This window comes from Erpetoichthys calabaricus, chromosome 9, assembly GCF_900747795.2.
Source record: "Erpetoichthys calabaricus chromosome 9, fErpCal1.3, whole genome shotgun sequence".
Taxonomy (NCBI): Eukaryota; Metazoa; Chordata; class Cladistia; order Polypteriformes; family Polypteridae; genus Erpetoichthys; species Erpetoichthys calabaricus.
Genome location: NC_041402.2, coordinates 182,293,416 through 182,437,594, shown reverse-complemented (window position 1 = coordinate 182,437,594; position 144,179 = coordinate 182,293,416). Strand labels below are relative to the sequence as shown.

Below are 144,179 nucleotides of genomic sequence, written 5' to 3'. Positions count from 1 at the left end.
AATTTACAAGTAAATGTTTTTTTCGTACAATGAATGCATCGCAAATACTCAGTTTAAGAAAAGATTTATACAAGCAAACGATTTAAGACGTAATGTGTCGATCACGACCAGGGTTTTGCATTTTTATATGCCGAATCTTCACAGGTAATGGTAGGTCCACATCAGGCCCCCAGATTTTGAGTCTCCTGTCCAACAAAACTCCATTTAATAATTCGTTGTGCCGCATTTTGACTTTTAAAACAATTTGTCGTACACGTATTAGTTTGCGAGTATGTAATTGACACACACGCCAGACGACTCGTTTCAGAAGGCGCCCATAAGTGTTTCTTTGTACTTTTTATTTTTAATGAAGCACATCGTGCTCTTTGTACACACATCTTTGTGGCCCCTTTCCATTTATAAGGCAATTCCTGTTTAAGGAGGCAAAGCGTTCACGACGGTGCGCTGAAAAACCGTAGTCCGATTAAAGTAAAGCAAACCATTTTGTGTCTTTCCAGGTGTACGGAAAAATGCAAAGTCCTTCTGTATCACGCCATGCCAAAAAAAAAAAAATCCCTCGTGCCCTACCTCTGGCGCACACACACACACTCACACAATTTTTGTTTGTGTTCGCAGTTTAATATTCATGGATGTTAATAAAAAACGCTCAGTATATTGTGAGCATTGTTCAGACTTGTATATATGGGGTTCGACTCTCAATAGTCACAGTTCCCTTTATTTTTGTCTCTCTATTTTTCTGGGTTGATGGACTGGGAGTAAATGACCACTTCCCCCCTATCGCCCCCCTCCATGCGCCCCCCTCCTATTCCAACAGAGAGAACATCTTTATTCCTACCCCGGACTTTCTGGTTTCCCATTCAGGGCCCTCAGAAATAATGTCAGACCAAAGAATGGGGCTGCAAATCAATCTTTCACGGTGTTTTTGAGGGCAATTTGACACCCATGCACTCCCCTTTTCTTTGAGAAGCTACAAGGGGATGGTCAGAAAATCTGGACAAGGTTGGGGTCTTGATGAGAGAAGACAAGAAATAATATAGACGCACAGAAAGAGCGCCGAGAAATAGGGTGCACTGGTTGGGACGGCAAAGAGAAAAATGAACGTGAATGACAGCGCAAGAAAGGAGATTAGTGCTCAACAGCTGCTTTTTGGGGGCTTTTTAAACCCCCCTCCCTCATTTCTTTTTTATTCAAGGTTTTTTTTTTCCTTTTTCCCTGAATAGGATTTGCACACATCCAGATTGATTTATATTTATTGCAGTTAAACATTTATTGCACTCAAAGACGTTTCAACTTTGAAAAAAAGGAAGAAAGACAGAAAGGGAAAAAAACGAGTGAAAGGCAGAAAGGAGTAAGAAAAGACTCTTTCTTTATTAAAGAGCTTTTAAATGAAGCCCACGGAGATAATATGCAGTGACCAAGTAGAATTTGATTTGCCTTACTCCAATTAACCCCTTCTTCAATCGAGGCGCTTTGCAACTAAAGGGCGCTTTATTTTTTCCCCCGAGTCAAGTGACTGACGGCGCTATAGTTGTCACGTCACATTTAACGAAGATACTTACAAGATCTTTTTGATCTTATAGTTCACAATTCCCGCACCTGTCATTTAAGAAGAAATAATACAGTTAAACTGGAGAGTTTTAATCCGATATTTGCAACACGCATAGCAACGACGTGTCCTGGAAGGCGCTAAGTAAAATAAAGATGGATCAATTGTGTGCTATTATTATTGAATGATGCAGCATAAAAGACACAAAAGGTATCCAAAACACACACTCGCAAGATTTAGGAAATAGAACAAAAACGCAATTAACTGGACAATCAGCAGCACTGGACCACCTCCTTCGCCAGAATGACCACTGTTCTGAAACAAGCGAAAAAAAATTGACACACAAGCTTTTCAGCCTTCCGTGCCTTCTGTTTCTTTTGAAGATGAGAGGAAAAAACATAAACCCCCCAGCAGGTCAGATAGCCACCACCTCCCTTTAAAACATCTGCTTGCCAACATCGTGCGCCCTTCAGGGCACATCCAACTCCTTAGCTCATTAAAAAGATATTTAGCTTAAAAGGAAGAGGCAATGAGAGGCCGAGATGGATGTCACAATTCGTTTGAACGCGGATTAAGGATCGCGTAACTTCCAATTAGGGAAATGCAAGCACGTTAAGCGCAACCGAAGCTGAATTTTAGAAGAATCGGGCCAATCGATACTGTTAGTTCTGCTCAAAGTCAATAGCTTAGCAAAATTGCATTTGGGAAGTTGAAATCACATCACTAACCGTTCAGCAGGCTCCGATTGACACAGTTTCGTTGCTGTTCTTACTGTTACCGAAACGAAAAAAATGACAACGGGACAAGTGAAGAGCGGGCCTTGGCACGGGTCACGCGGATGTTGCTTGTTATACGGTCCGTTGGGCAGCCCGTTCATACGTGCTTCGCTTCTTGGGACGGTTCGGTTTCACCAATAAAAGAATGAAGTGTCATTTACCCACGATATAATGCAAGTCATGTCTGATATCGGTTGTTCTAATGAGGAGAAGAGCAAACACACCGGTTCAAACAGAGCTTTTCTGGTAATGGAATATTGTAAAGAACGTTGTGCTCCATTGTTTGTTTATATGAAAATGTGATATATACTGTAATATAGAATTGTTGTTGCCCATTCAGGCTGGAATACAGATGGACAGGCACGGCACACACAATCTTAAATATATAACTATTCTTTAATGGCATTTTACTTACAGGGTTGTGTGATTTCCCATATTGCTTGATAAAGCACAATTTCATTATGGGAAGGGTTCTTTGCACTGAAGTCGTTTCTTTGGACTTTTTATAAAGGTTTCTTATATATAGTATGCAAGATACTATTAGATCAAGAAAACCAATCTAACTTGTGTTACTTAAATGCAATGAGAGTCCCTTTAAAATCATGAACTCGTTTTACAAATCACATCATCTAGTCATCATGGCTATTTATGGTAACTGTTCATGATCTAAATAAATAAAAGGTTCTTTCTGGAACCTTCCTGCAGATGGTTCTTTTATGAACTAAACCATGGCATCGCTTTATTTTATTTTTAGGAGTGCACATTGTTTTTTCTATTTCAGAACTGAACAAACGTGAAGCATACACGCTCGGACACAAAGCCCCACACATTTTCCTTACTCGACTGCACTTCGGTTCAAGCGAGTGGTACACACACCCACGCGCAATTATTCCTTGCGTCAGTTAAACTCTACCTTCCACACAAGCACATACTTCTTGCGTTCTTATAAACCAAGGTGCCTTCAAGGGAACCATTCATATGAAGGTTACAGAAAGAATCTGCATTCATTTAGATACCTTAACATGTTCCATAAATCACCATGAATAGATGACAACAGGTTTGTGAAATACCAGTGGGTTCGCGATTTTAAAAGAACTCTTGTTGCATACACTAACACAGGCTAAGTTCAGGTTGTTTTGATTTGCCAGTAGACATTAAAGATTTCTGTTTTGTCAACATATTACGAAATAGCCAAAGAACCTATTTCATATGCAAAGAACGCTCACAGAAAAAAATGGTTCTTTGTCAAACAGTGGTTCTATGAGGAAACACACAACCAAAGTGCCATTAAGATTTAAATGTTTTTAAGAGCGGGACGTTATTTACAATTATTTAGTCAATTATGCAATTTACACATACAAAAAAATCGTCATTTATTTTTACTAATAAAAGAATAAATCGCAGTTTATACAAAGGTACACAGTCTCACACACACATACACATTTCCTTATGTATATGGTGTTTAGGCTGAAGTGCACCTCGACATAAACGTACAAAACTTTTGCCCGCGTTACGTAATTCATTTAAAAACACAATACAGACATGCGCAAGTCTTTTCTTGCATCGGCTCTATGTAATTAAGTACAAGCTGAAGCGCAGTGCAGAGTACAAACATATTTGGTTTGTTTGCGTGTAGACTTCAGTGCAGTTTACACATACACACTCAAACCGTTTCTTGCCTCAGTTACCAATGAATGAACAAATGAATGAATTGCACTTTACATGCAGATGTTTTTTTTATTATTTGCATGGCGGTCTGTTCAGCCTTAAGTGCCACTTACACATTTCGTTTCTTAAATTGGTTGTTTTTTAAACTAAAAGGCCAACACGCAGTTTACACACACATACAGATTGCGTTGGTACGGTTTGAAATGTAAAGAGATGAAGTGTTATTTACAGGCATACGATGATTTTTGTTGTTGGATGTTGGAGCGGTCGATGACGTAATGACAAGAAAACATATTGCACTTACTCCCTGAGCATGGGAAAGGCACTATATAAATAACATGTTTTATTATTATTATTAAAGTAACAATAATAATAATAAGAAGTTGGGTTTTGGGGTAGTTTTTCATTATGATGAAGTGCAGCTCACACAGACTCGCACACACGCACACCGAAATCAGTTTTTCCTGTCGGTTTTGCGGTGGATGAAATTTAATTCACTCACGTGCACGCGCAAATTGCATCTTGAAATGGCCCGGTTCAGTCCGAAGTGCTACTTATACACGTATGTACGCCCATTTTTTATGTATTTATCGCATCTCTTTAAATGATGAATAAAGTACAGTTCACACACAGGCACACACAAATATTTGCTTGATTTTTTTTAACGTTAAGTGCACGTTTTTTTTTTGTTTTTGTGTTTTGTATCGGTTAAATTTAAGTATAGTAGAAAGGCTGAAGTGTAAGTTGATATCGAAAAATGTGAATAAAAGTTACTTGGATGCGTAATTTATTAGACATTCATGGCTCTTTCTCTGTGCAGTTTGGTTCATAGCACAAAGAAGCAAGCTGTTGTTTCGGGGGCTTTTCGAATAGGAGAAAAGGGGCGCACAAGACCTCCCGAACAATGGAGATCTGCAAATGTTTTTCAATAGATTTAACTCAATGAACAGTAGATTTTCCAGGGCAAGAAAACAGAAGTGTTCAGTTGGAAAGCTGCGACTGAATTTAATGGACAGCGAGCGAGATGGCTTTTTTATTTGGTGGGATAAAATTTAATTAGCTTAGTACAGCCCTTGAGAGACAAAGGCGACTCAATATGTATCCAATCTGAGGCTCATTGGGAAACAGACTGCTGAAAGTCAAAAGAAGCAGGAGAGAAAGGCGAGCTTTTTAAAATGAAGAGAAGGGACTGAGAGGTTGGGGAGGCGGCAGGTGACTGGCACGCGTAAAGACAAGGAGACACTTTTGGCACAAGGCTGATTATCTCAAAGCAGAGAAAGACGGCAGACGCATATAGAGCTTCCTCCAGGTTTCACCCATTTAGACCAGCTGAAGAAAAGCCAGACAGAATAGTCGAGAGGAAAGGTCCTAAAGCAAATGCCGGCCATCGGCTGGGAGACCCAGTGATGCTGGGAATAGACCCAAATGCTACCACCCAGCATAGTCTGCGACAGCAGCGCAGACCGGCGACAGGACGGCACACCAGGAGTGTGTGTTTTCATCACGAACCACTCATGAGACACATGTCACACAAACAGAATTCTGTAATGCGCGAGGACGGGAATAAAAGCAAACGGCTGCGCGTGAACTTGAATGCAAAGCCCACTTATGCAGTGCGTATCCGACACTTGACTGCGCCACACAGAAACTCAATTCTGTACTGTAACTGGGGCTGGGACAAAAGCAAACGGCTATGCGACGGGAACACTTGTGCGGGCTAAGAATAAAAAGCACACTGCCAGTTCGTTGGAACGGGAACGATACAGTATCCCCGAAACCTTGCTACTTCCCCACGCACGGATTACATTCTGCGCGGCCAGAGACTACAATTAAAAACTAACGGCAGCACGGCGTGAGCTTGAATACAAAGGACACAAACCCGATGTGTGTCCTCTAGCTGCCGCCCCGCCAAGCATAAACTGAATTCTGTAATGCACCGGGAGCTAGGATAGAAAGACAAAAGGTCACCCCGTCTGAATTTTGGCGGTGCGTGCCCGAAAAACCTATTGTACCGCCAGGCAACAACAGAAACTCATGGACGGCAGCGGGCGTTGGGGTAAAAACAAATTGAAGCGAATGGACACGCGGCATGAACTTGAACACAAAGCACCAAGTACACGTTGGGTCGAATACCTCGCCAAACAACTCACTTATCGTTCGCATTCGTTCAAATAGTGAAAAGACTGAGGCACCGCCTACTGAAATAAATAAATAGAAATAGTCGTTATATTAATTTTTATCATCAGGTTGCACACCTTGTAAATGTCACCCTCCAGTAACGCAAGGAGGACGAGCGGATATTCGAACCGAGATGATGGAGTTCGTGTGCGCGTGTGAAATGAGTTCATAGGAGAAATGAAAACTGGAATTTCTTAAAAGTAAACTTGACATTTAAAAAATATTATTCGAATCGAAATCAAAAGAAGGGTAATCTGTTTCCGTTGTACACTAATAATTAAAGTTATAGCTCGCATGAATATTCGATTAAATCTCCCAGTATAGAAAAAGTGCGACATACACGTGCGTGTGTAATTGAATTGGTCGCATAAACCTGCATTTAGGAATAAATAATACATAATACACCTTTTAGTGACTAAAACGTTTTTTTTCCTTTTGTGACTGTTCCCTAGCCGACAGAAGAGGCGCTTTATCAAACAGATAATCTTTGCTTATACTTTACAAAGTTCAAGTGATACCCATTTCTTCACTTACTAACACTTAGACATTTCCTGTGGCCGTCCTGTGTGGGACTTTTTGTGGCCGTTTACGCAGACACTAAATAAAGGACTTACTTTGTATACATTTTAGTAACGTCTCGTGCCGGCGGAATAAATTATATTAATTATTTTAAACTTTCTATTAACTTTTTATTTAGTAAATGATAAAACATACGATTTTCTTATGGGTGCATTTTAATAGCATAATTAACATACATGTGTTAATGATCTCTTTGCACTTATTGGACGATATAGAACTTGTGATAAAAATATTTTAATGACTGTACTTTATTAGCAGTGAAATAAGAATTAATTAAAGGCGCTATATTTGACGTGTATTTTTTGTTGCACTTAATGTCAGTTCACAATCAATTTGTGTTAGATATAAAATATGGAAAAACTCCTGTAAGAAATAATCGGAAGAAATGCAAAAAATCGTGCAACACAAGTCAAAGGGTGCACACTTCCTCGGATCCCTCCTCACTTTTTACCGGTCCCGAGTGTTAAAAACACACTTTTTACAAGAGGCGCTCCATTACCACGGAGTTCGGCATACATACAACGCAATGACAACACAAAATGGCATAGTCACTATCCCATTCGGTAATCGTCGTTAGTAGTAAATGAAGTCAGACGAAGTGGCATCAGCTTTAAAATGTAGCAAGAGATCTGATCACCTAACGGAAAGGAGAAAAGCCGTGAATGAGAGCACAAGTGGCCAGGATGAGGGTGTGTGCGTCTTTTTGCGCCCCTGGCGCTGCTGCCCCGCTACGGCAGGGCGTCATTAGATTAGCGCTGCGGCTTTGCTGCGAAACGTCGGCTTTCAGTGGTGCCGTACAGTCACACCTGAATACCTGGACACGATCTTTCTTTCTTTTATTTTTACTTGAAACACAAGCCAATTCAGTTTTCACCACCCTTTAACTGTTGGCTTTCTAAAGTTATGCCATTCCTTTTCGGTTATTAGATATATTTCAGAGAAGTTCGGAGAGCCCATCCACGCACACGCACTCATTTACGCAATGTTCACGTTCCCCGGATTATTCTTTATTAATCAGTCACGTTTACCCTAGGCAGCTAATAAAAATCAGAATAGCTTCAATAAACTTAATAACAATAATTGAACCTGGACGCTTACTCACCAAGTCCCAAAATGAAGGAGAAAGGTGCGAGGTGTCGCAGCGGGCACTCCTAAGAAATCGCTTGGGTTTAATAACACGTTTAACGGGCCGCATGCTCTCAGCCTCGATGATGCCCATTTCTATACAAGATACACGTACTTTTCGAATTCAGCATGAACTGAAAATAAATAAATAAATAAATAGATAAACAACCGACTTGAGGGCTGCCGGAAAGCTCTGTCGAATTCATTTCTTGCCAACAGGGGGCGATACAAATTTCTTGGCAAGAGGGCGCTTTGGGGCTGGAACGAAATGCACACACGCTCACACACTTTAATTAAAAACGCCTTTTAAGACCTCAGCCAGGAGTGTGTCCTTGCTCGAGAGAGCCGCTTGAACAGTTTTACCTGTTGGAAGTACGCGCTGAAGGCGGCGGTTAAGAAAGACCGACAGCGGAGTGAGGAAGGCGCCGTTAACGAGCTGAATCTGAATAATCTGCAAACAATGCGGTTTACTCCTCGTTATAAAGAGGAAAGTCTCGTCGAATTTACAGCACACATACATCGAACATTTTTAACTTTAATATGGTGTCGATATAAGAGGAGCTGCTTTGATTTTCAAAAGGTAAATCGTTTCGAAGTACACGCACTTCACTTTAGTCTTCTCTTATTAACCTAAATTGCATATGCGGGACGAAGACTTCAGTAACGGGAGACGTGTGTTCCGATTTGTTACGCTGGCATTTATGTATGCGCCTGCGGCTTTTCTAATTGACACAGCAAGAGTAAATGTGTCCCGTTACGGTCTGGCGTCCCGTCCAGGTATAGTCTCTGCCAGGACAGACTCCTGCGACTGTGAACTTTGCCTAAACAGGTTTAGAAAATGGATAGATGGCTAGTGTTGGACTTTGGTAAGATATAACTTACAACAGTAAAACGGTGCGACCATCTTGGTTATCCTAACGTCTTATTATAAATGTTTTTTCTATACTGTAACCGGACATTTTGTGCAGATTCGTTAAATATTGCATGGTATATGCACTTTAGATGTGGCATAATTGAGCTCGGATAGAATGCATATTTGATGCTCAACGCTCTATATTATTAATACTTTAGCACTTCGTCCTTTGCTTTTCTTTATATAGCGCCTTTAATACTGAACACCGTAAAATGGTGCTTGACAGAGCAGATCGGGACAAAATACAGAAAGGCTTTTCTTCTAAAAGTCTCGCCTAAATAAAAAGGCAGGCAGATGGGCATGTTAAATTGAGTATGTGTCTCGCTGGATTGGCACCTTGACCCACTTTGTGCCCCAGTGCTACCACATTAGGCATTGGTGCTCTGTGATTTTGCCTTGGATAAGTGGGTTAGGAAATGGATGGATAGAAAGAAGTCAGTTATCTTTTCCCCGTGTGCTTATGTGGAATTAAGTAAGCTTTTGTAGCGCCTTACAATAAAGTACACTTTGTCAGGTATAGTATAAAAGGTCACAGATTTAACTCCTACCTTTAATACTTGGTGTGATTGTGAATGATTCACAACACTAGCCACTGTTATAGTGAAGAAAGAACTGTATGTGAATGGGAGAGTGTCAGGTGAAGATGTTCACTTTGAATAGTGCTATATAAAAACACAAGAGTTCAATACCTAAGGCTGACTCCCTGTTTGACTTGGAATGAATCACATCATTTGGTAAAACTCGCATTGAAAAGACAATTGGACCTACCTGTGAAATGTCTCTAATGATGTTTTCGAACAAAAGTGCTATATTAAAGGGTGAGGATCAACTCACACTCCTCACCCTGAATTCAAACTGCATAGTTATGAAAAATAAAGAGTACTGTGCATAGGATGGGGTTCCTTTTGAAAAGCACTATATAAAGGCCTAAGGTCACAGGTTCAACCCCTAACCTAACCCCATGTGGTTTGCATAATGAGTCGCCTTGACCCCTAGCATTAAGATTACAGGAATATGAAAATCAGAATGTCGTGCATTTAAAGTGCATTGGGATGGAGTTCTTAATGAAAGATGCTATACAGAAGCCTAAGGTTCAGCTCCCACTCTGGACCCCTTGTTCTGTCCTGAATGGGCCACCTTCACTGCTGGAATTCACATTGCAGAAATATGCGTTAAAAAAGAGTACTGTGCATAGAAAGGTACTATATAAAACCCTAAAATCACAGGTTCAACATCTTGTATTTTCCTTAATGAGCCACCTTCCCCACTAGCATTCAGATTACAGGAAATTAGAGTGATATGGAAGTAAAATTGATGGAGTTCCCTATGAAAGGTGCTATATAAAAGAATACTATTATAGTTTCAAACACCCCCTGCCCCTTGTGTTTTCCTGACTGAGTCATCTCCCTTGCTAGAAGTCATGTTGCAAACATATGGGTGTAATTGTACTATGATTTTTAAAGAGACATGATCAATCTGTCTGTCAAAGGCGCTATATACAAGCTTACGGTTACAGGATCAAACCCTATCCTAGTCCCTAAAGGTTTCCTGTACAAATGACCTCCCCTGCTGGAATTCATGTTGTGTAAAGTGCCCTAGGATGGAGTTCCATATGAAAGTTCCTATTGTAACCCCATGGGGTGTGCCAGAGAGTCCCAAACCATAGACACAGTAATTCACCACCCATTGATTGAATAAAATAAAGGATTTGTATTCCTTTCCCAAGCCCCTGTTCAACTCTCCTTCCACTAACCAGCCACAAGTACAATAAACCAATGAATCTATCCTCCTTTTGTCCTCCAGCTGAGTGTTGCCACTTCCTCTGACACCAATAGCTTTGGAAGCGGGCTCCTTTTAAGGTGAACCCGGAAGTACTTCCGGTGACATTACTTGGTCAGTTGGAAACACTTCCCAGCCCCGCCAGCCAGGAACCCTACAGCATAGATGTGCCCTACAGGACTACACTTCCGGACTCCAACTCCCATGCAACCCTGCAGGTATGCAGACTGGGACCCAACATGAAGGACACTGCCATCGAGAATGGTGGGGGATGAATTGCACCCCTGCCGGTTCCTGGCGTCTTTGGGCTTCCAAATCAGGACGGGAATCATAAGGCGTCCCGGCAGTGTATTGCCTTCCCACTTATTCTCTCTTTCCGTTATAGCATCCCGGCCGGGTAAGGAATTCGCCTCCGTCCTGGGCGGGGGGTCCTCTCGTCCTCTGGGGCATCTACTCTATATGGGAGCCTGCGGTCCCAGGTTCAGTCCCAACGCTGACTGAAGCGAGTCACTTCACCGACCACTCTTCGCAAGTTAGAAATATGAGGATGACTTACTATGTCCGAAAACTATAAAGCTTTAAGCAGCTGGTAAACTTGAAGAGGTTGGACGGCGCGCATTAAAGGTTCAAATTCTAACGCGGACTGTCAGTGCAGCCTTGATGAGCCGCTTCCTGTTCCAGTGTTTACACTACAGAAAGACTGAAACAATTTTACTTTTCTTTCATAGCGACTAAAGGCGATGGTCACTGTGCAAGCCACTAGACAGGCAGCTTTTGCACAGGAGGGCTTCACCTGTAGATATGGGGAGATTAACAAATCCCTTGGATTACAGCCTTCATTGAATACCCATTTATGCCTTTCACAACCTCAACTAGCAGTATACTTGCGGATACAAGGCAGGGACTATCCCCAAATGGGACGCCAGTCTGTCCACACGAACTCACAAATAATTGGGAGAAAAACCAGAGGGCAAATAGAAAAACACACAGTTATGGCCAGAACCGTGCAGCAACATATTATTTGAACCCAGCACTCTGTATCTGTGAGGCAGCAACGTTGGCCACCGTTACATAAATGCACACAATTTTAGTTCTTTTGAAAATACACCACCGTATCCAGGATTCTTCAAGAGAATAACATCTTGTACACACGTGTTCCTGAAATAAAATCGGCCAATCACGAGACGACGGACAAAATCCCACCTTTCAACAGCAGTGACTAACGTTTTCATGATTCGCGCGCACAAACGGAATGTCCAGCCCGATTCCGTCATCTCTCACAGGGGCAACGGCGAGCCGAATATGACAGATCTGCACGTGCCGACCAGACGGCGCATCCGGTGAGCATTAGGCTTGGACTGCAGGAACACTGCCGCCAGAAAGGGAGCGGCGCTCTGCTAAGTAATTTGACGCGACTTTTATATTTTATCCGGGCGATCAGTTTCTTAAAAATTCTTAAATCTCCTGATGGGACTGGCTACAAGACAGGAACCAGTACAGGTCAGGATGCCAGTCCACGGTCGTGAGAGAAATTTGAGTTGCAAGGTACCATCAACGGGGAGAACTCAGGTTTTGAGTATAAATTATTATATTTTTATATATTTTTCTTGGTGGACAATTTGAAAAAGGTGTCACATGCATACACTGTCTACATTTCTACAGCGTGACACAAGTAAAGTGAAAAGACTCAGTTACAGTCGTGTGGAGAGAAAGGCAGTGGTGGGAAAAGGGGGACTTATGAGTTATATATATATATATATATATATATATATAGATATATATATATATATATATATATATATATATATATATATATATATAATATAGCCACTTTTATTGTAGAGACTTTAAAAAGTCTCTGATGAACAGTGCCCTGTCCAGGATTGGTTCCGGCCTTGCGCCTATGCTAGATGGGATAGACTCCAGCACCCTCCCGCAACCTTGTTCAGGACAAAGCGGGTTAGAAAATGACTGACTGACTTCTCAAAAGTACTGTAACCACGGAAGGACGCATTCCATAAGGCAGCACATATTACAGAAAATGGCTACGTAGGATATAAATTGTGTCTGTTTGTTTTGCAGTTGGAATTGAACTACAAATTGTATTAGGACATTGCCCTCACTGGAAGGCTCTATAAACAACAAAATGAACAAATTTTGCATCTCTTATCCGTACCATGTGTGCTACATCTTTTGTTGTATTGTGAACTGATGTGCTATGACAGCGTTCAACGTGACAGGCACTACTTAAAACAAAACGAACGAGTCCCCCTCTCGCGCATTCCTTGAAATTCCCCTCAAACTTCTTTATTTATTTGTGGTCAGCCTGGGCCAGAGTCTATTTCGGCAATGCATGGGTGCAAAGAAGGACCCCATCCTGGGTGGTGCGCCTGTCCATCATTAGACCGATTTAGAAGTAGCAGTTGCCAGACTACACAAATCACGGGCATGTGGGCGGACTCACCGCGAACGTGTGCAGTCCGTGTGGACAACGACTAGGCGTGGGACTTGAAGTCGAGACGCTCCTAACTCAGGTGCCACTCTTAACAGTTTATTTTTTATGAAGTATTACTATGGTATTATGAAGTAGTATAGTATTAACAACTATTATACATACATTTTTCTAACTCGCCTATCTCCACTTAGAGATGCAAGGTATCTGGAGCGTATTCTAAGAATCCGGCAGGAACACAATAGACAGGGTGCCAGCTCATCAGTGGGTGAGCACATCAAACACACATTTTGGCCAATTTAACAACGCCAAATCACCGGAGGTCATGCAGACGCGAGGAGAGCATTCAAACTCCTTACTGCGAAGCAGCGGCGCTACAGCTGCGTCACCGTGCCGCCCTGTGATGAAGATGATGATATTTTGTACTGCTATATGTGGTTAGCCCTGTAGCCATTTAGTTTACATTTAAATTCATCTATTTGGCCGACACCTTTATCCAAAGTGATGTTCTTTACTTTTTCCAATTGGAGCACACGCAGGTGAAGTGACTTGCGCAGGGTCACACAGTGTCAGTGGCAGGATTTGAATCCACATCCTCAGGGTCTGAAGTCCAAAGCCTAACCCACTGTGCCCCTCTGTTTGCGCCGAACAAATGCCCAAATAGTCACAAGAGAGAGTGAAGCCCAAATGGCAGACAGGGAAAATTAAACACTAAGAGGAAGAAGTGGGGTGGTGGCATAGGGTGGGAGTTGGGAGGTCACCGCCGGCCATCAGGCTCCTAAGCAAACGCAGCAGACAGCCACTTTCTGATATGGCAGTCGGATGGGTCATTAATGCGCGACACCAGAGATCAAGTGGATGTCCTCATAGGGAATAAGAATGCTTCCAAAGTAAAACGTGTGTCTCTTTCATATAGTGCCTTTCGTGGTGGACACTTTGAAAAGTGCTTCACAGGTTATACTCAGTTATTTCAACATTTGTACAGTGTGATACCAGAAAAGTGAAATATCTCAGTCACAGTCATATGGGAACCTATGCGGGCAGTGGTATGAAATAAACTGATAGACTTGTGATTTCTATATAGCGCCTTTCATGGCGGACACTTCCCATACACGTTTCACAGGTTCTCTTAATTTATTTCCAGATTTTTTACACTGACCACACTTCAAGTTGAGGTGACTACGTTAAATCCACAGTGTGCACTGTCCAAAGCTTACCAGTTCAGTTCATTTATATAGCACCTTTCATGCTCAACATTTTTTTAAAATGCTTTACAGGTTCAGTTATTTCCATATTTCTACACTGTGACCCCAGTAAAAGGACTTGGCTGAAGTGGTGTTACATAGAGGACAGAGGAGGGGATTGAGCGCTTTGAGTAGTGAGAAAAGCGCTATATAAATGCAAAGAATTATTATTATTATTATTATTGACCTGAAACCCTGTAACTTCATATAGCACATTTCACAGTAAACGCTATCCAGATGTGCTTTATAGGTGCGGCTCAGTGAACCGTGCCAAAGATGTCATTGCATGTGGGGACTGAACAGGCAGCCTTTTTGGTTTTATATAGCACCCCTCATCTTCAAGACTATTCACAGGTGCATTTCCAATGGATTCATTGCTGTACCCTGTGAAAAGGTGGCTCGGGAGGTGTCACAGAGAAAGTCTGTGGAAAGAATTAGACTAGTAAACATTTGATTTTAATATAGTGTCTTTCATAGTGGACACTTTCCAAAACTATTTTACAGATTCTTTGTAGCTATTACCGTATTTGTAACTCTAAATAACTCCTGGCAAGTAAAAGAAACTTAAGTAGTGTTATATGGAGGTTAGTGTTGGGGATCAACCCGGCAACCTTCACTCTTCATATTGTGCCTTTCCTAGTGTAAGATTTTCACAAGCATTGTAAAAGGTCCTATGCAGTTATAACCAAAATTTTACTTAGTGACCCATGGCAGGCAAAGTGACTCAAGTAGTGTCCTGCAGGGGTCTATGATAGGGATTGACCTGGCAACCCTGTGGCTTCATATAGTGCCCTTCATGGTGAACACCTTCTAAAAGTGCTTTGCAGGTAGAGTTCAGTTATTTTGAAGTCTTCACACTGTGTCCCTGTAAGTCCAGTGAAATGACTCGCTTGGTGTCACACACAGAGAGTCATTGGTGGGGGATCCATGGGACATCTTCTGGGCCAAGAGGGGCGACACAGCCTGAGGGGAGTCGCTTTTAATGTCACAGTGGATCCTGTCTGCTGATGTGGCTCATTCAGGATCACACAAGAGGTCAGTGGTATATAGTGCCTTTCATAGTGGGGGCCATCCAAAGGTGATTTATGTTGTATCCATACTTGAATGTTGTGAATACTAACTGATGGGTTGACTCCTGCAGAGATGATTGAACTGGTAAACTTGTGACTGTTCTACTCCATGGTGTCCACATCTTTTTGACAACCAAGGCTCATCATGATGGGCAAATGCAATCGATTAGTTAGTCAGTATTTGTATAGCACCTTGACTCTTATATTGGCTAGCGAAAACATGTAGAATTATGGTGTCTGTTCAAGAACCGTTTGTTATGTCTGGCCCCAGATTTCTAGGTCCTGTAAAAAAAAAAAAAAAAAAAAAGTGAAAGTCACCTTAAACATCCAGGAAAATCACTCGAAGTATGGGAGTAGCCCTCAAAAGTCAAGTAGCTTGGTAAGACACATGATGGCGGTGGAGCCTGAAGCAGCAAGTGACACTCCAGCACCTTAACCATTACACCATGGGGTACTAAAATGACCAACTTTACCTTGTAGCACCTCTAGTGAGCAGGATGGCACAGTGCAGCAGTTTGAGTCCTGCCCCATGTGCAGTCTGCATGTTCTCCCCATGGTAGGTGCTGCTTTCTCTCACATCCCTACAGAGGTGCAAACCTTTGCTTATATTGTGCCTTTAGCAAACACCAATCCAAATTAATTTACATGTGTAGTACAGTTAATTAGTAACACCACCCTGTGTGGGAGTGAGTGTGAACGTGCAGAACTGGCTGGTGTCTGCCTTGCACTCTGTGCCACCCAGGTGGGCTCCATGTTGGATTGCTGGGGTCTGACAATGCTCTGTGGCTTCTCCTTCACCACTTTGTATTTGTAAGAGCTCAAGTGGCTCACTCGGGGACACTGTGGTGAGGACCAAAGTGGCCACCTGCTTACCCACACGCATAACTGCCCAACACATTAAATAATTAAATGAATAAATTACATGTACTGCTTTGCTAACCTACTGAAAGCGTTTTATATAGACATTCAGGGAGATATTTCTGTCACCACCAATGTTCAGCGTCCACCTGGATGATGGGACGGCAGCCATTCTTGCACCAGTGCTTTCACCACACATTAGCTATTAGGTGGTGAAAGGGTGAGAAAAATAGTTAGGGAATGATTAGGGGGCCAGAATGGATGAGGCCATAGTGGGTAGTATAGCTGAGACATTGTGAAAAACCATACTCTTCATGAAAGATGGCCAAGGACCTTTTATGACCATCAACAGTTTGGACCTTGGTTTTAAATCTTGAAGGACAATGCCAGTTTGCACAGCACAGTGTCCCTGTCACCGCACTGGGCCATTGGGATCCACACACAGACCACGGGGTAAGCCTCGCCAAAACCTCTTCCAGCAGCACCCCAAGCTTTTCTTAGATGGTCTACCATCCAGGTACTGACCCAGCCTTAATATGCTTAGCTTCAGGTGGATGACCTGTTCTCAAGTGCTGGTGGTATGGACATTTTTATATCTGATGTTTCATTTTCCCTAACCTGAGTGTATATTTATGTATTAAGATTTATTAGTAGCTGTTGGGTCCTTGTCCCCCGTGTTGTCACCACTTTCTTAGCAACACTTGAATAAGCATCATTATAGCAACAATAAACGAAAGGCCCAATTTTAATTTATATAGTGCCTCTCCTGTACATCGTCCTAAGGTGTCTTACAGCAGTAGCAGGGGAGGTGACTCACTGAGTGACATGGTGGTGGACAGTCATACAAAGTCACCAAGACTCTTTCTGTCCTTCCAGGAGCAGCCTGCATTCTTCAATATTTCAACACCAGTAACGGCACCCCGCATGATAACGTGCAGTGAATCCACTTGACCTGAGCATTCCTAGTTCTCATTCTCTTTCTCTGTACGTTTACCACTCGTTTGCTCAGAGGTTGATGCGCTTACTGCTTCCTGAGCAGCTCTTCTTTTCTCCACCCTAGCGGCCCGCTTCTTCTCTTCTTTCGTCAGCATCTATTCGCATTAAAACTGATTAAGTCAGAGTTTGTGTTGCGATTACTTAGCACGTTTTCTTTCATTTTTCACTTAAGCTGGCATTTAAGTCTTCAATCTGCCTCAAGAATGATTTAAGATATGAAGAAGTAGGGGAAGTGACGACGAAGGTGGTAGGGAATGAGAACGGCGCCCATACACATGCGCCACATGGCTGCTGCCGAGAGTTAATTTTATAATAAAATAAAATAAAAATAAAAAGAGAAATAACCTTGGAGGTCAATCATCACCCCAAAGACGTCACGTAGTATATTTGTACCAAATTTCAGGTCAATACTTCAAACGGTTTGTGAGCTACAGGTGATTTAAAATCCTGGACAGACAAACGAACAGCCACGGTAGTGTATTATATATAAAGAATGGCAGCCTCTGTCACCTCCTTCCCTAAAGGTTCCAACTAAAGCTGATCTGTTCATTAAGCTTTATACTATATAGCACCATTCCCATGCACAGTTTAAAGTTATTGTCCGAATGCTGCCATACTTGCAATCTCTGGGGAGGCTGATTGATCACAGTGCATTTTTGAAAAAGGGAGGGAATAGGTGAGTGTTATATAAGATAGATTTGTTCGATGGGGAAAGGCGCTATATCCAACAATCCATCCACCTTCAGTCCTGTTTACCATGAGCATGGTTGGGGGGTTAGCTGGAGCCTATCCCAGCAAGCATCAAGTACAAGGCAGAAACAAACCTTGGACAGAGGGTGCCAGTCCATCACAGGGCGAACACACACACACAAGGGGCCAGTTTAGCCTTGGCAGTTCACCTAACATGCATGTCTTTGAACAGTGGGAGGAAACCCCTGCAAACTCCATGCATGATGTGAACCCCTGTCTCCTTACTGCAGTGCATATAAAAAGTATATCCATCCATCCATCCATTTTCCAACCAGCTGAATCTGAACACAGGGTCACAGGGGTCTGCTGGAGCCAATCCCAGCCAACACCAGGCAGGAACCAATCCGAGGCAGGGCGCCAACCCACCGCAGGACACACACCCCCACACACACTAGGGCCAATTTAGAATCGGCAATCCACCTAACCTGCGTTTCTTTGGACTGTGGGAGGAAACCCACACAGACACGGGGAGAACATGCAAACTCCACGCAGGGAGGACCCGGGAAGTGAACCCAGGTCTCCTAACTGCGAGGCAGCAGCACTACCACTGCACCACCGTGCCACCCAAAAGTATATACACCTGAGAGGAAATTGAAAGTGCACTGTATGCAAGAACTATGCAAGGCGCTATACAAAGCAGTTTGAATTTGGCACCATTCTGATCTCACCTCAATTAGAGAACCCTCTGGAACTCAATCAAAGCCTTAAATACTCGGTGTCAGCGCTAATAACATGCAAAGCTCACTCAGTCAATATGCTCACCTAATTAAAACCCTATTTACTAACCATATCAATTAGTGAAACATCATTAAACGCCCATTATACATCTCAATTATGCTGAGTAACCTTGGAAGCTGAGCTGATAAAGACGGAGGCAGGCGGGAGGCGAGGAGGTTAAGGCAGGGGTTTTGAGGGCCGCTGTGAGGGGAAAGGGGGTGGATGAAGGGGGGGTGGGCGTCCAGAGCTGACAGCTCAAGACAGGTGGGCGAAGGGCTGGAGAGGGAGCGCCAGTTTTATCACATCGCATCGAATTTGAGTCTTAATGTTCTCAGGGGTCGGGCTGTGTTGTAATTTCGTCTGTTTTCTAAAGCAGCGCCGCATGCTCTGAAAGGCGCTATATAAATGGCTGTTCGTTGCACAACTTGATTCATGACATATTAACATTGCTGGAATTCATACTTATTTTTTTTATAGTGGAGAGAGAATCAAATTTCTAAAGGATGTATATTTAATATTTGATAGCACTCTTGAAAATGAAGGTGACAAAGCGGTTCCTCATAGGGAAACTGTTTTTGGTTCCTAAAAAAAGACCAACCCCACAAGAAAATTCCAGACTCGTAGATCTGTGAAATCCCAGTGACCCCCCCTGATATTTAATGGCCTCTCGCTGCTCAGAGTCACACGGACTCACTTCACCTTTTCTCGATCTGTGATGTCCTGCTCGGTAGCCTCCTAGACAGTAAAGATGTCGGCTTTGTCCACATATTGGGCGCCTCCCAGAATGAAATGCAAGCAATGGCTCTATGAAGGAGAAATGAGACGAGCAAAGCGCCACTGAAGTCCCGTTATTTTTAAGTGGCGGGTGGTCTTTTAAACTGGCCATCCAAAACGTAAACGGAATCGAGCCGCATTCTCCTCGTTAAGGGTCTCACCGTCCCACCGAAGGCAAAGAATGAATACGGGTGCTCCTCGCTCGCCCGCCGTATAGGACACTCTGGACAATAAAACGACGCAACTGGAGATTAATAGGGGTCGCCTCGCCATTGCAAGAGTCGATAGATACTTTGAACTTATTATTAACTTGACTGACGCCTTTATCCATGACGACCTACATATAACGTTTCAGATACGAATGGTTCGAGCACTGAAGTGACTTGCTCAGGGTCACACAATGTCAGTATTATTATTTTAAGAGTGAAGATCAGAGCCTGGATTTGCTTGGGGTAGGGCTGCATTAACCATTAAGCAAAATAAGCACGTGCTTAGGGCATCAATTGGGGGGGAGGGGAGGGGGGGTACCACAGATCTTTTCCATTGCCGGATTTACCTTGGAACATCCATCCATCCATATAAGTACAAAACGTCAACTGGTGCAGCTGAACCAAGTTCTGCAAATGAGGCTCCCACATTAAAAATGATATAATAATAATAATTAATAATAAATTAGTAATAATAGAGGTTAATAATATATATTAATCTTGGGAAAACAATAAAATTAGAATCTGGTAGCTGCCTCACGGTCCACCGAGGCTCACGTGGCCGTTCTTGTCTTGGTCATGTCGGTTGCGCCCACTCAGAGCGAGTGCAGTTCATACTTGCGGCGGCACCGACATCTTTTGTGTGTTTAGGGCCTCTAAAGGTCTTAGCTTTACCGGTGTCTTAGGTCTTAGGTCACCGGTGGGCGCGTTAAGTTGCACTTCCTCGGGTTCCGATAAATTATAGTAAATAGTGCGCTTCTGATTTCTTCAGCCTTTCGTTTTCTACACGCACGTCTTCCCAGTCTCGAACGGCACCGGGACGGAAAGACAAGAAAGCGGCAGCATCGATCTGCACGACCACCATCCTCTTAAGCGGCACACGTAGGGGCGATGTCTACCCGAACTCTTGTGTGTTAATGCACTTTAATGCCAGTGGTTCGAAGGAATCGCGCACACATCTGAGAGCTTACGTACACGGTACAGCCTCCATGACACGAATAACAAGACAAGAACACAAAGCGCCGGGTCAGCCCGGAGAAAGCCGCGCCCGTGACTGACCCCCAAGACGGCGCTGCTGCTCTTTTATTCATCCGCTAACCGTGCGCAGTCATCTTTTATGTTTATTTGTTCCATTACATACAAGTCGGAATAATGCCGCTGAAAAAGTGCAATGAGGAGCGAGTTCTACCCTTGGGGGGCGGGGTTCGGGGGGGGGGGGGGGGGGGGGGGGGGGGTCGAGGAGCAGCCGGGGGTCGCCTTGGCACCATCCTCAGTGGTCAGCTCCAGCACTTTAATTTCTCCTTTGAATGGAGGATACAAGGGTCCCCCACGGACTCGCTCAATGCCGAGCGGACTGCTTTGACAAGTGACTGGCGGCCAACACAAAGGGACGAGTCGGCTAATCTCTCCAAAACGCTCCCACCTGCACCTCCCGCGGGGAGGGGCGATTTTACAGGCGCACAGCGACGACAATGGAGCGATCGTAGACAGCACAACCCCCCCCCCCCCCCCCCCAACCACCATCACAACCACGGCGACGTCCCCAAGTACGAGGAAACCACAACAGCCACCCAGCGTCTTATTTATAGTAAGTGGTGTGTGTACATCGACGTGTCCATATTGATGTCTGCCCACACACGACATGATGGACACTTGTCAAGTGACTTCTGAACAAACACATACTTAATAACAACTGACCACCTAGAACTAAATCACTTTACCAAGCCATGTACTGTATGTACAGTATACACATACACACATATACCATATATATATATATATATATATATATATATATATATATATATATATATATATATATATATTGTAGATGCCACAGGGGCTGGACAGGCATCCTGGCCAGAAGAGGGGATGGTTCCTTACCCGGATGGGAAGCTCCTAACACGCATACCGACTGGGGAGGAGAAAGAGATCAGATCCAGAAGGAAGGATCGGAAGAGATGGATGGACAGCCCACTGAAAAGGAAAGATGTTGCTGGGGGCTATTTTCTCCCCCAGCACACTAGATGGCAGCAGGCCTGGAAATCCGTGCCCAGAGGGAAGCCAGCAGTAGGCATGCTGGGAAAATTTAGTTTGGCAGGGAAGCCCTGTTGGGGTCACTGGGTGCCGCAAGAAGCCGCTGCAGGGAGACAAGCTCCCATGTTATAATGGACTTCCGTGTCACCCGGAAGTGCTTCCATTGGGCAAACGCCCTGGCACCGGAAGTACTCCCGGGTCTTTAGTAAAAGAGACCGCACTCCCTTATTCAGGCGAGTCGGAGCTGGGAGGTAGAGAGGCAACACTTGCCTGGAGGAGGGCAGTGCAGTGGTGAGAGAAATTATACGAGTGTGAATTGTGGAGAAAGAAAAACCTGCTTGGTGCTTTTGTTACTGGTTGGAAGGTGAATAAACCAACCTTTATTTAAACCCAGGACTCTTTGTGTGTTCATGTTTAGGGGTTTAGGGCTTGCTGTTACCCCAGTATCTGTCATAATATATTTATATCTATTATAATAAAAAATCCTGGGACGAGATGAGACTTTCTCAGAGAGACACTTTCATGTCCCGCGAGACGAGACTTTGTGCCAAGAGATTTAACCAGGCCCGGGGCCGGAAATAAAAGACAAAGAGTAGATGACAAAGTAGAATGTCATAGAGAATTCAAAATGTTGGCACGATACACATGCAGAGCAGGTTAGAGATAATGGAAGTACTAAAATTTGAAAGTCTCAAAAAATTATAGTAAAGATCGCAATAGCGCTAACAAACGGAAATTATTACTCGGTGAAATAACCGAACAGAGAAAAGAGATTGAATATATTGTTCAGATTTAAACTTTATGTCAGAGACTTGTAGATCGTCAAGTTCGTGTTGCCATCAGGGAAAAGTAGTGTTTCTTCTAAATGAAGTGGCGTGTCCATGAGAATTAAAAGATTTGTTTTTCGGTGAAAGTGAAATCCACATATGCGAGTGGCAGAAATGTGAAGTGACTGGTGTTTAGTGCAGGCGGGTAGGCAAGTGAAGCAAGCAGGGGGTGAAGCCCCCCAGTATAAATATACATAATAGAGAGAGGGAGCTTTTAATGTTGTGGCTAATTGCAGGGTGTGTGTGCATCTATCTATCTATCTATCTATCTATCTATCTATCTATCTATCTATCTATCTATCTATCTATCTATCTATCTATCTATCTATCTATCTATCTATCATATAGTGCCTTTCATGTCTATCTATCTATCTATCTATCTATCTATCTATCTATCTATCTATCTATCTATCTATCTATCTATCTATCTATCTATCATATAGTGCCTTTCATGTCTATCTATCTATCTATCTATCTATCTATCTATCTATCTATCTATCTATCTATCTATCATATAGTGCCTTTCATGTCTATCTATCTATCTATCATATAGTGCCTTTCATATCTATCTATCTATCTATCTATCTATCTATCTATCTATCTATCTATCTATCTATCTATCTATCTATCTATCTATCATATAGTGCCTTTCATGTCTATCTATCTATCTATCTATCTATCTATCTATCTATCTATCTATCTATCTATCTATCTATCTATCATATAGTGCCTTTCATGTCTATCTATCTATCTATCTATCTATCTATCTATCTATCTATCTATCTATCTATCTATCTATCTATCTATCTATCTATCTATCTATCATATAGTGCCTTTCATATCTATCTATCTATCTATCTATCTATCTATCTATCTATCTATCTATCTATCTATCTATCTATCTATCTATCTATCTATCTATCTATCTATCTATCCACAAACACAGACTCACCTGATCAGCCACAACATTGACAGCCATTAAATATCACCTTACAGTGGCCCCTGTCACGGGGTTGGATACATTAGCCAGTAAGTGAGCAGCCAGTTGTTGAAGGTGACAAATGGACAAGCATAAGGATCTGAGCAACTTTGACAAGGGCCAAACTGTGATGGACGGACGACTAGGTCAGAATATCTCTAAAACGGCAGGTATTTCTTCTGGGATGTTCCCAGTATTCAGTGGTTAGTTCAGTGGTTCTCAATCTGTGGGATGGGCCCCCCTAAGGGGGTGCGAAGATGTGAAAAAAAGAAAACAAGAATCGAAAATATGAAAAATACATCTATTGAAACCAAAACAAATTAACTTAAACTACATTCTGATACTAGAAAAATAAATATAGAGTTAGATAAATGTCGATAAAAGTTAAGTAGGTATAATAAAATATGCATCTATGATATATCATTAATTAAAAAAGAACAAATTGGTATTAGTGGGCTCCTTTCAAAAAAACCTTAGGGGTGCGATTAAAACTGTTATGAAAACTCGGGTCACAAATACTTAAAGGTTGAGAAACGCTGGGTTAGTTCCTTCCAAAAGTGGTCCAAGGAAGGACAACCACTGAACCAATGACAGGGTCATGGGTGCCCAAGGCCACCACCCCTGTCTGGCCCGATCCCACAGAAGAGCTACTGTAGCACAAATTGCTGAGAAATGTGATGTTGGCCATGAGAGGAAGGATTCTGAACACACCGAACATCGCAGCTTGCTGCTATAGTGGCAGACCAGTCTTAGAGCCCATGCTGACTCCTGTCCCCACCAAAGTCACGAATGGTGGGCATGTAAAATGTCAGAACTAGACCATGGAGCAGTGGAAGAAGGTGGCCTGGTCTGATGAATCACATTTTCTTTTAGATCAAGTGGACGGCCGATTGTGTATTAGCTGTTTATCTGGGGAAGAGATGGCAGCAGGATGCCTTCTGGGAAGAAGGCAAGCCAGTGGACACTGTGTGAGGTTTTGCTGGGATATCTTGGGTCCTTGCATTCATATGGATGTTACTTTGACACGTGGCACCTCACTGTTGTTACAAACTATATAGATACCATGATGGCGGTGTCCTCTTTCATAATGCATCCTGCACAGGTGCACAGATCGTTCAGGAATGGTTTGAGGAACATGATAAAGTGTTGAGGGTGTTGACTTGACCTCCAGACTCCGCTGATCTCAGTCCGACAGAGCGTCTGTGAGATGTGCTGGAGAAACAAATCCAATCCGTGGAGGCAAATCCTCACAATTTACAAGAACTGAAGGATCAGCTGCTAACATCCTGGTGCCACTGAACACAGGACCCCTTCACAGGTCTGGTGGACTCCATGGCTTGATGGGTCAGAGCAGTTTTGGCGTGTTGTGGCTGATTGGCGTGTGTGTCTTTGTATGCTGTAAATATATATACACACACACACACACACACACATACAGACTGTAAATATTCACATTGATTTCCATGCACTACTCTGATTTAGTTTTTTATTTAACCTTATTTAATCGGGCAGAGTGGTGGCTCTGAGGACAGGGGTCTGCACTGGTAATTGGAAGGTTTACACCAAAAGTGACTCTACTTCGTTGGGCCCTTCAGAGATGTCCTTAACCTGCAATTGCTCCGTCCCGGGTGTGATGTTAATCTGCATCCAGCCCTGCGTGTAGGACCTCCAACCCGCAGGGGAAAACCTGGGGGTCTGTGGCAGAATTGGCACTCGAGCCACCATAAAACCTCCCACTGTTTCATTCCATCTGAAGTGGTGTGGTGCTGAGGTGTCACCTGCTGCATGGCTGGCACTCGGGTCCTAATCTGGGGTCCTGAGTTGGTTTGTCACGTGGTGGGTGGTCCTAAGTTCTCTTATTTTAACAAAAAACGTGTTTAGCAGATTGTGAGTCAGGCACAGAGTCAATGCCAGGCCCAGCTTGGCCCCTGCCCACCAACTTTGCTCACTGGCCCAAAAGCTTACATTTTTTTTACTGCACACACACACACACACACATTTTAATCCACATGTCCCTTGATTATTAAATCTATCAATTATAAACCTCCACTGGCTTACTTTATCATTTTTTCACGTGTTTGTTTTTGCTATTTGAGATGTGTGTGTTTAAAGGATACATTCCTTGTTTTTTGTGAGTGGGACCCCAAGAGACGAGGCCACCATTGCGTCACTGGTGAGGGAACCCATTTGGGGGGGGTTTGCAGGGCACTGGTGGAGTTCTTCTAAGTTGTGTTGAATTCTTTGTGACATTTTTGCCATTGGGAATTACATTTGGGCTCGTTTGCATTGGTCCATCTTTTAGGAAAATTATATTTGGCCTCTTTTTGTTTTTTTTTTTTTAATGAATATGAAATACACCCTTAGTATATTCATTGTTGGCCTTGCCCTTCCAAGCTGAGGTTTTATAATAATAATAATAATAATACATTTTATTTATATAGCGCCTTTCCCATGCTCAAGGCACTTACAGAATATAATAAAGAACGGCGGAATATACAGTATATAGCATTGTACAAACCAGATAAATAAAAAAAGAAGATTAAGACAGTAAATTCTGAGAATAAAACAGACAACATAACTGATGGTCTCGCACACACACACACATACAGGTTACATTAGCATCTTGACAGAGAGGTAAACTGAGAGAAGGGTAATAAAGTCAAGTAGAGCTAAAAGCCAAACTGAACAGATGAGTTTTGAGTTGTTTTTTAAAAGAATTCATGGAGTCAGCTGACCTGATTAATTTCGGTAGGTCATTCCAGAGTCTGGGCGCTATACAGCTGAAGGCCCTGCTGTCACCCATGGAGTGCAGATTAGTGAGGGGCACAACAAGATTACCAGAATCAGAGGACCTTATGGCTTTCCCTCTTCCATGAAGGACATTTCTGGAATATTTCTTGGCATTTCTGACCTGTTTAATCCCGAACCCCATTTTTGGGTCTCTGCAGGCCTAGAAGCTTGTGCTTTGGGTTCCAGATCAGTAACATCAGGATGTGTGTGGGCAGGGCCGGATTTTCCTATTGGCTAACTAGGCTTCAGCCTAGGACCTCAAGATCAAGAGGGGCCTACATTCAAATTGTTAGCAAAATTAAAATGACACTATTCTAAAAACAGTGAACACTAAAACACTGAACCGAAAATAAGGAGAAATTCTACGCATATGACTAATAAACAAACATAAAAATGTATTGGTTAAGATCAACGCGTATTACGTATTTTATTATCTCTCATGTAATTTACAAACTTAAAAATGGAAGGTGAAAGGGCCTCATAAGTGGAATAGCCTAGGGCCTCTTTTCATAGAAATCCGGCCCTGTGTGTGGGTTACAGAGAAGCAGGCAGCGGCGGCGGCAGCTCCTTAACGCTCTGAGCAAAAGAGAGGCCGCTAAACTTCTACAAGCAGCGCACGTCCCAGTGGAGCCCCCCGCTCTGCCAACAGCCCTTCCCTGACTTTGTTAGTTTCTTTCACATGAATTGGCCGAAACAAACAGGCTGTGATGTTAGGCGAGTGTGCCGCACTTGAAGGGCGATGAGAAAATGGATGACACGATGTATGCATGTAATGTGGCTCCGTGATATTTGTTGTGTGTATCCCTATGTGCTCATTCTCATTTCCAGGGACATGGAATTCGTTGGGAATTCATTTTCCTTGCTTTTCTGTGCACATCACTTGGGTGTGCAGTCCCCCCACAACGCCAGGCAACGTCAGACGAAACTCGGCGAGAGACCCCCGCCGCTCCAAGAGCAGCCTCGTCTGCGGCCAGTTAAACGATACGGCGGGCTGAAGAAGAGTTCGGTGAGACCCTGCAGGAGCGTCTGCCCACCACCCGTCTAGAGCCACACGGTGTCTTGTTATTAATTCTCATATGTCGCATATACGTGTGCTTATGTTGTTTCGTTTTATATTATTGCTATAATGCGCACCACTGCTTTCATTGTGTTTATTGATATTTATAGAGTCCTGTGCTTATTATTCATTATTTATGTTCTTCTTTCTAATGCAGACTTGGCAGCTAATCATTTCACTACATACATGTGTATAATCGTAAGTAACAAACACAATTTGATTGGTTTCGTCTGCACCAACAGTGAAAGGAGCCGAGCACAAAGTTGGTCCTGACAGCGAGGTTCACGTTGACCACGAAGGATGGCGATCTGAGCGGCGAGTCGACTTCGATCCTCCTATGGGGATCAACGAGCAGGGAGTGCTTGGCGAGAATGGAGAACCAGATAAAGGAACAGCGCAGTGCCCAGAGACCCCCGACCGTCCTCCTGCACCTCTTCTGACGCGGCGTCCGGAGGACACAGCACGGGTGCAATTGCGGGCCAAGCGTAGTTTACACTCGGGTTCAAGTCCAGCCATTTTGGTTGATTTGCTGCTGGCAATCCTGACCTGCTTGTGTCACATTTGTGAGAGGCGCTCGTTGTACTCGGAGTCGCACCCAAAGTTTTGTCTCCTGATGTGTCGCTGCCAAGCAAATCAACTGTTGATAAAATCACTGAAACGCAAACTCAAATTCTTTAAAATCACAAACACACACACGCTCGACAAAGGCCTGCAAGCAGCTAAGACCAACACACTTCAGCACGGCTGACTGTCCCGCCATTAGGGCATTTGGGCAATGCCCGGTGGGGCGCAGACTCTGGTCTGGTCATGGGCCGGCTGTGTCATGAAATACATTTTATGTACTGGTTACTGTTTGACATTAAAACTAATTTTCTAAACTACTAAACATGATCAGTCCGGTACTGTGATTTCTATAGTCCTATATTATATACCGCATTACGTCATCAAGTTGCTTTAGTTGTCATTACGCAACGTTGCAGCGAAAAATTTCGATACCGCTACATTAGGGTTAGCATACAGTGCATCTGGAAAGTATTCACAGCGCATCACTGTTTCCACATTTTGTTATGTTACAGCCTTATTCCAAAATGGATTCAATTCATTTTTTTTCCTCAGAATTCTACACACAACACCCCATAATGACAACGTGAAAAAAGTTTACTTGAGGTTTTTGCAAATTTATTAAAAATCAAAAAACGGAGAAATCCCATGTCCATAAGTATTCACAGCCTTTGCTCAATACTATGTCGATGTACCTTTGGCAGCAATTACAGCTTCAAGTCTTTTTGAATATGATGCCACAAGCTTGGCACACATATCCTTGGCCAGTTTCGCCCATTCCTCTTTGCAGCACCTCTCAAGCTCCATCAGGTTGGATGGGAAGCGTCGGTGCACAGCCATTTTAAGATCTCTCCAGAGATGTTCAATCAGATTCAAGTCTGGGCTCTGGCTGGGCCACTCAAGGACATTCACAGAGTTGTCCTGAAGCCACTCCTTTGATATCTTGGCTGTGTGCTTAGGGTCGTTGTCCTGCTGAAAGATGAACCGTCGTTCCAGTCTGAGGTCAAGAGCGCTCTGGAGCAGGTTTTCATCCAGGATGTCTCTGTACATTGCTGCAGTCATCTTTCCCTTTATCCTGACTAGTCTCCCAGTTCCTGCCGCTGAAAAACATCCCCACAGCATGATGCTGCCACCACCATACTTCACTGTAGGGATGGTATTGGCCTGGTGAAGAGCGGTGCCTGGTTTCCTCCAAACGTGACGCCTGGCATTCACACCAAAGAGTTCAATCTTTGTCTCATCAGACCAGAGAATTTTCTTTCTCATGGTCAGAGAGTCCTACAGGTGCCTTTTGGCAAACTCCAGGCGGGCTGCCATGTGCCTTTTACTAAGGAGTGGCTTCCATCTGGCCACTCTACCATACAGGCCTGATTGGTGGATTGCTGCAGAGATGGTTGTCCTTCTGGAAGGTTCTCCTCTCTCCACAGAGGACCTCTGGAGCTCTGACAGAGTGACCATCTGGTTCTTTGTCACCTCCCTGACTAAGGCCCTTCTTCCCCGATCGCTCAGTTTAGATGGCCAGCCAGCTCTAGGAAGAGTCCTGGTGGTTTCAAACTTCTTCTACTTATGGATGATGGAGGCCATTGTGCTCATTGGGACCGTCAAAGCAGCAGAAATTTTTCTGTAACCTTCCCCAGATTTGTGCCTCGAGACAATCCTGTCTCAGGCCTACAGACAATTCCTTTGACTTCATGCTTGGTTTGTGTTCTGACATGAACTGTCAACTGTGGGACCTTATATAGACAGGTGTGTGCCTTTCCAAATCATGTCCAGTCAACTGAATTTACCACAGGTGGACTCCAATGAAGCTGCAGAAACATCTCAAGGATGATCAGGGGAAACAGGAGGCACCTGAGCTCAATTTGGAGCTTCATGGCAAAGGCTGTGAATACTTATGTACATGTGCTTTCTCAATTTTTTTATTTTTAATAAATTTGCAAAAATCTCAAGTAAACTTTTTTCACGTTGTCATTATGGGGTGTTGTGTGTAGAATTCTGAGGAAAAAAATGAATTTAATCCATTTTGGAATAAGGCTGTAACATAACAAAATGTGGAAAAAGTGATGCGCTGGGAATACTTTCCGGATGCACTTTATATATTATTGCAATTTATTTGATCTCGTATCTAGTATTTAAATTCTTCGGTACTAGTAATTAGTTTAGATTATGTATGATGTATTTTATTGTTCTCTGGTCGTCGGCGTGAGCGATAGTTAGTGGTTTTCAGCTGCGATTATTAGTATGATGAAACAAAGTTATAAAGCACAGGATAGGAATTTTTCATATTAGGACAGGACATTTATAGTTTATCGTTAAGTTAATGGGACATTTCAATCATGTGAGGTTATAATTGGCAACAGTTTAGATCGAGTTCATATCATAGGCTCACAGCAAGTAGCGAGCCGCGTACTCATCACAAATTTTAAGAGGATTACAATTATTAATGGGCCGAGGGGGGGTCGACCTCGTCACCGATGCCCGGACCGCAGGGCCGTTCTTAGGTTTTTGGGGGCCCTAGTCAAAGGTACCTTTTGGGGCCTTGCCGTTTCTATCCGTATGAATGTATGATAATTATTTTATCCATATGAATGCATAATTATTTTATCCGTATAAATGTGTGACAGGGAGGTAAAGCTTATCATTTTATTATTATACTGTATATTATATATACCAGATTTGAGAGGAACATGTCAAAGGAACCTATTGAGTAAAGCTAACGTAGCATGTAAAGCAAACCTTTAATGTAAAAATACCTTGCGTACTTTCATTTTTGCAAAGTCTTTGATTAATAATAAATAATAACAAGTTACATTAAGTGTGAATAACCGAGGGAATCGATGACTTCGTACTCAACTGATATTAATGCTAAGCCATTATAATCGATCTGATGTGCCGACGCCCTGGCAGGTGAGGAGCAGGGTCTGCCCTCTCATTGGGGCCCACGCACTACCCCGGGACACACCGTCACCGTCGATGCTGCCTGTCGTCACTGTTTCCTCTCCGCTCACATGTAACCATACTGATAATTCTCCCACTGAAAATTTGTTTTTCTGAAATATGGACCTGTAAGTTGTATTTGGTTACGGCTAAAAAAAAAAAAAAGGCCGGGCGGGGCCCTTTGGCACTGGGGGTCCTAGGCGGTCGCCTACTTTGCCTATGCCTAAGAACGGTTTTGAGACCCAGTCCGCTCCTGACTGTCCGTACCTGAATGTTTAACATTCGCTTTACTTGATTTTCTGGTTGGCCGCGCATGACAAGTAACACGTGCTTTGCCACCGCAGGAACTTTGTTTTCGGGAACCAATGAATCCCCGTCTGCTGCAGGGCTTGGCCATTTGTGGTTCCTGGCCACTTTCGTGTGTTGCGTTCCCACCGCCCAACTGTAACAAAACAAGTGATGTGCAAAGAGGAGCGATGCGGTGCCATCAGAAATTCACAGGGGACACCCTATTGATCCAAAGCGATCACGACTTCATGGGCGAGATCACCACTTCGATGTGGTGCACCAGGGAGGCGGCTAGGAATCGTCGTGTAGTGTAGTGTGAAGTGCGGCGCTCCGCCGTCACCGCCACCTCCCCAAAGTCCAAACTACTAACAGATTGGTGAGATGGCGCCAGTGCGTGTGGTCAACCAATCAGCACCATTCATCACACGAGCCCCACCCACGATAGTTTCTAGTGGAGCGCAAAGTACCAGCCGTGGAGTAGAAGCTAAAAAACTAAAATTACCAGAAACTACAAATGGCCCGAGGTCCAGCGGTACAAACATTTCAGAGTTTCCCAAACATCTGTGGCTCCTCAAAAAACCCAACAGTAGCGTCCAGAAGCGGCCTTAGGGGTGTGCGGGGCCTCGGGCTGACCAACCCCACGCGAGGCCGGTTACGTCAAACGCTGTTACCGCTATGTGTGGACTGTATACACATACACGCGAATTTAATAAAAAAAAAAATAATGTTAATATACAGCGCATTTTCTCATTAGAGAATTCAGCTAAATTGGACCCCCGACTCCACCTCGCACTTCCGGGCTGGACAGACAGACAGACACACACGTCCACGCGTAGACGTTTATATATATATATAAGATAAAATAGAATAAAAAAGGTTCCTACAAACTTAAACTAATCCAGACTGCCTTCTGTTTGCTTGCGAGTTCTACTTTAATCGCTCAGGTGTGAGCCAAGGAACCGCAGCTTGAAGCAGTGACACTCGGCACGAGCAGACATCTTGAGGACCAAGTCTTCGGTCAGTGAGGAGGCCAAACGCTTCATAAAGTGAATGTTCAGAACTTTGTGACCATTAATTTAATTGCAAAACATCATCAAGTCTCATGCGTGTGCAAATAACATCAAGCGACGTGGAAATGTCAGTTTAATAAGTCATGAAAACAAATCAGAATACAGTAAGACTCTGCTCTTCATTAAATAATCCAACGTAATAAAACTGCGTGTCTGTCCAGTTCCTGTCTCCGTTATTCAGATAGTGCTTCACAAACATTTGTATTAATACATCTTACTACTGCAGACACTCACCGGCCATTTTATCAGGTACACCTTGCTAGTGCCATGATAGATAGATAGATAGATAGATAGATAGATAGATAGATAGATAGATAGATAGATAGATAGATAGATAGATATGAAAGGTGCTATATAATAGATAGATGAATATGAAAGGCACTATATGATAGATAGATACTTTATTAATCCCAAGAGGAAATTCACACACTCCAGCAGCACCTTACTGATACAAAAAACAATATTAAAGAGTAATAATAATGCAGGTAAAAACAGACAATAACTATATAACGTTAACGTTTACCCCCGGGTGGAATTGAAGAGTCGCATAGTGTGATGGAGGAACGATCTCCTCAGTCTGTCGCTGAAGCTGCTCCTCTGTCTGGAGATGATCCTGTTCAGTGGATGCAGTGGATTCTCCATGATTGACAGGAGTCTGCTCAGCGCCCGTCACTCTGCCATGGATGTTAAACTGTCCAGCTCTGTGCCTACAATAGAGCTTGCCTTCCTCACCAGTTTGTCCAGGCGTGAGGCGTCCTTCTTCTTTATGCTGCCTCCCCAGCACACTACCATGTAGAAGAGGGCGCTCACCACAACCGTCTGATGGAACATCTGCAGCATCTTATTGCAAATGTTGAAGGACGCCAGTCTTCTAAGGAAGTATAACCGGCTCTGTCCTTTCTTACACAGAGCATCAGTATTGGCTGTCCAGTCTAATTTATCATCCAGCTGCACTCCCACGTATTGGACCCCCTTTTCCCTTCAGAACCACCATAATTCTAAGTCACCGATTCAACAAGGTGCTGGAAAAATTCCTCATTGATTTTGCTCCATATTGACACGATGGCATCACACAGCTGCTGCAGATTTGTCGGCTGCACATCCATGATGCGAATCTCTCGTCCCACCACATCCCAAAGGTGCTCTACTGGATTGAGATCTGGTGACTGTGGAGGCCATGTTAGTCCAGTGAACTCATTGTCACGATCAAGAGACCCATTTGAGATGATCTGAGCTTTGTGACATGGTGGCTTATCCTGCTGGAAGGAGCCATCAGAAGATGCGGACACTGTGGTCATAAGGGGATGGACGTGGTCAGCAACAATATTCAGGTAGGCTGTGGCATTTAAACAATACTCATTTGGCATTAAGGGGCAAAAGTGTGCCAAGAAAGTATCCCCCACACCATTACACCACCACCACCAGCAGCTTGAACCGTTGATGGATCCCTGCTTTGATGTTGTTGAATTCTGACCCTGCCATCTGAATGTCGCAGAAGTCGAAACTCATAAAACCAACAAACATTTTTGCAATCTTCTATTGTAAAATGTTGGCGAGTCTGTTTGAATTGTGGCCTCAGTTGTCTGTTCTTAGCTGACAGGAGTGTCACCCGGTGGGGTCTCCTACTGCTGTAGGCCACCAGCTGCAAGGTTCGACGTGTCGTGTGGTCAGAGATGCTCTTCTGCAGACCTCAGTTGTAATGAGTGCTCATGTGAGTTCCTGTTGCCTTTCTATCACCTCAGACCAGTCTGGCCCTTCTCCTCTGGCATTTTCACACAGAGAGCTGCCATTCACTGATATTTTCCCTTTTTTGAACCATTCTAGTAAATCCCAGAGATGGTTGTGCATAGAAGTGCCAGTAGATTAGCAGTTTCTGAAATACTCAGAGCAGCCCACCTGGCACCAACAACCAGGCCACAGTCACCGTCACCTCCGTCCCCATTCTGATGCCCGGTTTGTCCTTCAGCAGGTCATCTTGTCTGCAAGCTGAAATGCAGGGAGTTGCTGCCATGTGATTGGCTGGTTAGATATTTGGGTGTGCCTAATAAGGTGGCCTGTGAGTGTGTGTTTGTGATGTGCCATCTGTTGAAATGACAAATGCAATGCATTTTATTACTACACGCATTGCAAAACACTTACCAGTTGATGGTGGACTGCAAACCTTAACACAGAGGTTTACTTTGATCTCAACGCAGCGTAGCCGGGTAGCACAGTTGGTGTTTAATATTAAAGCTCTTTAAGCGGAGCTTTCGACTGCATGGTCTTTCGTTTTTTCTTGGGCGGTGATGCCCAGGATAATGTGAGGAAAAAAAAAAAAAGATGTGAGCAGCTCAGACGACGCGGTGAGTGAACCACAGCACACGTCAGCCGTGGCAATGACCATCACCAATATCCGGTCCTGTGCCATGCTGTGGGCTACAGCGAGACAGACTGGGAACGACTGCGCAGATCATTTCTAAATCCCACACGGATTCATTCTAACCCACTTCTCAATTAGTGAACAGTTTTTGCTGGCAATTAACTCGGTTGCCTGAATTGTAACTGATTTGCTATTTAAGACTCAAACCCCTCAATCATTTCTTTTTCCTTAATTAGCAGGCACATGGCGAGCTACAAAACGAGCCAACGCTTGACCAGCTAAACGGTGCCCATCATACAATATCTGAAAATAAAGGAAAGTCTCAGTGATGTTGATCTGCTAAGGTCCACTGGACAGCCTAGAGAATCGATAACTGGGTGCGACGAGAATCAGCTTATAATTAAGAAACTGGTTGGAGTGACATTGGCTCGAGTTTGAGGCCTCGACGTGTTGGTTCATCAAATCTCATTTTTGGTTGGCTGCCATTTAAGGGAAAAAAATGAAGCAATTGAGGCGACCGAATCTAAAAAAACAAAGCAATTAAAACAAAAGGAAAAGAAGTCGGTCAGCAGCAGAAATTGGTCACAGATGAGGAAAGTGGCAGGAAGGAAAACCTGCAGCCCCTGCCATCCTCTGGGATAAGAGATGGGCACCCCTGTTGGCACACGTTTCAGAATCACCTCAGAGTCTTCGTATACAAGTGCAATTTGTATATTTATTACTATTCGGTTTATTATTATATTCTGTCTTTTAACTCTTATTCCTCACACTGAGTTGATTGCACCTTCAATTTCGTTGTTCGTTTGTAAAAGTGACAATGACAATAAAGATCTATCTATCTATCTATCTATAAGCGAATTTTCTTAAAACAGTATTTTAAATAACCGACTCTTGTTGGCACACTATAAATCAGAGAAGACGACAAAATAAATCCAAGATGCCCATTTAGGAGCATTTGCAAAGCCCAAGGAACGAGATGGCAAGGGCAGCAAGCATCTTTCTAGTGTCGAGATCACCCAAAGGCGCTCTGCCAGTAATAAGCTACAACTGGTCCCAAATCCTCAAGCCTGGAGGTGAAGCGAGTCGCCCCGAGTCCCACTGGGCGTCAGCGGTGGTCCGCTAGGCCCCATCACACACAAGTTAAAGGAGAATTAGATGAAAAACATTCTTTAAAAAATAATAAAAAGAGTGTGACATTAGAACACAGCAAAATTTTGTATTTCAAATGAGCCCAAGCTTATAATTAGATTCCATGCCCGCCCCTGTCCCCCCGTAATTTGAATAAAAACACTTATTTGATAAGGGAAGTGAAATTCTTTGTTGTGTTCTGATTTAAAAGGCTAATTTTGGGGGGGGGGGGGGGGGCACACACACAAGAAAATCATTTATTATTTTTGTTTATAAAGACCTTGCTAGTACACCGGGGGGTTAGGACAGGAGAGACACAGACTCAAATTGAAAGCAAAGAGCCCCAATATCTGAATCATTTATTTGCGGTTAGACATTTCAAGGCCAAAGAAAATAAAAGCCTGCTCATCTGTATTTACAATTCCACTTAAGATGATGTTTCCTCTGCTGATATTGCGGCTTTTATGACTTTTGGCAGTGTTTGCCTACACTCAGTATTCAATTAGGGGACACCTTTGAGTTCATTATGGAATAATTACCCTGTGCTATTGATGCCAAATGCTGTTTTGGCACAGCTCTCTGCAGATGTATTAGAGGGATGGATCTCGGATATTGCCACTCTGCAATTCCCACACCCGCTGCACTCCACCCCCCCCGCTACCCTGTGCCCCTTCCTATCTCTATTGAGATAACTTTTTAAGCTGCCATTTAGGACCCCTCATCCTTCAACATTAATTTTTCGCATATGTCAACTAAACTTTAATTGCCGGAACACTTTCAAAGCTCACTGTTTCTGCCGCCCTCCTCCTCTTGTACCAGGGGGCCTCTAGAGAGAAAACTGCCTTAATGGGCCCACAATCACCAAGTGGAACACTTCACTTCGCTTCCACAAATGACGCTGTTTTGGGGTGGCAATGGTGTAGCTAAAAGGGTAAAAAAAAATAAAATCCATAAATAAGATTCAGCAAAATGTGCTTTCCTCATTTTAGATATAGGAACACAAGGAAACAATGGGGTTCGGTATCAAACTAAGGGTCTCGAGTCCATTACCAATGTAGATGACACATCACTCCAACTTGCCTGTGAGAGGTTTTCAGGTTAATCTGAAAACCTGCTAACACGGCTGCCAGCTGATCCTTCTTTTAAGGTTACAGAGCCCCATTGTACCCACCTCAGGATCGGCCATCTGCTGTTGTCAAACGAGAGATTTAAAAAAAAAAAAACTGACGCTCACCTCATCAGACGAAACCCACGAGAAGTGCAGCCCACCACAACGCTCCTCGACAAGTCAAACACCGCCAAGATAAATACAACCAGGCTTACAAAAGGAAACGAGTGTAACAAGTGCAAGGGCACGCCAACAAGAGTGAACAAGCGTATCTAAATTGATCACACACACACACGAGGTGTCCTCCTCCTGCTACCCAAATTACGCCATTGTCTTTTATCTCCTATTACACTTCAGCTCTTGGCAATCTCACATCGCGTGTAATCCAAAGTGACAGTCATTGGGCTTAGATTACATTAAATAAACTCAGCTGAGGTATCCTGTACATTGTGTGCTCCAAAACTTCACATGACATTCAGATGACTACTGGTCTTTTCAGAGGTCAAAACACCAAACTCCTTACTTCTAACTCAAAAGGAAATGTTCTTATTTAGATGCAACTGAGCCCAACATTTTGAAGCCCCATTTCTTGGGAGTATCATAAAGATACGAGGGGCCTGCAGACGTTGTGGGTGATGCTATCGGAATCAAGATGAAAGCAGCAATGCAGCTCGGCCACAGATGACAACTCGCCCAAAGCAAGCCCAAGATCCACAATAACGGCAGGCTGTGTTTTGATAAATGTAATAATCCAAGTCTAAATTATGTTTGCAAAATTCACCTGCACTTTCCACCCAAGAGCAGAGTCCAGAAGTATATGGGAGACATCACCGATCAGGACAGAGACGAATGGTCCAAGACCCCTCTCCACGTGTTGGCCAACCTTTTTAGATCTGGCTTGTGCCACCACCATCTACCCAAAGCACCGTGATGTTCCAACAATGATGGATGGATTAAAAGCCAGAAGTCTGTATAACCATCAGCATCAAGTGACTCCGTGAGAACCCTAACTACAAAGAGGACTATTTCATTTATGTTAGGTAGAATGCCCAGAGGGGACTGGGTGGTCTCGTGACCTCTGAACCCCTACAGATTTGATTTTTTTTTCTCCAGCTTTCTGGAGTTTTTTTTTTTTGTTTTTTCTGTCCACCCTGGCCATCGGACCTTACTCCTTTTCTACGTTAATGTTGTCTTATTTTAATTTTGTATTTTATTTTTCTTTTCTTCATTATGTAAAGCACTTTGAGCTACTTTTTGTATGAAAATGTGCTATATAAATAAATGTTGTTGTTGTTGGAAAACGGCTTTGTGCCATCATCCATGTCAGAGGAGGCTGCACCAACTACTAGACTTGGGGAATCCGGCAAATTTGACACTTTTAAATAAAAATACTTTTAAAAGTGCTTCAGAATAAAAGCTTGTAATGTTCCACTATTCTGTGGTGTAGAACAGGGGCGGCTTACCTTGCGTTGCTTCCTCGTCATGTATTACTATTTTTGTACTTTCTAACTGGTCAATTTGTGAATTATAACTTGCTTTGCAAGTCACTTTGGATCAAGGACACCCATCTCTCTTTAGCCCCCTTTATCTACAGTAGAACATCGGAGCTCATTCTGGACAGCAACTGCTGCTCCATCCGTCAGGTACAACGTGTGCTGTAGGACATCACATCACAGTTCTGATTAATAAAACTGGCAGGAAAAAAAAGTCACTAAAAAGTGAAAGTGCCAATACTGTTCAAACGTCAGCATTCAGAGAAGTCACCGGGCTGAGCTTGGGCTACTGGCGCCAATCACATCGCCATTATACAGCAAACTGGAACCTGCTCTTTACTGTATGTGGCAACGTTTTAGTAAGTTGTGTGTCAGGATGTGAAAATACTGAATGTTGCTGCCAAAAAGGTTAAAAATCCAATGTAGAGGGATGAAGCATCTCAGATGGAAACTGATGGGATAAAGGACTTCATGTAGGTGGGCACATCGGGCACCTCAGAAAGGCAACGGATAAACTCGTAGACCCGCAGTCATCCATCTGTAATCCAGGGAGAGAGCCGCAAAGAAACTGTTATACGACAAAGCGAATGTTGTAGTCAATTTATTAGTGTGTAAAATGGCTACTGAAAAGAAAGTAAAAGCAAATGATTCGCGCCTTGTGCATGTTACAAGACTCATCTGAAGGAAAAAAAATTCATATTAGGAATGTGCGCAAAAAAACCTAGCATTTAAAATATATATATATATTTTTTTTAACAAATGCAAAACATCTCTTTTGGTTTTTCTTTTTAATACATTGTTATCTGTACATGAGAAATAACACTAAAATTAAACATTTTGAAATTATGATATCCCTTTTCATTAAGTAACTTAAATTTCACATAATGCAGTTAATACTAGAGATTCAGTTTTAATCTAATCAGACATATTAGACCACACAGTAGAAAGGAAAAAAAAAAACAAAACATAGTAACAACACTGAATTAAAAAGTTAGCATTTGGACTAGAAATAAGTCCACAGTGTATACTGGGGCTGGATGTACCAAATAACAAGATAGGTTTCTTTAATACTTATTATAAAAACTATAATTATTACACAGGTAGGCTCTCCAATGGAGGCTTAGCAGTCCTGAATATTTCAGAATGTACAGAACACGCGCGCGCACGCATACACACACAAAAATTGACAATCAGGTTTTGGTTATTTTTTTTTTTTTTTCTTTCTCCCAGAAAAGATGCAACATCAAATTTCATATTATGTTTAAAAACAAATCATCCAAAAAAAAAAAAAAAAAAAAAAAAAAACATTTAAATTAATACAAAGCCTTTACAATGACAATTCAGATTGTCATGGACGCTGTCACAGTAATTTCAAGCATTTGTGTTCACCTGGACATTTAGTATGAAAAGGTAAAAAATTTCTGACAAACTAAATCTCATTTGAATCTGCTTTATAAAAGTGTATCTTTTTTCTTCATGATTCACAAAACTTGTACAAGAGTAATTGAAATAAATTTATCAAATAGAACATGAGCCTTCTGTTTAACAAACGAAATAGGATATTGCACCTTTTTTTTTTTTTCCAACAATAGTACAAAAATTACATTGAAATAAATGATAGTGTACAATTAAAAACACAAATGAACTTAAATTAGGAATCAGTGGCTGGATGCCAACACAAATCTTAGTTATCCCGTAACAAACGCATCACAAATCACAGCTTCATCTCAAAACAAAATTAAAATGTTTTACATTTAAAAAGAAACCTACACAAAAATGTACACATTCTTTAAAACATTGTTTTATCGAATAAAAAAAATATATATATCAGCAGATGTTTTACTCAAGACTGCTAAGCCCAAATTACGACAAGATTTTTTTTAATTTTATTGCAAAAGAACTACAAAAAATATATTGCGCATTTGTTGAAATGTTACAAGTCTGGGGTGTGTTTTGGATAGTTTTGTTTTGTTGGAGAGGGGGGGTCGGGGGGGGTAAGGGGGTGGTGGTGACACCCCAAAAAGAATCCCAAAGAGAGAGAGAGTGTCCATTTTATACACAATGGTGCCCAAAAGTTTTTTTTTTTTTTTTTTTATTTGTATTTTTTTTTAGTAAGAATTAAATGTTTGATTTAGAAATTTTCTATTTTTATTTGTATAAGTCAATCTACAGCTAGTGTTTCTCACTAAGAAAAAAAAAAGTGTAAGTCTTCAATCGAGGCCTTGCAAAGCTAGAAACCTGTTAGAAACGGTTTGCTTCTTCTCTCTGCAGCGATTCCAAAATCTTCAACAAAAACGTCTTCTAATGTTCCTGAAACACAATGGCAGACGGAGAAGATTACTTCAAATGGAGGACGACAACAGCATGTAACAGAATAGTCAAAGCTGCCTTTTAATACACGGAGGTTAATGTCAGCTGTACAAGGAGGAAGAATCAGGCTCTGTGAAAACATCCAACTTTCAAAAAATGGGCGTTGGAGACGTTGCTGTCAGCCGTAAGCACACTGCAAGGCTGCCTTTCACTTTGGATTATCTGCATTGGCAAAGCCACAGCAGGCTGTTGGGGTCTTCAACCAACGTCTCCCTTTGTATCTCTCACAGGTGACGGAGGCTCCATGTGCTACCGTTCACCGTGAAGAGCAACAGCAGAACACATCGCGCTCTGACCAAACTGAGTGGCACTTGGGTAAGAGCTGCGTCTTTGGCTTACATTAATACAGAAAGGGGCAGGAGCACAATTCACAAGGGGGTTGGGGGCTTTCATTACAAATACTTGGTGTATTTTTACTTAAAAAGAATGAGTTAAATAAATAAATACAAGACTTGTATGTTATGTTCCAGAAATTATAGTTAATATTACAAGTTCACATTCTGTGAAAACAGGCGTCCCAGAAAAGAAGGAAACAAACATCAAGTAATGGGAACAAGGAGCAGTGGAATAGTGGAGAGAGGCAGACCAGAGAAACGCAGGTGCCAAAATAAAACAATGCGTTGCGCAAAAATAAAAACGTCAAATTGCACGCATAAAAACAGTCCAGGAGCAATGACTTCAACACACATGATCAGTAAACTGGGAGGAAAAATTAAATAAACCGAAATGCAAATAAAAAAAAATAAAGAAATCACAATTAAAAATCTTTAAGAGGCTTAAAACAAAAATAAGCATCCTGAGGTATCTACAGAGCAATCCCATCTCGCTCAACCTTTCAACTTAAAGAGTGAGTTTAGCAGCTACTAACCCCCTTACAGCAGACATAATAATAATAATTCATTACATTTATATAGCGCTTTTCTCAGTACTCAAAGCGCTATCCACACAGGGAGGAACCGGGAAGCGAACCCATAATCTTCCACAGTCTCCTTACTGCAAAGCAGCAGCACTACCACTGCGCCACCTGTGAGGACATGCTCCCTCATCTAGACTTCCGACTAGTGCGGTGGCACACGTTCTCTAATTTGGGGTACGGCATGACGCTGCACACACCACTTTCAAATTTTAGGCAGTCTGTGCATGCGTGTATCTATACTCCATTGCCAGTCCGCACTGAGCGCTCCGCACTTTGACACACTTCTGACCCACCAGGGCACACTTGTGCATTCTCTCCAGATCACTGCTACCGAAAGGCAAGTATACAGGAGAACACGTGGCCCCCTGCAAGCAGACGGGATTTGAAACAAAACCGCGACACATTTCTTCCCACACTCCCAAGTCAGCATTCAACACACTTCTGTTTCTAATGGAAAAGAATTAAATTTCACAATCCAAAATATTACAGTAAAGCATTATGCTTTCAAATTAAATCAAGAAAATCTAAAGCAGTCACTAATCACATTATATTTAATTAAATAAAATACGCCATTAGTGTACTGAACATGATGCTTATTTCAATTTGAATCGCTATCCTTGATTACTTTAATTCCTGGTCTTTCAAACGCACAAACAGCAGCCCTGGATGCCCTAAGCTTTGCACTCATCGGGTCAGAGAGAAACCTTTAAAGCCAAGGCTCTGAATCTCACGTCTAAGAGGGTGCGGTTCCAAAATGTACAAAAATCATATCTTCATTTCATTCTGCATCCTTGCTACCTTCTGACTGATGGATTTTATTTAGCATTCTATTGATTTTATTTAGCATTAGACCACTCTAAGGTTGATCATGTTGCCTTTTAATTGTGAAATAATGGGATTTCTATATTTATCAGAGCATTGTTTCCTTGCTTTTTATCAGCTACTGTGAAAAACCTTATGTATATTTTAGATAACACACAAATAACTGTGCATAAAAAGATTAACTAAGAATCCAACACAACTGAGCACATCGATTCCTCTGAGGGTGCATGCTTATTCTTATGTTATGTGATGTGATTAATAAGGGCAGCATAGTGGCACTGTGGTTAATATTGCTGCTTCAAATTCTGGGTTTGCATCCAAGCATGATGCTTGTTCATGTGGCATTTGATTGTTCTTCCCCCTCTGTGGCATTCCCATAACAGACCCCTCCAATCTTCAGAGATGCAAGTTAGTATAACCAGGAGTGGGCACAGCAAATGACAAACTGTGGCAACGGTTGGTTTCTGCATTTTGTCAGATGCTGCTGACGAACTCCAATCCCATTAACTTGAACTAAAGGGTTAAACTAAACTAAAGGCTGGGGGGCTGTCAAGAGGCAGGGCCTGTTAAAGCCCATTGCGGCACTTCCTGTGTGATTTTGGGCTATACAAAAATAAACTGTATTGTATTGTAATTACATTATCTATATTATATTTGGTATTTGTATAGGTAGCATTCTTTTTAACTCCTCTTAACACCCAACCCACTGGTCATTGCCTTGGCCCAATGTAATGGAAACCAATTAAACTTGATTTTACAAGAATGTAATACACACTCCTCTTTGCAAGCAAAAGGTCTTCCCTGACTAAAATAAGATCATTCTTTCCATTAAGCAATCTGCATGCACATCTGAAAACTGCTGTCTTACCTGAAGTCCAGGGGCCTGTGTCTGCTGAGTGCCTTGCCCATAAAAAGCACCCTGTTGTCTGTAATACTCAGCCCAGGCAGCACTGTAGTCTGGTGAACTCTGCTGAGATGCTGTCTGACCTGATTTTAGTGGAAGTAAAGACAGGGTGGGAGGGAATCCGGTTAAATGCAAGCAGAAAGATAAAAAGTGCCTACGCAGTCCTAAAGAGAGAAAAATACATTTCTTCCATCTTCTCATTACCATGAAGCAACCCATACAAAAGTGGGCTATAAATATGACACTTAAGTTTTTAAAATGGACATCAAGACTAAGGCTTAGCAGAGATCTACCATGGCAACACAGCTAAAGACGCACATCCTTTTGCTCCTGCCAGTGATATGAAAAGATCCACTCTTCCTCTTCACTATAAAGTCAGTATCTAACATCAAAAGAACACATTGGAAGACGAAGGCAGAGTGTTCCACCAGCAATTAGGCAAATTTAATATCACTTATGTATGTACTATATTACGTTATATGCAAAGTTTTGATTAAAGACACTAAACATTTTCCAAACACAGAAATGTAGTACTCTCAACCCCGATTGATCCAAATTAGAGTTGTTGGGGACAGACCTTATCTGAAAAGCACTGGGTGCAAGACGGGAATAGCCTTGGACTGTACACAATCACAAGGTCCACTCATACACAATCACATCGGGCCAATTTTGTATCAACACACCACTTAAAACAGCAGGTCTTTGGGGATGTGGAAAAGGAAAAAAATATAACAATTGACGGGAGGAGAATAAGCAAACAATTCCACATCAGATATCATCAAAATTCAAAAGCATAATTGGTCCACGTTAAATCCTAATGGTCTCAACAGCATCAAGGAAGCCAAAAGAATACATGAAAAACCAAACATCTGTTTTCTCTTTATTTTATTATGGTTTTCATGAGAATTAGTTCTGAGCTCTTTCAAATCACTTTTCTTTTGGTCCTGTGCCACCTGACTCACTGATATACAAGAAAGCCCCCATATGATAACACCGATCGATTTGTCTTGTTTTTTTAGTTACACAAGAAGTACACCTTTTTGGCCCTTTAGAGCTAAAAAACATCACTTTTCAGTCATTTTTGGACTTTATTTTGTGCAGGAAATTAAACGCGTATGATTAAGAATAAACCAAAGGGTGTTTTCAGCAAACATGACCAAAGGACTTTAAGTTGTTCAAGCCGTATCAGTGGACCCCTGGAGTTCAGCCCCCATGGGAATTGATGGGTCAAAGTGTTTTCACAAAACTCCAAATGCAAAAAAAGGCTATCAGTAATACAGGCATGTGGATTGCTACAATATGCTATATTGAGGATGCTGATCTTGAATATGATCGCATTTTTGATATCGGATACTTTACCTGTAGTCCTAGCCCTTTGAGAGCCACACCGGAAAGAGTAAAAAATGGAAAATTTCAAACATAAGAATGTGGGGTGTTGTTTTAGACTGTTTCGAGGTCAGTGATCACAGATACAATTTTATTCTTGATTTCAGATCCATTACTAGGGATTGAAAATGACTAATTTTATATTACAATCAAGAATATTTAGAGTTTAAACATTTAAATTGAGTCACACATTACTATTTGAAATATATAACACAACTGTGCTTGTTTATTATGTACTTCTACCTCATGAAGTAATTCCTTACATTTCTTATGAACACCCACAAATTATCATCAAGATTATCATTCTTCAAAGCATTTTCGGGGATAGTCCTGTAGTTGTTGCCTATGTTGGGCCTTGACAAAGGGCAGTTTATTCATGGGGTGATTTAGAGGATTGTGTTTGCATTAAGGAGTTTCCTCATTATGTGGCACGTATTCAAAATGGCTGCTATTTGTAGTTACATGTCTGTGTATTGATTTATATGTAATGTCTGTAGGTTTCTGTGCAGTGTTATGTGAGATGACATGAATGGTGGAGGTAACAATAGAGACAGTGATTCACCTTGTCCATTCTCCATAAGTGGTGCATTTCTTCTTTCAGTTCAGTGTACTTTTGCATTTAATTTGTGTGTTCGGTAGGACATTCTTAATACATGCAGTTTTATTTTGTTTGTCTAATAGTATTGTCCGGTCTGTTACGGCGGATTTTTTTGTCTGTCAGTATAGTTCTGTCCCAGTATAATTTGTTTATAGTTTATCATCATTATTAATAGGTAATTCCTCTATCCAACATGAATTGCAAGATCAGATGATGGAACTCTTTATAAATAACTAAAATATTACACTTGGAGCACAGGTAAAGTTCCCAGAATTACAAAGCGAGACAGAGGTGGGAACAGAGCCAGCACCCTTGTGGTGGGTATAATGAGAAACTACGCAGCTACATTTCACTCTCTCTCATAATGAAAAGCCAAAGACATATGGGCACACCTACTCTGTTTTTTGTAGTACTCTTCCCATGCTTTGCTGTAGTCTGGGCCTGTACTTTGCGCCTGGCTTTGCTGACCTAGGAGAGGAAGCGCATACAATACAGATGTTATTTTCTCTTAGTGTATTCATATTAAAAAGCAGTAAGGACACAGTGTACAGAACAGAAAGCGGAGCTATTTGTATCTTCACTATAAAGGGTACCAAAAGTTACTGAACTCATCCTCTGGTTCTCACTATGAATTTGGACACCCTATTAAGATTCTCATAGTATTGTGTATAATTTATTTATATATATATATAATTTAGAATCCTCCCAATATCATCCTCAGAAGATGAAGAAATAAGACATTGAGTGAGATCATTTATCGTGAAAGCCAACGAGACAACAACCTTTTTAAAACAGCAGCAGCAACAAAGCTTTCTCAAGCAAGTCAGCTAAGAATACATGTGAACAGCATACAGGACTCTTAAGCAAAATGTCAGAATTCTCATAAGGCCTGTTTGGTATCAAGGGATAATCATCGGTTTTCATTGACTTCTTTAATTCACTTGTGAATGGCAGGTTACATTTCAGTACTCAGGACAGAGGATGGCCTACAGCCAAGTTTCAATTAAGGTCCAACAGTTCATTGCAAGCATTTCTATATTACATAGTTAATAACAGCAAAATAGGAAGCAAACTTTAAAATCTATAAAATATACAGTACATTAACATTAGGGTATAAAAGATCATTCCCTGCCAAAGCAAATGGTGTAAAATAAAGCAACTTTATTGAAATGTGTTAGATAAGCCTGATTATTAGAGTGAAGTGTTAATTTACGACTGCACAGAGCCTGACGTGTTTGACAGCTCTCAAAAAGACAGCCATCCATCAGCAGCCAGCTTCAGTCCACCTGAGACATACAGTACAGGTTTTAACTAGGAATTACAGAATTGGTAGGGTTAAGGACGTGTGGGTCAGCTACCTTACTCCATGAAATGTATGCCTGTGCATAGGAGTGGGTTGGGGAGGTGAACTTCACCATCAAAACTACACTGAATGTCCATACAAGCAAAGCTATTTTTATTCTGTTTACTGAAGTCACACGACTCGGGAAGGCTGGCCTCGATTCTATTTGCCAAAGGAAAGTACACAGAAGAACTAGAGCATGAAAGCTTCACTACACAAAAATGGAGAAGCTTCCCTAGTCTGGGAAAGGAGGAGACCAAGGGGGAACATCATAGTGGAGCAATGTCAATGCCTTGCCTAGCTTTTTATAATACTCTTCCCACGCTCTGGAATAGTCCACTTGGCCACTCTGGGATCTGTTGTGACCTATAACCAAATGCAGATAATATTTCTTGAAAATGCAAAGCTGCAACCGTCTTTGGTTCTCATGCCACTGGCTTTAATTAAAAAAAAAAAGCAGTGACACAGCATCACTTACTCATCTGCTGCTACACAAAGTCAAATTAATCCTTGTAGTCCCCCACATTATTGAAAAAAGTGGAGGAGCCAGGGAAACAAAATTTAAGAAAATTATGGCAATGACCTGCTTGAGACCACTTACACTTAAGACAACTAAGCTTTAGTTTTCTATGAAGTACGATTGAAAACCTGAATTGCTAGGGAACTGCAGACAGAAAAGGGTGGCACAGAAGGGGGCAGCGCTCTGCAATATCCTATGTTGCGTCATCATGCTAGGGCAGAAGGACCACTTCTAGGAGAGGTTGGAACACCAACTTGTACCCCAAACGTGCTAGAGATGGAGCATCCTGAAAGAGTGCACAAAGAGAAAGAAAAGAGAAACCTGGGGAAAAATTATTTTCTCAGGGCTACAAAGGGCAGACATCCCATTAGGTCATTATAATGGAACAGTCAGTCTTTCCAGGGTTTGGGGAAAGCTAAAAGACATTCTCTGCCTTGGACAGTAGGATCAGGCTATTGCCCCAAGACTGCAGGCTGGGAGAGAAATATCCAGGAGATGTGGCCTGAAGGCTTGGAAGTACAAGAACAGAGGTGTCTATAGAGAGCAAAAAGTAACCTCTGAACTTCAGAAGCATTTCCAGAGCTTAGAATTAAATGACACCAGGATGGAGCTTAAAGCAGCCTTGAGCTTATCCACTTGATGGATCTGGAGTCAGTAGGGGAGTAAGGCAAGGGTTCAAGCAGCAAGAGTAAATCCAAGCTTCCTTTGGTACATAAGAAGTTAGGCATGTGGCCAAAGCACTCTAACTGGTAGACAGGAACCAGGGCCTATACTGGCAGGTTGGATGGGCTACAGGGTTTGATGTTTTTTATTTGCTATTCTGTCTGTCATTTTGGCTTCTAGGCATTATTTTGGATAACAAAGTTACTACAACAGCAGCTCCTCATTGTGACAAAACCATTAACATTACACTTTCAATGGGGATATGGGAAGACATTAGCAGTGCTTGTAATGTTAGACTTATGGCTAAGGTAAAATGGTAGATGGCCTGTGTACACTGTGTATTTTAATCCACCTTACAAAATAGGCATCAGAGTAGTCTTTATTATGAAAACACCATGGAACAGAATGCTTCCGTCTGTTCTTTGCATTTACCGTTTAATAAAGTGTAAATGATGGAGGGATGCTAAAAGCAACAGAAAAGGAAAACTACTCTTAAAGGGCAGGGAAGGAACAGCAGAGACATTTTATAAACAAGTTGGCAACTGCTAAATGCCTGAAGACTGTCCAAGGTCTCTCAGTGTTGCTTTACTAACTGATTGTATTGTGAATTTAAATGTATGACTACCTGGTTGCTTTGCTGAAAAACATCTGGGAATGAACAAGGAGAGAAAAAAAAAAAAGAAAAACCACCACTTACTAGGGTCCTGTTGGCTTTGCTGCTGCCATGTCTGGTATGCAGTACCCCATACACTGGGCATGAACGTCTGCGGCCCACTAGAGAAAGAGGTGAGATTACAAAACATAACAAGTCTGCTTTCGGTGTACTTTAAAATATTTTTTCTTGACCTTTTTAGTTCCTTTTCATTATATGTTATGTATTTCAAATCTTTATTGCTATTTGTAGATATGGCTGGGTGGTGTGTGAGGTGCTCTAAAATAGCCAAGAAGCAAGGCAATAGAGCGGTCCCAGAACTGCACGTTATTGAACAAAGGAAGAAGATAAAAATTCAAACCGTAAGACGGAAAATGATGGAGGCACAAATGGACATTTTTTGATAAAAGCAAAGTAGAGTCAACTCTCAATTAACCGGAGTAATACAGGCAGTGTGGACAAAACTTTAAAAAATTTTTTTTTGAAATGTAGAAAATTTAATGTAAAATTACACTTATATTTAGAAAGCCATTTACTGGATGGCAGCAGTAGAGCAGACAAATAACTTCACAATTTTTATGGTAGAACACTGCAAGCAGAAGTTTATATTGGAAATATATGTATTGTGATTTGCAGGAAAATATAAAATTAAAATGCTTGATTTGTTTTTTTGACAAATGATGTGTGCATGACCATTTCCTTAAAGTTTTACCTACTATCTTTACATATGGATTCTTACTTGCACGTCTCACACAAATTACTTTCCCCACCAGTCTGTTGATCTTCTCACCAGAATATTGAAGTGCAGCCTATGCAGTCCTTTGACAAATTATCAAATTTTACTGAGCAAATTCTACACTGAAATTGTGTTCTCTTTGATATTTTTATTTCAAAAGAACTGAAGTGAGATTGTCTTAAATTAGAAAAAGAATTAAAATAAGAAAAGAAAAAGACTGACTGTGTAAATATTCAAATACACGTACGGTGGACATTCTACGTTGACATCAATGACATCTGCCTAACAAAGGGCACAATTACCTTACTGTTGGCCTCCACTTGTGAATCTTTCAAATTATGGTCACCGTTTCTGCATGAAAACTCCACAGTAAAAGGAACTATTATTCAGGTATGTGAATATGAAAGACATGTATAAGAATGAACACTAAACAGCATTCATAATACAAATGCATAATTTACTAAAAGAACTATCTAATGGGCACTGTTGGTTCAATTATCAGGAACTAAAAAGCTACGTCAAACCACCCAGACACCGTCTAGAAAAGATCAGCCCTCACAGATTTGCGAGAGAAGGTGCAGAGAAAGTCAAACAGTAACTCTGAAGGAGCTACAGTGTTCAGCAGGTGAAACTGGGTTAAAGCTGCACCAATCAACCATACTAGAAAACTGCACAAAAAAGTTGCCCTGCATGGGGCGTTTTTATTCAAAAATAACGAGAACTTTGGCCAAAGGGCTTGACAGTGGCTCTGTCACAATGTTGGAAAATGCCTTCTGGTCACATGACAAAGAAAGAGCTTTCTGGTCAAAGTTCAAAGAGAGATGTCCCCAAAAATGTAACACTGCCCATGTCTCTAAAAAGGCAAGTATGGAGAAAGTGGCGGTGATATGTTGTGGGCTGCTTTTGATCATCAGGGACTGGGCACCTAGTTAAAACAGGAGGCAAAATCGACGGAGTACATTGTAAGCAACTACTGCAACAGAACCAGTTTTGAATGCTAAAAACTGGACCCTGGGGGGGGGGGGGGGGGGGGGGGAAGACAACTTTCAGTAACATAATGATCCTGAAGTGACACTGGAGAGGCACAAGGAAAAAAAAAAAGTCCTACAATGGCCCAGTCAAACCCTATATGTGGCACTACTTGAAAAGTGAAGTGAACAAGTGTTGGCCAACTAAACTGAACAAGCTGGAGCAATTCTTCCTGAAAGGGCCACAACCCCTCCAAACAATGTGCAAACGTGGGCCATACTTAACACAATAAATTGCAGAAGTTATTGCTCTAAATGGAGCTTCTAAAATATTTTAAAGTGTAGGGACTGAATATTTACACAAACAGCAGATTTCCTTTATTCCTTCTTAGCATTTTTTACGTAAAACATCACATTAAAAAACTTCAGAGTAGCAGTTTTTTATTCAACAAAATTAGACAACTGCTTTTGAAAAGCACTGCATTTACAGATAGGCATATATTTGGGGGATCAAACCTTTTTTCTAAAATCTTCTAACACAGTTGAACTGCTCATTTTTAATTGATGCCCACTTTAAATTTCATGTCTCTGTGTTTGGGGGTGGAATCTTGGCAATAAATGTAATAATTTAATTCTTTTCCAGCAAAAAAGGAGCAGCGACTGTGTGAAAATAAAACAGAAAATGTTTTCATCATATGTTGCAGTAGCATTTTGTATCTGTGGTTAGAAAAAAACAAGCGGTTAAAATGTGTTGGTTTCTAGTCATGTTTTGGGACATGAATTACGGTTAATGTTCAAAGAAAAAAGCATTATTTTTTTTTTTTTTTAAACAATAACACGCTTAAAAAATTAAATGATTTTTCCTGTATATGCAGTTATCTTTCATCTATTAGCTGTTTAAAAAAAAAAAAAAAAGGCAAAAGGGAACATGAAAAGGACAGACATAAGTTGATGATGATGTGTGAGTGCAAGTAAACACTGAACAAACAGATGTGTATGCACCCATCACAATATTAGACACAGACGGTGATAAAATGAAGTCATCAGTCAAGGACAATGACATCAGAACAATCACTTGGTGAAGTGCCAATTCATATTAGAGAACAGTATATACTGTAAGCTGTATGTAAGTGCACATCTAAGCTATCTACAGACACAGATCTTGTGCGCGCTCTCTAGCTCAGCTCATGTACAAAATATGCCCAAATGTGCATGTGAAATGCACAGCTCATTTAAGAATGTACTCAAAAGGCGTAACACCTACACAATGCCACCATTCAATTTGTATTATATACTGTATGCCCTGCTTTCTAATGGCATCATATATTATATCATAAACATACTGTGAACAGGTAGCTGTGGTCAGAAGAATATGGTGAAAAGTATCACTTAGAAGAGGCATTCAAATGAGTGAAAAATATTCAAACAGAAAAACAAGTACGGTAAACTATCATCATTCAGCATATCCAATAGCTAACTGCAAACACATTTCTTAATAAACAATTTAAGAGGTTCACTTTTTAAAAAAAACAAAAAAACAAAACAATTAGTGTACCCAAGAGACGGGTAATTGTGAAACAGAAATCAGTTATATAAAAAGTACATTCAAGATCCTATACAGATGAAGTGGAAAAGCACAAAGCACTTACTTTTGATGTGGAGTACCTGCACCTTGGCTGAATGGGCTTAAGCTGAAATTACTGCTTCCTCCTAGACCTGAACCCTACATGACAAATACCACAAAGCAGTCCAATGAGAATCTAAAAAAAGTGCAAACCTGACCCAATTATAGAACATTTGCTTTTACATTGTGTTATATCCGCTCTCTGCCATTAAGTAATTCAATAATTGCAGACACCAAGCTTTCATAATGAAAAAGGGAGGTGGGGTGAGCTGGCCTGTGGTAGAAATACCTTCAAGGACGCTAAAAAATAAATAAATAACCCACACGCTTTCCTCCCACAAGACTTAAGTTGGAATTTTGCTCAATCACCAGTAGTTACTTACATTTGCTTGGTATTATACACTTAGTGTATATATTTGCCTTCTTTCTTGGTGGGGTTCAGGGAGTGGAGTTTTTTAAGGTACCGTGTGGAATTTTAAGTATTTAAATTATTCAGTCCACTAAATGTCTAGTGCATATTATTCAAAAGTAATTAAATTCAGCCCTGAAATTAATTACCTTAGAGAGTGACAACTGTTAGACAGACCACAGCAGAACAACTTAAACAGTTATTGAAGATGGCCAGTTATCAAAAATAAGTACAAAGCTGTTTACTCCAAGCAATAAAGAATCACACACATAATGGGCAATAATCATCCAGTCGTTCAGGGTCTTCATTGGGGTCTGTTTTGTGCTGACAATATCAGGCATTTTAATATTTTGTAGAAATATTAATAATTCTTTACATGTATATGGGGGAGCTACTTCTACAACCACCAAAGTGCAGCATTCACCTGGAGAATGCGACAGCACCCTTTATAGTCCAATCCACTCACCACACATTAACTGCTAGGTGGTGAAGTGGTGAAAGGCACCCAGTTAGAGACAGGGAATGATTGGGGGCAAGAATTAGTAGACTGTGGTGGGCATTTCAACCAGGACATTGAGATACACCCTATTCTTTACGAAGGATACCCAGGGATCTTTAATGATCACAGACAGTCAGGACCTTGATTTTACATCTCATCTGAAGGACAGCATCATGTTCACATCACTGCACTGGGGCATTGGGATCCACTTACAGACCACAGGGTAAGTGCCCCCTGCTGGCTTTACCATCACTACTTCTAGCAGCAACCCAAGTCTTTGCCTGGTTGGTCTCCCATCCAAGTACTGGTTGGGCCCACACATGCTTAGCTTCAGGTGGAATTTCATGTTTTGAAATGCATGTGGTACAGCTGCTCTCACTATGAAATAGTACAGTGGTATTGACATGTACAGCTTATGAGTCACTGGGAACAGGACACAAATTCTTGGAAAGATGTATAATTATCTTTGAGTCAAAGTGATTACTGGTATGGATGCGAACTTGCCCTTAAAGGTGAAGAGGCATGTCTTGTCAGTGCAAGCATTTTCCAGTACTGTACCAAAAAGGGAAACAATGCCCTCATCAGTTTTGTTATTGCTTGTTCAAAAGTTCAGTTTGATACAGCTACAAGAAACATTAAGACAAATAATATGAAAAAAGTGGCTGCATCATTAGCTTTGTGTAATGATGTGGAAAATCTGAATCAAGAGTTTCCCATGGAATGTTTCACCTGCCACCAAAGCGTGGCAGTCATACTTGATATCTGCTGTGAGAAATGCAGGTTTTCACACTGAAGTCGGTGCATGTGCCTTGATATTCAAAATCAAAGTAGTAAATTATGGCAGCAATGGCAAGACAGTGATATTCTGTTGCATGGATATTAAAAAAGTGTTGCCTGTAACAATGGCAGTTAGCAATACAAGTATTTTAAATAAAAAAAAAATTCTCTTGACTATCAGTATGTAGACACTAACCAGCTCCCTGATTCATATATGTGGGTCTGGAAAAAATGTCAATCTAGGCAGTCATCCTTCCAGAAGTATCTGAACTTTTACACAAATCCAAATGAGACTCCAAGGATGAAGCCATCATATTATCCTGAATCTTCCAAGATTTAAAGGATATGTGGATGGATTTTACAGACAGTGAAGGAAAGGGGATTAATTCCAGGTAAAGTCAACTGAACAGTTTTTGAACTTTTTTATTCATTTTGCCATAAAGCGATGAAATGAAAAAAGTAGTTAAAGCTAGACAGAATTTCTAGGCGCAGCCAGGGTGTTGAGGGGGTCCGGCTTGGTGGACTCAGGATTGGGTCACTGCTTTTTGCAGATGTTGTCCTGTTTGCTTCATCAGGCCGTGATCTTCAGCTCTCTCTGGATCGGTTCGCAGCTGAGTGTGAAGTGGCTGGGATGGGAATCAGCACCTCCAAATCCGAGACCATGGTCCTCAGCCGGAAAAGGGTGGAGTGCCCTCTCAGGGTTGGTAGCGAGATCCTGCCCCAAGTGGAGGAGTTCAAGTATCTCGGGGTCTTGTTCACGAGTGAGGGAAGAATGGAGCGTGAGATCGACAGGCGGATCGGTGCGGCGTCCGCAGTGATGAGGGCTCTGCATCGGTCTGTCGTGGTGAAAAAGGAGCTGAGCCGCAAGGCAAAGCTCTCAATTTACCAGTCGATCTATGTTCCTACCCTCACCTATGGTCATGAGCTATGGGTAGTGACCGAAAGAACGAGATCGCGAATACAAGCGGCTGAAATGAGTTTTCTCCGCAGGGTGTCTGGGCTCTCCCTTAAAGATAAGGTGAGAAGCTCAGTCATCCAGGAGGGGCTCAGAGTAGAGCCGCTGCTCCTCCGCATCGAGAGGAGTCAGATGAGGTGGCTCAGGCATCTGATCAGGATGCCTCCTGGACGCCTCCCTGGTGAGGTGTTCCAGGCACGTCCAACCGGGAGGAGGCCCCGGGGAAGACCCAGGACACGCTGGAGGGACTATGTCTCCCGGCTGGCCTGGGAATGCCTCGGGATTCTCCCGGAAGAGCTAGAAGAAGTGGCCGGGGAGAGGGAAGTCTGGGCATCTCTGCTCCAGCTGCTGCCCCCGCGACCCGACCTCGGATAAGCGGAAGAGGATGGATGGATGGAGTTAAAGCTATTCAGGCCATGCTCAAATGCACCTGAAAAATTCCAGTCAGCTATAGTTCTGTGTTGGTAGAAAACTGCTATTGGACAAATGGGGTAAGCAGGTCTCTGTATGGAACAGCAGGTCAAACATCCTCATTCCCATCAAGAATAGCTAAAACACCACACACGTCTGTGAACTGCATGACAGGAACATTACAGCAGACAGGACTTCGAGGCTTCACTGTAACTTCACAGAGTTGCAATCATAATATTACAAGTCTGTTTTAAAACAAAATCAGACACCACCAGTAGCAACATAATTAAAAATGGAGTACAAAATGTACAAGTATGTGGCCTGGAAATATTCACATAACCAAGCAAGCATAATGTGCCAGCACAGAGGAGGAGGAGAAGAATATATATAAAAAAAAAAAAAACTTACCCCGATTTTTTCATCAATGAGTTGGCGGGCAAGATCAATCTGCTGCAGGGTCCCTCGGATAGAAAAGATGCGAACATTGGGATCTGTGTTGGGAGGAGGATTTCTTTGCAGCTCCACATGTGAACCAGACTGCTGGTTAATGTTTTTGATGGTCTCACCACCTGAGATTCACAGAAGTGCAAGTTAAAATGACTGTAGCTTTACCACAAATACAGACACTAGCATATTTCATGCTGCTTTATAAATACAGTGTATGCCTGGACTATGAAGACATTTACAGATTTTTGATCTCTTATGCACTTGAAAGACAGCTGGATCTGACTGAAAATAATTTTTAAAGGTAAACAAGTCTGTGCGTAACAAAATTGCTGCTTTACTTATTCGAATGTTAAATGTCTTTAAGAGTGTAGTGGAATCAATTCAAACTTGTCTCTTCCTGCCTGTTTAAATAATGTAACATATTTCACATAAAATAAAAATACTATGAACCTTTTAAGAAATTAAACTTAATCCAACATTTATTATTGTGTAAACACTCCACATCAATTCATATGAAAGCAGACATATCCTGAAGGAAGCGAAGGCCAGAATATCTGCTTACTTGTTCATGCTGGTTAAGCATGAAGAGATGGCTAATATTTTAATACGTCCTATCCACAAAATATCAAAAGTGCTTTCTTTGAGTAAAGATTGTGATTTTGCTTCCAAAATAAAAATCTAAACAGAAGAACCTTGTCAAATCTTATATGCCGTAGTAAATCTAGTAAAGACTAACAATGTACAGTACTTGAGGAAGGGCAGAAATTAAAGTAAAAACAGGCTTTACAGAGTTGAGATATATATGGAAAGGCATTTGTCTTTTGTAGTTGAGCACTTTTTTGGGTAGCCAGTTATACAATTATTGTATACAAAACATCTAGGTTTGACGATAAATTACCATCAAGCACCACATAAGGGTTTAAAACTAACACACAGGTAGAAACTGCTTCATATGATCACACAGTTGTGATATCATGATCATAAATGCTGGATCATGTTGTTTCACATACAGATATCATCCGATAGGTTTCGATGAAGCTAACTTATAGCTCCTACTATGGACACCTTTTTGTCAGAGCATGTATATGACCACCAGATCGGAGATCTAAAAAAGATAACAGAACACTTCTGTTCTTTCAAGATGTCTGCTTTTACTAGGCCTTTTGAAAGGAAATCAAAAGTTGACAGAATTACAGCAAGTTAGATGCACACCTCTCCCATTTGGTAAATCACAGTTTGACATTAGTTGGTATATGTTGTTCTGCTTCTCATAACAGCATGAAGAACAAAGCTTTATCAGCAGTCTCAAGCCATGGATAAGAAAAATCAGATGACTTACAGGCAAGCAAAAGTTAGTTTTTGAACAAACCATCTCTGAAGTGAACAAAGAAAGAGTCAGCTCACCATGTCGAATAATGGCTTGTGCATAGTATGATCATAGATATACCCATTCAACAAAGTGCTGAATGAGGCACTAAACTCCTCCTCTTACATATGGGTCTGGGCAGCTGCTAAGCAAATTGAATTTCATGCCACTTAAAGGTAAAATATTCACATGCTTGCAGTGAGTCAAGAAAGGTAAACTGCGGGGTGGGGTTTGGAGGAATTCACCCTGGTCTGATAAAACAGGGTTCTTGTTGACGCATAAGAGAAGGACCAAAAATATGGTGAAAAGTCTAAGTCCAAGGACCCATTTTACTAAGCTCTGTCAATAAAGGCTGGCAGAGGTGATGTACGGACACTGTGTGTTTGTTTGGTGTACATGTTGGGTACTTTAACAAGAATTCAAGCACCAAAAGACATAGGAGTACTGCCATTATAAGGTACATCTAACTGGCAACAGAATGCCATCTATGAAATGGCTTTAAAATTAAGGCAATATTACATGCAACAAAGCTAAGGTCTTTAAATGGCTCAAAGGATATGAAGGTGAATTACAAAAATATACTAAGATTTTCCTTAGGTTGATGGGCCACCATTTGAGGATGTCAAAGATAGTCCTGATTCTTGGAAACAGTCCTATACAGTGGAGCCTCAGGTCACGACCGTAATTTGTTCCAAAACTCTGGTCGCAACCCGAAGTAATTTCCCCCATAGAATTGTATGTAAATACAATTAATCCATTCCAGACTGTACGAACTGTATGTCATTTTTTTTTTTTAAAAAGATTTTTAAGCACAAAAATAGTTAATTATACCACAGAATGCACAGTGTAATAGTAAACTAAATGTAAAAACATTGAATAACACTGAGAAAACCTTGAACAGAGAAAACTAGCATTGCAAGAGTTCATGCTACAGCTTTACGAACCGCTAGCTGTAAACACTTTTTTTTTTTTTTTTTATATAATTAGTTTTAAGCACAGGGTAAAAATGAAAATTTGAAAAATTCTTAATTTATACAAAAACTAATCATAAACAACCAAGAAAACTAACCTGGCATGAGACAAGTTCTGGCATGAAGGAAATGAGCAGGAAGCTGGGTGGAGAGGAGATTACAGTGTTGAGGTAGAGTCCCTCTGAGCAATGCACATCTGACCAAGAACAATGTTCTGTACATGAAGAGACTGAACACGTGCAGAAATCATCGGCACGTACGAACCAGAAGGGAAACTGGCTTGTTCGTCACCCGAGTGTGTGGTCATGAACAGATGCAACAGTTTGGCAAACTTTTTGGTCGTAACTCGATTTGTACGTGCTCCAAGACGTTCGTGACCCAAAGTTCCACTGTATTATGTTATAAGTCAGGGGTTCCCAAACTTTTGGACGTCAAGTACCACCTGAGTTTAAGTGAGTTGCGTACCACCCGAATTTTTAACAAAAAAATTAAAAATTGTTGAAAGAGAGGGACAGCTGTAAGGAGGGGAGTTCAGGTCTAAACCGCCTCGAAATCTGAATAAAAGTTAAAGAATTGGAAGTAATTATGCATAAAATGAATGTAAAAATTTGTGCATGTACATAAATTGATAAATTCCACCCCAAAACTAAATCCTGCCTTCGGCCTGTATGTGACGCAGTTACCGAAGACGAAATGGTATCGGCTTTGTGCTTAGATCTAGTGACTACGATGTGATACAGCGGCAGTGCACATATAACAACAAACGCGATCGGTTTCTGTGAGGCAGAGTTACCGAAGACTAAATAGTGTCGGTGTTGTGCTTTCATCTAGTGACCAAAAGCTCAAACAGTGAAGAAGTAGAAGTTGACTTCCACGAAACGGAATTATGGTAGCGTTAAATGAAGTAAATACTGATTCGAATAATAGGTTTTATTTATTCAGATGACGAAATTTCACACCACACTAAATTTGGGAATCCACGTATTATTGTATTTAAACAGTTTCATTGGCTTTTGCTCACAACAGGCTTGTCATAAAGGGTTTTGCACAGATAAATTAAATTTCAGAGACCGCGATGCGTACCACCTGAAAAGGCTATGCATACCACTGCAGCTTGGGAACCACTGTTATAGGCTTTCATGTGGACACTGTGGTTTTGAATACCAGAATAAAATATCCTGGTGCATTTCTCTTAAGGTACACCCCCATTCTGATACAGTCAAAGAACTGAAGTTTTTCTTGGAGTTGTTCTGTCCTGGCAAGTTTAAATAACGAATGCCTTATACTAAGGCATACAAGCTAAAAAATTAGCCTGTTAAACCATTAGCACACTGATAAGTAAAGGAATAAAGGCATCTTCAGCACAACTGATCTTTTTGAAATGGTCACCCCTTAGTCCAGCACCCATAGCCCTTAGAGAGACATTTTACAATATGCAACCAGGTATTTAATGTACCAAAGAAAACAGTTAAAATACAGAAACACCTATGGAAATGTTCCAATGTTTGTGCACGAGCTTTAGGCCAGGCAATTTGGACTCTTTGACCTCATGGGCACCAGAGTAATATCACCTTCAGCAGCAAACATCTGCAGATCTCCTTGGTCTATGAAGTAACTAACCCCTCAAAGATGCAACTGCTGGGCTTGTGAACACTAGACAATAAATATGGAAAACATTACACCACATCTACCTCTCATTTAAAAATGGGCAAAAGAGTAAAGGTCTGCATATGTTTTTTTTTTTTACGTTAGCAAAAAAGTATATACAGAGCTATAAAATCTTATTAAGTAGAAGCTTGGGTATGTGACAGGAGCAACAAGTAATGTGGGAATGGGCTTGAAGTAAAAACAAAAAAATCATCAGATATTTCACTGAACTCCCCTGCTGCCTTCTAAAACTGAGGCGCACAATCAAGCGCCCCCTGACATTACTGCAGCTGATAACGAAACATATTTGGGGGTGTTTGCATCAACGCACAGTACATTGCTACATACAGCAATGCAGACCATCTTCCAAAAGAAAATGCTTATGTAACATCAGAGCATTACACATAGCAATGTTTTGCCACATCTAAGGTAAGGAAACTTGGAAATAGTATCAAGTATTTTTTTTGTAACAAAACTCACAGGACCATTAAAATATTTTGTTAAAAGAGAAATTTTGTTATAACGAATATGAGGAAAATACGTATAGTACTGTGACCGGGGCTGCTGGCGATTCGTCATGTCTAATGGCAGTGGTGCAAGGACAGCTACACAGCTGCTCTGCTGTGTCAGGTAAACACTAAACCAAAGGCAAAGCAATTAGTGGTCCTCTGCAGGATCAGGCTTACCACATAACATGCCTGTCGCACAGTGCTTGACGTTTAACACTGGGCTTTGATAGGCTTTTCCTCGCATTCTCCTGATTGGTCTTCAAGACCGCATCTGCCACAACAGTGAATCTGAGCCCCTGGTGTTGTTCTAATCTGAAGATGGGAGCTAAAGCAGGACGATCGCCCATGCCGCAGCTCCTTACACCTCCTAGTGTGAATAAAGTCTTTGGCTGTACCTGCCTTCTCTATAGAGTAAAGTACCCATATTTTCCTTGAAAATCTAGACCCACCTTCCTATTTCTCGTGCAACTCTAACCCAAGCTTGACATACTTGTATAAAAAAATAGTACTTCTTACACTGCAAAAAATATTTTATTTGAAAATTAGATGTTAGATTTAACCAAGTAGAAATACAGGTATGAATACGGAATGAAAATGTTTTTTTTTTTTTTTTGGTTTTAATAGAACTACAGGTATCAACACAGAATGAAAAACGAGTCTTTGGATTGTATTTTTTTTTTCTAAACAGAAATACAGGTATGAACACAAAATGAAAAGGAGACATTAGATGTTATTTTTTTAATGGAAATACAGATATAAAAATAAAGAATGAAAACGAGTCGTTAGATGAAAACGTTTTCACCACATCATTTTTCTTCATTCCAGAATCAACATTGTTCATTTTTCTTTCAGCGTAAACTGATGTTCTCACTTTTTTTTGTTCATATCAAAGAAAACTTTAAGAAGCTTTATGAAACTCAAACCGTACGGTATCCACATACAACACAACTATCCATTCGGATACTTGGCTGCCTCAGAATGCCTGAGACTAAAAAATTCACAACAGACTGTCACTCTCTTTGAGACAACCGGTTTCAGAGCTCCCAAGACTGAATCGCATTATCTACTTCAGTGGCCATTTTTGGCCAGAAAAAAAAAAGAAAGAAAAAAAAAAAGGAGATTTACATTTTGTTAAAACAAGATTTGTTTAACATGATGTTCTATGAACATTTGTCTGGGCCCAAAAAAAGTATTCATTATTCCCAAAATTTAGTTACGTCGATATTCGCTATAACAAGATTTGACCTGTATACGAAGACAACATAGAATACTGTAACGGTAAATGTCCGAGGTCACGTCAAAGTTTGAAATTGCTCATATAAGACCCTAAGACACAACTCCTATCACTGAAATATGTCAATGAAGTGCATGATCACAAGCCTAATCAGCCGCTGTATGCTCTATGATGCCAAGATCATCATAAATCTGTTTACATATTGAAAACTTTTTCAAACAAGTCTGAACGTTAGTGAAGGTATTTCCTTTACAATGCTATAAGTATGACAGATAGAGAGAACTTCTTGCCCAGTCAGTCAGTCACATATATTTGACATTGTTACACAAATATTTTTTTAAAAAAATGCCAGAGTTTTTGCCATCCAGAATTTTCAGCATTAAGACTTCAAGATATTAAGTGTATGAGGAACTAACAATTTACTGTATCTGACTTGAGAGCTAAACTGGGCCAAAATTAATGATTGAAGAATTTCAGGTTGTAAATGTATGTGAAAAATAGAGTGCAGTTGGTGGTTAAAGAGAAAAAAATCCAATAGGTGTAAACATTTTCCTATTACACATAAATTCTGCAGATGCAGACAAGCTTAAAAAATAAAATAAATTCACTTCATGATACAGCAATGCTGTTGTGACGCATAGCAAATGCCATTGCCCCTCACCCCAAACATCCCTCCTCCATTAAAAATTTAATTTTAAATTGAAAAGGGAAGTTAAAAATGTGAGTCCTGGATGCCAAGTCCCCAACTTTTAAATAAAACGGCAGAACTGAAGTCAACCAGCCACTTTCCTGCACTACTGGGGACTCCGGCAAAATCTGCAATAAGACAGTTTAACAGAGGGCTGATAAATGGCGTGTGTAAGCACAACTTCACACTGACATATTCATTTAAAAATCTGACAAATTGAAGAAAAAAAAAAAAAAAGTGTTTCCCCCTCACACAATGAGCTGCCTGATGCCAAATTGCAGAAACACGAACAGAACAAACAGAAGTCAACTACAAGCAATATAAAAGGGAAGCAATTAAATGGTAAAGAAAATAACGAAAAAATAAATAAAAAGGACCGATTAAAGCGTATCCCCAACCAGTCATGTATCCTCCTGTTTAGTTCAATCACCACCTCCCCCTGCCCAGTTCCCTTTCCTTCATACCCTATCACAAGTTAAAAAGCGCAGCAATGGCTTCAAAAGAGAGCTGGATGTCTGTACATCAATTACATGTTTGTTCACTTCTGGGTGACACTTTCATGACCTCCTCTGACCTTAGCCTGAAAAAAGCTCCTCAAAGAATTCTCCACCCACCACTCACCATCCACTGGATCCAATAGACTGCCCCTAGGCTATTAACCCATTGTAAACCAAATTAACTTTTGCATTAATGATACCATTATGAGGTCTCCAAGAGAAAAGCACTAACTATGCAGGCTTGCAGAGTAAGATTAGAGCAATGAAAAGCTAAAAAGGCCGTCTTCTTTTTTGGGGGGTGTTTATCCAATAGAAAAGAGGCCATCAGAAACAAGGGTATGGAGAGTACAGCATAAAATACAAATAAACTTCCTAAAATGCAGTACTCAGTGCTTGGAATGCATGCTTTCTAATGAATTCAAGTCATTTTTATTCCAGTAGCATACAAGAGCCAGCATAAATAGTTCTGTGGCAATGACTTGCTTAATATGGATGAAAAGTCATGCATTATTGTGTAAACCTATGAAGGTTTTCTAAAGACGTTTGACAGAACAGGAAAGTTTTAAAAATATAAAAAAGGCGAATTTAAAGAACTTGTCACAAGACAAACAAAATTCTGTTTCATAAACTGAGAGAAAGCAAACAAAGCCATGGCGGGACTCTGCAGATGAAAAGTCATCAGTACGGCGACTTCAACTTGTGTGTAAAAAGATGAAAATACAAAACTCTCAAACTTTAATCATGTGCAACACATTTCTATAATAATTGGCTGTTTATTTCCATCAAATCAAATACATATAGTTTCTAAGCAGGTCTCAAATGATACTGGGTAACTGTCACCTTCCTCCCATTAAAATCTCAGCATTAATGCATCTTTGCTTCTTGCATTATTACCAGCAATAGCTTTATTTTCAATTGCAGAAACATAACTTTCAGACAGAGTGGGAAGTTCTAAGAAATGGTACAGTTAACTAGAACAATTCTCTTTCATAATTTTTCAGATATTAAGTTTTGTGGCATACACCACTCAAGAACACCTTGGTAGGAACCTGAACCTGCCAACCTGTGGTTTGTTCAACCGTTCCGAGATGGTCAGCTTCACTAACAATGCATGGCGAGCATACAGACAACCTTGTTTGTATACAGTACCTTTCTATATCAAATGGCACCCAAGGCACTTCACAAGTACAGATTGCTAGGTCAGTTGTTTTTCTTTTATTTTCTGCAGTTGAGTACAGGCAAGTTAGGTGACTTAAGAATCTTACAGTGATTTGGGAGGGAGCAGGAGCTCAGCAATAAGCTTGTAGTTTACAAGCCAGCCTCTCACTCACTGTGCCACATGGCCAGCATAGATGTTAAGAGTATTCTGCTTACCTCCAAGCTACTGGTCAAATGAACAACTTGGGCACTACAGAAAGATGTCAGCTCAACACAGGATTGAGTCCATGGCAGCAGTAATATCAACTACAGTTAACTAATGAGTTCAACCAAGTGTTTCTCTCTACTGCTCAAAAATCCCCAAGTGTTACTGTGTGTAGGGTGGTGTATGCCATGTTCTAGGATCTAGAATATCAAAGGATAGTCGCTAAAGAACAGCAATGGCACCTAGATATACAATAAATCTTTAAGAAGGCTAACAGAATGTTAGGTTATATAGGACCCTGATGTGTAGATTACAATGATGTGATGTTCAAGCTTTATAACATTCTGGTGAGGACCATCTGGAGGTCTGTGTGTAGTTTTGGTCTCCAGGATACAAAAAGGACATAACAGTGCTGGAAAAATTCCAGGGAAGATCGAATAGACCAATCTGAGTGTTGCATGGGATGAGTTATGAGGAAAGATTAAAACAGCCGAGCCTTTTCAGTTTAAGCAAAAGGAGATTAAGAGGAGACATGACTGAAGTCTTAAAATTATGAAGGGAATTTAGTCCAGTGGATCGAGGCTGTGATTTTAAAATAAGTTCATCAAAAACACGGGAACACTTAAGGGTAAATTTCGCACAATCAGTAAGTTTTTTTTTATTTTTTTTTAACCATGGAGTATCACAGACACATGGAATAAGAGACCAAGTAGTACTGTAGAATTAGGACTGCAAGGACTTTCAAAACTCATCGTCATTTTATTTTAGAAGAGATAACTGCATAGAATTGTAAAGCTTTGTTGGGCTCGGTGGACTGTTCTCGTTTAGATGGTACATTTTTATTTTCGAAGGTTAGAACAATTAAACAGCTCAATTCCTCTGTGATGGAAATACAAACAAGTGTTCTAAAGGCATCAATTCATAAAAATAAAAGTAGTGATTCATTCATCTTAGGAGGCAAAGGACAGTGTTAGAATTCTATATAATAAATAAAATTTACACAGAGAAGACAAAAGCTCATTTTAAAAATAAAGCAATACCAAAAGAAAACTTGGCTCAGATAATGCTCATATTGTCCTCCAGAGCTGATAAGCTACTACAAAAGACATTTTTAAAATCACAAGCCACCATATGGCACATTCTGATCACTGCCTGAAGATGGGATCTTGCACCATGTACGAAGGCTGCTCTTGCTCCCCATATAACCACCACTCCCCCACCAAACATAATTCAGGACAGTTCGGGGGTTTGCAGGCACTGACTGCACTCCACATCGTAAAGCAATTAATCAAGCAGCCCAATAGGCTGTGCTGACAGGCCCCAGACCCAGTGCCTGCTCCATCAATATTGCCCTGTTTCTTATGCTAATTCACAGAATGGGACTGAAGCACCAGGGTTTTTTGTTAGTCTCATTCTGCACAGAAGGTTCTTGACATTTCTATTGCTCTGGATTTTATATAGGAGGAACAGCCCAATACCCCCCCCCCCCCACCCCACAAAAGCACACCCCTTTGGATGGTCAATGACTTTTAAATAGCAGGCAATAGAGTGAACATGAATAGCCAATAACCTAATTTGACTCTGTCATCACCTAACTCGACTCCATTGCCTTGAATGCCACTCTCATTAAGCGCAGGGTGAAATCTTCCACATGATTGAGAGCTGTTATTATAAACCTTTAACAATTAATGTCACGTTACTTTCCACATATTATCCCCCTCATTAAGTGCTTTTGGAAGAGAGAATGGCACTTTAAGATTGATTAAAAAAAAAAAAAAGTGAAAGAGAAAAAGCACTTGCTTGACCACCCGCAAGCTGGTGGCCTATTATAAACTTAAAATGAACTTTGTACAGCGCAGCAGGGATTAACTCCTACAGCTGCCTCCTGTGCCCAGGACCTTTACTGTGTGAGGGCCCAAGTCAAAACTATTTTAAAAGGCTTGGCATAAATTTTGAAGACTGAGAAACAACCCCACACATACAAAAATAAAACACTTAAAAGTAAAATTACATGTAGACAACTGATAGGAAAGAGAGATACAATGCTCTGATAATATTTTCCAACTTCCAAGTGACTCCTTTAGCAATATGTTGTCTCTTTGGTGTCACTTTTACTCTATTTGCAGATAACCAAACTTTACATGCTTAATAGTGCTAATTCTGCTATGCATGGCAAAGTTATCATAAACATGCAGAGAATCGCAACCTCCTCAATACTAATGACATTTTAGGATTATGACTCTATAAGCAAAACACCATACCTCTTGCTCTTTATATATACAGTGTGAATGTTATTTTTATGTGCCAATTCATCCATTTTCTGGACTCTCACTGTCAATCACTGGGAATTGCATTAAGTCCAATAGTATCCCACTAGCATCATATGTAAAGCACAAAATGGACCAGTGCGGGATGCCAGTCAACCACATGAAAAGCGCATACCCATGTGGACAGAAACCCTCACTAATTTAGAGCTTCCAATTAAACTCTCTTTTTCAACACTCGTGCAAGCAAGTGTGTGATAGAAAAACCATTCAGATGCAGTGCCAGAATCTGCTACAATCATTTATTGACTAAATTGTGCTGTATTACATTATAAAAAAATGTCTTTATTTTGTGTGTCCATATTACCTCTCTTCTCACTCTCTAGTTTTAACTATAAATAGTGCACATCATTAAAATAAAGTCATAAAAGTCTTAACCCTTTAACCCAAGCCACAGGAAAACAAAGCCTACTATAGCAGAAATGGATGCAAGGCAGTCCCAGCCTTATTCAAGACATTACTCCATTGCAGGACACATCCACTTTGCCACTTGACACAGTTTGGATTTCTAATTAACCTGACACAGGTGCCACTGAACATGTGGGAAGAAAACAGGAGTACACAAAAGAAAATCTGTGTAAACACCAGTAGAAACTGCAAACCCCTTATGCACAAAAGACGACCACAGGAAAGATGACCTGTGAGGCAGAAACACTAACCACTGTGCCATAGAATTGAGAACCCAATTTCAAAATCCATTAATTATAGTGGTCTCACGGGCCCAGAGAGCATAGCTAGTCAGATGCCCATTCTGCCACTTCCACTACATCTTCATTCCATGGTCCAGCTTGACTAGACCTACACATAAGCTGTAAAAATATGACAGTGCTTAAAAACATGGTTTCTTCCATCTACAATTACTGCTTTAATGTGTCTATCATAAACAACTGTTTTCAACAACACAAGGAAAGGCATTTGAAATGACTTACTCAGGACCAAAGGCTGCAGTGAGAGTATGTGGTGGGGAGTGTACTCAAAGCAAATTACAGATCACTTTGATGGGCTTTTATTATCTGTGCTTTATCTGTATATTTGAACTTGCATCAATTACAGTACCTCATTTGAAATTTAAAATAAAAACAAGTTACACAAAAAATGTACAAGTATATTCTTTGAAGTTATGGATAGCACTTGCAGTAACAGTATACATCCGATTCTTCATAAACCAAGTTTCCCCATAAAATTCTCAGAAAAAAGATGAAACAGCTTTAAAAAAAGGTAAATGTAAAAGGATATAAATAACTTGAAATGTCTAACTCCAAAATGACAGAGAGGCACAAATAACAAACAAAATACACCATTGCAGTAAACAACTCATCATAAAAACTGTTTATATAGTGCTTAAGAAAGAATCCTAATATATTAAAAGCAGTGAAACTGAAGAAATAAATTAAATATAATATGGTTGGATGTTGCTTCTAAATGATTGAATGGAAATGCATAAATGAGAGATGTAAAAAATTTTGAAATAGACGAAACATAATGAAAGATGGATGGGCAGAAGTGCATGGAGTGAGTCAAGGTTTAACGGAAGTGAACTCATAGCTAAAAATTATACTAGACTGTTTTGGTCCTGTGTTAAAGTACATAAAATGTAGAAAAAGCAGTATACAAATATTAAAAGACCTGGACAGCGTTACCTTTGCCAATGACTAGGCCACATTTATCCGCAGGTATCGTGTAAGTTACTTCTTGTAGGCCCCCTGTTGTACCAAGACTCCATTCGCCTCGCCCTCTGCCTCTACCCCGAGGACCTCCAGGTCCACCAAAACCATCTCGCTCCTAGAAAGAGAGAGGGAAGGAATATAAAAAACCACAAAGAGAACACAATATGAATACGTAACTCATGTTCAATGTGTTTTCAGTGAAAACTTTTGATTATAATCCAAGGGCATACAACACTACGTAATACAACTGAAAATCATTGCAGCAAGCTTGCCTCAAAAGGGTGCTTGCCATAAGGAAGTCTAAATGTATAAAGAAAAATTCTCACAAAATGACAAGCTAAGGCAGTGAAGAATGATTTAAGTGCATTCATCTTTACATTAGTAACAAAAGTAAACTTTGATAAATAACATTTGATTACATAATACCCAGTGCAATTTTTTTCTGTATCACACATAATGGCTGCAGGCGTAGCCTCTAACGCTCCATGACCCTAACCTAGCATTAAGCCAGTTTAAAAGCCTGTTTGTGTTTTTTTTCTTTTTAACTTTAAGGCTAACTGATTCATCCAAGTCAAATTACTTATATTACTAGGCACAATGGGACTGCTGCTACAAAGAAACCTAAACAATGCAGTTGTGACAATGTTTTTTCCATTCATTTTATTATCTAATGACTTCAACTACCCATTACACTGCTGTACAGAGATTTAGCCTGCTCAACCAGGGGTACTTGCAAGTCATGAATAGTCTCTGGATGACACACCAATTCTTTACAGGATAAACAATCATATATGTTGACTCTCACACAAGACTAAATTAGAGTCACCTATTGAGTTAGGATTATGCCTTTGGACCATAACCTAAGCCTCTAGAAAGGATAAATGATAGAATTCCACAAGAATGAAACAAGAGTGTGCTTTAAGTGATATAGTTAAGACTACAATTTGACCAAAAGGCATTTTCATCTGCTAAAACAAAGGTGGCATATTGGGTTTGAAAAACTCACTGAGTCATCAGTGTGGCTTTGTACATTCTCTCCGTATCTGCATACATTTTCCTCCCACCTCCTCAAAGACATGTGAATTAGATTATTGTCCAACTCTGAGCAACTGCAAGAGCGGATGCATGCATGAGATGGACATTCAATAATTGGCATCGTGTCCAGTGATGACTAAACAAGCTCCTGAATTGGATTAGGCAGGTCTAAGAATACTATACAGTTTTCGGAGATTCACCAATCCTGTGATCTTGCACAAATTCTTGCTAACAAAAATGTGACTACAAAACATGGTGGACAACCATCAAGTAAGACTTGCTGCAATAGTACATGCAATATTTTGCATTACTAATCATAAAAGGAAAAAAAAAAGCATATAAAACCATGGCCGGGAAAATGGGAGCAGCAAGGTTTATGCATCTGGTATTTACGGAAGTGCCAATTTATATCCAACTCATTTCTTTATTGGTCCGGTGTTGACAGTCTTACAGAGAGACAATATAGAGGGCCTCATATTATTGCCATAATTCTGCTAATTAATCTTCCATTTCTTTAGTCCACCACTCTGGAAGAATGAGGCCTGCTACTTCGTTCTCAATCTCACGTGTCACTGGTGCTGATAAGCCTCTTTTTTATCTTTTTTTTTTTTTTATCCACATGGCCACAGATAGGTCCAATTCGACTGCAGGTGTCGCATAATAGTACAGTAATCCCTCCTCGATCGTGGGGGTTGCATTCCAGAACCCCCCGCGAAAGGTGAAAATCCACGAAGTAGAAACCATATGTTTATATGGTTATTTTTATATTGTCATGCTTGGGTCACAGATTTGCACAGAAACACAGGAGGTTGTAGAGAGACAGGAACTTTATTCAAACACTGCAAACAAACATTTGTCTCTTTTTCAAAAGTTTAAACTGTGCTCCATGACAAGACAGAGATGACAGTTCCGTCTCACAATTAAAAGAATGCAAACATATCTTCCTCTTCAAAGGAGTGCGCGTCAGGTGCAGAGAATGTCAGAGAGAGTTAGAGAGAGAAAAGCAAACAAATCAATAGGGCTGTTTGGCTTTTAAGTATGCGAAGCACCGCCGCACAAAGCAGTTGCAAGGAAGGCAGCAGCTCACACCCCCTCCGTCAGGAGCAGAGAATGTCAGAGAGAGAGAGAGAGAGAAAAACAAACAATCAAAAATCAATATGTGCCCTTCGAGCTTTTAAGTATGCGAAGCACCGTGCAGCATGTCACTTCACGAAGCAGCTGCACAGAAGGGAGCAACGTGAAGGTAATCTTTCAGCATTTTTAGACGAGCGTCTGTATCGTCTAGGTGTGCAAACAGCCCCCCCTGCTCACACCCCCTCTGTCAGGAGCAGAGAATGTCAGAGCAAGAGAGAGAGAGAAAAGTAAAAATCAATACGAGCTGTTTGATCTTTTAAATATGCGAAGCACCGTGCAGGAAGCATATCACTTGATAAAGCAGCCATATGTAAGCCCAGCAAAGAAGAGAGCAATGTGAAGGTAATCTTTCAGCGTTTTTTGAGGAGCGGCCATATCCTTCAAGGGGTGTGAAGAGCCCCCGTGCTCACAATATATTTGAGGAGTTTAATAGGTAATACGCGCTCTGGTTGGGTAGCTTCTTAGCCATCTGCCAATAGCATCCCTTGTATGAAATCAACTGGGCAAACCAACTGAAGAAGCATGTACCAGAAATTAAAAGACCCATTGTCCGCAGAAATCCGCGAACCAGCAAAAAATCTGCGATATATATTTAAATATGCTTACATATAAAATCCGTGATAGAGTGAAGCTGCGAAAGTCAAAGAGCGATATAGCGAGGGATTACTGTAGATAAGCGAATTACAGAATCAGACTCCTTAGACAGTAAGGATTTAACTGTGTATGTATGTTTCTTCACAGTCATCCACTCCACCAAATACTACAGAATTTAGAGATTAAAGTATTAAACATTTTTAATGATCTAAAATCTGTTCAAACTGGTTAGTGAGCAAATTAGGAAGGTTAAGAATCATCACTACATACATTACATCGCTATGTTAGAAGAAAAGCACTGTTTAAAAAACTATCTAGGGACACCTTTGTGATTGTCGGAAAGAATTGAATCAAGGCAATTATCCTGTAATCTGTTCTTCGCATTAGGAGGGAAGCTGACCATGCTCCAAATTCTGAGGCCTCCATGTTACTTCTTACATCAGCCTTATACATTTGCATAAACTCTAACATCTTTTATAATTAAATTTAGCCAGAATGAAGTATACGACTAGGTCAGATCATACAGTTATCCCCACTAGTTTTTTTGTGATCAAATTTTTATACAAGTTTACCTAAACTTGTTTTCAGAGAGTTATGGCATTCATTCTTCATTACTGCATTTTCATGGGATGGTTGCAAAAAAAAAAAGGATTTCATTATGAGGGGAAAAAACTCCTAGTTTACACCATGCCCTTTATTTCCTCATAAATGGATGTTTGTCTGGTTGTGACCGATTTCCAAACAGAAGAATTTTTGTGTGTGACGGAGCACCTTGTCAATCACAGTTCAAAATGATTAATCTTTTTTTTTTTTTTTTTTTACTTGCTACCACACAGTAGAACTGTATTCACTGAAACTGACAGACCTAAAATAATACTAGATATTCTAAATTAGTCTTAGCCATTACTTTAAAAGGTTAAAATTCTGAATTTTTAAACCATTTATTTCACTAATTTCCTGCTTTATGAAAAAAACTGTCAAAAAGATCTTACAGTTTAAAAAGCTTTTGTTTTCTATTTCTCCATTTATTATCTTTCAGCTGGCATTTGAAGATTAATTAGCAAAAAATCTCTTCATCTTACTGTCCTTGAGATTTACCACTGACCTCAAGTTTAATTTAAATTTCATTCAATGACCAATTATGAAAAACCGAATGCCATGATTAATTCAGTTAAATAGTATTAAGGCACACTGTTTCAAACACACTTGTACAATATGTCACAAATTAAGTTACATGCATTACTATCACCGAAACAAAGAACTTTTATATTATGAAATAAAAGTATTACATTGGTGCAGACTTTATTTATTTTTTTTAATTTAAACCCACATCATTAAGTGACTCATGAAACAATTCACCCATTTCTTTGAAAAAGGGAAAAGAAGTGTTTCTTCAGATTCGGCTTCTTTAGCTATAAACAAAGGCATAAGAACAACTGGAAGGAAATTCTTTTAATTAGACAATTCTGCTGGCTGTAAATATTCTGAAAATTCAAATGAGGAAAAAGGAAACAGACAGACAGTCTGGTAAATGTTTATTCTTTAAGTCTAAGTGGAATTAAAATTTAGACTTTTATAATTAACTAGTTCTGAAGAAACTGAAAATTTCATCCCCCACATTTATCTTGTACAAGCCCAAACACCATCTTAACAGGCATTATACTGGTTTACTCTTTTCCAGATTTCCTCCAATCACTTTCAATGGTTTTTGCTATCCTTAGGTGTGAAACAGTTTTGACTCATCTGCCACCATATCAGTCCTTTTCTCCTTTGGCCTGACCACTGCTTTGTCAAGCTTATTTAATAAATGACAACCTACCAAAATAACTTTATTGCATTAGAGATTAGAAATAACTAAAACCTCATAAACCAACTAAAATTCCTCCAATATCTTATTTTTAATTAATAAGCCTTCTGTTACATGTCAAGGTTACTTACCTAATTAAGCCTAACACCCACTACATAAAACACAATGATAACTTCTCTTTGGTTTGCACAAGAACAAAAAGTAAATCTTTCAAATCAGAAATGCAGATAGGGAAACTGCTAAGTGTTAATAAAATAGTACTACCTAAAACTTAAGGAACCAATATCTGTAATGCAGATATTTAAAATTGCTCTTCAGACATTAGTAAACCAAAAAGGCAAATATCAGAAAAAACACTGCAGTTAATCACTGTGTTCTTCATTAATTAAGAAAATAAAACTAAAAATGTATTTCTATGAAACTTGTGCCAGCTAGTCAATTGTTTGGATCAGAAGTTTATGTATTGTGCTATACACAAATTGGCCCCCAATTAAGCAGAATAGTTTAATTATGGCTTCACTGCATTATAATCCATCTTTTGGTTACCTGTGCTGTATGGACCAGATCATTAATGAGATGAACAGCATGCTGACATCTTTCTGGCTGTCCCATGACCTGTGCAATTCTTTCTGGGCTTATACCGTCATCTAGGGAAAGGAGATACAAATAAGAAAGCTGGCTTAGAAAGGATACATTCACAATAAGTGTTAAACAAAAACACCTTAATAAGGGAACAATAAAAATTCTACTGCCTGCTAATTTTTTTTTACTAGGAAGACCAAAACAAGTCAGCATGAAAATCTCAAAAGAACAATGTGTACATGCAACAAAACTATTAGACCAATATGCAAGGTTAAAAATGATGGACATAGAAAACAAAGTGAGGAAGGCTATACAGCCAAAATGTTGCATCTTTTAACCTTTAATTTCCATCATTCTTTTTTTCTTTTTAAATATATTGTCGCAGGTTGCTGGGGGAGCGACCCTGCTGGGACGCCACGGAGGACCAGAAGAGGGCTTACGCCTTCCCCAGACCACATGGGGGCGACTGCTCTGGTACCTATGGGGACCACGGGTACAGAGCTTTGAAGCTCAACCCCGTAGGGGCCCATGGTCACCACCTGGGGGCGCCCCAATGCCTTTGGAGCCCTGGACCTCAGCACTTCCGCTACACCTGGAAGTGCTGGGGGTGGGGGGGTGGAAGAGAAGCGGGGACACCCGGAGTGCTTCCGGTTGCGCAGCCGACACTTCCGCCACACTGGGGAATGTCGGTGGAAGATTGTCGGGAATCACCTGGAGCACATCTGGGTGATTATAAAAGGGGCCGCCTCCCTCCGTTCGTTGGCTTGAGTTGGGAGTGGAGAAGGACGTAGCTCGGGAGGAGAGGCAAGGAGGCGGCCTGAAGAGTAATGGCATTTGAGTTGGCCTGGACTTTGGGGGTTGTGGTGCACTTTGCAACTGTAAATATGTATAATAAACGTGTTGTGGGTGACTGGAACGTGTCCGCCTATCTGTGTCCGGGCCGGCTTCCACAATATGAAGTTATGATGTGATTTTAATCTTTCAACATTACCCTTCACAGATCATTGTTAGTATTTTAAGAAGTTTTATTACTTTGTTCATTAAGACGACAGTGTTTCAGTTTTGCTCAGAGTAACATGGCAAACCCAAGATTGGATTTGAACCCTCACTTAAATACAATTTCCTTTGCTACACTCAGGAGGCAAATCTGTTTTCTTTCTAAGTCAATATTACAAGATAAAGCAAAATTACATAAATTTAAAAGCTAATACACGCACCTGGTTTAAACTGAATTCTTACACCAGCATCATTCTGAATCTTTTTGATCATTTCCCCATTTCTCCCAATTACTATTCCAACAGCAAATCGTGGGACAGCAACCTAAAAAAGACAAAAAAGGCAAGAAAAAAAAAAATCAATTTCCCCAGAGGAATTTCTAAAAGATGTAGCAATTGATTATACAAGCTTACATCTAAGCTGCTACCCCCCAATCTTGATCCAAAGTCACTCCGGCCACTTCTGAAATCTCCTTGATCCTTTTCTCGGATCATTTCCATGACCATCTCTCTTGCTTGCTGCAGGTAAAGAGATCAGCATTACCCACCAGATAGGTAAAGTACAAAATGTTCAGTCTTAAGAAATCAGCACTTGTTCCTACCATTAAAGCACAGTGAACCTTAAACTAAGCAAACACAATCCTAAATGCTTAACTGAAGAAGTGTATCTGGCCTTCATTCCCAGCCTTTAAATAAAGTCAGACAGTTATCATTAATTACTGTTTAAAAATACCAGCCATAGATTGATACCTGTACTTTAAAGAGATCTCCAGTCATTCGGAGTGGCTTGTCTGCACCCGTTGGCAATGGGCCATCTTGAATCATGATCATTTTTACACCAGTTCGTTCCTGTAATAAAATGGACATGGCACTCGGTCTTTAGTTTGAGAAAAAGAATAAATGCATGTATCTTGAGTATGTTAACAGCTTATGCACACAATCGGGGTGGGGGGGAACAGTACTAAAAACAAAGAATGGGCAATCAAAAAGATTTCAACCATTGGAAGATTAATTCTTTAGCATCAATGATTCCAATATTAGTCCATAATTAAAACTCTAAAGCTATTTTATACTCTGTCTAGAAATGTTACTTTTTTCCCCCAACTCCAAACTGCACTATCAAGTAGAGGAATTTTAAAAAATGGCACTTTGGGGGGGGGGGGGGAAAGAAATGCAAAGGACACTTGTAAATCTTAAATTTTTAAAGCTGTGTCTAAAAGACCTACCAATTTCCAGCCTCCTTGTAACCTCTATAGATAGAAAACACATGGTAAGGGTTTAAAAAGAGTCCCAAGATCCCTCTGACTCACTAATAATGTTATAACTCAGTTCATAAGGCCTTATAATGCAGCAAGTGTGCAAGTTCTATGCCCTCTGTATTTCTTCAAACTGATCAGAAGGAAGTCTGAGCTTGTAGGTAGAATGAAATCCAGTCTCAACCCCACAGAGGAAAAATGTTGAAGCATTTGTTAAGTGTACATTGAGCAGGAAGGGACAAAGATTTCTGCAGGAGCAGACTCAATATTTTAGATATTTATACTATCAGTCATAAAAACGGTTAAACAAATAACTCATGCAGAGGTTGTTTCGGGGTTAAACTCGAACAAGCGAACTGATCATGCTGAGCAGACATTTTCAAGTTTAAATCTGAAAAGATCAAAACATCTAACTTGCATTGCAAAACTTGCTATCTTGCATTAAATGAAGCTGTACATATAAAATTAAAGAAGGTGCTTTCTGCAGTGCTTTTGTGGACAGTGGGGCATCAGAAGAAGCGAAAAAAAAACCAATTAAAAATACATTTGATGGCTTATTACCTGTTAGAGAGAATCTTTTTAATTTATAAATACAGGTTCACTTAACTGTGCAAGTTTCCTAAACTGTATGTCTGTATGACAATGACTGTGTAAAAATAACTTCAGTGTCAACCCGACAAATCCTTCAAGTTCACACTTAAGATGAAAAAAGTATCTAACATGCACGTTCATTTCTTATGTTAAAAGAGAGGTACAAGAATTTAACTGAGCAGAAAAAATATCTGACAGATAAGCTAATGCATGAAGGCTGTCAGCTAACTAGAAATGAAAATTAAATAAATCAAAATTGTATTTGTTTAGAGCAAACTTCCAAACAAACTATTTGTCACTAATCGTTCTCAAATTAAAAAAGGATGCCCAACTTGAAGTTTCTTTGTGATTTGTGCATAAAATGTTCAAGGATGGGTGTCAGTACCCACCTGTAGCTGTTTTATTGTCTCTCCTCCCTTGCCAATGACCAGTCCCACTTTGCTTGCTGGAATTAAGATTTCCTGAATGGCACTATTTCCATCCATCTCACTGTGGAAACCAGGACCATTTCTACATCGGTCCACGATCTGCCCCAACAGTCGTTTTGCCTGTCTTTTTTTTTTTATTAAAGAAGACAAAATAATTATTTTTAAGCCAAGACATACAATGCTCCAGTGATATTTTAATATTTCCATCCACAGGAGACAAAAAAAAAAAAAAAAACATCAAAAATGCTTACTCTATGTTTTCTGGGGTTCCAGTCAATGTACAAGGCCTCTCTAGCAATCCACTACTATCTGTTAAGGAGAGAAATTAAGATGTTAAAACAGATAAACAGTAATTACATATCAAGAATATACATAATAATCAAAACAATGCATTTACAATAAAACTCAATTACTGTAAGATCTACTGCATTTTGTATTAGTGTTTTACTTTTCCCCTGAAACTTGCAAATGCTGCACATACTATGTGCTAGGTTTAGGAACTTTTAATAGACTCTGCTCAAAACGTTGATCACAGATACATTAAGGGAGCAATAGAATATGTGTCAAAAGGCATTCAAATGTACATGTATTTTGTCAGTTGTTTAAAAAAAACAAAACAAAAACAAATGTGTGTGTTAGCTTTTAGGGTAATTAACAACAACATGAGTTGGCATTTAACTATGCCAAAAAGATAGACAGATTTTGTTTTCAAATAACATGTACACAAATTATCACAAATACAGAGTGATCAACTGAAAATGGATCAAAGGAATTTTAATTTTATGTATATTTAGCTCTTTTGTCTCCTAAATACAAAACACTGTTACAGTGCCAACAACTAATCATCCTGACCAGTTTAAAGCTTAAATACCCACACTTAAATAAGTCATTAAGATGTGCAGATCAAAAAGGCAACACCGTCCAACTGAAATAATTTATGTTCCAGCAGAGCAGAATAATTTCTTCTTCATAGACTAGCACACACAAATACAACCCTCCCACTATAATTATATGCTCACTTATAACCTACCGGGCGCAATCTGAATTTTGCAGCCAGATTCCAGCTGAATTCTTGTGATTTGTTCCCCACCTCTCCCAATAACTACAAATAAAGAGAATAAAAACAGGTCAATAATAAGTGTAGAAAGAAAAAAATGAATATATATATTGTACAGTATGTGAGCATGTTTATAGAGCCAGCAAGAATCAATTTCAGAACACAGGATGGAGTGAATAACCCACTTATGCTGCTAAGCAGAAACGCTTAGGTATTGATAAGCAATTCAAACACGAAACATAAAATAAATCCATAATGTAAAAGACAACAAAACAGCAAGCGTAGCTAAACACCTGCAGACACAATTATAAGATAAATTAACACTTACACTAAGTGCTGAATATGCTAACAATATAGAACAGTTTTCTACCCAAAGAGTCTTGTTTTGAAAGAAGAAATAAAAAAACCCTGTAGGCAGCTTACTTCTGCAACTTCTATTAGGTTTGCTGTGCAATAATAGTTAACTCTACCTAAAAATGTGTAATTTAAGAACAGCACAGAAATCTCAATTGTTAAGGATGACTGCAACTTCCCTTTTTGTTTTCTTAAACAGCAGGATTATCCATGCCAGAAGGACAATCATTTAAATAATTTATTTTTATAGAGTAAAGCAGAACTTTTAAGAGATGACAAAGAAATCTTGAAGTAGCACCAAATTTAAATCTTGATTGAGTAAATTGCAAATCCACATATTTAATTGACCTATCAGAATATAGCAGTTTGAATATCAAGAGACCACATGCAAACAAAACTTTTCTTGAAGATGCGCAAAAAAGTTATCTGAACCTTGCACAGGATAATAAAAATTGCAAATTTTTTTGAACCAGTTGCAACAATACTATATTTATCCATTTTATCTATCGTTCATTGGCAGCAATTAAATTGTACCAAGCTGAAATTCAGCATTTACAGAAGCTTAAGAAATGCAGAGATATTAAAACACAAACTAAATTGATTTTACATTTTAAAATGGAAACATATCAGTGCCATTTGCTGTACTCTGTTTTTTAATGTAACATTGGACCAAAATAAATAAAGGTATAAGAAGATTGTAAAATAAGAATAAAAAAAAAATCTGATTTCATTCACAGGCTGATCTATCACAACATGTCATTACGTGATCCCATCACTCTGTGTAAGTGACACGTTAGTGCTCAAGGAATTCAATTTAAACACACTGACAATGAGAAGCTGAGATAGGAATGCATTTGAAATATTAGATGAGCAAGCTAAATTTAGAAGTTTAAAGGGCAATGGCATTTTTTTTCTCTAAATGTCAGTCTAATCACCCATAGATTGTTAAACCCATGAAATACACCATGAGGAAGCCTGGCAGGTGAGAATATATCACTAGATAATTAACTAAGAGTATTAGTGAAGGGAACTTTCTTTGTAAAGACGCTGTTATGTCGTTTACACAAATTGCTGACACACTCTGTGAGTGCCTAACTTCTTGATGTTTAATAGGCTAATCTACAGACTACTTAAAGACTATTCTGTTCCTATTTCATATCCTCCTTTTTAGTGACAATCTTCCTACCTATGGCCCAACCTAAATTGCAAAAGCTTGCATATTAGGTGAACTGGTGACTCAAGTTGACCCAGTGTTAGTGAGTGTGATTGCCACACCATGCATGGGCTTTGCTCCTGCCTTGAATCCCAGGCTGCCAGGAAAGGCTGCAGTTGCTCATTCAGAACTTCACTTATACAATGTAATTGTATTTAGTTGTAAATATATCAAGTCCAACATTAACGTCAAAAGATGTGATACACCCAGAGAATGGGGGGAAAGGATTCTCACTGACTGTAGGAGTTCTACTTTAACATTAGAGCTAATTCAACAAACATCTATGCTCTGCACAGTAATAAATGTGTAAGTTTTATTATGAACTTCTTCAATAAATGTTCTCTAACAAAAGTAAATGTAATCTGACCAGTCATGTTATCCAAATCATGATACTACTTCTTTTATGTAACTTTGTAGTCACACAAATCTATCAAATACAGCAATGTGCCATTTGTATCTAGCAAAATTGATGCAAGTTTTAGTCAGGTAAGACAATGTATTTCTTTTGCATAGCAGATAACATTTCAAAAGACATGAACTCAACTACACAACCCCAATTTGAATCTATTAACCTGCTGCAAATTGGGTATTATGGAGTTGCTGCAGAATCTACAATACCAGTGTGAAAGTGGCCCATTTGAAAGAGTGACAATGTCACAACCAGCTTTTGCCAGGGCTAAGCATGTTATCAAAACATGTATATATGTTTTTTTTTGTTCAAGCATGTTTGAAGTGATCTACACTTCAACAAGTACACTGTTAGTCACAGATGGGGGGCTCTTTTTCTCTCTGTCTGAGACGGTTTTCTTTTGAGCATCTTCAAGAAATCAAATGTATTTTTTTTGTACAATTAACATTAAAGAGCAAAAGGAAGCAATTTCAGTAAACAAGAATTTCAATTAAACTGTATTAATTTCTCCTTTCATGAACAAATTCAGTTAAAAGAAATTGGAGGTCACTGAGAGCCAGTCCTAAACTCTGATTATCCAGAAACTTGGAGGCTCAGAGAAGTTCAAATTTTAACCAAACTAAACACTGTTATTCTAAGGCTTACTAAGGTTATGGGCTTCCAGGCAACTGATCATAAAAACACTCATCATATAGGGTAACAGATAAACATAACTAAATCTCTAATTTTGCTGCTGCAACTCCAAATATGTAATTAAAAGTCGTTCAATTTCTATTTAATGTTGTAGCTCAATCTGTTCCCTGTTTATTGACAGTTTTTAACCTTACAAATATTTGTGACATTACCGTGTGCATAAGCCATATAATGAGGGGTGGGAGTGACATTATGTACACTCACCTACAGTACCAATACTGTGATCTTTTAAAAAATAAACAGCTAAAAGCAAGAACGGTGTCCAGTTAACACAAGTTCTGATTGGCCAATATACATATAATAAACTGACATCCAAAGAACTAACAATCTCCAATCAGTAAAATGCAGACCAGCAATCAATAGACAAACTTGCCTAGTAATTCAAGGTTATTTGGGGGGGAAATAAAACACTGGTGGTGGACATTTTAAATTGTGGAGTAATTTTAAGTTGTTTTAATTTTGTACCATTTAGAGACTATGAAAGATTTGGCAGAGCCACCAAAAATGTACATTTGAGAAATCCTACAAACAAGTGAAAAGGATTATATTTCGACCTAGCTAGGCTTGAAAATAGAGTTTGTGATTTTAGTACTTTGTTCACACGCATATGCTTTTAAATAAATTGGTTTCTTATAAAATGAAAAGCAAAATGGTATATAGAAGTATTGAATATACAGGATCCTCAAGCACCAATAGAAAGTTTCAGGGCAATGTAATGGTGTGGCTAGTTATTCCTCTATGGCATTAGTTTTTTATCTTTATTTCGCTGCTTTTTCTGAATTCTTTATTAACCAGTAATAAATATATTTGTAGTAAAGCTGTTTCTTTTTGGAGTCATGACTCATTTGGTTCTGGTGCTTCAGAAGCGCGTTGTAGGTGCCTTCGTTCATTGTTTTTATCCATGCAGTCTCGTTTTTGTTTTTCTATGGGTGTGTTGTTAGCTAGAAGTCGTTTGCTGTTAGGAATCATAATTGAACCCCTGACCACAGGAACTGTGGAGTAGCTGACTGCTGGCACTGTCAGTAGTCACCAGTACCTCAAGTTTAAATACATACACATATATAGATAGACGCCGCATTCACTGTGTTTCCCAGTAGACACGATACGTCAGCCTTATTGCGAGTGGCAAAAGTGCAATTTAAACTAATACAGGTAGACGTGGAAACCGGGTTTTCTGATGAAAAAACAATAACATTTAAAACAGTATCGTTTACATACAACAGATTTTGGCGAATCGTTTAGATGCAATTATTTATATCCATTTATACACTAATAATGGCAATTATTAAATAATAATAATTATAATTATTATTAACCATTCCTCCCATATAAGTAACATTTCGGGGACTGCCTTCTTCTATCTTCAAAACATTTCCAGACTTTGTCCTGTTCTTACGCAACACAGTACTGAAGTATTGTTTAATGCCCGAGTCACATCACATATAGATTAATGTAATGGTATTCTATCTGGCATCCTACAAAAACTTATCAATCGCTTAGAACTTCTTCAAAATTCTGCTGCCAGGATAATATCCTGCTGTTGTAAATCCACTGAACATATTACACCTATTCTCTCTCAACTTCACTGGCTCCCAGTTAACTACAGAATACAATACTAAATACTGCTCTTAACATTTAAAGCTCTCCACAACCTCACTGATCTCCTCCAGACTTACACTCCTCTCGCTCACTCAGATCTTGTAATTTGAGAGTATTTAGTCTGGCAATATGGTGCAGCCTTAGTTTGTGGAAGGCAGACACAACTAAAGACATGAGCATAAAATGATGGTTGTCAATTTCAAACTGTGTTTCCTCAATGTGCTCCTTGAGAAAAAACATCATCAAGTTTGAGAAATGTTAACAGCTAACAACAATCTATATAGTGACTAAATACGTTTAGCCAAAACGTTGTTTGGAGGCTCACTTGAGCATATAAATGCATAGCTTTGCAAGCTTAGTCTGGCTTAGCTAAAGAAAAGATTATAAAACGGGATTTTCTAACTGCCAAATATAACCAAAACAATTGTTCAGCCTTACCTATGAAATGTAATCCCCCGGGATCTGGTGTGGAGCGTACAGCGGTTTGTACAATCCCAAGCGGCACATTATTCATTACAGCAGTGCCACTCACAATATGGCGACGACGTTGACGTACGATTCTGCTAGTCATGAGGCGTCTAGTTATTCTATGTCAATGTTTAAATATGTCACCATTGCAACTTGTTGGCGTACACGCTTTACGTCAAGTTTAGTTTACAGGTTGTGTTGTTTTGGCGCTACTTACTGACTTTGGGAAGCCGCTGGGTTTGACTGTTGGGCACTGTGCGAGTGCGCTTTTGGCACGGGTTGCGTCTGGCATCCGTGCTTATATACAACCTTCGTAAACATTACTAAACGAAGGTTTTATATGCGGTGGTGCGCGCGTTCGGGCGGCGGTTGTATTGTGTCCTGAAGTTTAGTTTACAGGTTGTGTTGTGTTGCTTGGGCTCTACCTACTGAGTCTGGGAAGCCACTGGGTTTGACTCTGGGGCGCGGAGTTGCAGTGCGTGTGCGCTTCGATGCGTCCTGCGTCCATCGTCCTGCGTCCGTGCATATATACAACTGTCGTTTAGTAATATAGATATTTAATAATGTAAATGTTAATCCTATTTCTCAATACTTATTTTCCCAATTATTTTGTAGTTTTCTTTGTGCCGTTCCATTTTGTCAATGTCGTTTGTAATATTCCTTGTTTTATGTATTGTAGAACCTAGGGGTTGGGGGGCTCCTAACAGTGGTTTACACAGTAAAAATAAAAGAAAGCAACTTATTTTGAAATAATGCACTTCCACTTAAGAGACCACTCAGCCAATTCAGTAAAGTACACCAAGTGAAACAGCAATCAAACAGAACTTCCATGAAGTGACCAGAATAAAGAATATATTCACTAGACAAAGCAAATCAACTATTCTTTCAGATAAGTATTTTAATTTGAAGGGGAAATTTACTTATTTTACAGAAGAAACAACCAACACTAAACGCTCCTCAAAAACAGGCAAGAATGACAAAAAAAAAGACTTCTGAGAGCAGCTCTAGTGAGGCACTATAGCGGTGTCTTGTCTAATGTGTGAAGCAGTATCACTGCTGTTAAATCTGTTGGTTAAAAGTACTTAATCAGTGTGTCACAAAGACAATTGTTCATAATCATGGATAATCTGTGGAACGGTTTCAGAGTCTATTACTAAGGTCAATGGATCTTCCCCATAAGGAAAACTCCAGAATGTAATTTCACCAATAACAGCACAAGGATTATTGTAACTTTTGACAGAATTTCAGCAATTAAAAGCTTTAGTAACCCAATGTACCACTACTACTGTTACAATTACTAGTTAATTAGATTCAGTGTGACGCAGATCAATTTAACATTCAAGCACCTCAGGAAGGAGTCAAAAAATGGCAGCTGTTAATATATGTGTTTTAATGTCAGATTTATATTTACACAATAGGTAAAACTTCAAATATGAAACAGATGCCACATGCAATTCTTTCTAAATAATGAGGATTATTTTAATGTAGTGACTTTATATTCCAAAGATGTACATGTTAAATTAATTGACAATTCCAAAATGTCTTGTGAGTTTGGGTGAGGCTGAGTAGGCCCTGTAATGGACTATTTCCTACTTTGCCCATAGTAGTAGTACTGATGGGTTAGGCTTTGATCCCCCCAAGACTCCGCTCTGGAGTAAGTGTGTTTTATAACATTAATGTTTTATTATCTTTACAAATCTGTGTAGAATTTCTCCAAGTATTCTTTCCACTGACAAACCCAATGGACTGAAAGTCAGGTTGACGGCTCTAAACTGACACTGTATGGTTGAGTGTGCACAGAACAGTGTGGTTGACTGTCTGGTATAGACGCCAGAGCACCCCCAACCTTGAACCTGTATTGGAACAAAAATGAATGGAAAAATTAATGAATGATAGACAATCTGGAGAAATGTCTCGGATGTAAGCACAGTATTGCTATGGTGATCAACAATTAATCCTGCAAGTATGATCATAAGAGGTTGCAAAGCCAAGGGACCTTGCCAATTCCTATTCACCCAGAATGCACAATTTATGAGGGTGATCTGAAAGTCCCCAAACCAGTACTTATTAATAACTCAAAGCAGCAGACTTCACAGATTTATAACCCTGTGTTACATTAATTTTCCTCATTAAAGAACTTATTTTACAATAACTACTGGCAACTTATCAACAGTTTTTTTTTTTCAAGCTTATCCAGTTTTATGTGCTTCTAGCAGGTCTCCATTTACTTATGCTTAAAAGATCCTTGAACAAACAAACATTCTACTTACTGAATCCAACCATTTTATCAGGCACTTTGAAATCTTCTGTCATAATTGCCCTATAGAAGAGGAGGGGAAAAAATACATGAATACAAAGTTGTATAAATTAAAATATTTTCTGTAAAATTACTTGGGGGAGGGGAATCTGATATTTTTAATTAAACTGGCAAAAACACATTCAATTTTAAAAAGTAACTTTTTACAAATGGTAGTGTACAGTGTCCATGTGTTCACATAAAATACTGTATATACCCATTAGAATGATTATTATTATACTTAGTATGAACAATTTTTTTTAGGAAATTTGTAGCAAACTGTATTCCATTTATACCACTACTACAACCATTTAGGCAAACCACCTTATATGGCCTGGTTTCTTACAGTTATGATCTTGCCGTTCATGATCCATAAAGGCCCATAACATTCACTTATTCACAGCTACAGAGGTTTACAGCAGACTCAGGATTACAGAAAACACAAAAATGAGACAGACTGTTATTTGCAACGTTACTTGCTACCTGTTTTGAAAACACAGACCTACCAAAATTCATGTTTCTGTGTAATCCGAAACAAAGGGTAATCTTTAATATAACAACAACACAGCAAAAAGGGTAAAGGGGAAACCGCAAAAAATGCTATACACCACAAAAATATGTTTCAAGATAAAACAATGATCAAAAAGTTCCCCCATTAGGCCTGCTTATTTAGTTCATTAAAATACCACTGAAACTCAAAACTTATTTTAACGTACATACATACAAATATTCCACAAATGGATATGGAGATTTTAAATGCAGAACATGTTCCAGTACATAACTATTTGCTCAATTATACTCTTGATTACAAATATAAAAAACAAACAAATAATTGCCATATTGTGACATGTAAAGAGTACTACAAAACTAGTTTAAAAACTAAATCCTCTTTGGAAGAAAGAAGTTCATGCTTTTGGAAATTTTCACACGTCTGTAATATTACAGGACACAAAATGACCAGTCTTCATACTCTTCTCTAAAATACTGCAGGTATGCCAACTGCTATTCTGTGCAGAAGAACTGTAACATCTGTTAAGTGTTGCTCACACATGATGCTAAATGCACTCTGCATAATCAACCTCCTACTCCAAGCTGAAGATCTGCCTCTCACTGCATTCCAAACATGACCGTCAATCTAGTTTCCAATAATTTTCCCACCCTTTCAGAAAAACGACCACTTTTGAGAAAACACAATTTTTTTTAAAAAGGTGTTATTACTCAGATACCTCCCACATCCCAAAGCAGTGTAGGTTATGTTGACTTATGACTGACTCTAAGTTGGCCCTGTGGAAATGAATGTGCCCTATGATATGCAAGTCACAGATGTGCATATTCTAGAATGGAACTGACCCCACTCTAGGTTTGCAGGGTCAATATTGTCACACGTGGAATGAAATTCTTATTTGTACTGTATGTGACAATCAACATATACAACTTTATTAGTATCCAGAGTTATGATCAGAATTCTATACTGGAATAAGCAGTTTGGAAAAAATTTACCAAATATAATCACAAACATACTTGTTTCAGCAGGAAATTGCCAACCAACACAACCTAAAATTAACTGAAATGTATCTGCATGCAGAAGTGGGACAGCCTTTATTCCAAGTGTAGACTAGCCATGGAATAATGATTATATCAAAATTATTCCATACAATTTGTATGGTGAAAAAAGTACATCTTTTTTTTAGTTTTCCACTCTCCAAATTCCAAATACCATGCCCTGAAAATGTGAGTTTTTTTCCATACTTCTACACATTTTTACACAGAGATTAACAGACATTCAATCCAAATGTAATATTAGATAACAGGGAGTAGCGTCAACAAATACAGAAGCATCCAAATTTTGGGTTAAAAAAGTAATGGGGTATACAGTGCCCCATGGGAAAAATGACTGCTCCCAGATTCAAAAACCAGTTGCACCAGCTTTTGAATAACAGGTAATAAACCACCTCTTTTCTGTATTCAATGATCAGTTCTCTCACAGTGCAATGAAGGAATCTTGGCTTAATATTGTTTCAGCCTCAGTGACACATGGGTTTTCAAAACTGACCTACTCTATTTCTGGCTATGATTTTAGTTTTCACCCTGGCTGACACACAGTATGTCTCTCTGAAGACTACACCCGCATTTATTATTGTATTTAAAAGTACAGGTGTGTCAGATATGTAAACTGGAAAAGAATCTTAAGAAAAACATTTAAAAACTGTACACAATAGTTAAATTATACTCCTCATATCACTCCCACTGTATGATGCTCTCATCTCCGGGTTTACTAGCCCGACTACCTGTCTACACTTTAAGTTTGTTTGTCTCTTCATCAACAAAGTTGCTTCATGTACACAAAGAGAAAACAACATACATGTTAAATGAATGCCCTTAAACACTGCCTTCCAAATTTCTGGGCACTTTTTTGTACTGTTTTCAGAAAGTGAGACCTACTCCATTAAACCAAATATATTGCTTTCTCACTGTATGACTTCAATGTATTCCTTAGAATTGCAAATTATGTACAGGTGCTGTTTTTTTTTTTTTTTTATATAAACATGGTGCAGCCCACTTTGTTAAAACATTCACACTCTTTCTAGTGATCATTTTCCACTCAAAAGGCACCTTGGATTTAAATGTAACCTTCTTAAGAATTGCTGAGGACTTTCTAATGTGAAACATCTTATGTTTTGAAGCACTTGGCTTACATGGCTCAACCACTTGCATTTTATCATGGTCACCAACTTCAAACAGTCTAATGCATGAAGCATATATAGCTTTCAATCCTTTCTTTTTACATTGTGCAGCCCTGTCACTAATGAAGAACTCTTTATATAGAACTCTCCCAGCCCGAGTAATATTAGAGATATCTTGCTAAATTAGTGTATTTGAGATTTCCTTTAGACAGATATACTCTCTCACTTCTCAATTATGATTGTTACATCTCATATTCCAATACATATTTCTCTATAAATACTCTATTATAAATTGTAACAGTACCATAAAAGCCAACCTTTAGTCTAAAGTAGTCCACTTTAAGGGACTCTTTCAAAATGGAGTAACAAATTTGGATGTACAAATCTTCAAACTCTACACTTGGACCTATACAGCGACGGCAAATGTTCATTGCAAAGACTTTAGTGAGACCAAAGAAATTTAAATTGTAACAACAAAGTGAACAGAAATGTAATCACATTTTTTTTCTTACATTTTTAAAATTAACTATGATTGAGCTCTTAAACACTGCCAATTGACTTTGACTGAAAGAGCAAACAAATTAGCCAAAAGTTGAGCAGATAATGCATTTCTTTTGGCCTAAGGTGTTATTATAAAAAGAGACCCTCCAATAAAAGCTGAGCAAATTCTACCTAATTTGTAGATAGAACACAGAACCTACCCCAGACACTCCACAAAATCTTCAAGACACCAAGAAACAACTTTGTTATTGTTAATTCAGCACAGTAAAAGTCTGGTGTATTAATATGCACTAAGTATAAGTGGTTTTAGGACATTTAAATAGATGTGAATATTTTTGGCAAGTTCCCCCTCCTCCCCCCCCCCCCGTGGAATTCATAAAGATGCTATATGAATTCGTACAATGTCTATTAGGATTCCATTCAGACTGCACTTTATTCTTTGTGGGCACTTCATTTTACAATACTTACTCTTGAGATCCTGAGGCTTTCTTCCTTTTCTTTATCACCAGTCAATTTATAATTAATGGAGGAGCTAAGCTGGCACCTTTTATATATACAGTATCTACTTTTAAAAAAGTGACACAATAAAAAAATATGTACAGAAGGTCTTATCATTTAGGTTCTTAAAACACACCTAATTGTTATGTCAAAACGGATGCTGGGCTCAGTCAGCGGTTATGTATATTGTAAACAGTGGTCCTGTATGTTCTAAAATATACTTTAATCTTTATGTAAGCACTCATTATAGTAAGCAACAAGTGCCTTACAAAAAGAATATTACCAATATTATAAAATGATTGCCATATATAGTATTTGCCAAAACACAACTCAAATAATGCATAACTTACAGACACAGATGCATAAACAAGCATTTTGAAAGTCATTGTTATACAGTACTCACAAACATGACACTATCAGATTTGACTATGGAGAGGGGGAAATGACTTCCAGAACTTTTATTTCATAGGATGAATTTGCCAGGTTTTTGCACAAAAAAAAAAAAAAAAAAAAAAGATGAAAGGAGGCATTTTATTTGCTCACTATAGTTTGCCTGGTATAAGGAGGTACACTTCAACTACTGCTTATTCATATCAACAATAATGGTGGTGAGAGAGAGAGTCTCCCTCTGATCAGCATCTAGGAAGCAATGAAGAAGTGTTTTTCTACTCTGAATCACTAGGGACCTGGTTTGGGCTCAACACTGACACCATACTGAAGGAGGCACCAAAACACCAGCACTTTAAGGCTGCTAAATGATAATGTTTGAGGCACACTGCTATATACTATTTATTTGGCAACTCCATATTTCATACTGACCCTGTAATAACCATGTCCTGAACTGAAATACAAAGTTGAAAATACTATGAAACAGCCTTGAGCAAATTACCAGCAGAGCATTCTAAACAGGACATACTACTGCAAAAGCATTGGCTAATGTTTTCTTCTACAATACATTTAAAAATATTGAATTTAACGAAAAAAAACAAGACCACGACTCCCAGAGTAGAAACTAATTAATCTGGATAACCAAATCTTCTCCTGTATTTCTCAAATTCTATCACAAAGGATGCAGATATAGAGCTGTGTATTACCTCAGAATGGGTCCATTTGTTTAACAATTGTCTTTTAATACCGTTTAAACAATTATCCATTAAAAGTATGCATTATTGAATGCCATTACATTCAATACCTTTACCCAAAATCTTTGTTTCAATTCAAATCAGCATCATTGTTTCACTGTTTAAAAAGTTCTAATATAAGAGTAATTTGATGGCATTGCATGAAACATTGGAAGCTCCCCAAAACCTCTTTATCATAGACACCTAGGAGTTTGATATATTGATAATATATTTGTTAAAACATTAAAAAGGCCAACATATGCAATAAGACAGCCCTTAACCCTGGACTACTTTAAGCATCTTTACAAAAGTATGCATTATATTTTTTCATGTTGAAATGTAACACAGTTTTCTGCAAGTTATCTCGGCAAGCCCACTTTGCAATGCCAGCCCAGTTGGTTATCCTGAATGGAGACTGCTGACTCTAAGACTACAGGATCAATAATAATTTATAATCTATCAATACTCTGTGTAAATTGAAAAGGCCAGACTTACCTTTGATGTACCATTGCTCCAAGATGGTTACCCACTGTGAGAGAAAGAAACAGACATATTAGCACGGATAATCTAACTTTTCATCATGAAGGAGAAAAAAATAAATTCCCTCAACCTTACCTTCAATTTTAACAACAAAACAAATTCAGGCAAAGTCAAATAAATGTGTAATGACCCAAGACAGATATGAAGAAAATGGAAGGAGATGATTCTGTCGATATTTTCTATAAAGGACGCACAGCTGGAATCCACAAGAAGGCCAGAGTTACTGTGCCCCCTCCCCCTTTCAGACAGAAACAAAGATGTGTATTGCTGACACCACTCACCCCTAACTGTCTGAGGATAGCATTTAGATCATGAACTGCCAGGAGAACATGCAGCTTAATGTGAAAAGAAAAATCACCAAGCAGGTAATGGATATTTTTGACTAGCTGGCCCCACTGCACAATGCCCAAAAGAATGAACAAGTGATGAGTCCTAGCAGACAAAGTTAGCAGTAAAGAACAACATGAACAATAATTTGTAAAAACACCTCATTTATTTTAGCAGATTCAACACTTGCATTCCTGTGTAACATATTAAGCTGTTTGGCCAGGATCACACAGAATAGAGAAATAGGGAGCTGAACCAGCACCCTCATGATTTACAGTCTGCTACATTAACTGTTAAGTCACACTGTCTGTAATCCTGAAGCACAAACACTCGAGTAGCTACAAACAGGGAAAAACGATGTGATGCAATTATTGGTGAATATGCACTTGTCATGAACATCATGGTTCATTCAGAATAGGGTAAACACAGTCATATGAAAAGGTTTGGGAACCCCTCTCAGCCTGCAGAATAATTTACTCTATTTTCAACAAAAAAGATAACAGTGGTATGTCTTTCATTTCCTAGGAATATCTGAGTACTGGGGTGTTTTCTGAACAAAGATTTTTAGTGAAGCAGTATTTAGTTGTATGAAATTAAATCAAATGTGAAAAACTGGCTGTGCAAAAATTTGGGTACCCTTGTAATTTTGCTGATTTAAATGCATGTAACTGGTCAATGCTGATTACTTGCAACACCAAATTGGTTGGATTAGCTCGTTAAGCCTTGAACGTCACAGACAGGTGTGTCCAATCATGAGAAAAAGTATTAAAGATGGTCAATTGCACGTTGTGATTCCTTCCCTTTGACTCTCCTCTGAAGAGTGACAGCATGGGATCCTCAAAGCAACTCTCAAAAGATCTGAAAACAAAGATTGTTCAGTATCATGGTTTAGGGGAAGGCTACAAAAAGCTCTCTCATAGGTTTAAACTAAATGGAAGGCCACAGGCACAGTTGCTGTTAAACCCAGGTCTGGCAGGCCAAGAAATATACAGGAGCGGCACATGCGCAGGATTGTGAGAACGGTTACAGACAATCCACGGATCACCTCCAAAGACGTGCAAGAACATCTTGCTGCAGATGGTGTAAAAAAATCCACCAAAATTCCAAAGAATTAAGAGGTGTCCCCAAACTTTTTCATATGACTGTATATTGAACCATTAATAAAAAAAATCAAGAGGTCTGAAACAGCTGCTGTGCTGGTGTGGAACTCATAGAAAACCTCCACACTATGCATCAACAAGTAGTCCACTGTTTAAAAAAATTAAATAAATAAATAAATAAGGTCTTACTATTGAAGCCAAGATCAATACATACAAGACATGGTGTGCTAATACCCAAACTTCTAGGCTTGACACCTTTTTTAAATGTAAAGAATTTATTTAAATAAATGCATAATCTATGGATTCTTTGACAAACTTGATGATACAAGGACATATTTTCCCAAAATATACTTGGTGAAATTACTATGCAAATGATGTCCCATTATCTTATTTATAATTCGCCAGCCTACTCACTCACTCACTCACGTCTGTCCGAAGCCGAATGCGCAGTCGCCTTCTGCGCAGCTGCCCGAAAAACCTTACGAGACCGACATCGCGGCAGGCGGCGGATTTACGGCCGCAAAAATTCAAAGAGAAAGGTGACTTCGATTAAAGCTCTAGAGGCCTGAAAGGCGATTTCGACTACAGCTCGAGGCCTAATTACGCATTCATTCAATACACCTATATCAGGTTTGTGGTGCTTATACTTATTACTATTCCATATTGTACTGGAACATTCATCATTCAATATTATACTATAGGCCTGGAAAATTCATCAACTAACAGTACAAGCCTGTACAGTAATGAGTAAAGCGGACTACAATCATTACAGAACAACTTCTTCGTTACTTATCATTTGTTCTTCATACACTGCTGACACAAACTCGTGCCCGTTTCATCTTACGTTTTTCGAAACGGGCTCTTTGTCTAGTATTAAATAGGGATGCACCGATACCACTTTTTTGGAAAACGAGTACGAGTACTTGCATTTCAGTACTCGCCGATACCGAGTACTTGCCGATACCGAGTACTTAATAAAAACATGATTTAAATTTACAGGTAACAGCTTTAGTCATATAATTTAACAAAAAAAACAAGACTCTCTCGTCTATCCACTGGGAGGTTAGGCTAATTAGCGACACGGGGCTAACACTGCTTGTCCAAATATCCGTGGTGAAACTAAACGCAGAGGAGGCTTGCAGTAGGCTGTGGATATGTTTTTTCACGGAGTCGTGTAGTTTAGGCAGCTCCGTGTCAGTCATGTAGCGGCGGCTTGGGATATCATATCTGGGCTCCAGAACATGGAGGAGATGCAGGAATCCCACATTTTCTACCTCCGAGAGTGGCTGGTCACTCAATGCAATGTACTCGATAATTGCCGGTGTTATTTTCACAGCACGTGGATTGTCTCTGGACATTTTCTCTCGTCTTGCAAGAGTTTGCTGCAGCGTGGGTTGTGTTGGTTTAGAACCGTGGGTAAACTCTTTGTACTCGTTGTCGTGTTGGGATTTTAGGTGCTTGATTAAATTACTTGTGTTAAATGCGCTACCTTTTGAGCCTCCTCTGGACAATTTCGCTGAGCACAATTTGCAGTCCGCCTTTGTTTTGTCGTCTTCATTCACTTTGAAATAGTTCCACACGGCTGACATGTCTCGCCTCACCTTGCCTTCTCCCCGCTCTGAGCTGCAGCCGGGGCTTGGGGGCGGGCACTCGGCGCCTGTGATTAACCCCTTACACGCCGCTCAAACATAGACATTTCTCAGACCGTGGTATCGGTCCCCGGTATCGGGGGACTTTTAACGAGTACTTTAGAAAATGTGGTATCGAGGCCGATACCAGATACCTGTTTCGGTATCGGTGCATCCCTAGTATTAAATATAGTTCATACAGCCTCAGCACTTCTCACTCATTCTTCAAAGCAGCATTATGCACAAAGACCATACAAATGTCTGACCAATGTGCAAACTTTGAAATACTTAGTTTCATTACTATTATAGACCAGTGGTGGCTCTGAGGCTAATGATCTGCACTGGTATCTGGAAGGCTGCTGGTGCTAATACGGTTTCTTCTAGAAGGAATCCTATTCCATTGGGCCCTTGAGCAAGGTGCTTAACTTAAACTGCTCCAGGGTGTTGTACAAAGGTTGACCCTGAGCTCAGACCTCCAAAGGTCATGCAAAAAAAAAAAAAAAAAAAAAATTCAAAGTACAGAGATTGCACATTGGTTTGGAATTTGTGTCAGTTTTCTGACTCATAGAAGAAAACCTGGTACTGCCTATGAAGTGTGTCATTCTGCTTCTGTCTGTGAGAGTTTTCCTCCTGGGACTCTGGTTTCCCTTTCACATCCCAAACACATGGAGGTTAATGAAGTGACTCTGAATTGTCTCAATACACACAAGTGCGTTTTCATGAGTGTACTTGCTATGGAGTGGGGTCCAGTATATCTTGTGTCTTGTGTAGCTGGGACAGGCACTGCCTCCCCGTGACAAACAAATGTACAAGTTGTTTGTAAAATAGCTGGACAGCCAAGTGGACAATTGTAGCTCCCTACATTGAGAGGACTATTTCCTTATCAAGGCTATATATTAGGGGTTGAAATTGCCAGAACTCTTTTAAGACAATTTTATCTTTAAACTTGAATCAAGTTAAAAGAGCGCAATTTTACATTTTAAATTGTTACATGACCGAGTTCAACAATATACTGCAATTTACATTTTCTTTTATTTTCCAGTAAAGTTTAAATCATATCCCTAAAGGCACAAATTTGGCAATCTGCTGCACCTAATAAGAAAATGACTCAAGGCACATGTAGACCAGCAACCTGCCATTTTCAACAATATATTAAACCATCATAGTCATGTAAAAACAGACTGAACACGATTCAGCTTTCAAAACATTGATATATGGTCCACATTAATTTACCATGAAGGGCATCCTGTGATGCTTTGCTTCCCCCACTAAGATAATGTTTTTCATTTTTTGCTGCTGAATGAAACAGGCAATTTTAGAAGATGTTTCTTGGTTCTTTCCTTTCTCCAATTAACTTGTGAATTCTAAATTTAGCAAAAATCAGCAGACAAACACTCCAGTCAGCTCATGTTGCAGAATACTAGGCTGCAGTAAGGCTATATGATTAACTGATTTCATGTTGAAATCACAATTTTGAAATTGAAGTAGCCTATGTATTATAAAAGACAAAAAGTACTACACTTAACTGCATTCGTAATATTGGTAGGCTAAGCCACCACAGCCAGCCCCCAATGCTGTCAGGTATAAGTCCTGGATTTTTGAGAGTTTATCACCCCCATGCCCTCCCTAGTATTTGAGATGCCACATTTGCCATTTTGGTCTTGGTTTGTGGTTTACATGAGTACTTATGGACAGACAACTTATACAGAAATCTATGTACAAATAAAATGCATTGCTTTTACATTTCAAATTATTGCGGCATCACAAACTTTTACTTATAGGAAACTCAAGAGCAATGTTAAAGAAATAAAAACTTCTTTATCATCTATTAATTATACAGAGTGGTACAAATATGCCAAAATTCTTCTGTGGATATTTCTTCTGTGTAAATCTCCCCCTCCCCACCTTTACTATATATGGTGTTTATTAGCCGTCAATCTATCTTGCTGTCAATTCAACTTTCCTCATTGACCTGCGAGACCCCATAAGTTAAAACCATCCCAACTCATTACTGATTGAGAGAGCAAGGCATGTAATCAAAGCATGTACTTATCACATTTTTATTTTTGAACACACTGTCAAAGGATTAAAAAATGTAATGAAAGCCTTCTACTTTTTCTGTGCTGAAATTACCTTTTTCAGTTTAACAAAAGTAAACTTAGGATTTTCAAAGGAGATGCACAATTCCTGCAATTGTGTGTTAAAACTCAAACCCTCTAAGTACACCGCATAAGCAGGTGTTTGTTCAGTGGAGCTGTTAGTATTTTTATAAGTGTAGACTTTAAATAATTTCTATTTAATTTTGTAGCACTTCTGACATTCTACAGTCAAAGAGGACATTACCCACCAACACTTAGCAGCTATTCTTGTAGCTGCACTGCATGCATTCAGACATGTTTGTCATCATCGAGCAGTAATATAACTTTGATGAAGGCATGTAAGCTAAATAAACAGTTATTTTTGTATTCTAGTTGATTAATAGTATAATACTTTAGGCTGAGGAGAGCTTAACTTATTTTACACAAGGTCACCAAGTAGGGCAAAATCCTAGCAGGCAAACTGTATATCGATAACTTACTGAACATTCTAAATCCAATACAGTAATGTGTGATGAACATCACTGAAGCATATACGAAACTAGCTGCAAATCCAAGCCAGGTTCATAAAATAGTCATTAGCCTAAGATGACATTTCCTTATGTTTTCCACACATTTAAGGCTAAAGAATGCTTGACATCATAAAAAAGTTCCGCTGATCTCAGTGAAAACAAAACACTATTTTGTTGACATATAAAGATGATGCTTATGATTTTGGACAGCACTTCATAGTAATTAAAATTCTACCACAAAATATTCAACCACTGTAAACCAATTCCAACTCTATTATTTTTAATGTTAATTTAGATGATCTCTTATTAGAATAGGCCATTTATGTACTGTCAGAAGACTTGTGATTGTCTGGAATGCAGTTTACATTCTAGCAATGCATGTAGTTTCCTTGTAGAGGGACTTCCTTAGGCAAAACACTTCAGAATTAACTATTGAAACTATTGACTATATGTACTCTAAAAAGATACTTCACTAATCAAACACCACTCATCATCTTTTTCACTCCACTTATCTTGATGAGGGTCACTGCAGTGACAATCTGAAGGACCTGAGCAGGCTATCTCATTCTGAGCAAGTTCTTCCGTCCATTCCCTTGTAATTTCCAGATAATCCTAGAAGTCTAAATAACTTATTCCAAGTTTGTAACCACAGACTTAAAATACCACCCCATTCATTTATTACCAAACCTACTGAATCCAAAGGAGCTTTGAGGCAGTAGCCTATCACTGCATTACCAGGGGGAAAGCAGGAAAGATCGCTGGATAGTGCACAGTGGATAGAATGGCACACTCACTCATATAGTATAGATCACCTCTGATGAACTTAAATGTCTCTGGGATATGGGTTGGAAACTGGAGCATCACCAAAAAAAAAAAAAAATCACCACACACTCTAAACCGATAGAGGGAGAACAGGCAAAATTTCACACCCAGCACCCTAAACTGTGAGGCTGCTACACTATGCCACCATGTTGCCTAGAAACAGTAAAATTGACATCACTTTCAACATTCTGGATTTTTGAATAACAATTCAAAGAGTAACAATACAAAATGGCAACCTGATGTCACACAGATTCTTCTTGTAATTAATTCAACTGCAGTAATCTACATTCTTTTTATCATGTCAAAAACTTACAAAAGTACAGTCAGGCTGGAAGGTGGTCTCTTGAGAACACAAAAAGTTAAATTACCTGGAGGTCTTCTGTAATAGAACTTTTCATGTTGCACCCTAGTTCAAAAGCATTGTGTGAAGTGCATAAATGGTGAGAACACAATTCCTAACATTTGGATTAAGTAATTGCTCAGGGTCAGCCTTGGAGGCATGCAATGATTTAAACCTGAAGCCTTTTGGGTAAGAAGTATTCAAAACTGCATAGTTTCTAGTATGTAGTATATGGAAATGTATCTGAGAATGCATAAGTGATTATCCTAAGGAGGCTCTAAAATACCATCTAACTTAAACACAAATGCTGATTACCCACTTAAAGGCAACTTAAAAAAAAATCAACACCTCAAACCTGAGACACACAGTATATAAATTACAAAATACGAGGGCAATCCCAAAAGTATAAATACAAACAGTTTATTTTCTATAATATTTACATCATTTTAAAGGTTAAAGACTTATTTATTTTTCTACATAATCGCCATGTCGGTCGATGCATTTTTGTAGACGCTGTGGTAGTTTTAGAATGCCCATGTCATACCAGCTCGGCGCCATGTCCTTCAGGAAGCGTTGAACCTCATCTTTCACCTCTTTGTCGGAGCAGAATCGCCTTCCGGACAAATGTTCTTTCAACTTAGTGAACAGGTGGTAGTCACTGGGTGCCAAGTCCAGACTATAGGGTGGGTGGGTGGGTGGGTGGGTGATGAAGTTCCAACCGCCGATCTTTACGCATGTTTTCCTCAACCTTCGCGACTGTCTCGTCGGAAATTGATGGTCTCCTGCGCGAACTTCGCACTTGGCGGTAGCGTTCAATGGGAGCTCCATTTTCAAGGGCTGCCAAGCCAAGATTGAGCATCCCAGCGAAGCCGCATATGCTTGTTTGGGAGTGGAGGAAGCACCAATCACAACAGTGTGGCCAACAGCCATACGAACAGTTTCTCTAGGTCCCCACTGCTTTGGAGACCTTACTTTTGGGATTGCCCTCGTATGATCAATCATGAGCAGGGACATGGACCTCAGTGACAATCTATTTTACATCCACTTTGAAGAAAAAGACAACAGAGGAGCTCATGTTTTTTCTGTGTTAATGTGGGTTGTCCTTTCTTACCCGAAAGTTGTGCCACTTTAAATTTGATATGTGACTGTTGCGATTTAGGTAGTGTACTGCCAAAATATTTTCCTGGCTAATAGGTGGCTTCATGATTCACAATTTATGTAACATTTAAATTTGAACTTTAATATTTTAGATAATGACAGAGGGGATCACAAACGTCTGATGCAAATGGTGACAGACCAGGCACCAATATACTGTATGTTGATGGAAAAGGCAAGTGGCAGGTGGGTTACTGGGGGGAAAAACAAACTGACAAATGAGTTTTTTTTTTTTTGTTTTTTTTATAAATAATCAAAGCTAACATTACAGCCAGAAAGTTTCACTTGGTTATTCAAGTTACTACCAATGTTTCTGCACACATTAGGTGTGCAAAAAATAAAATAAAATTACAAAAAGTGGAGCAGCAGATCAGCTGCATTTGGAGACAAATACAGTGTACCATATACCAAATGTGTCAAAATATAGATCTGCTTTTTGTGGAATCTGCAAAACAGTTAAACTGCTGCTCACCATCATATCTGGCCTTGAAATTGAGACAAAAGGTAGAATTTACTCTGAAACAAGAGTTCCTGCTCTACCTCTCCTAGAGAGAAAAAGTTCTTTGATAAATGACCATCACCTCTTGTCTGGATTATAGTAATTCTTTCTTCATAAAACAGCAAAAAGCTGCTAGTTAAAACTCAGAAGATAAGGGCCTGAAGCAAAACAACCCTTTACAATCCAGCTGGCTCCACTACACTGGCACCTTGTCACATATGTATCTTCTATAAAAAGGTATCATTAGAATATAAATCTTAACTCAGGCATGACACAATACTTGTGTATTTAATTTGCTGAAGTGAAACTACAAAGATGTACGTGAAGGTCCAAAGACCAACTAGACAACATTGAACTGATTGTTAATTTAATGCCTCACAGTACCTTCTTTCACTTTTTTTGAAACAATTGTTTCAGTTGATTAGTTTCCACATAGCATTCTATTTTTTGATGTCAGGCCAGTTATAGGCTCCTCTTAGGGACTGTCAGTATTTCATTCTCTTAAATACTTTAATAATAATTTAAATGTTTATTATATTCAACCATTATAGTCCTATAACTGTAGTGTAATTCAGACTCCACAGTAAAAGTGCTTTGCAACTATATCATAGTATCAATGTTTTAACAGTAAATGATAGCTGACAAAGTGTTTGTCACTGAAATCAATGGTACTAAATAATGTTGTAGGATTTTAAAGTGTTTTCACACTGATGAGAATTTTTGCATACACCAAGACCAGAGTATGCTATACTTGTATAAATTGAAAATATTTTTCAGTCTAAATTCAGAAAGCACAAGTACACAAAAACAAATTTTTTTTTCAGAAACTTAATACATCTAACAATGTCAGCAAAGTGGATAGGAGCCCATAGAAGCCACCAGGAAGAGTACAGAAAGCTACTGAGATACTACAGTTTTTTTTTTTTTTTTTTTAATAAATTTCAGACCCTATCAACCAGATGAGGCATAAAGTGCTTTGTTTTTGTCACAGTTGGTCTGTTGATTAAGAATTTGGTTGAGAGGCACACAACATATAAATAGGAGTGACATCACTTCAAGTCTGTCTTGAAAAATTGTTCTGTTATTTGGAGCTAAAATGAAAAAGGGTTTCCAGGTTGCCATTGTCTACTAAACAACATGAATAATGTAAGATTTAAAACAAGGTTTGTTAATTTCACACTTTCCAGACAACTCAGTTCTGCATGTTGTCCACATATATAGGTTGCAGAGAGCATCAGACACAAGGCAGAAACCATCACAGGACATACTTGCACCCTTCCATCACAGGACATACTTGCACCTTTAGTCAATGAACCTAAACTGTACACGGTTGGGATATGAGGGGTGAACTTAGTTATCTGGGAAACCTCACACTTACATGAGCAGTACATGCAAACTCCATCAAAACTGTAACCAGATGAGAGTTTGAAACCAGACTCCAAGGAGATGTAAAGTACCAGCACAACTAACTGAGCTGGACCTTTTATTTTTTAATCTCAAAGCTACATACAGCAAAATGCAACTAAACAAGTTTAACTGTCAACATTCCCTAGCATAATAAATATCACATTTGATGCTTCAATCACTCCAAAAAATGTTATAAAATTTCAGACACACTTACCTCCTTCTTCCAGGTTTCTTTTCTGCCCACCATAACCGTAAAGGGTAGGATCTACAACAGGTGGTGAATTATTCAAGTGGGCCATTGTATCTCCACCCATCTTTGCAGCAATCTGAATAAGGACAAAACAAAAATCTTATGAAGACTTAAAATGTAAAGCAGACATTATCACCAGCAGAGTTTGCTTTAGTTTTGCATTAGTTGCTGATATAGTTTAACTTCAAATACTGCCCTTAAAAACAAGGTATTTACAAATGCCTTGGTTTACACATTTTACTATTTCTACAATGATTCTACATTGTTTTCGTTGTTTTTCTGTTATCTGCACCCATGTGGCTAATGGGTGCTAAAGATAAAACATATTTTGCTAATTTCTTTACTGACCATTCCCATTTATGACAGACAATGAAGACAGAAGTGCAAGAGACAAGTACCAGGTATACATAAAACCATACTTGCCACACACATTTACTGGCAAGATATAACCAATAACAAACGGAGATGCAGCACAAATGTATTGTTTTCAATACAGTGATGATTTTAAACATTTAGCTAAAGTCAGAAAATGTATAGTTCATAATTAAACAGTTCTTTAATGAAAATAAAAAGAAAAAAGCCACTTGAGAACAGAATGAATTATGTTCATTTTAGAACAGAAATCAATACAAAAATCCAAAATTACCACATTAAAAAAACAGGTATTTAAGTTAATAAGGAAAACAGTCAATAAGGGTAGATTAAGCCAATTAAGTAATTAGGCAATGGAACTCAAACTGGCAAAAATTCTTGCATCTATTTTATAACCTGCCTCTGCAATTCAATGGCTAAACTACCTACTGTGGATATTAAATAGAAATAACCTAATAGGAGACCATAATCATCTCACCTCAGCTAACATTTCTGAAGTGTCCAATGTATTTTGCCAACTTGCTTTGATTTTAGTTTTTATTTATATTTGCTATCATTTTCAACATGGTAATTCCATTAAGACTGTTAAAGCACTTGACATGAAACTCAGTTATCAGTTCAGTAAAACTGGACACTGGCCTTATAATGGGGAGTGGTGTTAACTGGTCCCTTTTTACTTTTTATTTTTAAACAGGGAAACTGAATGAGAAGGGGAAGATAACCACATGATGTGTTCACTATACAAAGAGTAAACTAGGTGACCTGATAGGTAAGTAAATGAAGGTACGTCTCTTATTTGTGCAAAAGGTTTTCCCTAATCAATGGACAACCACACTGCTCAGAGATCTTGAGAGATGGGCCTCATTTTGCATTGCTTATATGCAATTGTAGAACTTTTTCTTTGCTGTCAGGTGCATTTCTGGTCACATTCCGATAATTCTGCAAACTGTCCATACGCCTTAAAAAGCTCTCAGACTTTGTATTTTTTGTCAAGAAACATTAGCAATATGCTAAGGTCATTGAATGGTTTTCAATAGGGAAGTAGAGCTTGATTAGTCTACAGTTAATAAAATGAAACCTTTTGTACAAGAAACACATATCGAAATGGCTATGGGGTACCAACATAAGTCAAAAATGTCTGGACAACCACCTTTGAAGAGTATTCAGGAACCATTGTCAAAAGTGATGGATGTCACTGTGCCAGAGTTATGCTCGCCATAAATAAGCACTTTCACCGTAATACTAGTAATTGAAAATGACTTTTAGAGGTCCAGTGTAAAGGGTAGTAAGCAGAAAGAAAGAAAACAAAAAGCTGCAGCCTCAAAGAAGTGCATGTTTTCTTTAACAGGAAACCAAAATGTATTTTTTTAAATTATACACAGTCAATATTCAATATGGCAGGCTGTGTGCTTTAAACAAAGTACACTGCATAGACCAAAACACAGGTTTTGCACAAAGGGGAAGCATAGTGCATTTGTAAGAATATGTCATCTTTCAAAGGATACCAAACTATTAATAGCACTAAAGACAAAACATGCAGTTGTGTGTGCATAATTTTATGCCAATATTTGTTAAGACAGCTAAACTGTCAGCAGTTCTGTGTAAATGTTAATATTTCACAGCACGTCATCTTTTTCTAAAATTATTCTTTTCAACTCAAGACAGTAAAACTGTCTCTTCTAATACTTCTTCAAAGACACAGGAAAGCATTAGTATTTCATTTTTTTTTACCATAACTAACACTTGACCCAGATAAAATATTACAAATACCAACAGAAGCTCACACTTCTCCACAAGTGAACATGACATTTTGATGCAGGATTACTTATTTTGAGACGGTGATTTGTTTTGCAACTCTCCTAAATACCAAGCACTGCAGTAAATTTTCAAAGCCTCCAACCTTACTCATGATTAAGTGCAATATTCTTAAATAAAACAATCAGCTACAAAGTACTAAAAAAGTGACATGCCTACACAATCTAGGGAGTAGAGGGGACTGGTCACAAATTGATAAATCACTAGATGATGTCCACGTCTTATCTTCACTATGAAACTGGAAACCTCTACTCTACATGTAAGTTTTCAGTAATAGTTCAAGTTGGCAGGCCACACATTTTAAAAGACAATAGTCACATGCTCATTGTCCCCCACTTTTTAAAATCAAATTTTCTACAGTGAGACATCAACTATCGTTGAATTGCCAGGAACCCCACAATATATTATCCTTCAAATGTCTAGTTCATAATATGACAAGGTTACAATTTATGTTTTGCATTACATCACGTAATGCAATTTGACTTAAAGTTGAAATCATTTCTTTACCTGTAAAAATGTCAACCTGTTATACAGTGCATCCGGAAAGTATTCACAGTGCATCACTTTTTCCACATTTTGTTATGTTACAGCCTTATTCCAAAATGGATTATATTCATTTTTTTCCCTCAGAATTCTACATACAACACCCCATAATGACAACGTGAAAAAAGTTTGAGATTTTTGCAAATTTATTAAAAATAAAAAAATTGAGAAAGCACATGTACATAAGTATTCACAGTCTTTGCCATGAAGCTCAAAATGGAGCTCAGGTGCATCCTGTTTCCCCTGATCGTCCTTGAGATGTTTCTGCAGCTTAATTGGAGTCCACCTATGGTAAATGCAGTTGATTGGACATGATTTGGAAAGGCACACACCTGTCTATATAAAGGTCCCACAGTTGACAGTTCATGTCAGAGCACAAACCAAGCATGAAGTCAAAGGAATTGTCTGTAGACCTGAGACAGGATTGTCTCAAGGCACAAATCTGGGGAAGGTTACAGAAAACTTTCTGCTGCTTTGAAGGTCCCAATGAGCACAGTGGTCTCCATCATTCGTAAGTGGAAGAAGTTCGAAACCACCAGGACTCTTCCTAGAGCTGGCAGTGATTGGGGGAGAAGGGCCTTAGTCAGGGAAGTGACCAAGAACCCGATGGTCACTTTGTCAGAGCTCCAGAGGTCCTCTGTGGAGAGAGGAAAATCTTCCAGAAGGACAACCATCTCTGCAGCAATCCACCAATCAGGCCTGTATGGTAGAGTGGCCAGATGGAAGCCACTCCTTAGTAAAAGGCACATGGCAGCCCACCTGGAGTTTGCCAAAAGGCACCTGAAGGACTCTCAGACCATGAGAAAGAAATTCTCTGGTCTGATGAGACAAAGATTGAACTCTTTGGTGTAAATGCCAGGTGTCACGTTTGGAGGAAACCAGGCACCGCTCATCACCAGGCCAATACCACCCCTACAGTGAAGCATGGTTGTGGCAGCATCATGCTGTGGGGATGTTTCTCAGCGGCAGGGACTGGGAGACTAGTCAGGATAAAGGGAAAGATGACTGCAGCAATGTACAGAGATATCCTGGATGAAAACCTGCTCCAGAGCGCTCTTGACCTCAGACTGGGGCGAAAGTTCATCTTTCAGCAGGATAACGACCCTAAGCACACAGCCAAGATATAATAATAATAATAATTTTTTTTGCATTTATATAGCGCTTTTCTCACTACTCAAAGCGCTTAGCAATTGCAGGTTAAGGGCCTTGCTTAAGGGCCCAACAGAGCAGAGTCCCTTTTGGCATTTACGGGATTCGAACCGGCAACCTTCCGATTGCCAGTGCAGATCCCTAGCCTCAAAGCCACCACTCCGCCTAAAAGGAGTGGCTTCAGGACAACTCTGTGAATGTCCTTGAGTGGCCCAGCCAGAGCCCAGACTTGAATCCGATTGAACATCTCTAGAGAGATCTTAAAATGGCTGTGCACCGACGCTTCCCATCCAACCTGATGGAGCTTGAGAGGTGCTGCAAAGAGGAACGGGTGAAACTGGCCAAGGATAGGTGTGCCACGCTTGTGGCATCATATTCAAAAAGACTTGAGGCTGTAATTGCTGCCAAAGGTGCGTCGACAAAGTATTGAGCAAAGGCTGTGAATACTTATATACATATGCTTTCTCAGTTTTTTTATTTTTAATAAATTTGCAAAAACCTCAAGTAAACTTTTTTCATGTTGTCATTATGGGGTGTTGTATGTAGAATTCTGAGGAAAAAAAATGAATTTAATCCATTTTGGAATAAGGCTGTAACATAAAATGTGGAAAAAGTGATGCACTGTGAATACTTTCCGGATGCACTGTATAACAGGTTGACATTTTTACAGGTAAAGAGATGATTTCAACTTTAAGTCAAATTGCATTATGTGATGTAATGCAAAACAAATTGTAACCTTGTCATATTATGAACTAGACATTTGAAGGATAATATATTGTGGGGTTCCTGGCAATTCAACGATAGTTGATGTCTCAGTGTAGAAAAAAAACTGATGCGCTATGAATACTTTCCGGATGCACTGTATCTAATTAGAATAACTCTTGACTCATTCCATTCCCCCATTGATTCTTTTAATACGGAAAGTGTCTCAGGATTTTCTATAGTAAGATAGGGAATATTAAGTTATATTAAACAACACACAGATAGGCATATAATCCTACTTTTGTGCTGCGTGATCTTCCAAGATAAACGGTCATGTCTGTAGTATTGTTGTCAAATAAAATATATGTATTTAAAATTTCTTGGGTTGCATAAAATGTATGAGAAGACCATTAGCTATTTACTCAATAAGCTAAAATATGTATAACAAGAAAATATTTTAAACACTATTTGATTCACAGAAACGGGGGAATATCCTGATGCTCCAAATCAATTTTCTCTTATTAAAGGACATTAGACTTCTTTTGTTTAGTTTGCAGAGATCTGGTGTAGCTCAGGCGGAGAAGAACTTTAATGAATCAGAGCACAAGCAAAAAAAAAACATTAGGAGCTTGTCAACAACAAGTGATTTTAAATGAAGTTTCTTGGTTCTCCGACTCTGTGTCAGTTTGCAAATTATAAACTCAATATAAATCAGCCATCAAAGTGATCCTATCAGCTGCAGTTTGGGGGTTGAAGGGGGGACTTCTGAAGAGAGATAGGCCATGACCATATGTGAGTACTCTAGTTTGCTGAAGGCCTTGATTTTAATAATACAATGTTTACATACTGCATGTTTCTCTTTTAAAAACCTTGCTTCACTATAATATTGTGAATAACCAAATGAGTCAAGCGCTCAAAACAAGGACAGTGAATTTTGTTTAAGAATCCCTGCAACCTCTGAAAGATGCTTTACAACATATTTTTTGGTGCTATACAATAATTTTTTCCACTTGCCTCTAACACTCCATCTGGAGCTTAACTGTCTGATTCCATACATCCAGCACATTATGCCCTATAAAATGTGCCATCATTCCCAATATGCCACTTGGCCATTGTCAAAAGTTAACAAAAGGAAAACACAGTGGATTCATTACATTACAACCTTTGAATAGTGATTACTAAAACCTAGTACTTAACTAAATTCTAAAAGCAAATATTAGTTTCAATTGAAGTAAGTCACAGTTGTGTCACTTCCTCGAACATGTCTATTTTCACACCATGTGTTATGCTCATTTTGACTACGACGGTCATGTGCAACTTTCTCTTAATGCAAAAGTTTTGTAATCCTTGGTTAAATTAAAAATTTTACTTAATCTCTGAGGAAGTGAAGTTAACTTTTACTGCACTCTTCACTGTTTATCTTGTCAAAGTAATATAAGATGGGATTCACATTTTTCTTCTTTAAAGGATTAATAACAGTCTTTTTAGACACCATATAATACCATGTAGATACTGAGTGGTGATCATCGGTCTGCAATCACAATTTTATTCCTATATTGTTTAGTATTATTTGCCCATATTTGATTGTTGATTGTGTGCACCTATGGAATAATGGCTCTTGCCACAACTAATCAAACCATATAGTTTAACTAGACATCAAACGTTCCTATCCATCTTGTTCTCAAAGTGATGGCTATCCACAAAGGCATAAGTGCTGAACTACGGTCTTCAGCCTGGAAAAGTCACTAATTATGTGGCAATTGTAATTATATATATTAGGTTAACAAAAAGACAAAATACAATTAGAGATGAACAGATTTCATCTTGGCTGACTCATCTGATTTGACTGTTGATTTGAAGCCAAGCCGAATCTAGTAATTGACGTGGATAATTCAGATCATTTCTTCAGTTGTTTTTTGACATAGGCTGGAAGCACCCTAGCACAATAAAATATTCTAAGCAAAGATACAGTGCTGTACACTTCAGATAACATTACTGGTTGGATTAGACATTTATATGTTTATAACACTCCTATTGATAAATAGGGAACTGGATATAAAGCCTAAAAGGCTACATATACCCAACAACGCACTTTTATGATGTGTATTAAATATAAAGCTATGCATATGATGAACTTAAGCAGCAAGACAGGACTTAGTGACAGCAAGGAAGTGAGCAAGATGAAGTTTTCCAACCAGATGCAACCCAAAACGTCATTTTATTTGGGCAAGTTATCATAATACTGTCACCATGGCCACTCCCCCTCCTGGCTTGCTTTAAAGATTAAGGATAGAAAGATTATTTCATCTGATTGAATGACCCAGCACATGCTCTACTATAGGATGCCCAGGAGAGGACACGCAGCTAGTCTGCCGAGCTCTCCAGGACTGTGACTGTGTCGGAAGTGAAGGAGAAAGACAATGACAACCAAGTCAAAGATAACCTTCAACTCCCACCATTGTCAACTGGATGTAGTTCATCAAGCAAATAACGGACAGATATAGTTGGTTTCCATTTATGTTAATCAGCTTCTACTTTTTTTCCTGTGTGCTTCAACAAATCCGAATCCTTCTATGTACTAAATTTGAATTTAGTATAATCTATATGTTCATTTTACCTAAGAATTTGTTTGCAGTGCTCTGTTCCTGCACTCAGTAAAAAGTGCTATACAAAAGTAAGTTGTATTGTGTTCCAATATAAATTTAAGCTTTATGCTTTTGTTTTAACAAAATCTACAGTTTATAGGACAGGTGAATGTAGTGAGAAATCAAGCAAAAAATGACACCTTTTACTGGTTAACTAAAAAGATTACAATATGCAAGCTTTTGAGGCAACTCTGGCCCCTTCTCGAAAGCTTGCATATTGTAAACACCCTGGTACTGCTAGGACAGGTGAAAAAAACAAAAATCAGTGAATCTCCAGAAACAAATAGATGTTATTTGTACGTGCACTGGACAAAAGAACTCAGTCAATCACCAAACTAAAATCGCAACTTGCTAATTTATTTCTCAGTGCACTTCTCTGATCAGGTGTTTCCTACATGTCATATAGCTCCTTGAATTCAAATGAACAAGATTTTATTTTTGATTTGGGTTGAATAATTCCTACCTTGAACCTGCTTTTAACCAGGATATGCTCTTGCCTTCTTCACCCTGACGTGATTCATAAAACAGACAAATGGGTGGACAATCACTCCAGCTTGCACTTTTGTCTACTACATGTATTTTCTATCCCCTATCACCTCAGTTATTAATTTTTGAACACTACACAAATAAAATGTAAGAAGAATTTCATTGTGGGATTATTATATGATCCACTTATAGAACCAAGGGCATCTCCTTGAAAGTTTAAATGTCCAAATAGAAGATCTTTGACAGGCTGGCTACAAAAAAACTACTGACTATAAACGAGAGACTGTCAACAAAATCTCAGCATGTGCTACTCATCAATATGACATTAAATAATCCAAAAGGCAACATGTGGCAAATTGCAGTCTAATCAATAGACTGTTGTGAAAGGTTTGCGGAAACATAAAATTTCAAGCTGTCAATTTGGACATGCATTAAATTATTTTGGAGGTTGTTACACTGGGAACATCGCATTACATTGACAGGTTGGTCATCTTAACATTACAACCACTAAAGCTGTCAAGGCACAGCCTCACTCTTCGAATGTTATGTGAAAGACATACATTTAACTCTTTGGGGTTTTATACTCTATTCTGACATTTTTAAGAAAAGGATAGAAGGGGAAAAAAATGATAATTTAGTTCCATAAAAGCAGCTGTCATTGCTAAACGTTTTATTCGAAAGCACTTCTGTAGTTGAGAATAATTCAACAAAAGATAAAGCAAACAAATACCCTACTGCAGGTTGAAAAATAAACGTAGTTAGGTTCAGATTTTGCTAAACTCATTCCTGGAGGACTGTAGGAGCTGTAGGTTTGTCTTTCGGCCAATCTTGGTTTATTCCTTTAAACATGCATATTTTCTACTATTTGTTTTGTTTTATTGAAAAATTTCCACTTTGTCCTCCTGAGACAACGTTCCTGTTTGATTCTGAACATGTGCTGGACAGGAGGAAAAATAGAGGCTAATTATTACACCTTCACTATAGGTTACCCCTCCTTTAACCGTCACCTTATCGTGGTGGAGGGGTTTGCGTGTCCCAATGATCCTAGGAGCTCTGTTGTCCGGGGCTTTATGCCCCTGGTAGGGCCACCCAAGGCAAACTGGTCCTAGGTGAGGGATGAGACAAAGAGCGGTTAAACAAACCTCCTATGAAGAAAAACCATTTTGGACGGCGTTTTCCCTTGCCCGGACGCGGGTCACCGGGGCCCCACTCTGGAGCCAGGCCTGGAGGTGGGGCTCGATGGCGAGCGCCTGGTGGCCGGGCCTGCACCCATGGGGCTCGGCCGGGCACAGCCCGAAGAGGCAACGTGGGTCCCCCTTCCCATGGGCTCACCACCTATGGGAGGGGCCAAGGAGGTCGGGTGCAGTGTGAGTTGGGTGGTGGCCGAAGGCGGGGACCTCGGCTACAGAAACTGGCTCTTGGGACGTGGAATGTCACCTCTCTGAAGGGGAAGGAGCCTGAGCTAGTGCGCGAAGTTGAGAGGTTCCGGCTAGATATAGTCGGGCTCACCTCGACGCACAGCTTGGACTCTGGAATCAATCTCCTTGAGAGGGGCTGGACTCTCTACCACTCTGGAGTTGCCCCCGGTGAGAGGCGCCGAGCAGGTGTGGGTATACTTATTGCCCCCCAACTTGGAGCCTGTACATTGGGGTTTACCCCGGTGGACGAGAGGGTAGCCTCCCTTCGCCTTCGGGTGGGGGGACGGGTCCTAACTGTTGTTTGTGCGTATGCACCGAACAGCAGTTCGGAGTACCCACCCTTTTTGGAGTCCCTGGAGGGGGTGCTAGAGGGCATACCTTCTGGGGACTCCCTCGTTCTGCTGGGAGACTTCAATGCTCACGTGGGCAATGACAGTGAGACCTGGAAGGGCGTGATTGGGAGGAATGGCCCCCCTGATCTGAACCCGAGCGGTGTTTTGTTATTGGACTTCTGTGCTCGTCACGGATTGTCCATAACGAACACCATGTTCAAGCATAGGGGTGTTCATATGTGCACTTGGCACCAGGACACCCTAGGCCTCAGTTCGATGATCGACTTTGTGGTCGTGTCGTCGGACTTGCGGCCACATGTCTTGGACACTCGGGTGAAGAGAGGGGCGGAGCTGTCAACTGATCACCACCTGGTGGTGAGTTGGCTTCGATGGTGGGGGAGGATGCCGGTCAGGCGTGGTAGGCCCAAACGTGTTGTGAGGGTCTGCTGGGAACGTCTGGCAGAGCCCCGTCAGAAGTAGCTTCAACTCCCACCTCCGGCAGAACTTCGACCACATCCCGAGGGAGGTGGGGGACATTGAGTCCGAATGGGCCATGTTCCGTGCCTCTATTGTTGAGGCAGCTGACCGGAGCTGTGGCCGTAAGGTGGTCGGTGCCTGTCGTGGCGGCAATCCCCGAACCCGCTGGTGGACACCGGCGGTGAAGGATGCCGTCAAGCTGAAGAAGGAGTCCTACAGGACCCTTTAGTCCTGTGGGACCCCGGAGGCAGCTGATAGGTACCGGCAGGCCAAGCGGAATGCGGCTTTGGTGGTTGCTGAGGCAAAAACTCGGGCGTGGGAGGAGTTTGGGGAGGCCATGGAGAATGACTTTCGGACGGCTTCGAGGAGATTCTGGTCCACCATCCGGCGTCTCAGGAAGGGGAAGCAGTGCAGTGTCAACACTGTATATGGTGGGGATGGTGCGCTGCTGACCTCGACTCGGGACGTTGTGGGTCGGTAGGGGGAATACTTCGAAGACCTCCTCAATCCCATTAACATGCCTTCCAATGAGGAAGCAGAGCCTGGGGACTCAGAGGTGGACTCCCCCATCTCTGGGACTGAGGTCACCGAGGTGGTCAAAAAACTCCTTGGTGGCAGGGCCCTGGGGGTGGATGAGATACGCCCGGAGTTCCTCAAGGCTCTGGATGTTGTAGGACTGTCTTGGCTGACACGCCTCTGCAACATCGCATGGACATCAGGGACAGTGCCTCTGGATTGGCAGACCGGGGTGGTGGTCCCCCTCTTTAAGAAGGGGGATCGGAGGGTGTGTTCCAACTACAGAGGGATCACACTCCTCAGCCTCCCTGGAAAAGTCTATTCAGGGGTCCTGGAGAGGAGGGTCCGTCGGATAGTCGAGCCTCGGATTCAGGAGGAACAGTGTGGTTTTCGTCCTGGTCGCGGAACAGTGGACCAGCTCTATACCCTTAGCAGGGTCCTGGAGGGTGCATGGGAGTTTGCCCAACCAGTCTACATGTGTTTTGTGGACTTAGAAAAGGCATTCGACCATGTCCCTCGGGGAATCCTGTGTGGGGTACTCCGAGAGTATGGGGTACCGGCCCCCCTGATAAGGGCTGTTCAGTCCCTGTACGATCAGTGCCAGAGCTTGGTCCGCATTGCCGGCAGTAAGTCGAACCCGTTTCCAGTGAGAGTTGGACTCCGCCAGGGCTGCCCTTTGTCACCGATTCTGTTCATAACTTTTATGGACAGAATTTCTAGGCGCAGCCAGGGTGTTGAGGGGGTCCGGTTTGGTGGGCTCAGGATTGGGTCACTGCTTTTTGCAGATGATGTTGTTCTGTTTGCTTCATCAGGCCGTGATCTTCAGCTCTTTCTGGATCGGTTCGCAGCCGAGTGTGAAGCGGCTGGGATGAGAATCAGCACCTCCAAATCCGAGACCATGGTCCTCAACCGGAAAAGGGTGGAGTGCCCTCTCAGGGTTGGTAGCGAGATCCTGCCCCAAGTGGAGGAGTTCAAGTATCTCGGGGTCTTGTTCACGAGTGAGGGAAGAATGGAGCGTGAGATCGACAGGCGGATCGGTGCGGCATCCGCAGTAATGCGGGCGTTGCATCGGTCTGTCGTGGTGAAAAAGGCGGCTCAGCTCTCAATTTACCAGTCGATCTATGTTCCTACCCTCACCTATGGTCATGAGCTATGGGTAGTGACCGAAAGAACGAGATCGCGAATACAAGCGGCTGAAATGAGTTTCCTCCGCAGGGTGTCTGGGCTTTCCCTTAAAGATAGGGTGAGAAGCTCAGTCATCCGGGAGGGGCTCAGAGTAGAGCCGCTGCTCCTCCGCATCGAGAGGAGTCAGATGAGGTGGCTCGGGCATCTGATCAGGATGCCTCCTGGACGCCTCCCTGGTGAGGTGTTCCAGGCACGTCCAACTGGGAGGAGGCCCCGGGGAAGACCCAGGACACGCTGGAGGGACTATGTCTCTTGACTGGCCTGGGAACGCCTTGGGATTCTCCCGGAAGAGCTAGAAGAAGTGGCCGGGGAGAGGGAAGTCTGGGCATCTCTGCTCAAGCTGCTGCCCCCGCGACCCGACCTCGGATAAGCGGGAGACAATGGATGGATGGATGGCACTATAGGTTAGGAAGAACAGTGAATTGAGCAACAAAGTCGTAGGGCCACATAATCTGGAAGAGGTATTTATGATCCACTTTAATAAAGATGGAGTTTTTGTACCTTATTATTACTAGGTCAGTCTTTTTATTGGCAGTTGCGCCATTAATTAGAAGGCAAGTGTTTAAAAACAACTTACAATTCAAGAGTTTAAACCTGGTTGTAATTATCCACACATATGAGAAACGAGCATTCCGACAATCAAGCAGAACCAAAGGGCTTCATGAACTCAGTGGAATACAGTGCTACCTACTGATGTCAACTGCTCCGAATGCCTAACAACGCAGTGATTTATGTGAAATAACTCCACCTGACAGTTCAATTATATTTTTATGCATAGATATTAAAATGGTGTGTTCACCTATTGCCACATGCACAGATATATAACAGTACACAGACTCTTTCCCCATCTCTTTTCTTAAACATATAGTGTAAGGTATACTGAGCCACAGAGATCTATTATCAAACATGAAACAACAGGAACATCAAGAGTATTAATGAACATTTTAATAAGACCTTTTGTTCACCAATTACATACTGGAGGAGTAATTAGAAGCTGAAGACTCAATGGGGTTTATGGGCAATAAGTGTTAAGATACATGACGGCTTTCGTTGCCCAAAGATGTCACAAGTGTACAAGCTTTATGAAGGTTTAGAAATTTAAAAAAAATAAAAAGATTAATTTTTAAAATAAATGCTGTGGTAGGAAAGGGACATATGTCATTTAGGCTTTCCTTTTGTCTATCTATGTAAATAAAACAATCGGTTTGGATTTCTGTCTGCTAAACATGCAAAAACAGCAAATAAAATTTTGCATGTGTGTTATAAAAACCACAGGTTTGTATAACATCTTGCCAACAAATATGGATAACAATTTTATTTTCTCATTGGATTACAATTTTTGTCTAAGAGTATGTCTATATGTTTTAGTTAAGGTTGTGTTTAGCCATTAAAAAAAAAGGATATCCCCCCCCCCCCCCCCCCCCCCCCAATTTATTTATATCTGAGAAACACTGGGTACTTTGGCTAGTTTTCAATAATTCAATGTTATCAGTTAATAAAAATTGATTAAATAAACAAAAACAAAAAACAAACGACACTGGCAGGACTGGAAGAACTTTGCCTTCTGTCATCATTTTAAGTTTTCTCAATGTATTGTCAATATTGCATGTTCAAGACAACAAAAAAATATTTTGATAAAAAAAAAAACTATTTTAAAGCTACCTTATTCCATTAAAGCGAAATCCTACACCTATTTACCATAACTTTCTATTTGTATTGTAATGTGGGAATAAAATGAAACATTTGTAATTCTTCAAATATAAGAATAATATGATAGGTTCAACAAACAAAAGCAGTGGAAATTTAAAATATACAATGGCTGGAAAAATATCAACATTATTGTAGACCTACCACTCACAAGACAAACACTGATCTAGTTAATTAAGGATGATTTAATACAATTTATATTAAAAAATTAAATGCCTCTTTGGATGGTTTTAAATATACTGTCAAAATTATAGTTTAAGTTGTTTGCAAAATTTGTTCAATAAAAAGGTTCTATATTTTGACTGCAACTGTCATGCAATGCGATTCCTTCTCTTCATTAGTGCCACCCCCTTGAAAACTATCACTTTATGGGGTCATGGAAACCTGTATTAATACTTGTGTGCATATTAAAATGTTTTTTTGTACAATGTACAATTCTCATGACAGTGAAATAGGTTATTCTTAGCCAGTCTACTGCAGTAATTGCAGTGGAAAATGTGGTTAACATCCACTCATGCATGGGAAAAAAATATGGTTGAATACCATGAAACCAGTATAATTTTGAAAAATACCATGATATAGAATTTTGGTCATACTGTCCAGCACTAGTTAACATTATTAGCCACTATTACTAGTAAAACTTTAAAACATCAATATGCCATACCTGAAAAACCTCAAATAACTAGATTCAAGAAATTATTTGTCACATACACAGTTACACAAGTACACCACATCGATGATACACAGCACAAATGGAATAGACAATGAAGACTAGTCAACAGTGTCTTTTCCACAACAGAAAAAGCTTGCTTCTAATGAAGAATAAATAATTTTAATGTCATTTTTAGGTTTGGTCTTTTGGCTTCTTAGCCCCATTTGTAGCATTAAAAACGAACTAGATTACAAAGAGATGAAATATTTAGGATTGAGATACAGTGAAACCTCGGTTCACGACCATAATTCGTTCCAAAACTCTAGTCGTAAACCGATTTGGTTGTGAACCGAAGCAATTTCCCCCATAGGATTGTATGTAAATACAATTAATCCGTTCCAGACCATAAGAACTGTATGTAAATATATTTTTTAAAGTTTTTAAGCACAAATATAGTTAATTAAACCATAGAATGTACAGCGTAATAGTAAACTAAATGTAAAAACATTGAATAACACAGAAAACCTTGAACAACAGAGAAAACTAACACTGCAATAGTTCGCACTATAACGCTACCAACCGCTGGCTAAAAACACTTTTTTTTTTTTAAATGAGTTTTAAGCACAGGGGAAAAAAATGAACATTTGAAAACATCCGTAATTTAATAAACCACCAAGAAAAGTAACATTGCAACAACGCACGCTACGAACCGATCGCTGTAAACAGAAGTGAAAACAAAATCAAGCCCAGTGCATTCTTTAACTGCCTTCCTACCTTATGTGTTCAGCCCCCTCTCGCGTGTGTGTGCGTGTGTGCTCTCTGTCTGTCTGTCTGTCTGTCTGTCTGTCTGGCGCGCGCTGCCTCTGTGTGTGCATGCGCATCTCTCTCTCCCACGCTGCCTCTGTGTGCCTGTGTGTGTGCGTCTCTCTCGCATGCATGCTGCCTGTGTGTGCGCAGTCTCTCTCGCGCGCTGCCTGTGTGTTTGTGCTCGTGTGTGTCTCCCACTCTCTCGCTTGCTGCACAGGAAATGCACAGGGAGAGACTGAACATGTACAAACTGAAAGGGAAACTGGCTTGTTTGTATACCGAGTGTGTAGTCGTGAACTGAGGAAAAAGTTTGGTGAACTTTTTGGTCGTAAACCGATTTGTACGTATACTGAGACATTCGTGAACCGAGGTTCCACTGTACATGAAACATCAAATTACTACACCACTGTTAGAGATTTAAGATTTGAACAAACAAAAACTTTCAGAATTGAGACATCTTTTCCACTTGCTCATGGAGGTGAGAAGATACAAACCATTTTTCACTCTTACATAAACTATGATTTGTTTTAAACTTGTCTAATTATTAATGCCAGCCAAAATTATACAAGTAATTACAAATAATGCATTTATGGACCTTATTACACTATAAGTGTGCCAGCTGTGGTTGGGGAGGAAGACTGATGGCTATATAAGGCAGGTTTGTCACCACAAATAAGAAGTAGGCGTTCTGTAGACAAATAGCACAGTATAAGTTACTAAACATAAGCCTGAGCGATAGATAATGTAGATAGCTAGATAGATTGAACAAAACGTTGTCACCTGGGGGAAATTTGGCAATGATCATGTAATTACTAAAATAACATTTTACATACTGTATATATGGGAAAGGTTCCATCTCCCTAAGACCATTACCTACTGCCTAACACTTGCCATATTACTAGGGACTTGGAAACCAAGTGCAGGTTTATGTCAAAGCCACGTACGCTTGAAACAAAGTAATTAGAGAAAATGGTAGACCAATATAAAATCCTGATTCTTGGTGCAAATTTTTGCTTGTTTGTAGCATGCATTATACAATGCTCTGCTCTTACTGGCTTATCAAACCAGGCTTAGTTAAAAATGCTAAAAGTAACGAGAGGGCATAACTTACAATAGCGGAGTAATGCTGTTTGAAATTATCCTCTAATCAGCCTGAAAACTGATTTACATTTGTCCATCAAGAAAACCACTTAACTGTCTGAAATATTTTAGATCCTCAAATATGGCAAGTGTTTATCAAGGTATGAAAAATATCATTACATTTTTTTAACACCTGTAAAATGTATTTCCTTCAATCATAAACAATGGTATAGTGTAACAAAGTTATCAGTTATTGCCAAAGCTCTCACTAGCCTATCAGTCAGTGTAAAACATGAATATTAAACCTGTGGCAGCAGCAAATTAGCAAAAAAATAAGCATTGAACATATCACCTCCTCCTCTCCACAACAGCACTCACTATTTTAATGTTGGCTCTATATATATGTGCATAAATTCTTTTAATGTTTGCTTAATATAAACATGTTTGCTAAAATGGGAAGATTTTCAGTTTTGCAGGATACACTTGAATTCTGGATTTGTCAGAAACTAAATGTAAAATGTTCTTTTAAAAAACACACATACACACCTTAAATATCTGTTTTGATCATGGCTGCAATTTAAAAGTGAATCACATCAAAGTGGCAACATGAGAGTGGTGTAATGGCAGAGTTAAGAGTTGTACAAGGACCTCAGTTCAAGAACAGACAGACACAGACAAACCTATCAGATTCTACTGTAATGAGAAGGTAGCTCAAGGTTTGCACTCCATGATTACTAATGGCACCACTATAATTACAATGTAAATCTGACCTCCCTTAGAAAGACCAACAGCCTGAAGAATTTCTGTGTCATTTAAAAAAAAAAAAAAAAAAAAAAAAAAAAAAAATTTGGGTCCACTAGCTCACCTCTTTACTTACTGACTGAACCAATAACGAAGAGATATATTTAACATATCAGATTTGAATTCATTCTAAATATCTGCATATGGGTTTATTCTGTGCATACATGTATGTTTTTCATGAGGTAGATGACACTAGAAAAAATTACAATATTCGTTTTCAAATATTTCACACATTTTAAAATACATTTTTTATATATTTGGATAAAGTAGTGAAAGACATGGTTTTCAATAGTGACAGATGTTTGAAATTCAAAAATAGGACTTTTAAATTAAGCTAAATTATTTTAAAAGTTGGCACCTATTAACTCCTCCACCGGGCAAGTGATGTTAGGATGCAATTGAAAATGACAAGGTTTCCCCTTCTCACTGAACAGACACCTACCTGGTTTGCTGATAACAGCTAAAACTGCACCAACAAAAAAATGTTCGAATTATGAATTAATACATTCAAAAAAGATGGCAGTGTCAGATACGTGTGAATTTCACCTTGGGATTAATAAAGTATCTATCTATCTATCCTGTAATACTACATAGTACCATCTGCAGTATCTGCATTGGAAGATTTAACTCTATTCAAATTGAAATATACATTAAAATTTGATATGCTAATATGAATTTAACATCTTGCACAGTGGATTCAGAAAGTATTCAGTCTGTACACTTATCCTAAAGAGTTAATTTGGAATTAATTTTGCCATTTTTGCCCAACCTACACTCAACCTATAATGACAAAGTGAAAACATATTCAGTAAGGTTTGCAAATGTATTAAGAAACACTGAAATCTCTCATTCATATCAATATTCAGACTCTTAGCATGACACTCCAAATTATGGTCAGAGGCCTTCCGTTTGCTTTATTGCTCCTTGAGATGTGTCCAGAACTTGACTGGAGCTCACCCACGGCAAAATAAGATAACTGGATAACCATTTCAAAAGCTTCGAGTATTCTCGGGAGCACAGTAACCTCAAGAATTATGAAATGGAAGAAGTTTGAAATCACTAGGAATTCTAGAGTTGGCTGTCTAGCCAAACTGTGCAAGAACAGCCTTGATTAGGAAGGAGTCCAAGAACCCAATGGTTACTCTAACAAAGCTTCAAAACTCCTTTGCTGAGATAGCAGAACCTGTTGGAAGGACAACCATCTTAGCAGCACTATCAATCAGGCATTACTGTAGACGGGCTTTTATGGAAGCCACTGGAGTAAAAAGGCTTCCGACAGCCTGCTTGGAGTTTGCCAAACGGCATTTAAATGACTTTGGCCTGATAAGACAAAATTTGAACTCTTGGACAAAATTCTGTGAGGAATGGTAGTACAGGCAATAAGCTAAGGGGGTGCTTCTCAGTGGCAGAGACAGAGAGACTGGTCAGAATTGAGGGAAGAATGAATATGGCTAAATACAGAGTGGTCCTTTGAAGAAAACCTGCCACCTTAGACTAGACGGATGGTCCACCTTAGTGCATGACAATGACCCGATGCATACAGCCAATACAACACTTTGGGACATGCCTGTGACAGTCCTGAAATGACCCAGCCAAAGCTCAGACTTAAACCATTTAGAACATCTGTGAAGAGACCAAGATGGCAGTTTACAGACACTTCCCACCCAAACTAAAGGAGCTTTAAGGGATCCACCATGAAGACTGGGATAAACAACCCAAGGTGTACAAGGCTTGTAGAGACTTGCCTAGGAAGACTCTTTGACAAGCTGGAAATGCTGTCAAAGAGGCTTCTACAAAGTGCTGAATCAAGTGACTGAATCCTTCTATGAATGAGAGTTTACAGCTTTTGATTTTCATAAATTTGACATGTTTTCAATTTGCCATCAAAAATGACAAATGTATCCATTTAAAGTTAAATCTAGAACACAAGAACTGTGTAGAGAATGGTGGAGAATTAATCACATCAATAAATACCCAGCAGGCATGTTGTGGACTTCTTTCATTGTGCAGAAACACTTTTGTTTTCCCCCTGGGCAAAATGTCATAACGAATCATCAACAGTTGTGTTTGTGCACTGCTGCATTTTACATAATTTGGTTTATATACCAAATGAAACTTTACGAGCAAAACATCCATTAACAAACAACTGGAAGACTACTTGAAAATTATGCACTACTAGGCATTATACAAAAAGGACGTTTAAAACAGGCAAGAGCTCAAAAGAGGGCATAAATTGATGTGCTTCAGGTTTATGACAGTAGACCTATTAGGCACGTTTTGTATAACTGTGTGACACTGCAAATTTACTTCCCAGTAACGACTGCACTCATCCAATGCACACAATTCTGATAGTGTACGATTACAGGGTTTGATCATTGGTCTCACAGGGAACTGCTATTTGTTTCTCCACACCTTTGTATGTGTTTTAAGTGATCTGTTCACAAGTGAAATAAGGGGCCTAATCAGGTGCTAAGCTTGCTCAGATTTTGCAATTTTTTAAAAAAGTTTAAATTTTTTTTTTTTTTTTTTTTTTTTTTTTTTTAAAGTGTGAATTCTCTCACATTTGTACCTATGTGCATATTTTTTTCAACATTATTGTTTTTAATGCTCTATATCAACCCCTGACTCATTATGCTATGAATGACACTCCCTTAGTACTGACAGATAGACACTTAGCTCAACTACCACAGCATGTACAGCTTCGGCCATAATATACATTTTCTGTGAGCAGCTCTATCCCGGGTTGAAACACAATTCATGCCTCACGTGAGCCACTCTAGGGGTTTGCTTGATGCTGCACTGAAATCACGCTTTCCAAAACATTTTCATTCTGGTTATTTTAGTCTGCACTCAAGTGTGACTGGTGTATTCACATCTACCTAAATAATTATGACATTCAGGGAAAAATCGCAGGTTGAGAGATGGGAAAAAAAAAAAAACACCAAATAAACTAGGTATGAAAACACCTTAAGATAAAATAAATTAAGCTTATTGAAACAAGTTACCTCTGAAAACAAATGTAAGCTATTTGGTTATTCGATGTAAACAGAAAATTCTGCTTTACATGTCCGACTGCAGACCATGTAAAGAGAACCCATCATGATATCATCGAGTCTTGTACTTCATAATTTGATTCTAATAAAACCAGTACTGTGGAGCTAAAGGATGATGTTTAGTCTACCCTGCACTATGCTTACACAATTACTTTCACACAAACATAAGAGCCTTGGGATTTTTCGCAGGCCTTAGAACAGCCTTCAGGAAAAATATACACTGAGTCCCATGCATTACTTTCTAACTCCCATATGGTGTTTTCAGAACACACTTTTTGTTTTAACCTTTAACATGAAGTTTCATTCAACCTTCCATTTTTAGGACTTTAAGAATTCACCAAAACCAACTTTGGATAAGCACCATGCAAACAAAGTTGAGTTTCTATTGCAACAAACACTAATTTGTTTATTGAGCTAACATTTTTAGCACAGGATTCAGGGACACCACAACCTACCCTGGTGGTAATCTTCACAGCAGAAATGGTAACTGTCTAGGAAACCAGCCTATCACTAGATACCTACACAGTCATCTGGCCAATGTCAAATTAATAATCAATTTATTCATTAGCACTTTTTATAAGGCTATAAAGGGTGGGGGGTGAACCGCATGAACAAAAAGAAGATCATGCAAACTGCAGATAGAACCAAACCAAGAAAGAAGCACTGTGAGGCTTCATGAGTGCCTTTACAGCATTTAACCTAGGAGAAAAATAATCCTGAAATGCTATAAATTGATTTTCTTTTTCCTGTGTTCCTCCGAGCCTACAAGGTGAGTGTGAATAAGAATCCCGGGATTTCAACTCTAGTCAGAGACTCTCCATAAGGCCACACCAATATGAAGGCATTCCCTACCTATAGTCACAGCAAAGATTCATCTGCTTTCTGACTTCCCAAAAGAGAATACCAAACTTGACCAGTCATTAAATAAGAACAGTCAAGTTTTGGTATCTTTAAATACAAAAGTACTCCTGCATATGGGAGAAGACAAAAAATATGCATCATGGTGTGAAATGATGCAAACATCTTTTTTATATATACTGTATATAAAAAGGAAAGATTGGCCCAGTGATGTCAGTGGTCTAGTACTGAACTGCTAGAAAAACTCAAATCCCAAGAATCTATGGCATGGCATTACCAGTCCAGCCCAGCCCATCCCCTAACCCACCCCTTAAGGTAGTAGAGGCTGTGTATTCATCTGATCACAATTGGCTTTTGTTACATTAAGTTTATTTCTTGAAAATAAGCCCAGCAATGCACTTCCTTCTTAGAGTTACTAGAGGCAGAAGATTTGTTTGATTTTGTTACAAGTTTGAAACCATAAACTACAGGAGTGTGATAGCTCTGAATTTCATGACAATGGCTGTAGTGCATGTCACTGCTGCCGTATCATGAGGTTCTCTAGATCACTTTAATATATCAACAAGCAAGAATGAGGAACCTTATACACTGCAGGTTATAAATATGCTTGATTAATACAATCATTGCATTTTTTTGTGGATGGTCAAATCATTTGAACTTTCAAGAACAAGATGCTGGTTTCATCACAGAGATTTTTTAGTCAGTAATGAGTCTCGTTTATACTGTGTGCCAGTTATTTCGGATGCATGTATTTAATAATATTTCAGCAAAAAAAATGCAAGTTATTTGCATGTTTTCAACATACAATTGGAAAATCCGACATGTGGATTGTGCAACACGTGTAAAGTGACAGTGTTTCTTTTTTCCCACGGATGTTTTTCACATTGCTTGCCGAGCTACTGCATTGATCACCATTGGGTTCTATTGCATCAGTTTTTTTTTTTTTTTTTATTCCATTCCACATTAAATAACGCAAATACATTTTTTTTTTTTTCGCCATCACTATAAACAACTTGGGGCAAGCAATATATTTAAAAAAAAAAAATTACTGGACCATTCCTTTTTATGCAGCCCTTTTTCAAAGCTCCCACATGGAAGAGGGCAAAACATTAAGTGTTCCCCTTTAAACTAATCCATCCAGAAAAGTAAATAGACCATTTTCCCTCAAGATGCACTATATTATGGACAGTCAACAGTGAGGACAATAAATGTCAAAATCATTTCGGATGACAAAAGAACATAATGTCAAAACATTGCATTTTCCAACCCGATAACTCCAGTTCAGAGTCGAAGCTTCCAGAGCCTACCTCGGCAGCATAAGGCTCAAGGCAGTAATCAGCCATGACAGAGAAACAATTCCTCTCAATCATGCGAAAACCCACAGGGGTCAATTTAGAGTCACCAGTTAAGCTAACCTGGATATCTTTGAGAATATGGAAGGAACATCTGCAAACTCCACATGGGAATTTGATCCCTGGTCACTAGATTGATGAAATAGCAGCAGTTATCACAACACTACCATTTCACCTGTAATTTTTTTCACTTTGCCAAACTATTTTTAAGTTTTAAAGGCATTTAATATTCATAAGAAGTTCAACAGGGCATTCCTGACCCAACAATTTAATTTCTTCTTACAAATAAAAATCTTGTTAAAACTATGTTCTTTGACCTAAATAACTGCTTGCAATCACCAACAGATCGACCCACCCGGACATTACAATGTAAATGTTACACACCTTCATCAGCCACAATATTAAAACTACCTGCCTAATATTGTGTAGGTCCCCCCTCACGCTGCCAAAACAACTCTGACACATCAAAGCATAGACTCCACAAGACCTCTGAAGGTGTCCTGTGGTATCTGCACCAAAATATTAGCAGCAGGTCCCTGAAGTCCTGCGAGTTGTAAACTGGGTGGCCCTCCTTGTTTTTCCAGCACAGATTCTACATTGGATTGCAGATCTGGTGAATTTGGTTGGCCAGGTCAACACCTTGGACTCTTTGTCATGTTCCTCAAACCATGACTGAACAATCTTTCTGCAGGATAATGTGTAAAGCCGCACTGTAAAAAGGCCACACCATCAGGGAAATATGTTGCAATGAATGGGTGTACATGGTCTGCAACAAGTTTTAGATAGGTGGCATGTGTCAAAGTAACATCCATATAAATGCTAGGAACCAAGATTTACCAGCAGAACATTACCCAGAGCATCAAACTCTGTCTCCAGTTTGTCTTCTTCCAATAGTGCATCCTGCTGCCATCTCTTCCTCAGGTAAAAACACACAGAGACACACACAGTTCTTACGCTTACTTGCCCACTGTAAGTGCTTTTGGCAGTAGACAGGAGTCAGCATAGACACTAACTGGTAGAAAGCTGCAATGCATGGTGTGTTCTGACACCTTTCTCTCATGGCCAGCATTAAGTTTTTCAGCAATTTGGCTACAGTACCTCTTCTGAGGGATTGCACTAGCTTTCAATCCCCATGCGCATCAACAAGCCTTGGGTACCAATGATCCTGTCGCCAATATACCAACTGTCCTTCCTTGATCCACTTTTGATAAGACACTAACCATTGCATACCAGGAACATCACACAAGACCTGCCATTTTGGAGATTCTCTGACACAGTCATCCAGCCACCACAATTTCATCCTTGTCAAAAATCGCTCAGATACTTATGTTGGAAGCAGGAAAAATGGGCAAGCATATCACCTTCAAGGACCGTTCACTTGCTTCCTTACATACCCTACCCCTCGACAGCTGCCACTGCAACGAGATAATCAACATTCACTTCACCCGTCAGTGGTTTGAATGTTTTGGCCGATTCGCGAGTATATTCATTAGGAATTTATCGTGCAGTGTATATTGCTTTGTGCTATTGCATAAAATATGGTGATGTCAAGCATTTTATATATATATATATATATATATATATATATATATATATATATAGTGGTGGATGGCCGGCTAAATATTCCGGCCCTCACCCCCAGGCGGAGCTCTCCCGACAGCATGGAAGTTCCCCGAATTCCAGCAGGGCCTCATGGACTTTGTAGTTTGTATGCACAGCCCTGCTGGATACCATGGGGGCCACCAGGAGTCGCTGTAGGGAGGCTGTCGGACTGTTATGTGCCCTATAACCTGGAAGTACGTCCTGGTCACATGAACAGGAGAAATGATGTACTTCCAGGTTGAAGAAAAGGACTTTTACCCTGACCCGGAAGTAATAAGGACTTGTGGACTGTTGGGCAGGAACACCTCCAGGTCAGGGGGTATAAAAGGACTCTGGGAAAGCCCAGAGACTGAGCTGAGCTGGGAGGTAGGGTGGCGAAGTGTCTGGGAGAGGAGAATTGGTATTTGTAGAGTATTGATTTATTATATGTGTAGTGTGGAGTGGAGTGTGCTTGGTGCATGTAATTATTATAAAATAAAGAAGTCTTGGACTTTTACCTGGTGTTTGGAGTGGTACCTGAGGGTTCGAGAGGTCGATAAAAGCCTCTACTGCTACAATATTTAGCTGCTTCTTGTATGTCGTCATGGTAATGGTTGTGACATCAAGACCAGCTCCTAAAGACTATGCATTAGAAGTGGGTTTTTTTTTTTTTTTTTTTAAACACCTTTTGTACTTGAATCATTTTTGTCGCTGAAAAACTGCAACAGAAACCACCTCATGCTGCAACTAACTCTGGAAGAAGCAACAATTAGCCGCAAGGCTACAGATTTAAAAAAAAGCACAGCCTTTGTTGTTACCACAGCCCCGAATACAACTTAACCTTTTTATGAGTTGCAATAATGAAAAGTTACAGTGACAATTATTCCTAAAGTTTTAAAGAAATGCAAAATAATGCCATTTCAATGATGCAACTTTAATATCTGAGGAGGACATCTGGTAACAAAAAATGAGCCTTGTGTGTCTCTATTCGCCCACTGATGGATTGGCATCATGTCTAGGTGTTGTTCCTGCCTTGTGAACAAGCTGCACCACATCCCTGTGATGGGTAAGCGGGTTAAGAAAATGGATGATTGGATGAAAATAAAAAGAATGACTTGTCCAGTAATAAATGGCAGTACAGCCTTGTGACTCGGGCCTTGCTCAAACCTGTGCTTTTGCCTGCATTTTTTTCCATATCCCTTTAATACAAACAATTAACAGCTCACCAGTAAAACCAGCTATACTCAATGACCAATGTTCACGACACCATGGAAGAAGCACAATAAGTCAATAAGAAATGTGACATTCAGCATATTTTCCAGGAAAAAATGCTACCAACATGAACAATAATGCATCATTTGTGGAAAAAAAAAAAGCACAACACAGGTAGCTTGCCCTTTGCCATTCAATAGCAACTATCCTTTCCTGATTTCCATTTCCTGCTGTCAAGGCTGACAATATTTACTTGCCATTCGCCACAGACAAAAGTGTAGTGCAGTCTGCGGAGAGGTCTCTACACATTCTTGTCTGTCTCCAACACATCTTTATGTGCCGAGCTACAGCACTGGTCACCATTGGGTTCTATTGTATTAAATTTTTTTTTACACTCCATTCCACATTCAATAATGAGATTACATTTTTTTTACTGGCCATCACTACAAACAACATTTATGAGTGCAGTTGCCCATGACTGCTATTATTGCTCACAAACAGGGCTTCATAGTAAATGACACACAGGTCAACAAGATGTCTGTACACGACAGAAAATGACCCTGTTGATTTTCTTCCTTTACTTGACAACTGCATATAAAACACAAAATGATAAGCAAATGCATGCAGAATCAGCAAAGGAAAATGCACAAAATCTGCATTATTGCTCACTAAAAAATGTGCCTAAACTCACCAAAAATCATAGGAACTGCACCTGGGTTTCTGCATATGCACAGTTATTAACTGGTCCTTAGGCAGCACACTACAAGGTACACTCAAGTTCCAAGAACTTTTAGCAAACAAATATATCATGGAAGGGGAAAACTACCACCATATACTCAAATGTTTAATAACGTAGAAAAGGTGGCTATGGCATATCAGTCAAGTGAAAAATGGGCACATTAGAGCAAACACCAAATTTTTGTCAGCTTCTGGAGAATTCATCAACTTTAAAACACTACAGATAGGAAGTACAAGGTCACCAGGAACATTTCTCATGGAAGCTGCCATGCCTGTTTTACCTTTACACAGTCAGCAACCACACCACGAAGGTTAAGCACTATACTGGTACTGGAAAAGTACCAAAAAAAAAACAATTCAAATGGTATGGTAACAGCATATCAGGTCTTTTGGTACTGGAAGTAAAAGCCAGCTTTCCACTGAAACCACACCCTCTGACACTTTGTGGAGAAGCCCAGTAAAAATGTGTTTCATTGCGTGCGAGACTTCACAAAACCACATTTTTCTACACGATCAAGACTTGATAGGGAACACCCACCCCACAGCTTCAATACAATCTAGATTTCATGGGGGAGGACACCCCCACCCCAAAACCACCTTTGCCTCGACATGATAGAGACTTCATGGGAGGAACCCCACCGCCGCCCTGTTGCTTTCACATCATGCTATCATAAGGGAAGCAGTGTGCAGTGCGATGGCCGGGTGCACCAGGGAGGCTGGAGTAAACTAGGGTGGTTTTATACTTTTGTTATTTTCTTTGGGAACTGGGTTGTTACTAGTACTGAGGTCTGAGAGTTGATATTAATACCAAAGACAAAATGTTATTAGCAATCCAATATTTCTAGCTACAATGTAACAAAATAAATGTAAAAACATTTGATATATCTTGCATTGTGTGTACTCACAGCATTAACATTATATCTTTATATTCCTGCATATCTGAACCTTTCTTGCCTGATGCATCCTCTCTCATTTGAGCAGTGGCGGACCATGCATTTCACACCTAGGCCTTCAGTAGTGCTCCGTCTGAATCAACCCGCTCCTCAAAAACTAATTTATGGTTATAAAAACCATCTTAATATGCAGAAATACAGTATAAAGAGCCGTTGCATCGCAGATAGATAACTCCTGTAGCCACAATAAATGCCTTTATTGAATAGACAAACCAGGGGTGAACAACTTCCTTTCTACTGCAGCTACAGCCCGCGACACACATAAAAAACATCAATAATAACTCATAAACTTGCAATATTATTTAGGAAAATCGCAACATTTTACTCACCAAAAATTCGGATTATTTGTAAACAAAATCCATCCTCCTCTCTTTCCTCAAAAACAGTTCAATTACTCTGTCGTACAGATTACCCATGCGCTTCAGTTCTATCACGAAGTCCCTTTCTATCGCCATCGAAGTTAATGCTGAAAGCTGAACCTGCCCTGTCGTATATCTGGCACAAGTTTTAATTCGCTTTAGGGCTGAAAATGTCCGCTCGACAGAAGCAGTGGACACGGGAATGCTCACCGCCAAACATACCAATGTGTACTAGCTGCCCTGAGATGCTCTCATTCAGATTTTTATATTACACCATCCTATCCAATTAACGGGTCTGAATATGGTGACGTTGCCGTCCGCCTGCTAGAGGGCCCTAGTGAAACCAACTCAAAATCTGATTGGTTGAAGCAACAGTTTAATCAACATTTATTTTGTGTTAGAGGGCCTGCAGAACGGATTGTGAAGGCCTCCTGGCAGACTTCTTTGACCCTGTCTGGCAACAAATGACGGCTGAAATGAGATTGGTTAAATGCTTTAATACGAAAATACATTTCTGGAAGCAGGCGCAGCACAACCATCAGAAAAGCTATGAAAGGAAGCGGACAGACTATTTGGAATTATTTAATAAGTATTCATGGACAAAATATAATTAACATCAGTTTGCGATTCAGATATTTTTTTAGGCCAGCAGAGAAGGCCTTGCAGGCCCTGACGGCCCGCCACTGCATTTGAGACACGTAAAGTTGGTGTCGACACACCCTGACATTCCAAGGTATCTTACTCATCTCCTGTCCACTTCTCGTCTACCGCGCATAGCCACTGTGAAAACATCATTAGCATTCTTATGAATACTTCAGTCTTTTAGTCCTACTCTGTTCAATACTTGTATGGACTGAGTGTTGGGCAAGGTCGTGGGGTCCAGCGGTTGTGGGGCATCTGTTGGTGAAGAGAGATTCACGGATCTTGATTTTGCTGACGATGCTGTGATCTTTGCCGAGTCAATGGAGGCTCTGAGGAGTCGGGAGTGTCTGGGCTTGTGAGTGTCCTGGATAAAAACAAAAGGTCGAGGCCTTTAATGATCTCTTGGGCACAGCCATCAGTAGTGTGTGTGTCTGTCTGTGGAGAGAGTGCTGACCTTGTCAATAAGTTTACTTACCTTGGCAGTGACATTCTTGTCTTTGGTGACTCTTCCTATGAAGTCAGTAGACGGACTGGGAGAGCATGGGGGGGGGGGGGGGTCATGAGGTCGCTTGAAAGGGGTGTGTGGCACTCCCAATATCTAATCAAAAAGATGAAGGTCAAAGTCTTTTAGAGTCCTGGTGCTTCCTGTCTTGTTATATGGTTGCGAGACATGGACGCTATCCAGTGACCTGAGAAAAGACTGGACTCCTGTGGTACTGTCTCTCTCCGGAAAATCCTTGGGTTCTGTTGGTTTGACTTTGTGTTGCTCATGGAGTCCTGAATGAGGCACATTACTTGCACTGAGAGGGAGTGACAGTTGCGGCACTACGGCCATGTGGCACGTTTCCCCGAGGGTGATCCAACTCGTAAGATCCTCATTGTTGGGGACCCAAGTGGCTAGACCAGGCCAAGGGGTCACCCACGTAACACCTGGTTGTGCCAGATAGAGGGTCATTTCCAGAGGTTTGGACTGGACTGCGTGTCTGCCTGGGGGGTTGCCAATCGGGATCCCAAGCTGTTTCGTCGTGTAGTGGGGTGCAGCAACACACTATACCAATGCATGCTCCCCAACTTGACAGCCACTCTAAGCATACCTTGTACGCCTACCTTTAGTATGTTCGTGTGTGTGTCAACCTCTCTTGCCTGGTGCTTGTCTTGATCACGTCTGAATCAGCAGCAAAAGCAAAACTGACCAATCAGATGGCTCTGATGGATGGGATGCACACACAAACAGTAAGGCTGTGTTATATAGTGCATGGATATATTGTAGAACAAGGCTGGCTTAAACCAAGTCATTACCTCTACCAACAAAGCTCAAGCTATGAGAAAAAACTATACAAGAAAATGACACATACATAAACATTCACATTGGGTGGCAAATTGATGAGATCCACTAACTGCCTGCTCCCTGGACATCTGTTCCTGTGGCTGCAATTCACTCTACAGTACGCAAACACAGGTTGTGTATATTGCTCTGTTTGCATGACCAAGTGAGAACATAGCACGACTGAGGTCGGTAAACTGTCGTCCTGGGATTTTCATGCAGCATAGTTTCTAGAGCAGAGGAGTATGCAATCTCTGCTTATACAATATTTCCGCATTTCATTTTAATTAGTTTTCTTGCCAGGATTTCTAATCTTTGATTGCTTCTTTTAACCTTAAAAAGCAGCATTCCCTTTTTTATGCCATTTCCTGTGTTTTTAACCAACCAATAAAAAGCAATCTACTTTTCTTTCCAAACATTTTAATAAAACACATGCTTCATGATTAATATACACAGGTATAAATTGGACCAAGTTAAATTGTAGAGGACTGAGAATTAGTAATCTGCTCTTGGTAAAAATCATTTGGACAATCTCATCAGAAAGGAAAAAAAAAAATAGAAGAATGATCAGACATTGCAGAATGAAAACACTAGCATCTCATAAAATTAAGCAAGTTCTATTACTGGCTTCTAATTAAGACACAGGGTCAGAACAAAAACACTACAGCCACTGTGGTCCGCAAGGACCAAACACAAAAGTCCTTGCTTAGAGTTCACTTAAATTAATCACAAAATATCAAAGGAGTGGAGGTTCTCAGAGTGAAACATCTTGTTAATGATAGTGTAGGAACTGCTTTAGTCTATTAGATGGTCACATACGTACGGTGAAATTACAGCTCTTTACAGCATGTGTGTGCAGAGGGCCATCTCTGAAAGCACAGCGAACCTTGAGCTACAATAACAGAAGACCACACCAGTTCTTATGCCATCAACAAGGCTACAACAGCAGGCACACGACCACCAAAATTAGTGCCTGGTCTGAATAATTTTGATTTTTTTTTTTTTTTTTGCAGTGAGGGACTGATGGTAGAGTCAGAATTTGTCATAAACAGTATTAATCTACGGATTCTTCTGCCTTTTGCTGATGCTAGAAGCGGAATGGTATTAAGAATGTCTTATTCACAAAATGCTATGTTCACAAGTTTTCAGAGCTCAAACTTTTTCACACACACACACTTGAGAACATTCATAGGAGTTGCTAGCCCAATTTTTGGGAGAAACCTGACAGACTGCTCTTTATCCGTTACCTGGCCTCAAAAAATACCATTAAAACTTTTTTTTTTTAATTAAAATAAACAGCAAACTAAACCATACTAAGGATATGTATATACACATCTTCTTTCAGCTGCTCCAGTTAGGGGTTGCTACAGCGGATCATCTTCTTCCATATCTTCCTGTCCTCTGCAACTTGCTCTGTTACACCCATCACTTGCATGTCCTCTCTCACCACATCCATAAACATTCTCTTAGGCCTTCCTCTTTTCCTCTTCCCTGGCAGCTCTATCCTTAGCATCCTTCTCCTAATATACCCAGCATCTCTCCTCTGCATATGTCCAAACCAATGTAATCTTGCCTCTCTGACTTTGTCTCCCAACCATCCAACTTGAGCTGACCCTCTAATGTCCTCATTTCTAATCCTATCCATCCTCATCACACCCAGTGCAAATCTTAGCATCTTTAACTCTGCTACCTCCAGCTCTGTCTCCTGCTTTCTGGTCAGTGCCACCGTCTCCAGCTCACGTAACATAGCTGGTCTCACTACCGTCCTGTAGACCTTCCCTTTCACTCTTGCCAATACCCGTCTGTCACAAATTACTCCTGACACTCTTCTCCACCCATTCCACCCTGCCTGCACTCTTTTTCACCTCTCTTCCACAATCCCCATTACTTTGTACTGTTGATCCCAAGTATTTAAACTCATCCACCTTTGCCAACACTACTCCCTGCATCCTCACAATTCCACTGACTTCCCTCTCATTTACACACGTTTTCTGTCTTGTTCCTATTGATCTTCATTCCTCTCCTCTCTACAGCATATCTCCACCTCTACAGGGTCTCCTCAACCTGCTCCCTACTATCTACTACTTTTAAAATAAATAAAAACAAAACCAATTTGCCCATACTAGCATTTTCACATCATTTATGAAATTATCTCCAACTGTACTAAAATGACTAAAACAAATATGACATAGCTATTTGCCTACATTGGGCATGCATGCATCAGCAAAAACAGGAAGAAATGTCCTCTGTGCTAGACATTCATTCATTTGTAGCTTACATTTACACATAGAGAACAGCAATGGTGAATTGCTTTGTTTGGGCTGACAATGAGGTGGAATTACTATTTATAGTAATGCACAGTGACATTTACATTATTGGCCTTTTCCAAATGTATGCAGCATGCAAACTGTACAAAACAATTAGGACATATATGGGCATGTAACACAACAAGCGCCATGGAAAGTAACTCCTCTATGTCTGCAATGTTGCAATATTGCTTCTCTGAACGAGGAGATGTAATAATCAGAGAGGGGTAACAAAATGCACGAACCAGAGAGTAATTGGAATCTGCGTTTTCAAAACTGCACATTCTCACCCATTCACACTGCAATGCTTAGCTGGCATTTACAGAAATGCATTCATGTCTCGTTTAATGACAGCATATGGCTCAGACCTGAGCGTCAGTCGATTTTGTTATTATGCAAGTTGACGTATACTAAGAGGAGTAGAGGTGTGCCTCTGTGTTTGATGTCATTTTCAGAATACTGACTTTGAATATAAGGCACCACATCTGCATTGCTGCATTCTGTACATAGCAAAAACTCAGTACATGCCAGCAGTGCTCACCGGAATGCCTGTGTCTGAGGTCATTTTTGCCATGGGGACTTAGGAAACGCTCAGTGTCTGTATCGCTGCATTCTATAAATTATATACAACTGACTGAAGGGAAAGGTCTGATTTAGATCATAACTCTGAGATCTCTGGTCGCTTTGTTGTGTCCAAATACACATGAAACTTCTAACTCTGACACTTGGATAGCATGTGAATGTATGTGATGCAGCAGTAGGCCTCCTAATGCTAACTGGGCGGAGTCGGCATGAAGCAGCATACCTAATCATTGCTACAATCTACCCTTTTTCAAATACTATACATAATGTGCTTTACCAGAAAGAACACATCACTTCCCGCATGTGCCATGAATAAGGGTACCATTGGGATAAGGTGGAATGAATGTGGGGAAAAAGTGACAAAAAAGCGCATGATATACCGTACATTATGACATGGAGTCAGAATGGACCAAAACCTCAAAGGAATGTTTCCAGCACTTTTTTTGAACCAATGCCTTGAAAAATAATGCTGGTTTAGAAGCAAAAGGGACTCCTAATAGGTACTACGAAGGCAACCAAGATAAAGTTGATGCTTACTACATTAATACAGTGAAACTCAAATGTTCAAACACCTTAGCTGAAATTTCAAATGTGCTGATGCAGAGCCAGAAATAAATCATTGCAGACCTTTTACACCTTTAATGTCTTCTTGTAAATAACACTTGCATTTCTAATTATTTTACTTTAAAATTATCCCCTTGTTTTTCACTTAAATATTCTTGGCTACAATATTTCACTAATGGTGAAAAAGTCTGATATTGTCTTGATTTCAGCCTTTTCATTAATAAAAGATTAAATTTAAGAATGTGCACATTTTTCATTTCCATTTTGTGTGTGGGTGTGTGCATGCGCACGCACACACATTATATAATTATTATATATATATATATATATATATATATATATATATATATATATATATATAAAATAAAATGTGTGTGTGTGTATGTATGTGCGTGCATGCATGCACATGCATACACACACTAACAAGTCTGATTTACAATGAATCTTCGACTGCTTAAATCTTAGTGCGGAGACGTCATCTAACTGAAATTAATTCAACAAAGTGGAAATGCAGTCCACCATACTTATGACATCAACCACGACTCACTCAAGAGTGTTGTTTTGAACTAGCCTGTTCTAACAAGTTTTTTGCACGGTCTAATAAAAATATGCTGCATTTTTCATTCTAACAGACTGTGCATACAACTGACAACATAGCCTGATAAAGGAACCTTTAAACAGAAAAAAAAAATAAAATAAAAATGACAATAGAAGATGTGTGTATCCCATTAGAGCCCACTGACTCACATGGGCCGATGGTCTGACCACTGGGGTCTCAAACTCATGTCCCAGGTGGACACTGTGCTCTCTTTGTGCCTGTTCATTGAACTTATTTATTCACATAATTTATTTCTGCTCTCATTTGGATACATTAATGAGGGCAGATAAGAATGTTTATTGGACTCAGATTTGTACTAACTCCGTCACTTATTTCCTGTAATTGTTTCTATTTAATTTTTCTTTCATTATGTTTCAATGTCAGTTTGTCTATTGCCTCAGTTATATTATCTATATGATTCATAATAGCATCATAAACATCATTGCTGTATACGGCTAAGAGAGCATGCAACTGCCAGTTGGACATAAATCTCCCAATGCTTTTTTCTTTACATTTTTTAAATTTATTTTTTAGCATGTCTAAGCCCATTTACTCCAGCATCTTCATTGATTGTTGGGGGGTTTGAATGGAATGTCAACATTTACTTCCAGAAATGATTGCATCACAGCATTTAAAATTTTTTACTTTTCAGTATTTTACAACAATAAATCCTTTCCACTCAACTCAGTAAGGGACACAAGCTGAAGATCATGCTCAAGTCACCAAGAGAGCCAGACTAAGAATCATGCTAAATTCACAAATGAGGATAGGCCAAGGCTCCAACAAACATGCTCAAGTCACCGAAAGGGGAATATGAAAATTTTATATAAAATTAAAAAAATCTTGGAAGGAGACAAGACGCGATTGTCTAAGAGACACTTTCACGTCCCGCGAGACGAGTCTTCTTCGTCCTAGCGATGTAACCACACCCGGAGCCGGAAGCCCCACAAGACAAGAACTTAAGCAAAGAGATTTGGAAAAGTTCTGCATGGTTATGTCAGACACCTCTTGAAACAATATTCACTCACGGGTAGTTATACGTTGAGTTGTCACAATGTAATTCCAAACACGGAATCAAAAAATCAATGAGATATTGACGAAAAAGTAAAAGTGAAAAGAGATAGAATATATGGACATAGGTGATATGACAGAAGTGCACCGCACGAAATGCAGATCACGCAGCATGGCAGCCAGCAGCTGAGCGAGCAAAGATGTGGTTAAAAAAAAAAATAAAAAAATGTGCGTTTCCCAGTCTGTCACAGTTTAAGAGGGGGTGTCGGGGGTGCAATCGCGTCTCCTTGGGGTGCATTTAGTCCCCCCTCTTCATATACACACACATACACATGAGAATGATTGATTGATAGATAATGCATCACCCCGGACCCTAAGGTGCTTCACCACAGACTGTGTAAGGACACATTTAAACAGAGTTTTGAACCAACTGGAGCTGTGTTAAAGGGGCACCTGTCAGACGAGAGTTACAGCACTCAATATGGGATGTAATAAAAGCATTGACAAGTTTCTCAGCATTAGAAAAGGAGAGGAATGATTGAACATGGGATTTGTTACGGAAGTGGAAGAAAGTTTCTTAAAGGATAAGTTCAGTATTTTTTTTTTTTTTTTTTTTTTAAGTTATTTCTTCACAATCTTTGTATATTAATCTGCCACATAAAATTGTGTTCTGAAGTGAAGCTTTTTTTTTTTTTTTTTTTAATATATATATATATATATATATATATATATATATATATATATATATATATATATATATATATATAACTTAAAAAAAAAATACTGGTCTGTTTATGTAGCTTGCAATGGGACTAATGGACACAAATGTCCATAGGTGAATGAAAAAGACCCAAAACTTACCAAATACGTCTATTTTGAAACAGCAAAGGTTTTGATTTAAGAAAATATGCCTTTCACGTTTTAAGACAACCTCATGATAATGAAAGTAAACTACAAATAATTATTTTGTCCCAATTTTATATTCCTTCAGGTAATATGCTTCCTTTTCGCACGTCTGCTCACAGCAGTCATTATGGGTGGAGATAAGACAACCAGACAAGCCCCCAGCACCAGGCTGCATGCTGCTTATCTTGTTTTTCCCTTTCCAATTCCATTCAATCCAACAGGTATGTTCCACCATGGCTTGTAACAGACAGATAAGTGCTTATACTGTATAATATGATCATCTTTTCCTAAATGGTGCTTACTTTTTGTCCATTACATTAAGTGTTACTTTACAATTCCTACAGAGCGGCAGCATATGTGAAAATAATACATTAAGAGTTTAATTGTACTTTGTACGAATAACAATCCATAAATACACCAGAACAACATGCAAAACGTAAGCAGATTCTGGTGCTTTGAGACAGGAATGACAACTCTACGCTACCTGTAGAAGCCGGCATAAATGTAGGTCTGTAAGTGGAAGCGGCAGCAGCATTAAGGGCTGGGGTGGGGCGCAGACAGAATTTACAGATTCAACAAGTGCTAGCCATACCTCGCATGACACATTACCTGTACAGTTTGCATGTGTGGTAGAAAAACATGACTGAATTTGTGCTCTTTATCTGTAGTTTGGATGAGCAGAGTGAGGTGGGAGCCACAGTGAGCTGGGAATTGTGTGTCACCAAATGGTGGAAGTGCACACTGAAATCAAGAAAATAAGCTTCTGTAGAGTGCAAGGCTACAAAAAAATCATAAGTTTGACTTTTTCCGTTATTATTACCTAGTTGTCTGCAGAACCAAGACAGCAATTCAAATCCGAGCATCAACAGCAATACTTGGAGATGAGGTGAATCAATGCCCATGGCCCAAAAGACAAGTGGTGGAGCAAAATGCAGAGTCTGCTTTTAAAATTCCCGAATGTCACAATAATATTTTGCATTGTGCATTTCTTCTCTCTTAGAATTTAATGGATGTACGGTTTTGCAATATGTGTGCAATCTCTAGACATGGATCAATACTCAATAACATTTTTGGCCAAAAAAAAAAAAAAAACACCTGATGTTTTTGGCAAGTTTTAAGGCTTTTTCATTCACCTATGTATGCTGCAACAATGAAAAAGGATTTTTTTTTTTAAATTCATTTTAAAAAAAATGCTTCACATTAGAACACGGTTTTATGTGGCAAATTAATACATACCATGATTATGAAGAAATAACAGACTTGAAAAATACCAAGGTTAGCCCTGGCAGAAGCTTAAGATCTGATTAAGTCATCACCATGAGTGATTGAGAAGGAGATCATTTTCTTAAGCTGACCTTTAAGGCCAATTAGCACGACTATGATTTTGTTTCAGTTTAATTTTAAACAGTTATATTGCACCAGGTTTTAATTTCACTGAAGTATGCGGGGAGTTGAGAAAGCTTTGATGAACTTCCACTTTTAAAAACTTAAAACAGATCTGAGTATTGCCCACATAAAAATGATAACCCAGTCCAAAGCCAAGAACAGGATGGCCAAGGGGAAGCATGCAGATACAGAACAACAGAGGGCCAAGGACAGAGCCCTAAGGAACTCCTGGTGTGAAAGGCGCGGAGTTGGACCTGCTGTTGGAAAGACTAACAAACTCTTGCCTAGTTATTTGGCTTGATAAGTAGATCATCACTATGACTCATGGAACACAGGTGGTGTCAAGGAAACGCATTTCAGTCAAATACATTAAGCCTTTCTGAGAGAATGCTAGTTAGGACTTGAACTTCACAACCTGAACGTGTCATTTCCAGGGCTACAACTGATATGCAATCGAACCCCATTTGTTCCCTTTAACTTTGCACCCTCTCCAGCCTCCAACACAAGCCACGTGTCATTAGGTCACTGCTCAGTTAAGACCCCCTCGGAAACATAGGTATTTGTCAGCACCCCCACTTCAGACACAAGCGACACTGACCTTAATTCCGAATGCACGTAACAATTCAATTATTAACGCCACAAACAAATGGAGTTCGTATTAATTTACCCTCACAAGAATGTAAACACTCGGGCGCCGCCGGAGCCTTTCTCCAAACGGCTCAGGCGCACTTTGCCAGGCCGGGGCTTACGCCAGGCCCACGCCCCGTCTGTTGGGCCAACTTCACGCGGATAAACAACAGGTTGCAGTCTGTAGCCGGCGGTTCCCCAGCTCGCTCATCTGCCCTGGAAGTTGTTTCCTTGACGCTTACATTAGCGTCAGCCGCTTAACATAACTAATACGGTCCTGCACAGGCCTCGGCCGCATGCTTTCCCAATTTAAAGTCACAAACTGCACTCATGTACGGAGCTCATTTCTATAATTCCACGATTTCCTCAAAGGCAGTGTGAAATGGAAGTTTCAGGGTGGGACAGGAGGGGGTTATGCGGTTTAAAAGCGTACTCCCCAACTAACCCCATGCACAAACACAACACATACAACTTTTCTACAGGGCCTGGCTCCATTCCAAGCCCGAGAATCCTGACAAGTCTGTCGTCCCGTGCACATTACCTGCCGAGCCCGGTGTAACGCGTCACTGAAGCCGTCGGTTTTGATCCCGGGCTGAGCCACAGAGGCCTGTCCCTGCACTAACTCCGCCATCATCATCATCCTTGCAGCCGCAGCACTCAGTAACGGCCCAAAAAAAAAAAAAATTCAGCACGGAGCTGCACGCGACGACCTCGGGAAACGGAAACTCTTCACGCGCAGGCAGCGCACGCGAGAGTCGCGACGTTCGCCCGAGAGATAGGGGACCTGCGGAACCTACGTCATCGGCGCCAAAACTACACTTCCGGTCAGCCATACTAGTGGGCAGCTTGGTGTGCCAGTTCGCAATGTGATCGGTGTTTGAGTTAGTGTTCTGTAATACTAGCGCGTGTGTTGAGGGTTCTTATATTTTTTAATTTTATTTTAGTACTCCTTGGTCTTGGTAAGTTTGTGCTTTATCGAACGCGTATATGCTACTGTAAGACTTTGTTTTTTACTCTATTTGACAAGTGAAATGAATGTTGTTGAGTCTCACTGGAATGCAAGTAAATAATAATCTTGCAATTTTTGTCGTACAGTGTTTTTCATGTTTTTATGTTAAGAATGACTTATGAATGCTTTGAAATCACTTCAGTTTTTTTTCTTTTTTGTTCTGCGCCTCTTGACTGACCCGTACAAGAAAATCCTCACATGATATACCATTTCACTTGTCTTGATGTCTATGCAAGGCGCCGAGCTTTTTGGAGCTCCATACCCCCCCACCCTATTTATGTTTTTTAAAACCCGAAAAATAGTTATTTTTAGACCATATTTTGTCCAGGAAATTGCACGTATATAATAAAGAGTAAACCAATAGGCGTCCTCAGCAAAAATGATCAGAAGAGCTTGAAGTTGTGTATGCCACATTAACCAGCTCCAGGGATTTACGAGGGGTCAAGTAAATGTACGCCTTTTCACAAAAAAAAAACGGGGATCAGTAATGTAGTCATGTGGAGTGTTGTTTTATGCGGTTTTGAGTTTGCTTATCATTTTTTTTTATATTTTTTTATTCTCTGATTGTCCTAACTAAATGCAAGAAATGCAGTTGCTGTGGAAAACATCCTGCATTATTCCACTATTCCAAAGAATTAAGGCACTTTTTCACTTAACCACAGACCAGGGACCCGTACTTCCCACATCATGAAGACCACAGAGAGGCTGGTCCAAGACTATATGAGTTCTTTAGTGGTAGACCACCTGGACGGACTGCAGTTTGCCAATTAGACAAAGAGTGGAGTGGAAAACGCAATTAACTTTCTGCTCCACTAGGGTGGACAGAGCCGACAGCACTGTGCAAGGACAATGCAGGGATGTCCCTGGAAAAGGCAGCATCTGGATGGCAGCATATATCGCTCAAAAATTTGTACATATCTTTCTGCATTAATGATCCCCTCACAGATATGCAAGTTATCCATGCCATGAGCACTGACACATCTCTCTGGACTATTGGACCTGATAACTGCTTGGGTGGTCCTTTTCCCCTTTAGCCTGGAGAACACCATACAGTAGATGATTTTTCCAAAAACTATTTAAAATGTCTTGTAAGAACACAAAAAATGATTCCACTGTGCTACTTTCTATCTCAGATGGGAATGAGTCCAGAAAAATCAGCAGTGCTTCTGAACGGTAATAATAATAATTTTTTGCATTTATATAGCGTTTTTCTCACTACTCAAAGCGCTCAGCAATTGCAGGTTAAGGGCCTTGCTTAAGGGCCCAACAGAGCAGAGTCCCTATTGGCATTTACGGGATTCGAACCGGCAACCTTCCGATTGCCACTGCAGATCCCTAGAGTCACCACGGTGTTGATGTGTGAATTCTGCTTTGCATAGTAAAGCCTTAACTTGCATTTGTGAATGGTGTTGACTGATAAAGGTTTACCAAAGTACTGCCAAGCCCATGTCACAATATCCGTTACAGATGCATGATGGTTTTTAGGACCATGATGTTTGAGGAATTGGAGATTATGCACATTCAGAAGTGGTTTTTGGCCTTTACACACAGAGAACTGACCAATTTCCTTGAATCCTTGATTTATTTTGTACACTGTAGTGGTTGAAATCCTCAAAGTCCTACCAATTTGTCTTTGGGAAACGTTGTTCTCATAGTGCCAGGTTATTCATTGACTCAACTGTTGGCAAATTGGTGTGCCTCAAGCAATTTGCTCTGGAAGGACTCTGCCTTTTTTTGGAGACACTTTACATACTAGAACAAAATGGCCTGGCCTGTTTTACATCAACTTGTTATTTCAACTTTTCACATTGTTTCCAGTCCTGAACTACAGCTGCCCCAACTTTTTCGGAATGCGTTGCAGGCATCAATTTCAGAATAAATGTATATGTTCAAAAACAATGCAGTTTATTAGGTAGCACATGAAATGTCTTGTCTTTGATTTGTCTTGAATACAAACTGAAGGTAAATGTACAAAACACTCTTTTTTTTTTGTTTTTATTTGCTTTTTCCATTCAGTCCCAAGTGTTTTGGAATTGGAATTGTGCATTGCATCGTATCGTCATGATTTCCAAGGAAACTACAAAATGCCTTCATTTTGAAGCTCGGGAAGCACTCAAATCGTGACGTCATTCATTTTTAAATGTGAACTCTTGTTCCTCGCTGGGAGTGGGTGAAGGACGCTTCATATCTACTTCTCATGTTCTAATTTGGGGTTGGACAAATTCTTATCCCAATCAGATTTTAGCGCAGTTCCTAGGAATAAATCTGAGACGTTTGATAAATGCAGGTAGTGGTGAACTTCTGCTACTAGGACCCACTGCAGAGACAGGAAGCCCTATATTAAAAAGAAGCCATTTGCCCAACAATTGATTTTTTTTTTACAATGCACAGGCCTCTCTTAGGATCATTTAAAGTGCATGACTTAAGGCAGGGGTCTCCAACTCCAGTCCTGAAGAGCTACTGCGGCTTCAATTGTTCATTCTAACTCTTTTCTTAATTAGTGACCAGGGTTCACTGCTAATTAACTCCTTTTCCCTTCATTTTAATAGGTCTGTTTTTAAGGATTCAGTCCTCTGAATTAATTATTTTCATTATTAAATGGTAGCCAAACAGAAATGAAACATGAAATGAGCTGACAGATGACCAGGTAAATTGGGGCTTCAAACTCCAACCAGTTTCTTAATGAGAAGCCGATTCTTGCTGTTAATTAAACTCATTATTTAATTCCAAAACCTTGTTGCTACTCTCATTCTGCTAGAGCAGACATTTCCAAAACTGTTGATTTTCTGTTGATCAACCTTACTGAGACCTCCACCTACGTTGTATCTTTATTTCCACATATTGTGTGATGGGCACAGGTTAGTTAGTCATGCGGTGGCTTGTTTTATTTCCTTATTGTTTGGCTGCTAATAAGGAAAAAGAAACAATTAAGGGGCCTGAGTCAAGTTAATTAAAATTAAGGCAAAAGAAGTTAATTAGCAGCAAAAACTGGTCACTAATTAAGAAGATGGTTAGAATGAAAACCTGCGGCCCTCCAAGACTGGAGTTTGACACCCCTGGTTTAAAGCGCATGACTTAAGGCAGGGGTCTCCAACTCCAGTCCTGGAGAGCTACTGTGGTTTCAAGTTTTCATTCTAACTCTTTTCTTAATTAGTGACCAGGTTTTGCTGCTAATTAACTATTTCCCTTTATTTTAATTGACTCTTGACTGCTGAATTGATTATTTTTTCCTTAAACGGCACCTAATCATAAATTTGATGTGAAGTGAGCCAACAGATGAGCAACTAAGTTGGGGCCTCCAACCAACTTCACTTCATTCAGTTTCTTCATTTGAAGCCAGTTCTCGTTGCTAATTAAACCCGTTATTTAATTCCATGGCGCTCATTCTGCCATGGCAGACATTTCCAAAACTGTTGATTTTCTTTTTTAAGAGTGCTGTCAAAATGTTTTGTTGACCCGAGCAACATTACTGAGGCCTTCACCTTTCTTTATTTTCAGTTATTGTGTGATGAATGCAGGTTGTTGTTTATGTGTTGGTTCATTTTGTGTCTTAATATTGTTTATTAAGGAAAAAATAAATAATTAAGCCGTGCATCAATTAAAATCAAGACAAAGATTTAATTAGCAGCAAAATCTGGTCACTATTTCAGAAAAGGGTGAGAATGAAAACCTGCAGCCACAGTAGCTCTCCAGGACTGGAGTTGGAGACCCCTGGTATCTGAAGCAAACCCTAGAAGCGGCCTCTTTTCTTAGTCTTTCACCGATGTCACCAGTCTGTCTTGGCTCCTGTTCATGTCTCAGTGAACCCCACAGCTCAGCCATCTCCCCACATCTCAAGTTTAGAAATATCCAGAATCGAGATCTAACATCCCATATTGTTTGGTGAGACTGCAGCTGCTTTGTTTGCGGTGCAGAGAAAATGTCTTCCAGACTTGTTTTTTGAAGAGTCGCTTGAAATGCAGAAATTGTAGAATCCCATCCTTGGAAGAAGAAAATGCAAAGTAGGAGCCGCTTTATTTCAATTACAGCTGTGATTCCACTCGCTTTCAACATGTGCTAACATCTAACCTGACACATCTGGCACCTGTTAAGCGAGCCGCCATCTGGCCGAGAATTCGGCAACTACATGCACAAAGTGGGCCAGTGTTTCTAGACTCCCTTGGAAAATGAATTCTTACAATGTAACACACAACACACACCAGTTAACCTAACGTGCCATTGAATCATGTGGAGGACCTGAGGGAAAACCAGTATGGGCATAGAGAGAACATACAAACTCTATGCAGGTAGTAGTGCCTGGGCTGAATTGAAGCTGGGACTCTTAAACACCATGCCTCTCACAAAATTAACCTGGGGGGCACTGGATGTTCACTGGAGGTGGTTGATGCGTGATTACAATAGAAATAAAGCCCACATCAGTTTTGATCAACAGCAAAGCTACCTGAGTGAACATAAGCAACAGATTACAACAAACAGAACTTCATAGTGCAAAACACAACAAAGCAGGGTTAAAGGTCCTGTCACAATACTCAACTTGTCACACTTTAGATTAGTGTTTCCCAAACTCGGTCCTGGGGACCCCTGTGGCAGCAGGTTTTTGTTCCAACCAGCTTCTGTTTTTAATTGGACTCCTGGGCTAATTAAGTGAACTGATATTTCCCAAGTTCTGTGTTTAGGGAACAATATAGTTTGCTAAAAAAATATTAAAATGTACCAAGCAGTTATATGGGAATAATATATATTTTTTCTTTTTAACAGTATTTTCATCTTGATTTTCATTCTACTTTTCAAGGTGTTCTAATTGTTTAATTAATCCATTGTTTTAAATTGTCATTATTAAGATACAACGAAGGGGAAAAACTGCACAGAGAAAGGGCAAAGTATAATGAAATCAACAAAATAGAGTTAAGTATTTAAATCTATAGCAAAAGCAGAAATATTTCTAAATGTCTTATAAATGTAAAAATCATGCTGCTGTGCTTTTCTGAATGTCGAATAAAAGAAAAAAAACAGCTAATTAAATGAGATCAGTGCTGTCAGGTGTTGTCACTGATTAGGAATCCGGTTGGAACAAAAATGTGCAGCCACAGTTGGGTCCCCAGGACAGAGTTTGGGAAACACTGCTTTATATGAAGCCATAAACCAGGGGTGTCGAACTCCAGTCCTGGAGGGCCGCAGTGGCTGCAGGTTTTCATTCTAACCATCTTCTTAATTAGTGACCAGTTTTTGCTGCTAATTAACTTCTTTTGCCTTAATTTTAATTAACTTGACTCAGGCCCCTTAGTTGTTTCTTTTTCCTTAATTAGCAGCCAAACAATGATGAAACACAAAACAAGCCACCGCATGACTAACTAACCTGTGCCCATCACACAATATGTGGAAATAAAGATAGGTGGAGATCGCAGTAAGGTTGATCAACAGAAAATCAACAGTTTTGGAAATGTCTGCTCTAGCAGAATGAGAGTAGCAACAAGGTGTTGGAATTAAATAACGAGTTTAATTAACAGCAAGAATCGGCTCCTCATTAAGAAACTGGTTGGAGTTTGAAGCCCCAATTTACCTGGTCATCTGTCAGCTTATTTCATGTTTCATTTCTGTTTGGCTACCATTTAATGATGAAAAGAATCAATTCAGAGGACTGAATCCTTAACAACAGGCCTATTAAAATGAAGGGAAAAGGAGTTAATTAGCAGTGAAACCTGGTCACTGGTTAGGAAAAGGGTTAGAATGAAAACCTGCAGCCACTGTGGCCCTCCAGGCCTGGAGTTTGACACCTCTGCCATGAACAGTTGTGTAGTGTGACATCACCTGGGACTGCAATTTGTTCCAACTAAACCACACAGGTATGATTTGTCTTTAGTTATAGGCTGTATGTGTGTTAATAGCTGACAGGCAGTGAGCAACTAGTGCAGTGCATTTACAGTAGATATAGGAAGTCTACACACCTCTGCCAAAAACACAGATTTTGTGTAATAAAAAATGCAACAAAGATAAATCCTTTCAGAAGTTATTCCACCCTCATTGCAAATCAGATCCATACAAAGAAGGTGAAAACAAATAGTAGCTGTTTAGTGAAAAAGAGACAGATGTTAGGAGCAGATGCTGATACAGCACATTGCCAGACCCACCACATGACAAACCACCTCAAGATCCCAGATTAGGACCCGAGTGCAGCCATGCAACAGGTGACACCTCAGCACCACACCGCTTCAGATGGAATAGAACCAATGTGATGTTTTTATGGTGGCTGGAGTGCCAATTCTGCCACCAACCCCCAGGTTTTCCCTGCAGTTTAGAGGGCCTATATGCAGGGCTGGATGCAGATTAACATCATACCCAGGACAGAGCAATTGCAGGTTAAGGGCCTTGCTGAAGGGCCCAATGAAGTACAGTCACTACAGGATTTGAACCAGCAACCTTCCGATTGCCAGTGCAAAGCCCTGGCCTCAGAGCCACCACTCCACCCAGGTAAAAAAAGGAAAAAAAAAATCCTACACAAACCTTGTTGTTGCCTTGCTGTTGATTTTCATTTGTACTCGGCATCTGATGTTTCTGATTTCAGTAGTCAGCCTGTTATTCCACCTGCCCTGATGTCACTTGTCCATCATGGCAGTGTCCTGGTGAACATGTTTGTCACTGACTGCACCAAGGTTAGCATTGAAGAAGTCCAAGCGTGAATGTAGAAAACATCAATAATAATAATAATAATAATGCATTTTATTTATAGGGGCACTTTACATTAGCAGTAAATCTCAAAGTGCAACATAAAAAGTTTAAACAAAGGCAAAGCAAGATAAAAACAGAGATAAAACAACAATAATTCTAGCATTCTTGTTAATAAGCTTTCCTAAATAGAAAAGCCTTTAGCTGTTTTTTAAAGCAGCCCACTATCTGCTATGTTCTTAGGCTC

General features: G+C 39.9%; 1 protein-coding gene across 2 annotated transcripts; it reads right to left on the bottom strand.

Moving 5' to 3' along the window:
- Positions 1-38,850: 38,850 nt before the first annotated feature.
- fubp3 (far upstream element (FUSE) binding protein 3) lies at positions 38,851-137,014 on the bottom strand. 2 transcript variants are annotated; one of them, XM_028808544.2, is made up of 18 exons: positions 136,802-137,014; positions 99,486-99,597; positions 89,341-89,374; positions 84,016-84,065; positions 76,983-77,054; positions 76,204-76,261; positions 75,914-76,076; positions 74,428-74,526; positions 74,092-74,196; positions 73,900-74,002; positions 72,647-72,747; positions 67,504-67,645; positions 55,226-55,386; positions 51,792-51,865; positions 48,484-48,560; positions 45,658-45,729; positions 43,242-43,360; positions 38,851-40,575 (listed from the first exon to the last, which is right to left on the bottom strand). In XM_028808544.2, the coding sequence occupies exons 1-18, from the start codon at positions 136,898-136,900 to the stop codon at positions 40,567-40,569; spliced, it is 1,650 nt and encodes a 549-aa protein (XP_028664377.2). In that variant the 5' UTR covers positions 136,901-137,014; the 3' UTR covers positions 38,851-40,566. The 2 variants fall into 2 exon arrangements, with proteins under 2 accessions (XP_028664377.2, XP_028664378.2); XM_028808545.2 differs by lacking the exon at positions 45,658-45,729.
- Between the last annotated feature and the right edge of the window lie 7,165 nt (positions 137,015-144,179).

Excerpts from the sequence above, each read along its gene's own strand:
- fubp3 (XM_028808544.2), bottom strand. The coding sequence starts at position 136,900 with ATGATGATGATGGCGGAGTTAGTGCAGGGACAGGCCTCTGTGGCTCAG. Across the intron at positions 76,262-76,982 it reads CAAAATTCAGATTGCGCCCG|ATAGTAGTGGATTGCTAGAG; the intron begins GTAGGTTATAAG and ends TCTCCTTAACAG. Across the intron at positions 74,197-74,427 it reads GAGATCTCTTTAAAGTACAG|CAAGCAAGAGAGATGGTCAT; the intron begins GTATCAATCTAT and ends CTTTACCTGCAG.